General features: G+C 38.2%; 4 protein-coding genes across 8 annotated transcripts in view; 2 read left to right on the forward strand and 2 right to left on the reverse strand.

Moving 5' to 3' along the window:
• Positions 1-9,692, forward strand: part of LOC105438267 (mucin-2-like) — a 15,065-nt gene extending 5,373 nt beyond the window's left edge. The window contains exon 6 of the mRNA XM_011665875.2: positions 8,797-9,692. Coding sequence (XP_011664177.2) covers positions 8,797-9,692 — 896 coding nt within the window. The remainder of the gene's footprint in view (positions 1-8,796) is intronic.
• A 14,354-nt stretch (positions 9,693-24,046) lies between these two features.
• Positions 24,047-111,285, reverse strand: LOC100892823 (centrosome and spindle pole associated protein 1). Of its 5 annotated transcripts, XM_030982653.1 has the most exons (45): positions 111,168-111,285; positions 106,841-106,943; positions 105,567-105,672; positions 104,268-104,359; positions 102,340-102,528; positions 101,196-101,473; positions 82,409-82,537; positions 81,918-81,983; positions 79,967-80,021; positions 78,820-78,866; positions 78,255-78,343; positions 77,910-78,006; positions 77,328-77,388; positions 76,825-76,956; positions 75,617-75,741; positions 73,619-73,731; positions 72,217-72,276; positions 58,816-59,017; positions 57,469-57,580; positions 56,568-56,715; positions 55,694-55,801; positions 54,522-54,718; positions 52,981-53,130; positions 49,238-49,390; positions 48,799-48,852; positions 48,363-48,446; positions 47,705-47,773; positions 46,339-46,947; positions 44,171-44,242; positions 40,205-40,405; positions 39,628-39,693; positions 38,711-38,758; positions 37,941-37,976; positions 37,325-37,378; positions 36,575-36,637; positions 34,645-34,824; positions 33,983-34,031; positions 33,758-33,868; positions 32,634-32,762; positions 30,104-30,153; positions 29,557-29,694; positions 28,816-28,909; positions 28,168-28,228; positions 27,098-27,154; positions 24,047-24,680 (listed from the first exon to the last, which is right to left on the reverse strand). In XM_030982653.1, the coding sequence occupies exons 2-44, from the start codon at positions 106,934-106,936 to the stop codon at positions 27,112-27,114; spliced, it is 5,016 nt and encodes a 1,671-aa protein (XP_030838513.1). In that variant the 5' UTR covers positions 106,937-106,943; positions 111,168-111,285; the 3' UTR covers positions 24,047-24,680; positions 27,098-27,111. The 5 variants fall into 5 exon arrangements, with proteins under 5 accessions (XP_030838513.1, XP_030838514.1, XP_030838515.1 ...); XM_030982654.1 differs by lacking the exons at positions 27,098-27,154; positions 36,575-36,637; positions 37,325-37,378; positions 37,941-37,976; XM_030982655.1 differs by lacking the exons at positions 27,098-27,154; positions 36,575-36,637; positions 37,325-37,378; positions 37,941-37,976; positions 38,711-38,758.
• Positions 111,286-126,375: 15,090 nt separating this feature from the next.
• LOC115923345 lies at positions 126,376-128,776 on the forward strand. The gene is made up of 3 exons (XM_030983800.1): positions 126,376-126,451; positions 127,826-127,944; positions 128,753-128,776. Exons 1-3 carry the CDS (start codon positions 126,376-126,378, stop codon positions 128,774-128,776), a joined length of 219 nt encoding a protein of 72 aa, XP_030839660.1.
• Positions 128,777-131,096: 2,320 nt separating this feature from the next.
• On the reverse strand, positions 131,097-142,263 carry LOC100888538 (leucine-rich repeat and immunoglobulin-like domain-containing nogo receptor-interacting protein 3). The gene is made up of 2 exons (XM_011667594.2): positions 142,106-142,263; positions 131,097-135,302 (listed from the first exon to the last, which is right to left on the reverse strand). The coding sequence occupies exon 2, from the start codon at positions 135,264-135,266 to the stop codon at positions 132,963-132,965; it is 2,304 nt and encodes a 767-aa protein (XP_011665896.2). The 5' UTR covers positions 135,267-135,302; positions 142,106-142,263; the 3' UTR covers positions 131,097-132,962.
• Positions 142,264-144,179: the final 1,916 nt, after the last annotated feature.

A 144,179-nucleotide genomic window follows, 5' to 3' on the forward strand; every position in this document is an offset into this window, starting at 1 on the left:
ATAACATATTCGATTTCTTACGAATCCTGGTGGGGGAAAGTGACATTGCGGCCATTATTGCCGCCATAAATCTGATATTTCCCTATATACCTGCTTTTAAATAAAATAGAGCCTTGATTTAGGTGCTTAACATACATTTTCAGGGACAATGAATTCAATCGTTCATATTTACAATGATGGTACATTTTAACATTTTCACATATTTATATACATATAGATCGTTCGTTCGTGTCTCCTTCGATCAAGATAGTTATGTAAAGTTCCTTAATTAAAATTAAATTAAATTAAATTAGATTAAGTTCTTTCATCGCCCGACTGCTGGAATTGCCGTTCCATTAACAAGGGCCAGGTCTTCATCTGTGCAACCCGTTCCGCCGCACTGCAAGATGTGGTCCATCGTCTGAGTCTCTCCGCAGTCGCAGAGAGTATCTCCTTCATGTCCATAGCCCCATCTTGCCATATTGACCTTACACCGCCCCATTCTCGTCCGCATTCGATTTAGGCATTGCCACTCCGACCACTTCAGGATCAATTTGCACTATACAATACATTACAAAAATAAACTTGAAAGGGAAAGGGAAGGAGGGCCGACTAAATAGAAAACAATTCAAGAAATAAAACCTGGCCAAAAAGCCGAAAAGCCGAAAAGCCAAAAAGCCAAAAAGCCAAAAAGCCAAAAAGCCGAATCGGCAGCCATTTTCCAAAATGGCCTCTAAAAACCTGATATTTCCCAATACCTATGCTGCTAAATGACTTAGGGGTTTTATTTTCACTGCTAAATATACATTTTATGGAGATAGTAATCAAATGAAACACATTTCAATGAGCAAGACCTGACCAAAAAGCCTAAATGGCAGCCATTTTCCAAAATGGCCGCCATAAACCTGATATTTAAGTAATATTGACTGCCTTCTGGGCGATACGACATAATCGCCCGAACCGAAGGTGAGGGTGATTATGACAAGTCGTATTGCCCTGAATTAGGCAGTAAATATTACTATTATTAACCACATAAGACATCTAGAGCAAACAAGAAACCCTTACTCTCTTATACTCTTAAATTATGTAGGCTACACAGGGTTTCCTAGCATTAGAAGTTGCAAAAACATTGTCAAACCAGCACTGTTCATCCAGTGTTTGACAGATTTTCGATACACTGCAAACAGTTTGCCTAGGGTGTGATTGTTACGTCACAATAGAGTTCGCGCAAAGTGCGCATTTTTTTATACACGATGCGCGATGTAAATTACAGTTGCTGATGCGCGATGTAAATTAGAACTGGCTCTATATTATTGCTCACTAGTTTAACAAGCCTTTTGCCATTGACTTTTCAGAGCGGGCTAAAATATTTGTTCATTGGTTTACTGTATAACCATATTGACCGGCAAATTACACACAAATCCCTTTGACTTTTCTGAGCGGGCTAAAATATTTGTTCATTGGTTTACTGTATAACCATATTGACCGGCAAATTACACACAAAATCCCATTGACTTTTCTGAGCGGGCTAAAATATTCTAATTTTGTTGGCTTATCCATCAAACCTTGAGGGCAATAACATTAAAAAAAATTGCCCTGCTCAGACGTCTGATACGGTTAATAATTCCCAATATTTCCTTTTTGATGACTAAGGGCGGAGATTTTAGCACTAAACATACATTTTTTCAGTCAAAAATACTATCGCATACCGGATGCCTGATAAACGACGTAAATGCCGACCTTCTACAGTTGCCACATGCAGCTGAACAGTCTAATGTCGTGCTTCTTGCATGTGCACATCATATCATACTGCTGCAGTCTGTCTGGCAGTTGAAGAGGATCGTCTTGAGAAGCTCTTTCGGAGCTTGTGGCAAGTCCGTTTGCACGGGCTCGAGTCCTCCCATGCTTTCCTGCCAACCCCAGTCGTCTGGTCGTAGCTAATCAGCTGCGATGCCCTTCCACTGCTAGACCTGGTAGTAGACACGAAGACTGCGGTGCTCTGCTGCTGCTGATGTGGGCGGTAGACTTTGGGGTTGCAAATGAGTGCTGAAGGCAACCTTCTGGCAGAACCGCTTATATGTTGCACCACGTTGAGTGACTCTGCGGGCTTCCCATTGTACATGCATGCCAGGGCTTTCTCTCCTGCTTCTACAACATTATCGGTGGACGCTGCCGGTCTGTCACACACCTTGGCTTGTTGAGGGAAGCTCCTTTGCGATGCCATACACGCGGGAAGTAGTATCGGAGAACAAGCATGAAGAAAATGTGCTGTGATACATCTGGGCCTAACTACTGATTGACAGACTTCATGTTCAAGACATGCGGTTTCTTCACAATCTTCTTTGGCTCGGGTTGGAAGAACAGGTCACATGACTTGAGGTTGGTGTGGTAGATGAGCAGGATGAGCAGATCTGTGTCATCTCCGATCAGCACAGTATCAGTTGTGGCTGCATACTCCACTGCCTCCTACACTATGAGAAGATCAGCGTCACCTGCAGCATATGATGTGTCTGGCAGTAATGTGTACGTAGTTTGGTGCTGAACATGTTAATGAAGTGCTGCTTGTTTGTCTTGTTTGCCAGGAATTGTTCTTTCTTCATTGTAACCTGTCTCTATCAAACGTCACTGCATTCCCTATCGTACGTCTTTAGTGTGTTGTGACATTTGTTGATGAACCATCATAGCCATAAAACACGACTGTACTTGATGGTCTGATCCTTCCTCTTGATTGTTTAGTCAGCAGCAATTTGTCCATTCATGTTGGTCAGGATTGCTGTTCCAACAGTTTTCGCGGAGTCCACATTGACTTTGCTGGTTGCATGCACCCCTGTCGAGATGCTGCGTAAGCTTGAATCATTAGAGACGCGGTTGCTCTGTCATGCCCCGCCCTCTTGTCAGGTCACCGCTGTTCTTCATACTTCTCAGACCAGCCGATAGGTCATCACTTATTCTGACAACATGGAACCCTTCTTCGAATCGTTGGTACACATCTGGATGTTTATCCTTGAGCTTGCTCATTCGCTGCACATAGAGGCGGATTGATTTAATGTAGAGTGTGTGCCCAGAGGCTGCCAAGTTAGGGCAGCATTTATGACACAGCTTCAAGGTGCAATGCCCAGTTGCCAATGCGCTCTGCTTTGACAAACTTCCGTAGTATACCAACCATCTCCATGTTATGTAGCAAAGTGTGGCAGTCCTAGAGGACTTCAAGGATTTGGTTTTGGCCCGGAGAAGCTCCTTGATCATGGTTAGCACATCAACTTGGCAGAACTCCTCTGCAGACACAGAACCTCCCATCAGGTTCTTGTAGAGGGCATGAAGTTCATCAAGATCAGTGTTTCCAGTTCCGTGTGTTGTAGTCTCATCATCTGGTGACACTGTTGCCTCATTGGTCTCCTCCACTTCATGTGGCTGTACAGATAGTTGAGGAAATGGCACACCAAGTACATGTACGTCTGACAAAATCAAGGCGTTCAGAGCTGCATCAACACGGAGATGTCCCCGTACTGCTCGTGCAGTAGCCTTGCCTGTCACAGTGTGTACCACCGCTTTGTCTGCATAGATTAACTCCAAGACTTCCTGCAGACCTGATCCAGCCATGAGGTGCCCGATGTTTCCCAAGAAACTCATTTCTGTGTGAAAGCCCCAAAGGGGCAAGACTATGTCATTCAAAGCACTTCCTGTGGGCTCAGTCTTTATGATCACGAGGGCTTTCCAACATTATAGTGGTTGGTCAAAGGTGATGATGCGCGTAACACCATGGCGACGAGCATGCTCACATACGAACTTCAGTGCGGAAAAGATGCAAGTGACATCGCTGGGATTCGTGTAGATCATTGGGAGTAACATCACCGATGATTTCCCGGGGCAATCACCATGATTCACTAGCTACATCAGTCCAGACCATACCGGTCTCGGTGAGGTTAACATGACGAATGTCTTCCAGAGCAGATGAAGGTCTGCTGTTGGGTCCTTAATTGCCTTCCTGTTGTCCACCTTCTGGTATGCCAGTGTTGTCAAACCGTGGCTCTGTTCTTTGTGGTAATGAATAGGAATTCGTCTCATTGTTGAGATGTCATTGGAGGTGACCTACGCCCTGAGGAAAGGTCTGCTGGTCTTGGTGGCTGGGGTTATGGCAGCAATCATCCCCATGCCATGGAATGTATTGTTACCATCAATTCAAAGTACAACACATGTCACTGTCTGACTAACATACAATTAGGCAAACCTAGGATCTTCTAGACTGTGACATGTTACATGTACATTCATACATGTATGTTGTTTACCATTAATTGAATAAAAAATAACAGTTCACTGTCTGACCCACATACGATAAGCCAGTTCACGGAGGCAGTCTGAGCACGAGCAGATAAAGGTCATTGCAGAACAAATTGTGAAATACACGGAGATGGAATACTGGATACGTGCTCATGAACGTTGTGTAATCATTATTCATTTATGCACAAGCAGAGCACTCCATGATACATAGGTGGAAATATTCTTTGAAAAGGGGAAACAAAGGCTAAGTATGTAGCATCTCCATCGCTGTAGGAGTGATTATTTCAAAATGTAAAAAGTGGGACCTCTTCATGTTTTGAAGATTTATGGATATTCGGGGTCATTGCAGCCATGTGCTAACCGTGAACTTGACCATTAGGCAAACCTAGAACGGGATCTAGAATCTTCTAGAATGCATGACTAGTCTGGTTTGCAGACCCTAATAATACTACATTATTTAATGTAATTATAGATTGAAAAACCTTTGAATGTTTGCATGCCTGTTACCTGTAACAGGACTATTTGTACACAGTCAGCTTTATGCTGGTCTTCTACTACCACTACCGCATCATGCCACTACTATACTTACCAACAATATACAGTACTTCAATAGCACTCTGGCAGCAAATCTCAGTTATGTCACAGGCACCCTGATACCTAGATTTAGCTGCTATTTTGACCTTTTAGTCCAGTCAAGCTTATTGAAATAAATTTCATTGTATTCCAGGCCTGATAATTACCCGATTTAAATCGGTTTCCCGATTATTGTTTTTTTCCCTGATTTTTTTCCTCGATTTTTTTCTTCTTCTTCTTCCCAATTTTACCCCTGATTTCCCATATTGTCCCTATATTTCCCAATTTTCTTACTAAAAAGGGGGGAACATTTGTTAGATGCCACCCCCCCCCCCCGAATCCTTTTTTCTTTTTTACTAAGAGTATTATTATTTTTTTTGTTTTTGTTAGTGCTTACTATCACCCCTAGTTCCTGGCCCCAGAAAATGCAGGGTTGATGTAGGGAATTGGAGACCACCAATCTTGACCCCATCACTGTCTGTCCGTATTGGCTCCAATATTGCTATAGCGCCATTTGTGACCTTTAACAACACTACTGCATATATCCAATTAATTTCGAAGACTACAATGCGTTCTTTCTCCGAGAAAATTGGCAGAATTGACCAAGATAAGCAATTTCGATGGTAAAATTTTGCTCTGATATAAAAACATAATTTTCACTGAATGCTGTGGTGCATGAAGATATTTAGGGGTGGCTCTTAAAAAGTAGTTTTAATAGGAAGTTTATGAAATGTGCCAACCATCATAGAAAACTTATTGCAAATTGTGTGTTGTGAAAGGGGGTTGCAATGCACATTATGAATGGTGTCTGATCAGAAATGTGTGTGGGCAATGGGGGACACCAGGTCCAAGATGGAGGTCGTCTGTTGTGAATGTCAGTATGCCGAGGACAGTCAATGACCCGATGTTGGTTGGTTAATTGAAGTTTATTTATTCCATATTTTACATAAACACAGTTTTATTATTTTATTTTTTCATGCAGGCGTATAAGACTAGATTTCACACAAGAAAAAAAATATCAAAAATAAAAAGATTTCAAATCAAGTATAATAAGTACGAAATTTCGAAATATATAGATAAGAAAGGCAAGGTAAAAAAAACAATGCAAAATGTGGAGAGCCTAAATAAAAAGCATAGCTTGTATGTAAATAGGCTCCCGAAGTGAGTAACACAATATAGCAGGTCTGAATTTAAAAGGTATTATAGGAGGCGAAAGCGGAGTAGTATAGTATGCGATTCTAAAGACGCACAAGGAGAGTAAATTTGAGAAGAAAAGAAAAATAGAATAAAGAGTAAAGAAAATATTTAATGATAAGTATGAGAAGGTGAAGAAGGGAGGAAAGAAGAAAAAGAGGAAGACGAAAAAGAAGTGGAAGAAGAAGAAGCAGAAGAAGAAGAAGAAGAGAAAGCAAATTGATGGAATCAATGGCATTGTAATTATGTACATACATATTTTGGGCCACATTGTTTTTAAATCGTTTCAAAATTACAGTAAGTTCATTGGCTGCATGGATCTTTTTCAAAACGTGTTTGAACTAACTACAGCAATATTACCTACATATGTAGGTAACGAGAGACCTTTGGTGATGACGTCATCAATCATTATTATTTTATTAATCAGTTACATCATGACCACAATTTTGTTACTAAATAAAGAGAAAAAGTTACATTTGTCATGTTTATGTAAATTATGCAAATGTCCATAAAAGACAAGTCCACTCGAAAAATAACTTACTTTCAATAAAAGCAGAAATATCAGACTACCAATCAACAAAGGTTTGAGCAAAATCAGATAACTAATAAGAAAGTTATGAATTTTTGAACAAGTATGTAAAACTATGAAACAATGAGAATCACAACACAAATTGCCAAGATGGTTATCAGTTTGTGATGTCATGTCCTCACTATTTATCAATTGCTTTACATAGTTTAATCCCATTAATTTCCCTTTCTATTCCCTAAAACTTGATTTCCCCATGCTTTTACCCAGGTTATTTGATTTGTATCATATTGCGTGCATGACATTTCAGAAAATCTTTTATGAACTTTGAAGAATGTATACTATTTTCTGAATATTCTATATTCATAATTATTGATTTTTGTATAAATAGTTTATCAAAATTCACATTTTTCATGATTTAACTGGAAACAAATTTCTCCATATTAGTGCATCCACACAAAAACATATTACTATCAATCTAACTTGGATGCTGGTGTGAATAAATAAGATTCTTAAGGAGAAAATAGGAATATCATATCATCAATATAAAGAAAATAGTGAGGACATGACTTTACGGACTCATGAGTAAGTTGCAAATTTGTCTAGTGATTTTCATATTGAAGCATATGCGATTTTACAATATTCAGTGATCGTTCTCGCGGTTGAAATCGAGTCTAAAGTAATGATATTGTAAACAATAAACTCTTTATGTTGTATAGCTCCCTCTCAAGGTCAATATATTAATTTAGCTATAAAACAATGTTTCCTGACTAAAATCGACCGATAGGCTATTACCGTTTGGAAAATTATATATCACAACTGCATATTCTGAGATTTTCATGGTCGCAGCTACCATTGGATGGCCGTAGACGCTATTTGAAATTTATCAAAATTTACCGGGAGCGCAGGTAAATTTGTATATTTATTTTTTCTAGAAAGCAGAAGTGTTTTAGGGACTAAATTTTCTAGTGTTTATAATACATCTACAGGGGCATCCAAATATATTAACATTGTAAAGAATCACTATCCAGCAAATTTTCAAAATTTACTTAAAACTTTAATACCTTTAAAATCAAATCTCTGTGTTATTTAGAAGCGAAGATACAAGAAAATATTTATTTTATGGCGGCCATTTTGGAAAAAGTCTGCCATTTCGGGTTTTTTTCTGTTGCCAGGTTTAACATACCAAAATGTGTTTCATTTGATTCCTTGCCCCTGAAAAAGTATGTTTAACACTTATAATCAAATATCTATGTTATTTAGACGCGGATATATAGGGAAATAACTGTTTTATGGAGGCTATTTTGAAAAGAATGGCTGCCGTTCACCTTTTTGGCATGGTTTTGCTTCTTGATTTTTTTCAATTTGATTCCTTGTCCCTGAAAGTGTATGTTTAGCACTGAAAATCAAAGCTCTATGTTATTTGGAAGCAGAGATATAGGGAAATATCAGATTTATGGCGGCCATTTTGATAAAATGGCCGCCATGGCACTTTCCCCCACCAGGATTCCTTAAAGACCGTCACCACTACTGGGCAAGAAGGGATTAGACCACACAGCGAGCCATCGAGGTCACTGTGATAGGTGGCTATCTCATTAACTCAGCTCTCATTTAACATAAGAAAAAGAGAATCATGGGGGACCAACAGGCACCGATTGGGGAAGTTTTCTATATAGAGGGAGCAAGTAGCTACAAGTATGGCAGTGTGACTTTAAGAGTTTTGATATATTAAAGAGGACATATTTCCGTGTATAAAACAGTTGATAGATTAACCCCATTTGTTTACGAAATGCCTGGACTATATTGACTGAACTCTGTGTTATAAAATAAAGAAATATGCCGCTTATTACATCGCATGAGAATGCCTTACATAGTTTTGCCGCCTCACATGATAACGAGGTCTTAATTGTTTTCGTACACGAATTACACACATATCTAATAATTACCAATTTTCCTATCATTTCTGTCATATTTCTTTTCTCCTTCTCAAAATCAAGTTATCGTACAGTACGATGAAGTTCCCTTTAAATACACCTACATGGAAAGTCAATATTCAAAATCAGACTTCCTGTCATCGGCATTAATGAGTATACACTATTAAATGAGAAAAACATAACTATTGATACCCTCTAAATGTAAAATAGGTCTGAATATTGTTTTTAATACGAAGATATATTAATGCAATATCCTATATATCGCAAAATCTTAATCCTGTAACACAATCAACGTGTTGTTTTATTTTGCAGCTCTACTGAAAGCGATCAAGCTTCGATTCTGTGACATGACTACCTCCACTGCTCCTACTACTACCCTCCCGCCAACACCATCGACCACCACCCTCTCGCCAGAACCATCGACCACCACCCTCTCGCCAGAACCATCGACCACCACCCTTTCGCCAGAACCATCGACCACCACCCTCTCGCCAGAACCATCGACCACCACCCTCTCGCCAGAACCATCGACCACCACCCTCTCGCCAGAACCATCGACCACCACCCTCTCGCCAGAACCATCGACCACCACCCTCTCGCCAGAACCATCGACCACCACCCTCCCGCCAGAACCATCGACCACCACCCTCCCGCCAGCACCATCGACCACCACCCTCCCGCTACCACCATCGACCACTACCCTCCCGCTACCACCATCGACCACCACCCTCCCGCTACCACCATCGACCACCACCCTCTCGCTACCACCATCGACCACCACCCTCCCGCTACCACCATCGACCACCACCCTCCCGCTACCACCATCGACCACCACCCTCCCGCTACCACCATCGACCACCACCCTCCCGCTACCACCATCGACCACCACCCTCCCGCTACCACCATCGACCACCACCCTCCCGCTACCACCATCGACCACCACCCTCCCGCTACCACCATCGACCACCACCCTCCCGCTACCACCATCGACCACCACCCTCCCGCTACCACCATCGACCACCACTCTCCCGCTACCACCATCGACCACCACCCTCCCGCTACCACCATCGACCACCACCCTCCCGCTACCACCATCGACCACCACCCTCCCGCTACCACCGTCGACCACCACCCTCCCGCTACCACCATCGACCACCACCCTCCCGCTACCACCATCAACCGCCTCTGCGGGACAAAATGCGATATAACTTTTTCTTATTCCCAGATCAAAACTTTTGTTCGTATTGTTCAAGCTGACATAAAGTTAATTTAAAGATAAATTGATAAAATGACATTTTACGTATACTTTACCAACATTGCGAAAAGCAGTGTTGTGCCTAGGTAATTTAGTTATTTATTTTTATTCTATACTAGCAATCGTGAATGAATAAGTTTATAAGTAGTCAATAAACCAAACAGTCGTCATAATAAAGTTGACCCTAAAGCCACCGCCTTTTTTCACCAGCTTATAAGAATATTTTTAACAACACGAGTAAAGCAAGAAAAGATTTAAAAGAAGGCTAAGAGAGCCGATCTTAAGATAAATATTGCCATCAATTAAGTTTGTAGAATAGGAAAAACCGAAGCAAATATTAAACAAAATTATATAGAAGGCAGCATGACAATGATAAAATATGTGCTGGTGATCGAAAGCAAGCTAAACCCTATAATTTGGGCATTTTTGGTTAATCTTATTCAAGTAGATACGATGGGCGGGGGGGGGGGGGGTAAGAAATACAATGTGAGGACGAGAGGGAAGATGGAACAGCAACAACGTTAAGAAGAAGTCTAAGACAATACCAGCTGAATTAGATGAAGGATCGAAAGTGAATACGTATGAGCTTTTGGACATAAAGATTTTCTGTGCCCTGTACCATACATGTTTTCAATTTATTTATTTTTGTTTATCTTACTACGTGTAAATTATGGGTCATAAATAAAAGCAGTATTTCGTCATAATATTCTGTTTGGAATTGTCTTTTTGTTATTCTTCAACATTGATAGATACTAAATTCTGACATGCAAATACTTTATCACTGTAGATTGTGAGATAACATTGATCTTCCAGTCACCTACTTCATACCCGTTGTTGGTCCCAGCACCCGTGGAAATCCACAGAAATTCCATGTCCCCTTCGCCCGAACTCTGCTATTCCAAACCACATTCTACCCAGATAATATCCGACTGTGGAACTCCTTACCATCTGCTGTCGTCGATTGCACCTCTTTGGAACTTTTCAAGCAGAAGGTGCAACACATCAAGCTCCGTTGAGCTTCAGACTGTTTTTTAGCTGCACATAGAATTCTTGTAGAACCTTTTTACTTGCACTGTACACTCGGCACTTGACAAACACAAGGTACGATAATACGCCAACGGCGGACTGTACTATACTGGAAGAAGAAGAAGAAGAAGAAGATGAAGAAGGGAGAGGATAGTGAGGGAGAGAGAGAAAGAGAGAGAGAGCTGCATTACACAACCATGTGGTTCGACAGTTCTTGGTGAATTTGGTGCATCTAGTTGGTCTTGGAACAAAACGATTAGTTGCATCCCCCCGCCGCCCCTTCTCTCTCTCTTTCTCTCTCTCTCTCTCTCTCTCTCTCTCTCTCTCCCCTCATACATCTGTATCCGCGGTGTACAAATTTTGTTGATACTGCTCTGGGAATGTAAAATATGGCTTGAATCCTCATGGAATATGCGCAAAATCACGATTACTGTAATTAGTGCCATAGAAAGGAAACCATTTATAAAGGCGAGTAATATATATATAACCATATATATATATATATACGCGTCGCTGTTTTCACGAAGTGACGGTAGTGAAAAAAAATTGCATTCACTTTGCGTTACGATTTTCCTCACTACCGTCACTTCGTGAAAACAAGGACGAATATATCATAAACAAGATATATGTGGACTAGAGAGGGGATAACATCATCAACTTGATATAAAGCATGTATCAACGGTTCATAACATTAGGTGAAATTTATTTGCAAATTCTCTAGCTTTCTTAGTTTTGTCTGATGTTTTCATTGAAACTCACCGTTAAGCTTGTTTAATTTTTCTCTTTTTCTTCAATTCAACTTGCAAATGGGCCGGACTTAGGAATGGGATATAACTTTCTCTCAGTCCCAGATCAAAATTTTTGTTCATACTGTTCATAAAGGTAGTGAGTCTCTTTGCACTGTTGGTTTAAAGATCAATCGATTAAAGGGCAGTTTACCTATACTTTACCACATTGCGAAAAGCAGTGTTGTGCCTAGCTAATTTAGTTTTTATATTTTTTTTGTGTCTGATTTTTTCATTGAAACTCAGTTTAGCTTGCTTATTTTTTTCTCTATTTCTTCAATTCAACTTGCAAGATCTACAAATAATGTATCCATGTGATCGTATGCAAATAATATCCTAGGTCTCCTTTCACTTTAACATAACAGGAATATCTCTTGGACACAAAGAATGAGTTGAAAGATTTTTAAAAACCTTCAAACTTTAATCAACCAAAACAAAAGTAGGAATCTCTCAAATTAAAATTACTGTAGGAATACATTTTGCATGTTTTTTTTTATGTAGAAGCTTCCTCCAAATAGAGATGAATGTAGGGTTAAAGCCTCCCCCTATGGATTGATGGCATGTATATAATGGTTGTATATATTCCTATCGCGCATTTATGTGTGGTGATGCTTTTAGCGTCTCAAATATTCTGAAAAATTAAAGGGATAGCTATAATAATTCTTGTTTCAGACCGCAAATGCCTTCCAAGTGCATGGTTATTGCTCTTATTCTTATTTATGACATTTCTAGTGCTCTTTGAGGACCTAAAATTACTATGTAGGTAATTTTAGACCCCCAAATGTTTGAAACTCAGCCAATACGATCAGTGGCGGATCCAGGTGGCCCGGGGGCCCGCCCCCCCCCCCCCCTGGGAAAAAACGTGTAAAAGTACGGTAATTTTACCTTTTTTTTTTTAGATCCCCCCCCCCCCCCTGGCACTCAAGGGGGGGGGGGGAATGCGATTTTTCAAATTTTCGAGGGCCAAACAAAACAAAAAAATAGCGCTGACTACCGTTGAGTCAAAAAAAAATGTTACACCTAGAATATTGCTAATTATTTTAAAACCCATCTTTAAACAATAACTTATTATACATCTTATGAAAGAGTGTTTTATCCCAAATAATTTGGTATCATTTTTGTGTGGTATGTGTTCATGAATCATTGTTTGCGAGGGTGCAAAAATCGACTTGCGCCAAAGTGATGCCTACAGTATGTGTTATGTTGGGATTACCGGTATAGGAGAATGAATTCAATGTACTCAAATGAACTGCATTTCATATGCTTTTTGCAGAAGCAAAGTCACACACAAACACTCACACACGCTCACACACGCGTTCGTTGATGTTTGATATTCGATTATTGATATGTGTGGCATGATTAATTTTGTTAGGGATGTTATTTGGATCTGCAAAGACCGAATTAATACCCAAATCCCAATTGTTTTATTCAAACATTACAGAAGGAACTTTGGCGCAAATCGTTTTTTGCACTCTCGAAAACAATGCCTCACGTTCATCCAAGCATTAAAACATACCACAAAAAATGACACCAAATGATTTGGGATAAAACACTCTTTCAAAAGATGTATGATCATTTACTGTTCATAGATGATTTTTAAAATAATTAGCAATTTTCTAGGTGTAAACTTTTTTTGTGACTCACACTGTATATACCCCCCCCCCCCACTGAGCGAAATTGTCAGCACACTAAATTTCAAATTGATTTCAAATTCCCCCCCCCCCCCCTATGAAATCCTGGATCCGCGCCTGAATACGATCATACCAATTCAGCTCCACAAAAAAGAATATGGTCGGACCGTTAATCAATTAATAATACACGGGATATTATAACAAACACGAACAAGCCAACTAAAAGCCAACATTAGCAATGGCTGGCATTTAACGTATTTGGCGCTTTACTATCTCGTTTTTTCAGCGGCTGATCAAAATGACGAATATTTTTGGGGCACCACAAATATTAGAAATCGTTATATATTTATGGATATTTCAGCAGCCAAAGATGATTTTGTCATTTAATGTGTATGTTATTTCAAATTTGTCGCTTAGTTTTTTATTATCTCACGAAATGAAATATATTGTTTAGTGCCCTCGAGCTCTGCAACAAAACTCAACTATCCCTTTAAATAGTTTTATTATCATTTGGATGGTTCTTACATCAATTTCAATATGACATTATCATTCACCTTTAGTTCATGTATAGTCAAGAAATTACGTTGTTATCTATCTGTAAATAGCGCTCAATACATCGATCCAACGATGTGCCTACGCGGTTTACAGATATATTATTACCCCGGTCTTCGGACCCAGGCTTTAATACCCGCACACAGTATATGCACATTTTCCACTCCTTGGGGAACATTCCAGCTAATCGCCATTTTACAAGCGCACACTTGCTCGTCCAACCGTATGAGCTTTCGCATCCTACCGGGTACCCATTTATCACCTGGGTGGATCGAGAGTAGCAAGTGCAGGTAAATATCTTGCCAATTAGTGCCGTGTCGGGATTCGAACCCCCGACCTTCGAATCTCCAGTCAAGCGCCTTAAACCACTCGACGAACCTCAAGATTTGGTTACAATACAGATATATTATATATTTATATATAGACAGAATCAGTTTTTAACATAACTTTATTACAAACATTTACCTAAGAAGTATTTTAATTAAATTCCACTTTTATTCATAATTACAAATTAATGCATTTGAATTTAAATCAGATTTTCTCTGAGATCCATTACCTTGTTTTTCATTATCAGTTATGTCACACCACAGAAAACAAACTCTCTTTTTGAAGATAATAAATCAAAACGGACCAACAAAATTGTAGAACACACATTTTTATGGTTGAGCTGAAATCGTGATACATATGTTTATTAGGATGAGTCCTTATATTACCGTCAATCATTACAATCATAAGGGAACAGCTTTCCATAGAATACATTTTTCTTGATTACTTTACAGGTTGGATTACTAGAGGGAAACACAGTTTTGCCCTTTTCCATGAATTCCATTACTAACTTGTATAAACTTTTATTTATTTATTTTATTTATTTCTAATATTTTGACAGGGTAGCCCATTCACCAACAAGTAGTGGTCTTCCATGGGGCCCTGAATGAACATATTTACATCGTTTATAACATTTATACAGAACAGTTACAAAAATAATACTCGTTTGCAAAATAAATATAATCATTAACCTAGTAAACAGTAATGTCAATAGGAAAATATTAATTAAGTCGCAATTATGTGAATAAGTCATGTAAATATTACAGAACATGCACGTAGTGTATGTACGGCTGAGCCATTCACAAATTACAACTTTGTTTAAACAACTTTGTTTAAACTCTACTTGTCCAATGCAAGGTTCAATCTGAAGCATGACTGCGCTTTAAAAAAAAATTGTACATGTATATGTATCTGAAAAGAGTATTGATTGGGCGTTATGGTCCTGTATAAAGTTGAGTTCTGGTCATGCGATGGTATTGTGAAAAAAAACGCTAGCATAAGTACTGGTGTGTACTGTGCAAGGTTCTGGAGTCATCAAAATGATAAGAAATTTGGCGCAGTCTTGGTAAGCTACAAGCAAAAAGATGTATATGGGACTATACACGAGCATGTGGCATAACATCCGTCCTGATGTGTATGATGTTACATGCCATATTTAGAATATTAAGGCATTTGAATAACCATACTTTTCAGGGAACACTTTTTATCTGATGTTCTTCCACACTTGCATAATACAATGATGAAAGCTCACAATTTATTTTTCACCTCTTCCTATAGAACTCAACCTTCTTGCCAGTAAGAGTAAAATACTCGGCACAATACAGAGTTTTGTAAAAAAAAATACCGTCTTTTTTAATACTTGTTTCGATTGGAGCAATGCTGCAACTATAACTGTAATCAATCAGTCTACTTGCAGGTCCAAAACTAAGTAAGCTATGGGTCATATACTTATCACCAACAAAGACATTTTCACTATTTGTTTTCTTCTTTTGACCAATTATTTAACATTTTAAGGTCAGACATGCAGGCAATTACAGACAACAAGTTCTATGCACAATCATCTATAGACATCACTACAGTGATCAATGATCTTGAGATTATTATTTAATATACTCAAGCCATTAAAACTACATTGTGAAAGATACGGTAAAAGTGTCGTAGTACATTGTAGTACGAGTAAGTTTCCTTTAGTTTCCAAAACATGGAGAGTTTGGACCACTTACATATCGATATACATGTACATACAGGTACATTTATCATGATCATAAGGTAGGGGCTGGGGGGTCTACGCGCTATTCGTAAGGACCGTTATTCATAAGGACCACTTTCATAAGGACCGCTATACATAACGTGTAACTTCCCATACCTGCAGGTCCGCTATTCATAATGATAAAAGAGGGTCACTATTCATAAAGAAATAAGGTTAGTTAATCGTAAGGACCGCTGTTCACTACGTGAGATAGGGTCGCTATTCATAATACATATTAAGGGTCATTGGACCGCTATTCATGATATGAAATCAGGGTCGCTATTCATAATACGAAAATATGGTCGCTATTCATCATACGAAATGAGGTTCATTACTCATAAGGGTAAACGAAATGAGGGTCGCTATTCATAATAGGAGCAGAGGATCGCTATTCATAATACGAAATGAGGGTAGCTATTCATGATAGAAGAAGAGGGTCGCTATTCATCAAAAAAGAGGAGAGGTTCGCTATTCATAATGCGAAATGAGGATCGCTATTCATAATACGAAATAAGGGTCGATATTCATAATAGGAGCAGGGGGTCGCTAAAAAATGAAGGTCGCTATTCATAATATGAAATGAGGGTCGCTATTCATAATAGGAGCAGAGGGTCGCTATTCATATTGATGATGATGATGATGATGATGATGATGATGATGATGAACAGCATTTGTATAGCGCCATTTATCTGCAAAAGCATTCAAAGGCGCCTGGCTCCCTCAATATGTCACATATTATTCGCAATGTTGCCGGAAAAGATAGGTTTTGAGTTCAGATTTAAAGGTATCAATGTTGTTACAATTTCGAAGTTGGACAGGTAGAGAGTTCCAAAGATGCGGAGCAGATGAAGAGAAGGCTCTATCCCCGTATGTTTTTAGACGGGTACTGGGCACTTGAAGAACGAGTCCCGCACAGCGTAGTCCTGGTCGTAGCTGACGTACACTGATGAGAGCAGATACATAGCCAGGGGACAAGTTATGTAGAGCCTTAAATGCAAGCAGCAAGATCTTATACTGCACTCTGCAGTGCACTGGCAGCCAATGAAGCTCATGGAGTGTAGGCGAGATGTGGTCAAACTTCCTGATTCCCATCAGAAGGCGAGCAGCAGCATTCTGGACCGCCTGGAGATGTTTGATGGCTGATGATGGTAAGCCGACAAGGAGAGAGTTGCAGAAATCCAGCCTTGAGGTTATTAGAGCATGAATGAGGTTTTCCGCGGCACTTCTGGTGAGACAGTGTCTGATCTCTGAAATCCTGCGGAGATGGTAGAATGCAGACTGACAGACACGCGAAATGTGATCCTTCATGCTCATAGTTCTGTCGAAGACTACTCCAAGATTTCTAGCCTTGTTGTTGGGAGATACAGCTTCCTCACCGACTAGAATAGGAGTACCAGTGATCTTATTTCCCATGTGTGGTGAAGACAAAAGGAGATACTCGGTTTTCTTTTCATTTAGCTTCAAGAAGTTGCGTCTCATCCAACATCGAATCTCTTCGATGGCAGCACTGATGGCTGCAGCTGCACGTTCCTCAGCGCCTCCAACTTTTGGATCAAAAGTTAGGTAGAGCTGGGTGTCGTCTGCATAGAAATGTGCGCTAAGACCATGTCGCTGTATGATAGAGCCAAGTGGGGTGATGTAGAGTGTGAAGAGCAAGGGACCGAGGACAGAGCCTTGCGGAACTCCGTAGCTAAGGGTGGTCTCAGGTGATAGCTTGCCATTGATGACCACAGCTTGTCTTCTGTCGTTGAGGTAAGACTCAAACCATTGGAGTGCAGTTGCTTCAATTCCAAAATCTTCTCTAAGTCTCTCAAGCAGAACAGCATGATCGATGGTATCAAATGCAGCTGACAGGTCAAGCAGAACTAGGGCAGCTGCTTTTCTGCAATCAATTGATGTTAGGATGTCATCCGAGACCTTCAGTAGTGCCGTCTCCACACTGTGATTCTTTCTGTATGCAGACTGTAGGCACTCATGTAGATCATTGCCCTGCAGATAAGCTGTCAGACGACTTGCGACAATTTTCTCAGTCACTTTGGCCAGAAAAGGCAAATTTGAAACTGGGCGATAGTTAGCCAGATCGTTGTGATCAAGTGAAGATTTCTTCAATACTGGGGTAACATATGCCAGTTTCAGACAGTCTGGGAAGACTCCATCACGCAGTGACGCATTAATCAGACACGAAATATGCAGAGCTAGGAGGTCACCGTGTTGTTTAACAAGAACTGTAGGCACCGGGTCAAGCGAACATGTCTTTGCAGAGGTCTTGTGAATTATCCGTTTGACTTCCTCAGGACATGTAGGATGTATCAATGTCAGATGGGCATCACAATCACGTGAAGGCTGTCCGTTTGGGAGGACCTGAGTTGCTGGCATACACTCCCGGATTTTCTCAATCTTTCCGACAAAGAAGCGAGAGAAATCAACAGCAAGGTCATCATCAGTTAAATGCTGAGGCATTTTCTTTGACGCTGAGGTTTTCTGATGAAGAAGTTGGCTGATTATACCGTACAAGGCCTTCTGATCACTGCCACACTCCATAATGAGGTCGTTCCAAAACTCTGACTTCGCCACTTTAAACAACTCTTTGGTGAGGTTTCTTTGATCCTTGAAAAGTTGTTTATCAACAGAGAGCCTCGTCCTTCTCCATTTACGCTCAAGTTGACGTCGCTTTCGCTTAGCGTCTGCTATTTCCTGATTATACCATGGAATGGCTGGATGATCAATGATGACACAGGATCGCTGTGGAGCATGTCTGTCAAGGAGTTCTCCCATAACCACGTTGTACTTATGTAGTAATGTTTCAGCTGTTAGTGATGCATCAGATGATGATAGCTCGGACTTCTCTATGTCTGAGCTGAACGTGGTGGAATCAATTGCCTTTATCTTGCGAAACTGGATTACCCTCTTGACTGCCTTTGGCTTCCTCAAATGCAGCTTACAGTGAATAGCTGAGTGGTCGGACAAAGATTCGCCTATCTCTACAGTCTCCAAGCATTCTTCGCCAACCCGTCCAATAACTAGATCCAATGTATGGCCAGATTCATGGGTAGGCCCAACCACATGCTGCTGAAGGTTATGATCATGCAGTAAAGACATAAGCCGGCTTGTCTCATTAGAATTCTCATTCTCCCAGTGGATATTAAAGTCTCCAAGTATGAGTAATTTACCAGTGAAGAGAACATACTTATCCAGAAGGGAAGAAAACTCTTGGATGAAGTCACTGAAGCTTGACCTATTTTTCGACGAAGGCGGAGGGCGATAAACAATCGCTAATTTTAAAGTAGCATTGTCATAACTCAGGTCGCATTCCGTTATCTCAAAGGATCTGGGTTTGTCATGGCCAAAACCCTGGGCCTTCACATGGAGGCTGGACTTATGAAGTAGAGCAACCCCGCCACCCCTGCGATGTTCTCTGGGAACACTGATGAGACTGAAACCCGCAGGTGTGATATTTCCGGCAGCTACACTGTCATTTTCCTTAAGCCAAGTCTCTGTCAATGCTAGCAAATCTAAATCATGATCTTTCAGATGGTCAATGATAAGGTCAGATTTATTACGTGAAGACTGGCAGTTTATCAATCCTACCTTTAGTTGCCCATTAGTACGTCCTTCTTGCTGTTGATTGATATTCTGATGATTCCTCTTACCACCTCGGATTCCTCTGTGACCAGACCTGGGTCTCCTGATGTCTAAGTCGACCAGTCTGTTGTAGTCAGAGGCAGGGAGTCTCCTCTGATCATATGTCATGTGTATCCTTATGCAATAGAGCTCAGTGCATGTATACTGCAGCATAGTCAATTGTATGATGAGAGGTATTGAAAGTCAAGTCAAAAGCCAAGGGCATTCCAACTAGATGGCACAGTAGGAATGACAAAAGAGCACAACAAAGCTCCATTCATCCACTTGTGCATCACTGAACATGAATGGTGACAGGCAGGGAAAGTGAACTCTCAAATTTCCAACTTCAATTTAAACATATGGGACACACAGTGTAAAATCCAGACATCCAGCTGAAAAAAGGATGGACAATCTCAGACAAATGTGATGAAGAAGAACCGCCAACATAGCATCAAAAAGTATCCTTAAGGTATCCAGTAGAAGGTGTTAACCAGCAGACACTAATATTTCCAGCAAAAATGCGAAAAAACATGAAATCTTGGAGGAGCCAAAACTGGGTCGCCTTGCAGGGCGCACACACAAACCAAAACAATCCCTAATAATATTGCGAAAAATACGAGGAGAGGGTCGCTATTCATAAAAAGAGAAGAGTTCGCTGTTCATAATACGAAATGAGGATCGCTATTCATAATACGAAATGAGGGTCGCTATTCATAATAGGAGCAGAGGGTCACTATTCATAATACGAAATGAGGGTCGCTATTCATAATATGAGGAGAGGTTTGTTATTCATAATACGAAATGAGGGTCACTATTCATAAAACGAGAAGAGGGTCGCTATATTTATAATACGAAATGAGGGTCGCGATTCATAATAGGAGCAGAGGATCGCTATTTATAAAACGAGGAGAGGTTTGCTATTCATAATACGAAATGAGGGTCGCTATTCATAAAACGAGAAGAGGGTCGCTATTCATAATACAAAATGAGGGTCGCTATTCATAATACGAAATGAGGTTCATTACTCGTAATACGAAATGAGGGTCGCTATTCATAATACGAAATGAGGGTCACTATTCATATTGGGAGGAGAGGGTCGCTATTCATAATACAAAATGAGGATCGCTATTCATATTGGGAGAAGAGGGTCGCTATTCATAATACAAAATGAGGGTCGCTATTCATAATACGAAATGAGGTTCATTACTCGTAATACGAAATGAGGGTCGCTATTCACAATAGAAGCAGAGGATCGCTATTCAATACGAAATAAGGGTCACTATTCATATTGGGAGGAAAGGGTCGCTATTGATAATACAAGTTGAGGATTGCTATCCATAATATATGAGGAGAGGGTCGCTATTCATAATACGAAGTGAGGGTCGCTATTCATAATAGGAGAAGAGGGACGCTATTCATACTACGAAATTAGAGTCGCTATTCATGATATAGATCGCGAGTTAGGGTCGCGCTATTCATAATACGGAATGAGGGTCGTTATTCATAAAATGAAATAGGCCTAAGCAATATCCAAAATGCTTATAATAAAAGAACAAATTGGACGGAGGACACCTCCTATTCGTCTTGTTTTTAAGTAGGTTTATTTCACCTTTTATCTTTGATAATTATATAGAGACATCTCCCGCCTTTATGGTGACGAAAAAAAAAAGGACAACACATATAATCGTATCGTAATTTGACTTCCTTGTGGAAAATTTTGCCCCACCACCCTACCCCCGACTGATCTTATCCAGGCTATGCCATTGCGACATTAAGTAGACTAAGCAGGCCCATTTCATAGTTATTTAAGGACGGAGTTTGTTATTTAAGAAATTGTAATTGTTTATACGACAATTATGTTTTTGTAGAAAGTAGATTTTAGTAGGACTTATGGACCTACAAATTATATAGCGGGGTTGGACCGAACCACGAGCCTACTTACTGTCCAGAGGGCGGGGGGGGGGGGCACTTTAGAATTTCGATATTTTGTTTGAGACTTTGGGGGATAGGGGGTTTGAACACTTTCGGACCTTGAAGGTTTTTCGCGTCATTTATCGTACAAAGAGGTAAGGCCCTTATGTACAACGGCCCCAAATTTGTATTATGAATAGTGACCTTCTTCTCATATTATGAATACTGACCCTCTTCTCTGATTATGAATAGCGGTCCTTATGAATAACGCGGACCTATGAATTACTGACCTTATGAATACTGGTCCTTATTAATAGCGACATTGACCCGGGCTTGTGGGGGGGGGGCTCCATAGTGTGTATATTTAGCAAATTGATAACTTCGAGTGCAGGGTTAAAAGTAGTCGAGAATCTGGCGCTATTTGATTTTGATCTCCCCCTACTTACTCAGGGGCGGATCCAGGGAACACAGGCAGCACGTGCCCCCGACTCCCCCCCCCCCCATGTATTTTAAAGAAGACTGAATAAATAAATAAATAAAGAACGCAAAATTAAAATGTATCTTGGGACTTTATTGACTGAAAATCAAAGTCACTCGCTAAATCAGCATATAAATACATGTCAACACATACAAATCAAATAGAATTGAAACACAATAGGATGAAGACATAATTAGGCAAAAATTCAAGGTGATTGGAATGCTTAAGAGAAAACTACCGAAGATTTCAGAAGTTATAGTCTCTGCTATAGATACACATGTTATCACAGTTATTACATGTACATGTATGTTAATACGTCTTTTAGATAAATATGTTGGAATACACACTATACACAATTTAATTGTATAACTATAATCATGACTTATACGAGTTATATCATAATTCATATAAAGATAAATAGCCTATGCCAAATACAATTCTATACAATATGTACATTTGCAGAAATTCTAAAAATTTGGTACTCTGTACAAGTCGCGCACATCATACACTTGGCAAACAACACATGTAGAAGGCTTTTGAATAAAATGGATTCTGTTTACTTGTTATATTAAGAGCAAGCCTAACACTATCCACAATACGATCATAAACATATACACCTGTAGTAATATTAACAGAAACATGAATACTAAAGGCTGTAATAATCTCTGCTTCATCAATTAAATCCGAATATTTTCAACTGATCTAAAATATATCAAGTATATGCAATGTTTATTTTGACTGCATGACAATTTCTTTTACATACATAGCTTATGGCTTGCTTTTTTTTTGGCACCATATTATTTTTTTCTACTCTAATGCCAATAAAACCTGAATCACTTGTACAATATGCTTACAACATTATGTATCATGTATGAGAGCACACATTTATACAAATGCATCTCCTTACCTCTCCCCTTCCCCTCCGTTTTACAACACACATACAACACTTTACTTTACACATTCCCCCTCACTATTTTTTAGGGGGAGGGGGATTGTCCCCCCAGAAAATTTGAAAAAGTGCCCCTCCCCCCCCCCCCCCAAAAAAAAAAAAAAAAATGTATAGCAAATACTGACTAAAGACTGCAACACACTTTTAGGCTCTGGAGGGCCACAGAGAGCAGCGTTGAGACTAATGAAAATGCAACAATCTTCTCGCTTGGTCGCTACGCTCCCTCCCATAATATCCTTCAAAATGTACTACAAGTAGTAAATATTGCTGTAGAAAATCTTGCATTTCATCCCCCGGTCATGAAAAGAAAAATCGCCGCTATGACTGTACATAATACATCTGATACTGTTGATCATGATGTCCTTCTTAACAAACTTTCTCACTATAAAATTCGGGGAAAACCGTTGACGTGGTTTAGGAATTATCTTAAAGGGTGCTCCCTATTTGTTTCGCTGAATGATCATTTCTCTGAAAGTAAACCTGACCTTTGCAGAGTCCCGCAGGGCAGTATTCTTGGCCAACTTTAAAAGTTTAAAAATGATTTTTTGTTTTTTATTTACTGAATCAGTTATTGTTATTTTTTTCTTCTTTTCTGAAAAAAAAAAATTCTTAATAATTACTATCACGGGGGGGGGGGGGGGGGGGGGGGGGGGGGGGACACCCTACAAGCTCTGCTTTTTAGTCGGCCTTTCTTCCATTTCAATTTCATTTTTTTTTAATGTATTGTATTGTGCAAATTGATTGATATGTATATTAACATGTAAATATGTAAAAACGTACCATCATTGTAAATATGAAAAATGTTAAGAGGAAAAATAAATGAATTGAATAGATCGGAACAAAGCTATTGGCCAGCCTGAGAACCCATGCAGTCTCCTATGTGGGTATTTGTTCATCCTTGGTCTAAAGTAGGTGCTATGAAACATCTTGAGTGTCTTTCATACTAGTACTACCACAAATCACAACACAGATCTTGTTTCCAGCAGGTGCAAGTATTACTTTGTTCAGAATAGGGTAGGCCTACTAATATGGAGAAGTACAATTTATATATTCATTTATTTCTAATATATATAAACGGTAGCACATTATCACCAATTTGGTGGTCTTCCATGAGGCCCTGTTTGGTAAGAATAAAACAAATAACAGCAGCAAACACAAAATAGATAAATACACAAGCATATAAACAGGTAAAATACAAACTAATTGGTATCCTCTTGAAATAACTGATCATTCAAGAATTATCCTTGATCATTTACAAGAAATATGTGAATGGAATTTTCAATTTGAATAGAAAATAAAAAATGTCTATATATGGTCCAACAAGGCACCACGTGGCTACTCCCGGAGCGTTGACGGTGCGGTGAGACTGCAAACATGATTGTATTCTCTGTGACTGGACCCTGTCTCTCTACGTTCATTCCGTAGACTACCAGTTTCAACAAGTACAAGATAGTCATCCTTGGAGGATGCAGGTCTCTACAAGGAGTTATCGATGGCTATACAGAGACTCCCTGTGGTGTACCGTGGCGATACAGAGACTCCCTGTGGTGTACCGTGGCTATACAGAGACTCCCTGTGGTGTACCGTGGCTATACAGAGACTCCCTGTGGTGTACCATGGTGATACAGAGACTCCCTGTGGTGTACCGTGGCTATACAGAGACTCCCTGTGGTGTACTGTGGCCTGGAATGTGCAAAGGCTTCTTTAAGGGGGTCTGTTTGTCATGACCAAAGCAATTTTGTAGGCTGAAAGTATGCATTAGTCATAATCCTGGTTATTACAAGTACTTTCTTTCTGAAGTCTGATATGAGCACTGATGATAGTATGTATCAATTTCAATCTCATTATCATGTTTGTCCAAGAGATGGCTTTAACCACAAACTCAGATCTTCACTCTTTCCTGACGGTGGACGACTGAAAACAGAAGAAGAGAGAAAGGATTAATCCAACTGGGTAATGAGAGAAATCAAACTAAGAACACAAGTGACAGCAGGCATGACTTGAATGGGAGGGGGGAGGGGGGGGGGGGGGTGGCATGGGGAGACATTCTTAGATCACCCATGCCTCTGAGTCGATAAACATTCAGAAGTCAAACTTATACCTTTTAATATATGCCTTATTATAGATATTATTTGGTACAAAATAAAGTTACAAAGTTTACTTCACTCTAAATCCCCCTAATGTCAGCAAGAGTTTGTGGATACCTCTAACAGGCACTGTGAAGCCCTAATGTACGTTCCTCTGTGTGCAATTATCTTTTCACAGTCATAACTATAAACATGGTCATATTGCACATCTAAATTGCGGGTTGAAAAAGTTATTGCACACGCAATAAAAGGTGATGATTAATCTAGAAATAATACTTATCAAGCACTAATTAAAATGAAAGAAGGTTTAAGAAATGATCAGAAAAAACAAGAATAAAATTCAGAAAGAGCATCAGTGGATGCATGTCAAACGATTAGGCAAGATCAAGGTTTGTTAAAAAAAACATGAAATTGAGAGTTTATAAACTCAATAACGACAGAAAGAAGAAAACAAAGAAGAAGAATAAGAAGGAGAACGAGAAAAATACATAAGCACACACAATAATGGTTATAATCAAACTGTATGTCAGTGAAAAAAATCAAAGTGAAATAATTTTGTCTGTAATTCAAAGTATATGTTCTCTTGAAAGATTGTGTACGTACATGTATATGATACTACAAAATACAATTTACTAACATTTTAAATTTAATTTTGTATCAGATAATGAACATTTCATCAAAAATATCTAAGTAACTTATATGTCTCTCAGATAACAAAGATAGTTTTAGGGAAGTACAGGGGAAGAATCAAATGCTTATTGAACGTAGTATTGGTTTTTGCCAATGGGAAAAAATAAAACTGCTATAAAAATGGCGAAAACAACATTCAAAGAAGAAAGTACATGATTTTAAGTAAACCACAAAAGAATGATGGGATTAGGTTTTGTTTCAGCCTAATATGTATTTTTTTTCTTTAAAATATGAGTTTTTATTTATCTACGATGTCCATGGAGTACCCTCGATAGTTACTCAAGTGAATCTAATACGCAACTACATACTTCTGTCGGAGTGTGGTCAGATAATTTTCAATAATGATCAATGTTCTAACAAACTTTCAGTACTGTTATAAACATGGTGGCATGTTGATCCTAAGTTTTGTATCTACAGCCTAATGGCTGTACAAAGATAAAAACGATGAAAACAACTCAAATTTTGACACTTAGTGTTATTTTTTGGCCCGAATGAAAGTCTAATATATAGAATCACAATTTATTCTTCTTTCCAAAAATATAACCATGGGGGTGTAAATGTTTTAATATGGGTCAGGATCCAGCAAAATCTAACCCAACTACAATGTCAAAAACTCATCAAAACCATGCGTGCAACAACACGTCTATTCCATGAATACGGCGTACTAAGAGAAGTGGTCCAGTTCTCTTGGTTCTCTCTTAATAACAGGAACTTCTTGACTACACAATATCATCTTTATGTATATGCACACAAATCATCTCCCTGTGTGACAATGTATGGGAATGGATAGATGTACCGAAAGCTTCAAGATTATTTAACTGTGTGGATTCATCTACAATTGTGTGAAATTGGTAATTTTGTAAAGCCATTGTGTTGCACAGAGCAAACCTTCCATCAACGGGTGTTTATTGTTTTGTGCAAAAGTGAAGGTACTGTGGCAAATGAGCGACTGTGCAGAGAGGGCGACAAAAGCAATCAAAGTATTACAAGACTATGCTTAAGAAAGCTTTGCTCGTAGGGATAAAGAGTCTGGACGAAGCATATTTGAGTTCCAGATGTTCTAACATAAATGGGTAACCGGAAGAATGCGAAAGATGTACTTTGCTCAGCATTGTGAGCATCTGTAAAATGATGCCTGGCTGGAATGCTCCCCAGGGAGTGGAGAATGTGCATTCATTGTGTGCGGACAAGCCTGAATCCAATGGCGTGGTAATAATATATCTGTAAAGCATTTAGAGACATCTTAGAGACATCATTGATTTATTAAACGTTATATATAAGCGGAATGTTATTATTATTTTTAGTATTATTATCATTATTTTATTATTTCTATTATTATTATTACTACTTGGGGGGGGGGGGATTAGTTGAGCCACTGACTCACAAAGTGTTAACGTCTTCATTCCATGATAATGCAATCAGAATTTCTTTTTCATTTCATGACTTTCATTCATAGAGAATGCAGACATCAACATTTGGACACCGTGAATTAGTGGATGAATTCAAGCACACAGAATAAATTGGTAGGTTATTTATAAACCAGACTTTATGTACATGTATAGCCGAGACTAGGACTGCTCATGCTGGAGGACAGCAAAGCGAGCATCTTCGCTGATGTGTGTAAACGTGTATGCCATTAAATGGGAGAAATAAACAAATACATTGAAAAATAAAGAGTTCTGATATTGTAATAACAAGATTATGATTCATGACGATGATAAGACTGCGTCTCCTATACTCCTCTGCCCTAAATTCAGTTAAGAAAATGGATGAAATTATTCTTGAAATATCATTATGAAAACAGAAAGTCTATAATTACATGTCAACTAACAACTAATATACAATGATCTTTGATCTACGTACTCCAAACCTAACCAGATCGTCTTCCTATGCTGATACACAACGTCACCAAGTATGAAGTTAATGCCTCAAGTTATGTTTTTGAGATATCAAGATAACAAAGCTAATATAATAACTGTGTTTTTAAAGATTGACTCCTATGACCTTTGACTTGTGACCTACATACCCATGTACATACCCATAATATAAATAGATTGTCATCTTAATCAATAGTCCCTTTCATGTTTACATGTTCTATATCTTACTCCTGTCATTCTTTGCTTATGATGCAGATGCTTTAATATGTGATTAAACTTTTCGCATAAGTGCACCTTGAGCATTACATTTTGGAGTGAATTTGGCCCCTTATAAATCACTTGTATTATACAGGGTGTTTATAACAATGTACATGCATTAAATACACACATGCTTATAATAATAATATTTCACCAGAGAAGAGATGTGGATATAGATACCTAGATCAAACATTAATCAGATCATACACTGAAGAACATTTAGGAACATGAAACAAAGAAAGAGCTAGAAAGTTGAGGGAGCTAGAGAGAGAGAAAGAGAGAGAGAGAGAAAGAGAGAGAAAGAAAGAGAGAGAGAGAGAGAGAGAGAGAGAGAGAGAGCGTGTGTGTGTGTGTGATAGAGATAGAGAGAGAGGGAGTGAGAGAAGGAATAAATAGCCCAAACCCAACAACTGGCAAAGAGATTAGTGCACATATCGTCTTGTCCTCAAAAAAGAAAAAGATAGACAAAAAAGCAAATGAAACACCTACCTATCATATGACTTCTTCGAGAGAAACTTATTGAGAATATCATCTGGATCACTGTCATGATCTGGATTAAATAAAATGGTCAGAAGCAAAAAATAAAAGCATATTTAAGATTACATAAAGCCTTACAGATAGTGCCAACCAAAACTAAATCAAACAGCAAACGATCTATGAAGCATCCATGTTGTTCATGACCACACATCTACAATAACATGTATGCACCGCACAAAGTTACAACAGGAACAATTAACAAAATTAAGATGTATAATATAGTACATATTCTGTCTCCTATTGACTTTACAGAACAGTGCACAATCAAGCTCTCATACATACTGTACCCTATGTGAAACAAGAATTGTGCCTTTCAAATAGTGACATTACAGGACGGCCCTCAGCAGTTTATAATGATCCAATTTCATTTACACACATCTGTAGAGACCAAATCACTCACACAAACACACAAATGGGACTCATGGAATTTAGTACTAGAAGTTAAATCACAGTACCCCTCAGGACCTACATTATTAAAATAAATCATCATACTGTATACCACTTTGTGCTTTTCAACCCATCTAGGGGGACAACTGTACAGCAGTCAAAATATATGCTTAAAACAGGGCTGCTGTAAATGTGTGAAAAAATGAATATTACCATGAAGTGTCTCTATGGCATCACTTCTGGCCTGGCTCTTGGCTATGATTTTATCCAGATCATCATGGTCTAGTCGTGATACAGAACGTCCAGTCTGAAGAAGAAAACAAAATATTCACAAACTTTGCAATACATACAAGCAGGGATACATTGACCCAAATACAGCAGATCTGATCCGAGATACACATGTGTTAATTTATTTGATTACTACAAAAAGTCACTTTTTAAGGGGCAAATTCTTGGTTGCCATCCGATTTCAGGAAACAGGTTTCTACTTTTTGGACCCAGGGTATGAGGCTCTCGGGCGGGAGCCAGATACCTTGTTTTTAGTCACAGCCCTAATCCAATATACACATACACTTCAGGAGACGAAAGTCCAAACACATGTCCTATGGTTGTAATCATAGAGTCCATCCATTTTGGAGCTTGCATGTACATCCACACCCAAGTAGTAGGGATAATCTACCGGTGTGTCGGCTCAGCCAGTAGGGCGTCCGCCTCACAACTGGAAGGTCGTTGGTTCGAACCCCGGCTGCATCATACCAAAAGACGTTAAAAGACGGGAGTTGCTGCTACCTTGTTTGGCGTTCAACAATAAGGGATAGAGCAATGTCGATCTGGCGCTGCTCAGTGGTTGCCGGGCTCATGATCAATTGGGCAAAAAGAATTTCCATTTTCGGTTTAGCTTAATACAATTTGGAGAGGACTTTAAAAGATTATTATTATTATTATTAGACTCACTTTTCTGGGTTGGCTGTTAACAGGAGAGGGCACTGCACTACTTCTTGTAGGACGAGATGCTGTCTTAGGCATGTGTGTCTCTCCACTGTCTATACCAATGAATGCACTATCTGAGTCTAGTGGGATAGCTGGAGAGCCCTGCAAAAACAACATTAACAAAAACAATAAAAATAATAATCGGTACTAACAATTTGACAAATATTAATATATATTAAAAATTATAAAAATATGAAAATAGACCAAAAAAATAACCCATCAACCTGCAAAAAGGCAATAGTTTCAAATTTTGAACAGGATTCTTCACGTACTACAATGTACACTGTGCATTTATGGTGAATATAACCTTCAACTACTGCTACTGCTACTAATATTACTACTGTTATTATACTACTATCACCACTCTTACTATACTGCTACTGCTATTACTACACACTGCTATTACTACACACTGCTATTACTACTACTACTGCTATTACTACAAACTGTTATTATTAGTACCGCTACTACGTACTATCACCACTCTTCACTAGAAAAATGAAAAACTTACTCTTCCAATGTCTGTCATCCTAGGAATATCATTGGTTGTAGCCTTTCTTCCTGAAAATCAAATAACCAAGAAAAAACAAAGTTACTTATCACAAGCTTGTTCTATGCACATGCATGAGTGTACATCTGAACCGCAGTCGCTGTTGTGAGGGAAAAAAAAAATTCCGACAGACCGACCCAGGTTCTGGCACCTAAAGGGCAATACAACATCTTCTTTTTAGGCCTAAAGTGTAGCTTAAAAAAAAAAAATCCCCCAATTGTGTTGTCTCTCTTGCCTATATACATACACATACCTGCCAGCATTTCATAAGAATTAGGAATTTCTAGCAGGGTTCACACTGCCTTACAATGGTTTAATATGCAGCAGCAGCAGTGTAACTAGCAATATGGGGTACATCTGTAAAAAAGAAAGCAAATCAAATTCCCTGCTCAATCGTGCAGCATTCAACACACGCAATACGGGAACTCTCATATCGCGGCACAACAAAAACAAGCTAAATTAGGCTTTAACAAAACAAAAATTGGTCTTTCAGAATTTTGAAAAATCAGAATATTCCAGATAATTTGGAAGGGTTGGCAGGTATGCATACTGTACAGGTAGCATTAATCATGTAGATCATACTGCTTTGACTTACATGAAGGGAAGTCAAAGCTAATATTTCATTTGCAAGGATATGCTATATTTGCTATTTCATACCTGTTCCTTTTCACAATACCAAAGTGAATTCAATTGTGAAACATAAAAAAAATGAATAAACTCAAATTAGGCAAAATGTGCATGTAAGAATCTATAGAGCACAATCACTCTTTCCAATTCTTAGTTACAACAGAACTCAAATCACAAATAACAATTTTAGAAGATCAAAGGAACAATAATAATTGCCTCTTTTTCAACATTACATGCATCATGCTTTCTCAAACACGCACCAACAAAAAAAACCTTATTAGCTACATCTACAATAGAGTACCGAAGCTGTGACGTCTTAAAAATATATTTTAGAATTCTCAATTTAAACTTGAATTTCAGAAAGAGCATCAAAAACAATGTCCAAATGTCGAAAACCAATTGAATATGTTAATTATTAGCTGAGTACATTCAAATGCAAAATCACAGTGATTTCATATTGAAATATATTCATTTGAACTAGCATATCTCAGCCAATTGGTTTTCAATGTATTTGGACATAACTTGTATGCTCTTTCGGAAAATGAAGTTCTAATCTGGAAACTCCTAAAAATATTATTTTGATGACGTCACACTTGACCGCTCTATACACACAGGAGTACAAAAGATATATATGGTAGTAGACAGTATAAAAACTTAATATACAAAAGCAATTCAATGACATTAGTTTACCTTTTCCATATACTGTTAATTGAGAGTATTAGTAAATAGTGGAAGATAGAAAATGTGGGGAGAGAGAAAGAGAGAGATTTTTAAAATGTAAAATCACATCAACCAAATTCAAGTTAGGATGAAAATCACATCAGAAATAAGCATAAAAGCATGCACTTAAGAAGAGTTCATATTCATATCATATAGTTATTCAAAATGATCGATAGCTATCAAAAAAGAAATCAAAAGTAACAAAATAAGATCATCTAAATCAAAAGTGCCATACACTAAATCAGCAAGCATTCTGTTTTGTTGTTGTTGTTACAAGACCATGTAAATGGGGGCTGACAATTATACATTTTCAGAGGTGAGATTAACATATCAAAGGGATTCTTTGTTTACCAAGAGGGATACCTACAGTGTATATGATACATGTACATGCAGCACATTTTCAAATGCACTTTAAAGGCATCGTTTAACAATATTAAATCTGAGATGCACGGCCCTACATGTTATCAGTGTCTGGGATATGGTGTAATATTGAAGCCCTAAAAAAATTGCTCTTCAAAAGCACTTGAAGATGACAAATTCAAAATAAAGTGTAAAGTTACAAGAGGTGCAAAAAAACACAATCAATGGTGCATAATGTCAATTAAAAACCAAGGGCAATGAGTCTTACGTTGAGGTTGCCGAACGGTAAGCTCAGGGCTTTTATACTCGTTCTGAATCTTCATATTATCCTCTGAACGAAAATATGAATGATATACTGAGTGTGGGAAGAAAGGGAGATACATGAATACGTTTTAATGAAGAAAGGGAAAAAGGAGAACTCATATAAGCCGATCAGATAATGAATGGTTCTTGGTCTGTAGTCTTCAGTGGATTGAGAAGAGAGGCATTCAATTCCAACATTGAACATTCATGTAGTGTGTTCCATGGACCAATTGGAATCTGCGTTGTACATTCACATAATTATACAAGAGTATGTACGTTCATTAAAAACAACAGGGTATGAATACATACGTTCTGATGTGTTTGATGAACCAAAGAAACATCACCAAGTTAGTTATCAATTGAATGCCTTTCTTCCATAAAACACTGACTCTAGCCTCAACCCAAAAAGAAGCTTAGCTGCTCCCACAAAAGATGAGCTATAATGGGAAAGCTTTGAAGACTGAGCATGCAATGTGCTAACCTTTCCTCATTGCTTCTAACTTCTCTTGTTGTTCTCTCAACAGCGCCATCTGTTGAGCCTCAAGATTGACGTCTGAGTCAGGTTTGTTAGGATAATTCTTCTTCACTTTTTGTCTGGTTCTTGAGCCACCTTATTAAACAGTGTCAGGGCAAAAAAAAAGTAATCTCTTTCCTTTTTATGTAACATTTTACAATTTACATGTACATCTTAATTTGAGTTAAAGGTAAAGACCAGTTTTGGAAACGCCCCCCTCTCAAAAAAATGAAATAGAAGCTCATATAACCAATCATGTGAAAGAATATGTTTTGACCTATACGTAATGATACAAATTTTGCCGGGAAACCTCCTACTAATTGACATATTTGGTAAATTTAGTTTATCTATCCGGACCATATAGAAATCGCGGACGTGTCGCGTAGTCCCATATACATTTTTCTGTGTAGAGTGCTTGTAACTTTACCAAAACTGGGCCAAATTTCTTATCATTTTGATGATTCCAGAACCTTGCAGTACACACCAATACTTATATGCTAGATGATCATCCTTTTCTGGTCGATTCCACAACGTTTCTTTCGCAATGCAATAGCATGACCAGAACTGGTCTTTACCTTTCATGTAAGTATCTCAACTAAGGATTTCAAAATGGAGATTGGGTAGAACATTACATGAAATATGTGCTTGTCAGTTTTGGTCTATATGTACATGTCCATGTATCTCTGAATGAATAGAGATGTAAACTGGATGTTTGAGGCTCTCAGCAAATTAATGCAAAGGAAATTCTACATGAACAGAATAACATCAGAGTGGTAAATGTATTTCTTCTCCCAACTAAAAACACTGCATTAGGCCAACACACTCATTTATTAAACCACCATCTTCCAGGAACACTGTGCATGCATGTAGGTCATCTTAAACAAATGCCTTTTACCAGTGAAGTAAACCAAAGAGGCGAGGTACATGTGCTGTGCATATACCTCTCAAAAGCTCAAAAAGGATTGCAAAACAGTAAAAACATGAGTACTCCTTTATTGATATCACTATTTTTTCTGTTGTAAATCTCAAAAGATTATTGTGATTAAAAACAAATTATTTTCTGACTTAAACAAATGAGAAACAAATCTTACTTCTATCTTTCAATCCATCAAAGTCTTCTGCTGCTTGATGATTCATGTTCCTCATAACAGCTACACTCCCCTTGTGTCTGGCTAGCTCAAAGACATCAACCTGAGGGCTACCTCTACGTGGAGCATGGGCAGCCTTTGGCATTGGATTGTAAGGATCATACTGAATTAGGGAAGGAAAGAAAAAAGAAAACACTTTTAACTCAAAGACATCAACCTGAGAGCTACCTCTACGTGGAGCATGGGCAGCCTTTGGCATTGGATTGTATGGATCATACTGAATTAGGGAAGGGAAGAAAAAAGAAAATACTTTTAACTCAAAGACATCAAACTGAGAGCTACCTCTATGTGGAGCATGGGCAGCCTTTGGCATTGGATTGTAAGGATCATACTAAATTAGGGGATGGAAGAAAAAAGAAAACACTTTTAACTCAAAGACATCAACCTGAGAGCTACCTCTATGTGGAGCATGGGCAGCCTTTGGCATTGGATTGTAAGGATCATACTAAATTAGGGGATGGAAGAAAAAAGAAAACACTTTTAACTCAAAGACATCAACCTGAGAGCTACCTCTATGTGGAGCATGGGCAGCCTTAGGCATTGGATTGTAAGGATCATAGTAAATTAGGGGATGGAAGAAAAAAGAAAACACTTTTAACTCAAAGACATCAACCTGAGAGCTACCTCTATGTGGAGCATGGGCAGCCTTAGGCATTGAATTGTAAGGATCATACTGAATTAGGGGATGGAAGAAAAAAGAAAACATGTTTAACTCAAAGACATCAACCTGAGGGCTACCTCCGCGTTTACCATGGGCAACCTCATGTCCACTTCACACAATTGGCCAGTTGTTTTATGGGTAATTTACTCTGTATCTAAAGCGAACTTACATCTCTATGCTTGTCTAGTTGACTCTGTATCCTTTGCTGTTCATATGCTAATTGAACCCTCATAGCTGAGAGAGCCCCTACCACATTTGTTTCATCCTTTGGCCCTCCTCGTTCCTTAGTTGATACTGCAGGTACAGGGGGTGAGGAACTCCTCTCTGATGCGCTTGGAAAGTCATCATCCTGGAAATAAAGAAGAGGAAAATAGTTGACATTGTAGTTTAAGTTCATGGTGTCAAAAGTTTTCAAGACTTGCATTACCAGAAGAAAAAAAAAATATTAATATGAGAAATTTTTTCACTTATACTGCCTACAAGTAAAGTTGTATTTATATTGATTACCCCCCAGCCCACACCACGGTCAGTGTTAATGGTCAACAGGACCTATTCAAACTGATTTCCTATCCAAAGGTCCCTTTTCCTCAATTCGACACTAAACATTAGTGGTATCCGTCCTGACTGTATAAATGTCTGGGACTTTGAAGCAATTTTTTAAATAGATAATTTTCATTTGCTAGCTGCAACTATAATGCATGTAAATATATGCAATGTTACACTGATGATGTTTTACAAACCCTCAATAAAGCTTACCGAGAGTCCTTTTCAGGACTCCTCAATCCTCCCTCTCTCTCACATGGTGCATGCACCCGCAAGCCTACTGTATATGATGTACACTGAACATACAATCATACGATACAGGGAATATGTACCAGCTTGTAAACCATACAGGGTCATACATTACAATGAATCAAGGCTCGTTAGAACACATCAATTGGATTAGTCTTGATCATCAAATGTAAAAAAAAATAAAAAATTTTAAGAAAGAAAACAAAGTGAATGTGTTTCTTTTTTTTATGTGACAAAACCACCTTTTCATTCAACAAGTACAAAAAGTGCATAAGTCTCAATTAGTCTCATGGGCTCACAGATTAAAAGGGTTAGAATACAAATGTAAAACACAAATGAACATAAGTGTATTAATTAAGTCCAGTGTAATGTGATTATAACAGGACTGTACATTGCATTGTATTTACATGATTGTGTACATCCATAAACTAAACAGTGTATTACAAGCTGTACACTGTACATGACTGACAATCTAACATACACATATGAAATGCAGCATAAAATATGGAATAAGATTCTTAAGTACATGTATGAAAGGAAACATGACCATACATGTATAAAGAAGTTATGAACAAAGCTCTAAGAATGAATCACGGTTAAGTATTATACAATCTAAATGAGTGCATAAAGAAATGGATGTAAAATTCAAAATAACAACATGATTAATTATCAAAGATTATTCAAATGACGCTCTTACTCCTCCATATACACAGTGATGTCAGCATTTAGACTCACTTCACCTTCCAGAATGAATGAAATAAAATCATGTTCATTCCATCAGTCAACTCATTCACATTCTTTTTCCAACGGTCGCTTTACCAAACATTATCTACTATGTAAAACTTGGAATAAATATCAAGTCAAATATTTGGAACGACAATTAGTCCCTGTGTGCTGGAAAACAATTCCTGGACTAACAAAATTGTTTGATCTTATACAGTCTGTATGAGAAAGTCTACCGGTACTCAAGTGGCCTTTTGCATGTTCTGAAAGTCATCCACTGTTGTAAAGGAGATGAAACCTGTTTTTACTAATCTTGCTTTAGAATAGTACTTGTAAGTGATTTCTTCCACATAAACCCATTGACTACAGAACTATTTTCTTCGAATATGCTTTCATACAGGTGCTACCCAGCTTCCATCGGCAATGAGTATAACATAAACTCAACATAACCTTGTGCATATTATTGATATACACTGTAAGTAAAAGTACTAAGTAATCAGAAATATATTTGGTATTCTACTGATGTCAGTGCACAGCAAATTGTCAGTTGTTTTTTTAAACATAATAAATTAAAGTACATATACCTGCATATGTCCATCGCGTTGAAGCTTATTCTGTAAACGTTGAGCCTTCTTGTACATTTCAGACTAAACAGAAGAGTATGTAAGCAGTCTTATTTGAATATACAAAAAAATATGCTCCAAGGACTAAACATTTAAGCAAAGTGTACATGTCTGCTATAATAACTTCAGGTAACAATATAAACCTGAATTTCCCTTACGATTAATCATGATTACCACCCTGATACCTTTAGAATGATTATTTTCTGATTTACAAAAGTATGTATAACCTTGCAAGTGGATGGTGTAAAACCATACCTGTACTTGGCACTATATGGCACTCATCCAAACTTTCTCATTCTTTCTATTTTTCTTGTGCGCCTCAGAATAGAATTGCCTAGATAGACGGTACTATACAAATAATAATAATAATAATAATAATAGTGGCTTCTTATATAGCGCACATGTCCGTCACATTGTGACGCTCCTGGCGCTGCCCCGATTATTACCCTGGCTTTAGCAAATGCCTATTATTATTATTTATTATAACCATGTGAACAATGTGATTATGAATTAAGATTGATTTCCTGTGGTCTTCTTTAGATTATATTTTGCAGAGTCACAAATCTCATACTATAGTGATACAAGCAACTACTCCAAACTGTGTAAATAAAAAGAAAATATCAATTGTAGCTAGATTATGTTGTAATATTTTACTGTGTATTAACAGATGAGCTTTTGTCAACCACATTTAGAGATTGTTGGTTTTCTTACTTCTTTTGAGACATTGACCAAGAAATCAACAAAGCTGTTTCCAGGTGGGCTCTCCTTTGATGGACAAATCAAATACAACACACAAATAAAAATAGTATGTACAGTAGTCACATTCTTTATCCACACAAGATCATACGTATAATGTTATACTTCACATACATGTATTACCCTGAGTTTATAGCTAAGATGCCTTAAAGTTATGGCCAGGAAACATTTAACGATATGTACATTATTATTTCCCATACTGGGTATCTCTATACAACAGTAACATGAAAGCGTGAAACAAATTATTTCAAGTCAGACACATTCAAGGTTACTGGCAAGCTACAAACATTTTCTGTGTTATATATTCCCTAAATTATGATGACATATTCTATTATACTTATTTCACTGAACATCAAGACAAGAGAGAGGGAGTGAGAGAGGGAGGGAGAGAGAGAGAGAGAGAGAGAGAGAACTGTAAAATTAAGGTACAATTTTCCATCAAATAAGTAAAATGTGAAATGCTAAGTTTGTATTACAATATCCTACAAACATTTAAATGCTTCTTTTTGGGGGTGTAATTTTACATTAATTTCTTATACTAAGACTTGACTGTCTGACAATCTAAACTTACAGAGTATCTTCCATTCCCAGGGCTGATGTTTTCCAACTGTAGGCACAAAAGAATTTCATCAACAAGAACAACTATTGAAATATATAAGAAGTGAAGTTCTACACACACAAACACAACACATAAAGAGCCAACTGGTGAGTTCCTTTTAGCAGCCGAGGATATTAAAAAAAAAAAAAAAAAAAAAAAACATATCTTAACTACATCTACAAATGTTGGACAGAGACACTGTCTCCTCAATGCATACATGTTGGTTATATACACCCAGTCATTCTCCATATTTACGCGTACTATATAACACTGTCGAGAACATGTGCAGATGGATGAGGTCACGTTGTACAAACAATTTCAAAAGAAGAAATACATACAGAACAATGTGCCATGTACAGTACCATGCAGAATGACTTCATGTGTACATTATAAAATGAATGTTACTTATTATATTCCTTCGACAGAACTAACCCTTTAAAATGCAAACAAATCCACAACAAATTCTCAAACCACAAAGATATTTACGGTATTCATTGAAGGCGTCACTGTGCTACACCCTCTAAACATTAGATTTTTGAATTTTCCCAACTGTTTCCATGAAAATAAGACATAAATCAGGCTTGAAAGTGCTAAGGGATTGCTGTAGTAGGTAGGATATCAAAGTGCAGAGAAAGTAATAACAACACCCGGTGAGCCTTTCAACAAAGTGAAGACTATCCAATCCGTGCAAAAAGTTAATGATTGTGTTAGGGATTCATAATGATGAGCACACATAATCTTACTCTTCTTGGTTTCTCTTTCCTCCTAATAGGGGCTGGCCTGGTCTTAGACTAAGAAGGAACAACCATAGAATTCTTTGCGTTTAAAACTGGCGTAAACAATTGATGCATATTCAAATATACATCTACATTCACAGGATTATCTTATGAAGCTAAGAGAGGACTTATATCGCCTCATTACAAACAAGCATAATGGCAGAACTTAATAATAATAATAATAATAATAATATTTAATTTTTATATAGCGCTTAAAGGGAAAGTCCACCCCCAAAATAAGTTTGTTTCGATAGAGGCAGAATAATAAGAAAATCAGGAGAGTGAAATTTTGAGCAAATTCTGAATGAAAATAAGAAAGTTATGAATTATTGAAGTTGTGATCAATCAAATACAAATTGGCAACTCTGTGACTTATTATACGAGCTCTTCTTCATTTGCTTTGTGCATTATATTCCATAAAATCATGTTTTCTTCGTTATTGATGATGGAATATATATTTGTTCCTTGCAGGGGGAGTATAGAAACATATTTGCAATTATTATATTTAGGGTGCATGTATGGTTGAAATTTTTCTTGAGGGAAAATGAAAATTTTAGATTTTTTTAGTACTGAGCAAATGGAAGTTGAGCTCGCATGATACGTCATAGAGTTGCCAATTTGTGTTTGATTGATCACAACTTCAAAAATCCTAACTTCCTTATTTTTAATCGGAATTTGCTCAAACTTTCACTGACTGTTTCTCTCATTTTTCTACTCCTATTAAAACTAACTTAATTTCAGGGTGGACTTCCCCTTTAATACAAATGTCTCTAAGGGCTTTACAAATATACAGCTATGTAGAAAAGTAAGTATTGTATCAACAAATTAAGACACACTTTGCACATATACACAATACAGTGAGGTGAGAGATCGAAAGAGCTTACTGATTCAATGTCTGCAATGTCCAACTCCTGTTCAGATAAGCTATCTGGAGACCTCACCTGAGGCTTCTGAAGGTTGCATGAGTGGTACGGAAAGTAAAATGGTTTGATCACCTACATTAGTGTATGTTCCTATTCTTCTAACATTTCTATTCATGACATGGATACAAATATTCAAGGGTACGGCAAACGTCCACATGTCCATGTACATTGAATTTTTCAGTCTACTTTTTCTATCATAACTGAAAGTCATACGAAAGGAAACGTAAAACACAACAAAAACTGAGAGTAGAAACTAAACCATTTATTAAGAAGGAACCCATAAAAGGTAATAATAATTGCATGGACACATGCAGTTAACTACTTAAGTCACATTGGCAACACCATATAAGTCAAAGCCAACTGACTATAGTGGTCATTCGCATATACATGTATGCTCTCCTTTAGAGAAGAAATATGAAGTGTAGAACCTGTCTAGAAATGGAACCTGTCCACAATAGCTACTTTTTTCCCAGTTTCCATAGCATGGCCTTTACAGACAGGATTGACTCTTAAAAAAGTGCATGCTAGTAGTATGTACCTTAGAGCGGGGAGTCTGTCCACGATTGACCTCATGCAGGATAGCCTCAACGTGACCATGCTTGATGTCTGGACAGAGGTCAAGAAGGGTGCCTCGCTTCAGGCGACGTATCGTGTTCCAGGTCTTGTACCCATTCTCAGCAAGGGGGGCAGCATACACAACAAGATCTGGGTCTAATTCACGTAACCAGTCCACTAGGTACTTCAGAGATGCATGCAATTAAGGGAGGAGTAGGAGGAGCAACATCAAATCTTGATTAAGCTGCCATCATAAAATAATATCCAACCAACAGATTTAAGTGTGCCTATTAAAGAGAACTCCAAAAGGAACTAAAACACTCTGGTGTAATACTGAAAGTAACAAAGATACACGAGAGAACAGCTAGGAACCCATCAAAAGCAGAAATATTAATAAACAAAGGCATGTAACAATATGCAAATGAAAAAATCATTCCGCTTCTAAATAGTGTGAACATTAACAGGAGTAGTGTAGGAAATCACCGGAACAAAACCTGAACAATGAGAGAATTAAAGAAAGGGCTTTTCAAAGGAAAATTAATACAGGCAAGGTGTGTACATAACAAATATCACTCAAGGCCGGGTGGTCATGCCAATCTGACAAACAGATACTCAAATTGAGTGCAAAACTTGACAATGCAAGGGTGATTATAACTTGGTGGAAAAACTGAGTCAGACAAAAAGACAAGACAAAATGTGCAAGATGTGATGATTGAAGAGCATACAACAAAACCCTTCTTTCACTATGAAAGGAGACATGTTAGTGCAACAAAATAATAAAATTAAAAATGGAAGCCACTCAAGTGCATGTTGCTAAAAATGCCATCAACCCCCAAAACTAGACTAGAGTTGAACTTAAAGCCTATCTGCGCTAATATGGCCAGTAGGGATTAGACCTTAATTCCTGCATGGCCCTGGCTGGTGGTTATCTCTCATCAAATGCAGCTCTCATGTAAAGGCATTGTTTAACAATGCAAAATCTGAGATGCATGGCCCTAGGTGTTATCAGCGTCTGTGATATGGTGTAATATTGAAGGCCTTAACAAAACTGTGCTTCAAAATGATCATGAATTGCCTAAAAAGAAGTAAAAATCTCTAAGTGACCGGTTTTTACCATTCTCATTTCCCCCAAGCAACTGTGTAATAAAAAACAGTTAGGAAAACAGTTTTGAAATTTCAAATTCCAATCATAAATATCTTGCTAATCAGACAGGCAATCGGCTTGTAAATGTCATGGGATTCCTGACTGACCTAAAAGTTTATAAGTATGATTGCAGCATGATCGAGCTACATCCAGGATTTTGTTTAGAATCTGAGATAAAGATACCCAATCCTGTTAACATAATAACCCAGGACCAAAATCCAGTTGAAACCAATTGGAGCAAAACCAATTGAAACCAGTTGCCAACTGGTTTCAATAGGGAAATTGGAACAACTGGTTCCAATTGAAACCAGTTGAAACCAATTGCCAACTGGTTCCAATTGAAACCAGTTGAAACCAATTGCCAACTGGTTCCAGTTGCCTAACTGGTTTCAACTGGAACCAATTGTTCCAATTTCCCTATTGAAACCAGTTGGCTTCAATTGGTTTCAACTGGTTTCAATTGGTTTCAATTGGATCCAATTGAAACTTACAGATGGCATAAACTTAATTAGTTATGAGTTAATTAGCTCTTGCACTAATTATCGCTCATGTCAACACAGAAACATTGTTATATGTGTCTACATTAAGTACAATGTAAAGGGCATTATAATATGCAGACCATATAATATACTTAACAAGGAAGGCATTGCCATTATATATGTTTGTATTTGATGTATTTTGTACATGGTTAGTGTTTTACTAATCAACTTTTAATCTGTGTAATTACAAAAATATATTACTAATGAACATATGCTTATCATTGCTAATTAATCTTTATATTTATCTAAAACAAATGCATTACTTGCAAATGAAAACTAATTAATAAGTACATTGTAAATCAAAATAAATTACATAAAACAGTGATCTTCACACAAGCATATAATATGCAAATTAACTGGTTTCAATTGGATCCAGTTGGGTAACTGGAAATATTTCCAATTGGAACCAATTGGGTAACTGGAAATGAATTCTAACTGGAACCAATTGGGTAACTGGAAATTACTTCTAACTGGAAATGAATGCTAACTGGAACCAATTGGGTAACTGGAAATGAATTCTAACTGGAACCAGTTGGGTAACTGGAAATGACTTCTAACTGGAAATGAATGCTAACTGGAACCAGTTGGGTAACTGGAAATGAATTCTAACTGGAACCAGTTGGGTAACTGAAATGAATTCTAACTGGAACCAGTTGGGTAACTGGAAATGACTTCTAACTGGAAATGAATGCTAACTGGAACCAGTTGGGTAACTGGAAATGACTTCTAACTGGAACCAGTTGGGTAACTGGAAATGACTTCTAACTGGAAATGAATGCTAACTGGAACCAGTTGGGTAACTGGAAATGAATTCTAAATGGAATCAGTTGGGTAACTGGAAATGAATTCTAACTGGAACCAATTGGGTAACTGGAAATGACTTCTAACTGGAAATGAATGCTAACTGGAACCAGTTGGGTAACTGGAAATGACTTCTAACTGGAACCAGTTGGGTAACTGGAAATGACTTCTAACTGGAAATGAATGCTAACTGGAACCAGTTGGGTAACTGGAAATGAATTCTAACTGGAACCAATTGAGTAACAGGAAAATCATCTTAATGTTTCCAGTTGAACTTCTAACTGGAACCAGTTGGGTAACTGGAAATGACTTCTAACTGGAACCAATTGAGTAACTGGAAAAATTACCTTACTGGTTCCAGTTGCACTTCTTATTGGTTTGAACTGGAAATGAGTACCCATAACAATATTTTCCAGTTCAGCAATTGGTTTCAACTGGAAATTTTCTATTCCAATTGAAACCAATTGAAACCAATTGAAACCAGTTGAAACCAATTGAAACCAGTTGGAGATTTCAACTGGTTTCAATTGGATTTTGGTCCTGGGAAATGGCACCATGAGGGATCAACAGAGGGAGCAAGTAGCTACAAGTAGTGCAGTCCTGCTTTAAAGCTAAAGACCAGTTATGGTCATGCAATTGCATAGTGAAAGAAACGTGAAATCGATCAGAAAAGGTTGATCATCTAGCATAGATGTACTGCAAGGTTCTGGAATTATCAAAATTATAATAAATTTGGTCAAGTCTTCATAAAGTTAGAAGCACTGTACACAGAAAGATGTATATGGGACTAGACACACGTGCGCGACACGTGCATTTGTACCTCTCAACAGTATATAGATATACTAATTTATCAAATATATCAATTAGTAGGCAGTTTCCCGTCAAAATTGTTATCGTCATGTAATATTCAAAACATATTCTTTCACATGATTGGTAATAAGAGCTTCCATTTTATTTTTTGAAATTGGGGTGTTTCCAATACTGGTCTTTACCTTTAAGGAATTAAAACAGTTACAGTTCTAACACATGTCAGTTCTTCAAGACAAAGGAACTAATTTATTACTTCATACCGACAGTTCATTATTAAAAACACCTGGTAATTTCTTCTTATAGACAACTCATGAGCCTGAACATTGTCTCTGCCATAAATGTGGTCTAGTGAATGCAGAAGTTCAAGTTACTCAACATAGTAACATTGTGAACAAGCAGTGAGTGCTAATAGCAGTGATTCAAACTATACTTGGGGAAAAAAACTGGTCAAAATTAATATGAACCCCACAATGGTACTGCTCTATCATCTTCATTTGACATGGGTGGGTGCAGTCTCAAAACCACTCTCAAAACACACTGTTGAAGGCATGGGTGCAGTCTCAAAACCACTCTCAAAACACACTGATGATCACATGTAGGTTATACTCCATTGATTAGTATCAATAGTGGATAAAGAGGGCGCTACAGTACTTACACGCTGTTTCTTATAAGCGGCTTCAAAGCCACCTTTAGTTTCTGGGAAGAGCCCAGAATCAAGGAGTGAGTCCTAGAAGCAATGGGTTTAAGGAATACATGAAGATATAAGTAGAGACAATTGGATTCAGTAGAAGACTACTGATTCTTTTTGTGATTTTACATCACATAATGGAGCTCTAGCTATTATATCCAGATTTATTCCCCCGATTCATCATGTACAAATCAATGGAAGTGTGTTGTAGCAAGTAGATAGAAAAGTATGAAGGAATGATGCAAGTACTGATAGCAGAGGTAAAGCCCATATAAGAGGGGATCGTTCTACATACAATAAAACAAAACAATTTCACTGATACCTGTCATGTAGCACACTGCAGAAAAGTAACACCACCTAAAAATGGGTTGGACCTTCAGAATATATAATGTATATAAGATGGGTGTAATGCATGATATACATGACATGTAGAAGCAAAGTACACAAGTATATATTTGAGACACTAACTCAACAAGGCCTAGAAAAGCTACACAGATAGGAAACATGAACTTTGGCAGTAAAAGTTCATCATACAATAATGTGAGGCTTAAAGGATGCAACACAAATTTGGATATGGTCATTTCTTTGTCATGGACAGTCAATCCCTTTCCAACAATAATACAAGTTGGACATACAGTACATGTAAGATACACGTTTGCATAGATTTGGATGCAAATTAAGGTTATTGCACTCAATAAATGCAAGGATACGTTAGTGGTATATGCAAATACACTGTATGAAACTATTTATGATAGCTGAGCAAACTGTAGATGCACAACAAAAGGCAAGATGTCGAGATCTGATAAGACTCAATATTTGGTTAGATTGGTGGTTTCAAAGCTGTAAATTGATATATCAATTTACATGTCGATAATATATTGTGTGATATTAACTCACAGTAATTATATAAACTACATGTAGCTTTGTGTCCTATTGATATGGTTCTATATGGTTCAATTCTATTAAATCATTATTATCAGGAATTATGAATTTTGCATTTCGAAAGCGTCTGTTTGTGTCACTTCATTCAGCTATTAAGCTGCTATAGGCAGCTGCATGTAAGATAATTAGTATTTAGACATTGTAAAACGTTGGTTATTATTCCTATCATCATGTCCAGTATAGCGTTACTTATCATTGGTCCTCTTCCAACATACAAAGAACATTGGAAGTACCTATTAAGATGATTACATGTACTCTATGGTACTTTAGAAATGCTGTTTTCCATTAAATGCATATCCTTGAATTGTGAACCTACATACACGCAGATGATTAGTATCTACTCTAGAAACGCGGGTTAGAAGTCACATCAAAATCATGTCTAGATCTTATTAAAGGCATCGTTTAACAATGTTAAATCTGAGATGCACTGTCCTACGTGTTATCAGTTTCTGTGATATGGTGTAATATTGAAGCCCTAAACAAAATTGTGTTTCAAAATATCAAAAAGTGCCTCAAAAAAGTAAAAATCTTTGAGTGACTGGTTTTACCATACTCTTTTTTCCCCAATAGACTGTATATAGTGTTATGAAAACTGTTAGGAAAACGCAAAATTTGATTTCGATTTCCAATCATAAATATCTTGATAATCAGACAGGCGATCGGCTTGTAAAAGTCATAGGGTTTCTGACTATCATTGCAGCATGAGCTAAATCCAGGATTTTGTTTCAGAATCTGAGACAAAGTTACCCAATCCCTTCAATACCATGTCTAGATCTTATTAATACCTACAACTTATAACTGACACACATGCAAGAACCTCCATGTACATGAGGAAGCTATCTATTCTAGAAACGCGGGTTAGAAGTCACATCAACATCATGGCTAGATCTTATTAATACCTACAACTTATAACTGACATACATGCAAGAACCTCCATGTACATGAGGAAGCTATCTATTCTAGAAACGCGGGTTAGAAGTCACATCAACATCATGTCTAGCACTCACTGATCACTATGCAGCCATGTTGTATTCTGTTATAACAAACATGTACATGAAGGAAGCTATGTATTAGTATAAACCTTATTTAGAAGTCATCATATCGAGAACTGGCCATCGATCCTTACAAATTTCTTTTGACGTATGGTCTTATTAGTATAAAGCTGGTTAGAACTCATCATATCTAGAGCTTACTGATTTGTGTGGGTCTTCTGGATAATGATTTCTTAACTTCTCCAAAGGACTGAGCCTAGCATTCTCTTTTGGTATCACCCTGGGATGATTGGACTTCTCAGGGACCGGCGCAGGATTGCGGAACTTATCAAGAGGATCAAGTTCAGCATGCTGCTTGGAGATATCTTTGGGTGGGAAGATGCGTGCCCTGCCCGAGCCAGACTTTCCTGTAGACTCTGCGTAGGAGTTCAGAGGATCATCTTCTTGTTTAGGACGGGGTCGTCTCTTACGTGGTTTACGAGGTGTTTCCTCTCCGTCATTTCTATCTTCTTCCCGAGGGGTTTCTTCATCACCATTAGGTGTTGCTTCCTTTCGAGGTCTTCGTGATCTTTTTGTTCTCTCCCCTTCTTCATCTCGAGGAGTTTTACCAGGAGAAATCTCCCCATCATCATCATCATCTGGATGGGCTTCTTTACGAGATCTGCGTGATTTTCTGTTCTTCTCCCCTTCTTCATTTCTGGATGGCCCCTTGCGAGGAGTTTTCTGGTGATCTTTGTCACCTTGTTCAGGTGCACGGGAATGTCTACGAGAGCCTTTCTTTTGAGACCTATCGGTTCTATCACCATTATCCTTTAAATAGCCATATTGAATGTGTATAAGCAGCATGTAAGATAGAAAGAAAAAGGACATGTAGAGTAGAAAAAAAAACATGCAATCTAAAGCACAGAGCCTTCAACTCTTTGCTTTGACTACACAAACTCTATGTCTTACTACACTTTAGAAATGAGGTTTCTGTAGGCAATATACAATAATACTGTATAAGTTTTGATACCAGGAAGCAACATTTTAAAGAATTTATAAAAGTTTGCAGAGGTACATGTAAATCATGAACACATAAATAACATAACAAAATGAAAGATATCAAAAACATATATACAAACACACATATATACACACAAATACACACTAAATAAATGTGTATGTATATATATATATATAGATTCACAAAGGTACTTATGTCATTTATACAATAAGTTAAAACATCTTTTACAAAATGATCATCAATTATTATGCAAGATAGCAATAACAATACTAGAGTGGTTTATTCAGGAATTCTGATTTCATATTAAGAAGACAACATTTACTTGTACCATCATGCATACTGCATGTAGCATTGGTGCCTGCAAAACCCTGATTATTCTAAATGATGTAAACAATTTTTTCAAGGTAAGTCAATAGATAATTCAAGTGAAAGTACAAGTCAAAATGATGTTAAAACTTTGATACCAAGCCAAGCCACAAGTGGCATCACATACCCAATACATGTACACATAATGCAAAGAGAGAGAGAGAGATAGGAACCTCCACACTGCACACACTGTCATACCTGTGAGTCTGGTTCAACAACCTTTTTATCTCTCTTTTGCAGAGTGGGAACGGGTGGGGACTGAGTACTCTGGATTGCAAAGGAAGGTTAGTAAGCAAAACAAAACAAAACAAACAAAACATGTAACTGTTTGTTTACATGCAGATAATAATATGCATAGACCTGTAAGAAATCTAATCAAAATGATGAATAAGAACAAATATATGATTGAAAGAAAAATGTTAAAAATAATGAATGGAATGCATTGCAATGAATGCTTCATGGATACATGTTTATTTACGCAACAAATTAATTTGTGATTAATACATGCTCGAACAAAAAAATAAATCCCCCCCCTTAAACAATATGTATATATACATATAATAATAATAATAATAACAAGATAAAAAATAGTACAAATTTTCATCTTCCTTTATAAATGATTATTGTTACATTAGTTTTGAAAATTTTAAAATGATATTTTACATACATTATGTTTTCATTAGCATGGACAGTATGAGAAGTGATACTATGGCTTCGGAATGTATGCTCTCATACATTACAATTAAATATTAGCTTTAAGATAAATAAAGCCTGCATTTTGTGTGGAATAAGCCTAATGAAAAGCGTTTATTTGAAAAGGAGAATATTGAATGAAGATGTGAGATGGTTTCTTTACCCTTCTGGCAGGTTGTGGAGGTGGTCTCTTTGTTTCCTCCTTCTTCTGATGAGTTGGGATGGGTGGGGAGGAGATTCTCTGTAACTGGAGAAGAGAAGTTAATACCGGTAAAACTGACATCTATGTAACATGTGGGTCTACATGCCTTTATCCATCTATGAGTGTGTGCGCTTCCCTCTGTTTGAGTATCTTATTATTTTCCTCTTTCTCTCTCTCTTTAACAACCACACACTGCATACACATACACCCTGTATTTATCTAGCTTTTTCTTTCTGTATTTTTCTTTCTCTCTGCCCATCTCTCTCTCTCTCTCTCTCTCTTTCTCTCTCTCTCTCTCTATCTCCCTTTCTCTCCATCTCTTTCTCTCTGTCTATCCATCTCACACGTTCTTGCTTTACACGGTTTATTCACATGTTACTGCACTAACGGTTCCTACCTCTGGTTCCTTTGTTCTCAGTGTAGGGATTGGTGGAGAGGTACCTCTTGGCAGCTATAAAATACAGAATAGGACAAAAGTTATGCTACCTGTATATCTTATTTAATAACCAATGTGTATAATATCAATATCTTAATTATTATAATAAATTGGACAACACATCCATGCCATGCAATGTTTTCATAAAACAATGTTGTAGGTTTTACCCTTCTAAAATTCCCAATAACCTTATTGCTACAGAACCGTGCCATAATCAGCCATGGCATTAAAGCACACAGACTTTGAAGAAAAAGAGGTGGATTGGAGGAGAAAAAAATTGATTACATAAAAATGAATACATGCATGTACAAGAAATATTATTTTATTTCATTTATTTATTGATTATCTTTATCATTATTATTTTAAAAAGAAAATCTATTTGAATTATATGATAACTTACCGAAAGATTATTAACATTCTGATTGATATCTGTATTTCTGAGCTTCTCATCAGCTTCTCTCCTTCTCTTCTCATTAGCTCCCTTCTTCTTTTCATCGGCCTCTTTCCTCTTATCCTCTAGCTGCTTCTCTAAATCTTCTTTCTGTTTTCTTTGCTGTAGAATAACAAAAATAATGGGACAAGAAGAACATAAAGAATGAAAAACAAATGCACAACACAGTCATTACTTAAATATCTATACTGTACCACAACTATGATTTCCTGGGATTATTTTATTCTTCATGGTTCATTTCCTTGTATTATTGTAGTTGTTGATGTTACTGTTATAACCATAGCATCAATCAGAATGATTATATGCCCCTTTAGAATTTCAGGAAATAAAACACAAGCAATATGTATTCACTATGAAGATGATGCCATATAAAACACACATTACTGTATCTTAGGGACGTTGCGCTTCAAACATTTTTTGTTTATGCATTGTTCATATGTGACCCGGCACCACAAAACCAACAAAAAGTCGCAAAAAATTATTTTCCTGATTTCATCTGATTATGAAAGAGGAAGTTTTCCTCATTAAAATGGTATATTACTTGTCCAAATTGAAGCTTCCTAACCCTTTCAATTTAGTGAATGAAAAGAGCTGGTGAGGGAGGTTACTGGTATTAAATTGTGAGAAAGAGAGCTTTAAAGTTTGGGGCTATTCAAGCGTGCGGAGCAAGCAAACCACAGGGAAATCAATAGAAGGGTGAATCAAAAGGCCATAGCAACCACTATGAAGAGATTTTCAGATTAGGCTGAAATTTGGCCTGATGGTCAAACATAGTCTGTTCATTATGTTTCTGAGGTTTCAATGTGTGGACTTAAGTCTTTCAAAAGTTATTATGTTGTAAATGTATAGAGTTGTAATTGGACAGATTAAGTGAACTGCAACATAGTGCCGAGACACCTGCACTAGACAATGCCTATTCATGGTGGACCCGGAGTCTTTTTGTTCCCCCTTACATAACACTGCTTGTCACCTATCTTGTTTTGTATACATCTGGGCAATTATTTGTAACCACATTATGAACTTGCTTTATACTTAATTCCCATACTGTTTTCTTTCTCACAGGAGGTTCAAAGTATTTTTACTATGACTTGCTCTTTCATTTCCAGTAGCCATCCTGATGATAATTAATGGAAGCAATTCATAAATACCAGCCAGAAAGTGGTATAAAAATAAAGAAAGGCAGGAGACGTTGTAGACTTTTTCGCAACTTGTCACTCTCAAATGTATAAAATATAATAATGTTCTTACTCTTGATCAACAAATTCTGGATATGTGATGTACAATCAAGCTACTCGAAGTCGTTAACGGAGAATATAAGACGAACGCAAATCTGGAACTCGGATGTGAAAGCGGATACAAACAAAATGGCGCGCCGCACTGATTGCTATAACGGACCAATCACAGCCCGCGTAGCACGACCCGTTAGCAACGACCGACCATTTCCGGACTACGATAATTTCGCTCGGGAAAAGTGATCAAATTTTGGAAGAGACCGAAGGCTGTGCGAAAAAAACTGGTCTAGATAAACCGTTTAAAACGCATCTTCTACTATGTTTTAGACTTCCAAATTTTGATACTAGGTACAGAAAAGACCACTCTTTCAGAAAATGCAAAAAAACAAAAATCTATTTTTTTCACCTAAATTAACATTTTAGCTGATTACGGAGAATCGCTGGTTGCGACTTTTTGTTGGTTTTGTGGTGCCGGGTCACATATTATGTATTATTATTATATATTGTAACCCACTGAATGTTATTATCTGTAAACAATTATTTTACATGGTGAAAAAGTAAAACAAACAAACATGTACTAGATGATCATTCAGATATTCTTTATTTTGGTATTTCATGACTTTCAAAGATGGCATGAAGCATACGTGGATGTGTGAAAGTACATTCAGAATATGTAAGATATTCATTACTCGGAAAATCAGATGTAACACAAGATGATTATTGGTCATGGATTTATTTATATATAAAAATGGAGAAGAAAAAAAAAGCTTAGTACTTCTTCCATGCCGCTCCAGATTCTGAGTGCTTAACAATGTATTTTGACAGAGAAGTTCTACTTTTTCTTAACACAAAACCCTGTCTTAAAGGTACTATGTCCCATTTGCAGGCCAAACAAATGAAAAGGATAAATTCCGACAGCATTTGAAAGTTAATACTAATTTTGAATTTTCTTCAAAAGGAAACGGCTTGAAAAGGGCTTTTAGTGTACTAACGACCATTAGTTGTCGAATAGACCTAAGTGATGGCAATCACCTAGAAAGTAATAGTCTGATTTTCAGACCATTTTACTGAAAGGTTGTACATTTTTTGCTGCACAAAGATTTGATCAGTTTAATTTTGGCCATTACAAGTAGAGGGTTATTGATGTCAGTAGACAAATGTTCCTGTTACAGCTCATTTTATGTATGTTATTACCAAAGAAAAAAATATGTCAATCAGTCATTCAATAGTGTCTGACAGTGAAGTCTAGAAGGTAAGTGAGTTTCCTTGCATAATTTGAATAAAAGGACACTGCTAATGTTTAGATTTCACAAATAGGACATACATAACATATTCATAATTCCTGCAAAATTCTACAGAATTTGACGTAGGCTGCAAAAGGGTCACAGTATCTTTAAAGCTTAAATCTATGCAGAGACAACGGAAGAATACAAAGTTGACAAGTGTTTAAATCATAAATTACTGTCAAAAGTTTAATCTTGATAATCGTCCCAAAATATGATGGCTCAGATAGGTACTGTATTAAGTAAGAGTGTATGAGTGAGTGAAGTGGTATAAGGCCATCTCAAAGGTATTTAGTAATGCCTCCCTGACATTGGCACAAAGTCTGTCCCCGCAATGCCAGGCATTCTTTGTGTCAAGGCATGCCATTTCAGGTGCTACGCAGCATGAAGCTGTGCTTGTGGCCTGTTCACGCACTGTACACGCATACGTCACGCACTGTCTACGCAATGCACAGCCCAATATAGGCCACATTGGCACACATGAATACGCTTGGTTCTCGCATGGTTCACGCGAGTGGCACGCACATTGAACTAAAATTGATGCATGCTGAATTTTTGAAAAATTCAAAATTCTCTCTACGACATGGCACACACCCCCGCACTCTTCACTCACTCCTCTCGCTTTAATCATTGGCACGACGCATTGAGAGGACAAAGTTTGTGCCAGTGTCAGGGTGGCGTAAGAGTCTATGAGTGAGTGAAGTGTTATTATTACTTACAGACCTGCCAACCTCTGGAGTTCAAAAACTGTATTCTTTAGTCCCAAAAGTTGTATTTTACTGACAAAAGTTGTATTCTTGAAAATAAACACGGATTGTTACGCGGATCAATGCCTCTTACAGTTTCTACCTACAGGAAGAATTTTTTTTATTGATCATTGGTTGAATATGCATGATTTTGTCATGACTGGTGTGTTCGATGAACCAATGAACATCCCCAAATTGCCGATATGAGATGCTTGTAGGATACTTTACAGGACAGAATGAACATTTTGCCATTGAAAACGGCGGACGCACACACAAAATATTAATTAAAAAAAAATAAGAAAAAAAAAAAAAAAAAAAAAAAAAAAAAAAATTTAATCGTATTTTATTAAGGAAAATCGTACTGTCGTATTTGCTTCTAAAAATCGTACTAAATACGACTAAATCGTACTGGTTGGCAGGTCTGTACTTACCATCTCTTCTTTCTGTTTCTTCCTCTCTATCTCTGCATTATATTCCTTCTGAATACGGTCTCTCTGTGCTGCAAGTCTTTTCTCTTCTTTCTCCTCCTCTAGCCTGATCTTCTCCTTCTCTTCTAGTTCTCTCCTTTTCTTATCTTCAACCTGTTTACATTAAAAAAAATATACAATTGTACTTTAAGTAAAATATAACAAATGGAATGGCAGGGGGGGGGGGGTGCATCCTTGAAGTTATCTAGATATAAAGTTCTCTAATAATGTGTTGTACTGCCAAGAAAAAAATGTCTGGAGACAAGTACATTTACAGTTAACAACTGAATTATTCATAACCCTTTGATATATTTTTTTTTTGAAAACTCAATAATGTAAGATGGACTGGTTGAAATAGGGCCTCTGTTGAATACTTCTATATGACACATTCTTAAGAAACATAAATTGGGGGAAATTATTATTATTATTTTTTTTTAATTACAAAACTTGGTAAGGGTATGAACAATTTAGCTGTTAAAGGTATTACAAAGTTTTGGTATGGGGTCATGAATTTGGTTCAAATTAACATATTGGAAGCAAATGCGTTCCTACAATATACATTGACTGTTGTCGCGGTTGAAATCGAGTCTAAAGTTATGAAATTATAAATAATAAACTCTTTGTTGTATAGCTCCCTCTCAAGGTCAAGATATTAATTTAGCTATGAAACAATGTTTCTTGACTAAAATCGATTGATAAGCTATTCCCATTTGGAAATTATATATCCCAACTACACATTCTGAGATTTTCATGGTCACAGCTAACATTATACGGCCATAGGCGCTATTTGAAATTTATCATAATTTACCGGGAGCACCGGTAAATTTTGATATTCAATTTTTCTCGAAAACAGAAGTGTTTTAGGGGCTAATTTTTTTAGTGCTTATAATTCATCCACAGGGGCATTCCAAATATATCAAAATTGTAAAGATTCACTATCCACCCAATTTTCAAAATTTCCCAAAACTTTGTATTACCTTTATTAATTGGTCTATGGATTGGTGCTGTAGTTATAGCTCTTGATGAAGTACAGATATTGTTTAATTCTAAAACTAGTATTATTGTTATCATTTTTCAGGATTTCTCAGATACATTACAATGAAAACAAGAGATATAAAGTAAGGACAAGTGATTCAGATTCCCCTGCTACACCTCCAGGGGGGTATTTCACAAAACTTGTCATCAGTGACAAATGACAGTTTTTGTTATAAGCTACTGAAATCCTTGCTTCTGATTGGTTATCAGCAGATTTGTCACTGAATTTTGTCATTTGTCATTGAAAAAAGGCTTTGTGAAACAGGTCCCAGGAGTTATTTGGAGTATCAAAATAAGTGTGGAATTTCTATGACCATGAGCTTTTCCTACTCTGTATATCTATGGGTAAATGCATAATAATTATAAGTGTCTTTCATGTTTGTTTCTTTAGACTTCCTGACATGTTTTAGAAAAGCTAGTGCATATATGATGTGATATGATACATGAAGCTTGTGTTGAAGGTGATTTACCTGTTGTCTTAATTGATCCTGATATTCATTCCTGCTAGAATCTGCTGCTGCGTCTGGTACAGCTCCTGTGATAGAGCCTTTAATCCTACCATAAGCAGGTCCTGGAGCTAGTCCTGGTCCTGGTCCTGGTCCTCCTCCAGCCAATGCAGCTGCTGCTAGTAGAGGAGATACCTCTTGACCAGGGCCTAGAGCTGCAGCTTATGACATAGAGGAGCAAAGGGATGCTTAATAATTTGATAGCAATTTCAAAGCATGCTTACTTCATATGATAGTGAAAACAAAATTAGAATCTTAAGGCCCTTAAAGTGTTGGGAGCCTGGCAAAATTTCACTTAAATTGTATCGTAATGTGGAAGAGAATGTGATTTTATACACATTTCTGCAAAGATTTTAAATTCAAATGTGTGTCAAGTCAAATATTGATGAAAGAATACAACATGTAGATCTACTGTGTACAACAGAAAAAAACAAATTATGTATTCTTGTATCAATATTAGTCTTCAAACACATATTTGGGGGGGGGGGGGGGGGAGCGGGAAATCTTTGAAGAAGTGTGTCTTAAATGACATCCTCTTACAAATTATGATACAATTTAAGTAAAATTGTGCCATCAAGGTTTTGGCAAATTTAGGGCTCACAACACTTGAGAGGGGCTTTAAGTAAATCATGCAATGACAGGTTGAAAATGCAGTTGCCTGTACCGCCCCCCCCCCCCCCTGCGAGACATGAACACCTTCTATCAATATGAACCACACTGTCATCATTGACACCAATACATTAACATTAAAAAACTATCTTTATTATCATCATAACCCGCATCACCAACATTGCCATCATCACAATCTCCATTTAACCATCATCCATTACCACTCTCACAAATAATACACTGTCACCACCATCATCATCACTACTATCATCTATACGATAGCCAACAACAGAAAAAAATCCATCACCCTCATCATCTTCATCATTACCATCCTCATGATCTTCATCCTCATCTTCAAAAATCTATCATCCTTGCCACCGTCATCACCATATGTTCCAATGCCCTGCTATCACAAACTCTGCTACCACTGAACACAATCATTGCTATAATACTCAGTAAATTAATTGTCATTGTCACAATCAAATTATTCCCCTTAACAAACTCCTCATCATGTTCATCAAACATACCTGGATTGGTAGGTGGTGCATTGGCAGAGCCTGCATACAGTTGAAGATCCTTCCGGTTAGGGTCATTTAGAATCGTCTCATTTCTGTTATGCAGTTGTTTCAGATCAGCTATCAAATCAAAGAAAAAATACAAATGATGTACATGTACCAGCACACTGTCATGCATACAAGCCAATGCAATAATTCAACTCAGTCCACTGGAATCAAGCTAATAGCTTCTTTTAACAAATATAACATTATTTTTTAGCTATAGAAGAACAAATAGAATTGTCATGATGATTCGTCCGGAGCTGCCATTCAACCTACCCACACACAATCTTGCCTTTCTTGTCTCTCATCGGAGCTCCGGCCCCTCCTTTCCCCCAGGGGTCATACACTTCTATCTCCTTCTCGATTCAACTTACCCACAATCTTGCCTTTCTTGTCTCTCATAGGAGCTCCGGCTCCTCCTTTCCCCCAGGGATCATACACTTCTATCTCCTTCTCGATTCAACTTACCAACAATCTTGCCTTTCTTGTCTCTCATAGGAGCTCCAGCTCCTCCTTTCCCCCAGGGATCATACACTTCTATCTCCTTCTCTATTCAACTTACCCACAATCTTGCCTTTCTTGTCTCTCATAGGAGCTCCGGCTCCTCCTTTCCCCCAGGGATCATACACATCTATCTCCTTCTCTATTCAACTTACCAACAATCTTGCCTTTCTTGTCTCTCATAGGAGCTCCGGCTCCTCCTTTCCCCCAGGGGTCATACACTTCTATCTCCTTCTCTATTCAACTTACCCACAATCTTGCCTTTCTTATCCCTCATAGGAGCTCCAGCTCCTCCTTTCCCCCAGGGATCATACACTTCTATCTCCTTCTCTATTCAACTTACCCACAATCTTGCCTTTCTTGTCTCTCATAGGAGCTCCGGCTCCTCCTTTCCCCCAGGGATCATACACTTCTATCTCCTTCTCTATTTTGGCCTCATACGCTGCCTTTGCTGCATTCTCTACATTTTTCTTGTTTTCTTTTTCTTTCATCTGCACATGAGAAAAAGAAAATAATTCAGCAAATAATTCAAAAACGTCATCACAAATAGTAAACTAGAGTGAATCAACAGAGTTGAAGAAAATGAATACTAGATAGATGTCAGTTGATGGACCAAATTCTTACCTGTACATCTTAAATGCTAAGCACTTCAAGACACCATTTGCTATGATCAATAAGCATTATTCCAGTGACTTCAAATACAAAATCACATGTTATCTGTATTCAGTGAGTACCTTCAGTCACTGATTTGTTTTGTGTGCAATCAGTGCGAGTAGATATGGTGAAGCATGCACTTCTACAGTTTAGCTTCAATCCAGGGTATTGCTTGCTTATAGAATCAATTAAATCATGTGGTTAATGTATATGTTAGTACCTTCAATACTAGTCACAATGAGTTCGGTGTTTATTTTAGTAACTAAATCTTTCAAATAATGAGTTTGGAGTTTATTTCAGTAACTTAATGTTAAATTAAGCTTTCAAACAATGAGTTTGGCGTTTCTTTTAGTAACTGAATGTTAAATTAAACTTTCCAACATACCCTATTCACTACATGATTATAGCACATCGATATGAAAATTTCATGAGAATTTCTGCTTTCAGGAACTCTCATCAGGAACTCTCCTCTGCATTATTATAAACGATGTATAACAGCAACATTCTTTACTATTTTCATAAGCCAATTAAAAATGTAAGTACTATGAATGAATACTAAATAAAAGAAGACTCCTGCATTGCCCTATTACCTGAATAAGGAGTTGTTCTCTGTAGCTAGGAGCATTGGCCTGGGACCGGGGGCTTAGATTGCTGTCACCAACAAAGTTCTGGATGGCACTCTCTCCACGAAACTGTGCTGCTCTAAAGGTACACATAAAACATGATATGAAACGCTTTTAGAATTATATCACCTAGAATGTCACGCAAAAGTGAATACATTCCTCTTAGGACATTTGTATGTCATACCATGTTTGACAACTTTAGAATGATATAATTTAGGAAACAAAACCAGAAATACAAAGACATAATACCCTACTAAATGCATGCAAAGTCCATACCAAACCCTATGGTCCAGGTACTAATGATTCAACAGAATATGGAACAAAAATGAATATGTTATTCAAACAAAAAAATATTTCTGTTAATTTCTTCTGGTTTCGATCAGAAACTTCCAATTCATATGTATACTTAAGTTAAGGTACAGCATTGCTTAATGTATTGATGAACGGATGCAATAATCAAGAACTTTTGCATGCATCAATTGTTTGCAAATTGTTGTGATTGGCCACATTATAAAAGGCTTGAGGTCTTCAAGAATATTAACTGCATTTTACCGGTACACTGAATTTGGGAGATTTACAAGATTTCCTTGCCACAAAAACAACCATTATTTAATTTACATGATTGTGTTACTGTATTTTTACCAAGTTTCAGGTACATGTTTTAAATTACTCATAACATGTTTCTCTTAGCTTTCAATGGTAATTTCTAATTCGTCTTAATCATACAAATGCAGATCACTATAAAGAACAAAAATGCAAGATTCATAACCCTGTGAACTTACACTAATATTATGATTTCATACTGTGAACTTACACTTGTTGTAAGCCCCCATCACACCAAACTAGTTATCACAACATTCTGGAACTGCCCTAGAAAATTGTAAAACGGGTTGTGGTCGGGGTAGAATCTGTAAATATTGTTTAAAATACGATTCTAGTTCGTTCATGAAGAGTCAGGACAGGATTGCACACACTCTATAGGAGCTAAGAATGAGATACAATGTAGGGACAAGTTGAATTGTCTCTCAGTGAACAGGGTGGTCGTGTTACAATCTAGTTAGAATAGTTTGGACTTATAGGGAACGAGGTAGAACAAATTAAGAACGGGTTTAAACTGACTATGGACGGGCTTGGAAATCGCAAATTTACCCAATCTGAACTTGATATGATTTGACTGTGGACGGAGTACATCGGAGTTGGACGTATTGAGGGCTGTTTATGAACGAACTAGGATCGTATTATAGACAGTATTTACACATTCTACCTTTTTATAAACCTGTATATTGTTTTGAAATCATAACCCTGTGAACTTACGCTTGTTTTGATAAGACTGGGTTGGACAGCTGTTGATTGAGCTGGTTGGGTCCTATAAGCGACGATGGGAATTGTTGTTCAAGTTGTTGTTGTTGTTGTAGCAATTGTTGTTGTTGTTTTTGCAGTAAAAGGTAGCGTTCCATAATAGGAGAGGAAAAAGAGCCATCAGCAGCAGCGGAGTGGGGTAGACCATGTACCATACCTGATGAAAATAAATGAAAATAATAAGTACATGGGACTTATAAAAAGAAATCTTCTACAACAACAAAGAGCTGTAATTATAATGAAATCTTAAGCTTTCACACAGTGGACAATACACACAGGCAAAGGCTCTCTTCTGAAGGGGTGGAATACCAACCTCATAAATGCTTTAAGAATATTTGACTTGACTCAGACTGGAAAGCAGAGGAGGATGAAGAGCTAATGTAGAGGAAACACACAGAGAATAAAACAACAACAGCTGCAAGAAAAGATCTAAGATCATACATAACCAACACTTTAATGGTCCAACAAAATTGTACAACAAAAAGAGAAAAGAGAGAAAAGAAAAACACTCCACTCCCAATAGAACATCGCACCAGATTGCATTTACCCAGTAAGCTGTCTGGACTACTGCCTGCAGAGAGCTGAAATGTGCTTCAAAGATGTGCATGTGTGATATTAAGCTGTTGACTACTGAATTATCTAATCCCCATAGACTTAACACAGGGACCACCGGGTTCCAGTAAGCAATGGGTTAAGATGCTTTCATAAAGACGAAAAGTGAAATGGTAACATACCTGTATTTTATGCACAGGTTTGAGTGAAAGTGTTATTGTTATCAATAGTGAAATGCACAGGAATAGGAAATCAAATAAAACTACAGATGCATTAACATATTGCACAAACCAGCTTTGTCATACTGTACATGATTCTTACCAATGAGGAGAGGAGTTGATCAAATGGATGCACAAAAGAAATATGAAAAAAATACTCAATGATGAATGCAATACTTTACAATGAAAATACATGCAAGATTAGATTAATATTAACCCATCAATTGTAATTAAATTCAAACAATAAAATAAGTACAAATTAATTGTTCTTTAACATAAAGTACCCACAACAGAAATCCAGAATCAATCTAACTTTATCACACACTATTGGCATGTTAATGAATAGTGTTTTTTTTCTTCAAATATCAAACCCTTCGCGAGAAAAAGTTACATATTTCCTATTATTACTGTACATACATGGCCAAAGTATTCAAGGAAATATATATGCATGTACCAGTACACACATATAGAAGCTTCTAAGTAAAAGGAAACTGTGAACTATAAAAGAAACTCACATTGTCAAAATAGGGTGCTCACTGCAAGAATCATTATAACAAGGACGCAATCCACAATAATGTTATTATACAGTACTGTGCAATGAACTGATCATCATCATATTCTGATTCACATTGAATGTAAGGTATTTGATTAAATATCACACACAAATAGTACATAATGATCTGTACTCTCAAATTCAACATTTCTGATGTCTAAAATCTGAATGAGGAAGGTGCATCCAATCCATACATCCATTTTATGCAATCCTGCACTGCAAAACATATAAATGGTATAAAGGATTTCATCAAAATCATTCACAGTGGTTATGTTTGTTAGAAGAATAACAAAATATATCACCAAAATGTTAAGATTCATACTCACACAAAATTGTGTAATGTTAAAAATACTATTTGTTCAATGTGTACAAGTGATGACTTTAACTATAGAAAAATGGGAAAAAACATTATCATGAAGATTGAAAGAAATCAAGTAATCCTTTGCAACCGATTGTATTACAAACTCATAAATTTCAAAATAATTTTCTTGTATACGACGTAAAACTAAATGTCAAGATGTCCTTTCTTATCATAACAAGCCTTTCATCACATTGCTTCTCATTGTTCTTTCCCTAGCTCTCCCCTCCTCATCACTCCTTCCACTCTCTCTCTCTCTCTCTCCCCCTCTCTCTCTCTCTCTCTCTCTACTCATCTCTTCTCTTTCTATCGCAGAACCTTCCCCGAGATAGTTTAATGTAAATAAGAAGACAATATACTTTCATAAGCTGAGGCCATATCTTGGATGGTGTCTGCTTTCACCTTGTCTCTGAGTCTGAAGGTTTGGACTGAAATCAAATCGATGTTCTGTATTAATTCAGCCATCCCATCATAATCGACTGCAAACCACTACAAATGAAATGCCTTCCAAATACACACCCCTAAGTGCAGAAAATGTGTAATAACCTTTGTCATAACCGTCAGACATCAGTGCTACATGTATTATACCATACTCAATACAGTAAAACAAATTAAAACAAATTATAAACAAAACACTTGATTTCACATGTATGTGAACTGTGAATCAAGCACAGACTGTGTTTTTAAAAAAAAAGGACAACAGGTGATTTTACTTTTAAAGCATCTTTTTTTTTAAAACAAGTACATGCTTTATTAAGAATACACATGTATTTCCAAAGCACGTTCACATCCATTCTCAATATATTGAATCTGCTTATAAAGTGCATAAATTTCATAAACAAGAGAGTAGAAATTCAAAATCCCATTTGCCAGAAGCACTGCACAACCTGTGAAGAAAAAAGAAATAAGTGTGAGTATAAAATAAATCATAAAATATGATGGAAATGAGGGAAAACAACAACACTCTATTTACGTCCTAAGAGGGGTTCATCGATGTTAGAGGCCGAGTCTTTTTTTAGGTAAGATGAAAATGCTTGTAGAAACTGAAGCATGTTGTCTTGCTGAATCGAGGGTACTGGGGAAGGAATGAAAGATGTTGTTTAGTCAATCATTAACCTAGCTATATGAAATAACAAAACATACTGTATGAATGGACTGATAAAATCGTGACTAGTTGGTCTAAATCTTGACTATATTAACAAATATTCAATATATTTAGCAGGGGGCGGGTTGTCTCTCTTCCTCTTTCTTCTCTTTCTGTCTCATCCTCCCCCTCCTACTCTTTCTTTTTCTTTTTCTTCTGCTTCCCCCTCATTTTTTTCTTTATCTTCTTCTTCATGAATGTGATTGGAATGAAAAAATATTGTTTTCATGGTAAAACCTGACTGGGTGTTATGTCAATAAGCAAAAAGCTACAAAAACCTCAATTTTTAGTTGTATACACTTGGTGCAATCCTAAAAGGAAACTACACATAGGTAAGTGCAGTAATTACTGGCTTGCAAAGATGCGGCAGCTACTGATGGATTGAATTCCTTGAAATGTCCTGTGGAATGGATAGATTGAACAGGACCATGACAAGTCCTGTGGAATGGATAGATTGAACAGGACCATGAAGAGATCATTCATATTCTAGTGTGCAAGAACGACAAATGTTAATGAACATTAATATTCAAACACAATTAGTGCATATCATGGAAAAGTAAGTATCACAAAAACAATCAATACATGTACATGTCACATAGTACACAATGACCATAGTGAAGCTCCTAGATTACGTTATGTACACTCATTCATTTTTTCAACAGGATGTATACAAATAATCAAACCTGTATTCTAGAAAAGTTTTTATTGAATGTTACAAGAGACAGATATGAAAAGAGGGAAATAATTACTCAGGAGGTTGTTTTGTATCTCATTCTGTTGCCTGGGATTGAAACCTAAAAGATGAGAAGTGAACAAAGTAATGTTTCTCATTAGCATGCATTCAAACATTATAGAGCATATTAAAACACAAGGAATTAATTCAAAATAACAAGTCCATCAGTAAAAGAAATTGATACTGATTTTTCTTGCACCATGAAAAACGGATGTATTTGTGATTACTTCAGTACTCTTTAATAAGCTCAGGTATATGCCCACCACATTACAATGCCCATCTACAGATAGCATGAGCAATTATGACTACTTGTACTTAGACATGACAATGAAGTATAGTTAGGTACAGTATTATTCTAAATGTTTACAATGCGTTATTCATAGTGTAATGTGACTCTTATTCTTCATAATTTGTTGTTTTACAAGTACAAGTGTAAACAGCACAGTGTATTGTGAGTAGAAGTCTTGAGTAGAAGGACGAGTAAAGCATTAGATGGAGATGTTGTTTACCAGTGTTGGGATTCTCTGAAAACCTGACCTGACCTTGGTTGACCTGGTTTGAACTTCCATAATTCTGTGTGGGCTTGACTATATTGGATTCCAGGGAGAAAGAGAGATGGCATAAACTCACTTTGTTTCATTAAAATCAAAAGAGAGACTACCGGTATGAGGCTGTGAATCTCAGAAACCCTTCAAATACAGACTATGAGCAGAGTTGCTGATATTGTGGCTTTCAAAAGCTTACTAGATATTCAGATTACCATTCAAGTCATATGCTTATCTGTTTTGTTAATTATTATTGTTGTTTTAATGTTGTTTATATATTCAAATTTGTTATGATTGTACAAAACTGTAAAGCGCATAGAGAAATTCACAATTTATTATGCGCTTTATAAATATACTCTATTATTATTATTATTATGCTGAGAATGTTATAAAAGAAGGAAGATAAGAAGAAAAGTAACAAGAAGGGGGAAATACCTTTGATGGCTGTAACAAAGATTTAAAACTATCACAAGTAGGGTTTACACATACAGAACTCATGAGGGGGAGAAAAAAAAGGGGGAATTAATATGAAATGTCAACTTCTCTCTTTCACTGTCCAGCATGCTTTAGAGCATCTCGTGTATACTTTGGAATTTTATAATGTAGCAAGTTATAAGTTTTCCTTTCGTTTCTACAGCTGCCATATGTACCTCATACACAAAGCACAATTCTATTAATGTGCAACTGTATAGCGTACACTCAACAAGTGTCATATTTCAAAACTATCTTTGAATCACTGATGAAATATCTTAGCACAAAGTATTGACAACAGATTCATTCTTTCTATAATGATAAGCAGCCTAATGGGTGCAAGTAGATCTCATACTGGGGTTCTTTACAAAGAATAATAATCTGGATTTATATAGCGCCTCATACGAAATACCGTGTCTAGATATTATTACCTCGGTCACAGGATTCATTCACGCACAATGTGCACCATCTCCACTCCCTGGGGAGTATTCCTACTGTATGGTCACCATGAGGGCATATTGAAATTACTAACACAAAAGCTTTTGTCATCCTACCAGGTACCCATTTATCTCCTGGGTATGGAGTGGCAAATGTAGATTAAAGCCTTGCCTAAGGATTTTAGTGCCGTGTTGGGGATCGAACCCACGACCTTTGAATTTCAAGTCAAGTGCTTAAACCACTTGACTACGACATCTCTTCTAACATGAAGACATACACAGACCAAACACAATGAGTCTCACTCGTCCGTGTACAATTAAAGAAGTTAGTACGAGTTAAGAACCATCAATTTTACCTATTGTAACTGAAGTTCGTTGACCTGCTGAACCAGGATTCCCAAAGAACCATAAGCTTAGAAAAAGAATGTTGAAATAATAAGATATTAGGTAGAAATTAAGTGTATCATAACCACCAACAGTTGAAACAGAGGATCGAAAAATGTTCTAAGCAGCCCTATTGGTATTTAACTTTCTCTCAGATTCTGAAACAAAATTCTGGATTTAGCTCATGCTGCGATGATAGTTATAAACCTTTAGGTCAGTCAGAAACCCCCTGATTTACAAGCTGATCGCCTGTCTGATTATCAAGATATTTATGATTGGAATTACAAATTTTGAAAACCGTTTGCCAAACTGTTTTCATAACACTACCGTCTATTGGGGAAAACGAGTATGGTAAAACTGGTCACTCAAAGATTTTTACTTTTTCAAGCACTTCTTGATCATTTTGAAGCGCAATTTTTTTAGGGCTTCAATATTACACCATTATGACTGGCACTGATAACACGTAGGGCCGTGTAACTCTGATTTAACATTGTTAAACGATCCCTTTAATACAGAAACAGAACTGTGATCAAACTTCTTGATAAATTACTTTAAATTTATTTAAACTTAACCAGCTACATGTACCATGCACTTTGTTCATGAATGTGTTTGGTTTCCAGATTCATGTTTCATTTATACACTAATATGGAACAGGTAATCCCTGAAACTTAATAATACATGTACAACAATTTGTTACATTTAAGAGATTGGACAGAAGTAGGAAATTAAAAAAGACTAAAATAAACTAGAATTATTTAATTTAAAAAGAAAAAGTTTATTTTGGGTGTCAGATGTACATTTTAATATAATTTGCAATTAACTGGTAAGTGGTTCTGTTTATCAACACCCTGTGTGTGTACAGAGTGCAAGTCGTGGTATTTATGATATGTCCATACATGTATCACCCGACCATGCATACATACATTAATAAAAGCAATGCAAAACAGGAACAAACATGTTAAAAAGAAGAGCAATTACTTGCAAAGGGGGGATGGTGAACTCTACTGCTACCCTGCTTGTCTTCACCAGTAGGTACTGCTTGAGAGTCTTAAAACAAAGTGTAAAACAAATGAACAAGATATAACACTGTCAAGACACACAGATCAACAGGGATCTTCATGTATTAAACATGAACATACAGGCCCAAATTCACAAAGCAAGGTTTGAGCTCAGACTAAGGTTTGAGCTCAAACCTCCTTTTGTTTCGCCAAACCTCCTTTTGTTATTTTCAAACCAGGTTTGTAAATAACAAAAGGAGGTTTGGCGAAACAAAAGGACCCATAGGAAAGAAATGAGCCTGCCGCATACTCCTGCGGCAGACTTGCCGCAGATCTGCAGCAGACCTGCCGCAGACAGTCATCTTTTTCACATGCAAATTAGTTTTGCCGCAGACTTGCCGCAGACTTGCCGCATACTCTTTCAGTATGATGAAGAGTCTGCGGCAGGTCTGCCGCAGACTTGCTGCAGACCTGCCGCATACTCTTTCAGTATGATGAAGAGTCTGCGGCAGGTCTGCCGCAGACTTGCCGCATACTCTTTCAGTATGATGAAGAGTCTGCGGCAGGTCTGCCGCAGACTTGCTGCAGACTTGCCGCATACTCTTTCAGTATGATGAAGCTACCCATAGGAAAGAAATGAGCCTGCCGCATACTCCTGCTGCAGACCTGCCGCAGACTCTTCGTCATGAATATTCATATCTCATATAGACCTGCTGCAGACCTGCCGCATACTCTTTCATATCCAGTACGTGGCAATAAAGTATGCATGTAGAAGAACCAGTGATAAACTGATTGATACTTCATAATCGATATTGGCAATATCGATATTACCAATTAGGTAATACTAATATATATATATATATATATATTACCAATTAGGTATATTCTATTCTCAATTGTATTAACTTCATCACATTGATCATTTGAAGTGTATTCAAGAGTAACATTTATAGTGACCCAGGCTTGTACACATATATATACTAAATATGTATATTGTTTCTTGGTTAGTAATCATAGTTTCTTGGTTAGTAATCAATATATCTATTGCTTAAACGTGAATGTAATTGTAACATGATCAGACAAAATAATCTATTGGTTAATAATGGCAAAAGGAAAATAGAAATCACAAAAATGATGTGCATTGTCTTAATTTGCTTAACAAATCATGATAAATGTATTTTTCTGTCACACGTGTAAAGTAATAATGAATATGCATGAGATGATTGGTTTCAATTGGCCCTATTAGACTTTAATGGGATTTCCTGTGGCAGACCTGCCGCAGACTGTTCCTGTGGAGTACTGGTATGCGGCAAGTCTGGAGCAAAATTTCATCCTGCCGCAGATCTGCCGCAAACTGTTCCTGTAGCATACTAGTATGCGGCAAGTCTGCAGCAAAATTTCATCCTGCCGCAGATCTGCCGCAGACTGTTCCTGTGGCATACTGATATGCGGCAAGTCTGCAGCAAAATTTCTTTCTGCCGCATACTTCGGCATACTCTTTGCCGCAGACTAAAAGTCTGCGGCAGGTCTGCGGCAGATCTGCGGCAGGTCTGCGGCAGGTCTGCCGCATACTTTTCACTTTCCTATGGGGAGGTTTGAGCTCAAACCTTGCTTTGTGAATTCGGGCCATTAGGTATGAATCACATTATTTATAATCTTTTTTCCATCTTCTGTGTCAAGCTGGCTCTTTAACCTGTAGACTATTAAATTCTATCTCACATTCACCATCGGTTTAATACAGGAAGCCTTGGTTTAATAGCGGAACCCTCGATTTAATACAGGAACCCTCGGTTTAATAGAGGAACCCTCGGTTTAATACAGGAACCCTCGGTTTAATAGAGGAACCCTCGGTTTAATACAGGAACCATCGGTTTAATACAGGAACCCTCGGATTAATAGAGGAACCCTCTGTTTAATAGAGGAACCCTCGGTTTAATACAGGAACCATCGGTTTAATACAGGAACCATCGGATTAATAGCGGAACACTCGGTTTAATAGAGGAACCTTCAGTTTAATACAGGATGATTGGTTTCCAGTAGGCAATGGGTTGGTCTCTAGTTTGTTAGTTTCTATTGACTACAAGTTAACTCCCCTAACCACACCCCACCCCCACCCCCCACCATGGTTTTTAGTTTCCTGTATAAAGTTGTGCTCTTTAATCCCCAATGCCATACTGTTTGCTTTTTGCCTTTTCATTTTTTAGGGGGGAGGGGTCTTTCCCCTTTCAGATGTTGTAGATTTTAAACTTTGAAGGTAATAGAATAGAATAACATTGTACATACTATGATAGGGGGTCTTTGCCCTTTGACCTCTGAGGTCGGCTTGGGGCCGTTGACCCTGCGCATGGTTGACCTGCTTACTGGTAGTCTGTGAGGCTGGATGATTTACTTCATGTACAGGTACATAACAAAGAAAAAGCAAAGAGTCTTTGATAGTAATCTATGACAATAATATAACCTGTAAATCATGTTGCTATTTGGAGTTAAACCCCTTTCCTAAACCAGAGGAGAAAAGTGTATGAGATAACCCAGTCAAGTAGAAAGAACTTCACATCCCTCTAGATCTCAAATCAGTAAAATAACATGTTCATCTACAAATTAAACCAAACAAATAACCTGACCTTCTTATTGCCCAACCTCCAGAACAAAACATAAAACATCTCCTTTTTTAATGTCAATTCTAATAAGAGAGAACTTAAAATACATTTTAAATTAAGTTAATATTATGAGATATGATCCATAAGATGATCCATGTTCACAAGTTAACAAATCTTCACTTACCCATGTAATCTTCCAATGAATGAATAAGAAACAAATGAGGACATGATACACGTTTACAAAATGAAATTTGTTTCCATCACATATACATTGTAATGCATGTACACTCGTAATGAGAAGAAAAAAAATCTCCATCATTATGTCATTGTGAACCGATAGTCTATTGATATTGAATGCTGTTTCAAACTTCATTCATGCCAATGTATTTCTTACATTTGTTTTAAATGCTTATAACTGATTTGTAATGTTTCGTTGGAAATATGAATACATTGAAATTGAAATTGAATTGAAAAAAAGAAAATATAATCTTTATGTACATATATCTTTGAACCTTCCTCCAACAACAAAATACCTGTGTTTCATTACATGTACTAATCATAAGTCTACATTGGTTTTTTGTTTTCTTAATATTCTTATTCAACTTTTCAGATGATGAGGACTACTACATGTACATATGTACATGTATGAAAGAAATACTAGATGAGAATAAACATTAACTCTTGCCAACTTTGTAGACTAATGGAACTAACAATGGGGGTTAGGACTACCATCATGTGACTACCATCATGTGACTACCATCATGTGACTACCATCATGTGTGACCATCATGTGTGACTACCACCATGTGCGACTATCATATAATCATCATGTGATTACCATCATGTGACTATCATCATATGTACATATATGAAATGTAGCAATCCAAAGAATGTATTAGTCTTAGGCAGCAAATAAAGAGTAACCCATGATAATATCATACCATCTAGCTTGTTAGGCCTTGATGAAACTGAGTGAGAGGCAGGCATGCAAATAGAGGGGAAATCATTTACATTTTAGTTAATAACCTGTACACATGTACACATACTACATTAGGAGAACGAAAATGAGTTCAAATTTACCAAATGTGGCATACTGTACATTGAATAACCTTATGGAAAGGAATCTACAGTACATCTAAAACATGTGGAACAAGTCAAAAGTAACTCTTTAAGACCTAATGTGTATATTTCTGACTGTATATCATCCAGTATGTGTATAACATTGTAGATAATAATAATAATAATAATATGGATATTTATATAGCGCCGGTATCCGCCAGGCTCTGACGCTCATGGCGCTGTACATACATGTATTACTGTCACAAAAATATAACTTCTTAACTAAAATAAAGTAAACTAAAACACAAATTATAACGCTACATTGACATGATTAGATAGCACTGTTTAGAAAGAGATGGGTTTTTAGAGCAACTTTGAAGGCATGAAGGGTAGTTAAATTACGAATACTAACTGGCAGCTTATTCCAAAGGGACGGACCAGAATGAGAAAATGCTCTATCCCCCCAGGAACTGCGCGTCTTAGGGACAACTAATAAGGAGGATTGAGATGAACGAAGATGTCTTGTAGGCTTATACTTAACAGTCAACTTGATATTGTAGGAAGGAGCAGAGTCATACAAGGAATGGAAAACTAGCAACAACAACTTAAAAATAATTCGGTCACATACCGGGAGCCAGTGAAGAGTTTTGAGAATGGGGGTGATGTGGGTTCTACGAGAAGAAAGTGTGACAATACGTGCAGCAGTATTTTGCAGTTTCTGGAGTCGAGAAAGTTGTGTGTTAGGGAGCAGATAGAGAATAGAATTACAGAAATCTAAGCGTGATGAAATAAGAGCATGTACAAGTTTCTCTGTGGTTGAACGACTTAAGTATTAAGATGTGTGTAGATTAATCTGAATCACACTTTAAATGAATGTACAGAACATATTATGTCTCAAGAACATTTAGGCTCAGACTTCAAACCATATGAAACACTTTACTCTTTGTATTTACCTGAAAAAGCATCTGCATTTTTCCCTGTCAGAGTTCCTGCTCAATGGAAAGATTAAGTGATTACATAGTGAGTTTTCAGTAGGCCTACAGGTTGGTCTATTTGATATGTACTTTTTATATAACGTTGGCAACTGTGCAATTTACAATGATGATGTTAAAATCCAATCATAACAGCAAACAAATGAACTTCCTTTTAGTCTAGACAATAAATTAGTAATCTAATTATTTATTATGACCGTATTTCAATCTGAAAGTGACATACACATAATCTAAACCATTGGATCTGGAAGTGGATGGTATTAAAGATGGAAAGGAAGACCAAATATTTCATGGAAATATGTGGTAAAGAAAGAAAGCAGTAGGTTGTTGAAAATGAGGAGGATGGTGGAGATAAGAAGTGGTGGAAGGGAGTGAGTAACCTCTTGTTAGAGGTGGAAGTTGCTGACTTTAGAGGTAAAGACCAGTTTTGGAAACGCCCCCTCTCAAAAAATGAAATGGAAGCTCTTATTGTGAAAGAATATGTTTTGACTAATACGTGATGATACAAATTTTGCTGAGAAACCTGCCTACTAATTGATATATTTGGTAATTATTATATTTATTTGGACCTGATAGATATCGTGCACATGTTGCGCACATGTCGCGTAGTTCCATATACATCTTTCTGTGTACAGTGCTTGTAACTTTACTAAGACTGGGCCGAATTTCTTATCATTTTGATGATTCCAGAACCTTGCAGTACACACCAATACTTATATGCTAGATGATCAACCTTTTCTGATCGATTCCACAATGTTTCTTTCACGATGCAATTGCATGACCATAACTGATCTTTATCTTTAATGAATGATAATGTCTTCTGAAGATTGATCCAAGTCAATTGTACATTCTCTAATAAATGCAGTTCAATGAACCTGTGATTGATTGGAGAACTTACATCTAATATCAAAAATGATACAGTCCATCCATGACCTTTCATACATGTACCTCCTCAAAAACTGATGCAGTAAAGTCAAGCATAGTGTATTTCACATTTCTGTATTGATCAACAAATTATAAGAGACAAGTATAAGGCACACCCCGACTTTTGATTTTTGGCGACGGAAAAAAAGTGCGCCTTATATACGGAGATTTACGGTACATGTACATTTGTGTATGTACAAGCTTTTACTGCACACAGGTACTTTCTTTACATCCCTATTTGCATTTTTCTTCATGTCAATATGTACAAATCAATAAGGTGCTATAATTCATACCAGCATCCAGCATGTAAACTACACTTGTATCAAAGCTTTCTTATTCAAAACATTAAAAAAGTATGCCTCATTGGTCCAATGCTACAATAATTGCTTCTGTGGCAAGTGCTGCAGTATTAGGAAGGAATTAAGGTTAGGGTAACCTTATCTCAACCCGTTACCCTAATCCCAACCCTGAGATGGAATACAGAATTAAGGTTAGGGTAACATTATCTCACCCCCTTACCCTAATCCGAGCCCTGAGATGGAATACAGAATTAAGGTTAGGTTAACCTTATGTCATCTCCTTACCCTAATACCAACCCTGAGATGGAATACAGAATTAAGGTTAAGATCAACAGTAAGTAGAAATAATGAGGTGCAATCATTTCACTGACCAATTACAAATCACCTTGTGATTGGCAGCCACAGAGTATTATAAAGTAACTTCATATCGTGGTTACAAACATGTACACCAGCATTTAGCTACATTATACTACATGAATAATTAGAAACACTCTATACCGGTATATGCAACTGTCTACCTGAAGTGTGCCAAGTATGTACAGTTTCAATTGTGGCATAATAACAAACAAGTGCTATCTGCAAGGTAAAGTTAAGTTAATAAACACCACATACTTCTGCTTCTGATTGAAAAAAACTGCACGCCTGTACATGTACATGTTGAAGCAGAGAATGGGTCATAATGTGAGAGATGTGTGTATTATATACAGGAAGTAAACAAACATTTAATGGTGTGAAGAAATGTGCATCTTTTACAAGTTCTGTTTATCTACATAGAAGTGATCTTCTGACACCAAATGACATCTGTGGATATGGGGAAAAGAAGTGCTTCAAAGAGTTGAAGAGGTTAATACTCTAAAAAAATAAGATTTGTGCGAGGCTAAATATCTGATGTCAGATCAAATGACCTAAAATTTGTATGAAGAACAGAAAATGGTAAAAGATAATGTAAAGTGTTACTTTAAACCAGTTCTAACAAAGTTCAGTGCAAAGGATATGAGACAAATTTGTTATTCTACAAACTACAAATCAAACAGGTTACTACATGCAGATTATAAATGATTGGTATCAGGTGATGGGGATGAAGTGTTTTACCGCCTAAGTTGCTTAGTGACTTGGTCATCTCTCCTACCCAGATCTTCCCTGCTTGGGATTCTTCATGTTGATAAATAAATAGAAACAAGAACCAAAGGTAGTAGCAATAAAAAATGATTCATGTCAAGAATAATTCTGATTCATTAGAACCATCTGTAACTCAAGCTTTCATGTCAACCTTCTCAGCAAAAGCATCAAGTACCACCTACGTAACCTGTGGAGGGTGAGGCAGTTTATCAATAAGCCAACATGCCACGCTGCGATGAGGGCTCTTGTCCTTTCTAGACTAGACTACTGCAACAGTCTCTTCAGAGTTCTCAGCCAAAGGGACCTTCTCTGCTCCTCTTCGAACTCACATACAACCTCTTCGACTTGAACTTCAGAGAACGGCAGAGAATAGCTGTTAAGATCCTACTGCCGATCTACAAGTCTCATAACCACCGATGTACCCTGTACATTGCAGACTGCATGATTTGTTGTCCTCGAGTCCGAAATACCAGCTCATCATCATCCATCTGGCTCACTCAGTGTCTTTCCAAGAAACGTGCTGGTGAATTGTCTTTTCCATCGGTTGCTCCAAAACTGTGAAACCAGCTACCTACTGCAGTGCAGACGGCCTCATCTGTTGACCACTTTAAGAAATGACTAAAGTCACATCTATTCTGCTAGAAAGTACTTTATTACCAGCCTACATGATATACATATACTTAACTGATCTTTGAGAAGTAACCAACTTTTGTTTATAGGTGGCCCAAACATTGTGAAGCAGTGTGTGCAGCGCTTTAAAACCGCAAGGAAAAGGCGCTGTATCAAATATCTTTTCGATTGGATTGTGTTTACTATCAGGCAGATTGGCACCCATGCAGTCTCAACTCCACCCAGTAAAGGACGTATACCCGTTCACACACAAAATGTCTTGCCTCTTAGATACGGACTTCGTATCTGCAGTCTGCTTTGAACCGTCTTTAGATCGAATGTTTGTATAATAACAAAATAATAACATCTAAGATTTATATAGCGCTGGCATACAAATACAGTTTCCAAGCGCTTTACAGAACAAATGAAATGAAAATTACTTTTAAACTAAATATGTGATATGTATCTGCACGAACATCGTATAAACCACGTTCGCACAGGGAAAATTTACTTTAAAGCTGTTTAGTTAAAGAGCTTTAAACTAAACAGCTTTAGATACAATGAATGTTATCCCTGTGTGAAAAGGCTGCTATTCAAATCATGATTAATAATAACATTATATGGTGCTGGCTGTTGGACAGGTAGATAATGACATAGTAAGTGATAGAGCTATAACAATAACAATTGTTATAATATGATAAATAGATAAATATTATACAGAAGGCACAACTACCTTTTTATTCCTTTAAGAAGTTTGACTACTCACTTGGATTAGGATCTGGTTCTAGTGGATTCCTCATGCCGTAATACATGTATGGATCTGTATTGGTACTCGGTTGGTTGATTGTTGATGGTTGAGGGTAATTCAAAGAGAATGGTCTAAGAACAAGAAAAAAAGAGAAAACCTTCATCCTAGCAAGCTTAGTCACAAACAAATTGTTTACTTTTGAATCAAACATTTCTACGCAGCACTTTAATACAGATCAACACATGTTAATTACATGCTACAATGACATGTGCACACTTACATCAATAATATCAACCTACAAAATCACATGGCTCTTCTTACTCAAGTCCTTAATGGTAGTTTTTAAGTCTCCAGTTTGTTTTTCTGTTTGCTTGAAATTTGATGTAATTCAAATTGTTGATAACTTAACTTTCTGTTTGTTTTGCTGTTGTTTGGGGTGGAGTGGGAGAGCCACTAGCCATGTCAAGCAAATAAAAAGTCAAATAATTGCATGAGAAGTTGTCCTTTACTGTTTATTGTCGAGCCCTGATACTGTTGACTTTGTAAATCACAGCCGTTAGCCAAAATTCAAAAAACGAGCCTCATCTTTTTCATCCTTCTCTTTCTAAAGAGAGCTAATAATGCATTCAGTTCTCAAGAAGGAGCTGTTATTGTAGAGTTGTCATAGTCACTTTGGTCAGTCACACCGTACGTACTTTGGTCAGTCACACTGTACATTTTTTGGTCAGTCACACTGTACGTACTGTGGTAAGTCACACTGTACGTACTTTGGTCAGTCACGTTTTCGTCAGTCCCACTGTACGTACTTTGGTCAGTCCCACTGTACATGTACATTTTTGGGTCAGTCACATTGCATGTACTTTGGTCAGTCACACTGCACTTACTTTGGTCAGTCACACTCTACGTACTTTGGTCAGTCACACTCTACGTACTTTGGTCAGTCACACTCTACATACTTTGGTCAGTCACACTCTACATACTTTAGTCAGTCACAATCTACATTTTTTGGTCAGTCACACTGTACGTACTTTGGTTAGTCACACTTACCTAGCAAGGCACTATATCATAAATGCATTTAATATTTGTTTATTACGGGTACAGTCTAAATGATTTCATAATAGTCCCCTTAAGGTATCTGGAATTACATTGCGTTGGTTCCACATGTATTTATGTACACAAATCGCAGCAAGGGGGTATTAAACCATCTCTATAATTCAGCCAATATTTCTACCTTCATTCAGTATATCTTAAATACAAAAACACAAATTACACTTTTATACAGTGCCAGCTAATGTCCTGTTAAAAAAGTCAAATCCCTGGTGTATATTTGGGGTAAGAACGGGGAAAAACAAAGATGTATTTCTTTGGGTATAAGTATAATAATAGCAAGATGCTAACAATCATGAGCTGCTGTAAAGTCATAGGGCAGTACTAAACTAAGGCTATTCCAGTTTATATATTACTTTGAAGGTAAAAGAGATGTTGCTGTAACTGTCTTACTCGCTGGCCTCAATACCACTCTAAAAATCCAAAGGCTAAAACCATCTTTAGCCAAGCCTGTTTTATCCCATGTACGTTCTAACAAAAAATCACTGCCGATAAGTGGCCTGCCCCTAAACATATAACACTGAAGCCTTTTACCCCATACCTCTAAATGTTCTATGTACCTTGGACAACTATCTTCATGTAGCAGTACTTAGTGTTGATTTCATAGCATTTATCAGTCATGTCTCTTTAATTGTTAAACTGCCAAATGGAATGTGTTCAAACAATGTCCAGTTCAGTTCAATTCAGTCTAACTCAATTCAACTCAGTCCTTTTCAATCCACACACTGAACTTAATTACATTAATTTCAATTCAATTCAATTCAATTCAACTCAATTCCTTTCGTTTGGATTGAACTCAATGTAATTCAATCTAATTTAATTCAACCAATCTAATCTAAATTACATTTAGTTTCAATTCAATTTAGTTTAACTCAATTGAACTTGATTCCAATTCAAACAGTGTCTTACCTTTCCAGGAGTTTTGGCTGAGATTTGGCCAATGCTTCTTTGAGTCCTAGATCACCAATAGGTTCCTTTGGTTGAGCAATCTGAGAGTAGGGCCTGGAACCAGCATTGTATGAAGGTACCTGGGACTAAGATATCAATACATCCCCATGTTAATACACTACTTAAACAAGTTCATGCTCATTCCAGGGCCCTGTCTTATATAAATAAAGCTTCATTTGATTTGATTTTTTAACTTATATTTGATATCGCTTGTAACCCTACAATATAGAGATCAATGATTGTATTAATCACTAGCTTTCAATCATCTCTGATCAAGCATAGACCTTTGCAAGACAGAGTCCAGCTTGAATAAAACAAGCACAGTTCTTAGTAGTCCTTTATAGACTTGCATAAACCAGTCATAATTCTATGGTATGACAAGCATGCCATAAAAATGCCATTACAATGATTTCCATGAGAACCCCTGTAGAAAGAAGTGGAGAGACCTCCTCCCTCCCTCTCCTCTCTCCCTCTCCACCCTCCCTCCTTCTCCCCCACCCTTCTAGATTGTATCTAGCAATGCAAGCATATCAGTGTGCTAGTGAAAGATGACAATTTGTCGCTGTGTTACGAGGGTAAATTATCTGCTTCTGAAGATATTGACTGAAACTTGGATTGCCTTCCCAAGTTATTATGTCAAAATTGTTTTTTTATTTTTTTATTAATGATATCTTCTGAATTTGATACAAACCTTTAACAAGTGATACCTTTCAGATTGAGAACAGAAAAGAAAAGAAACACTTGTAGAATCAAACTGCAGGGCATTGTCAGGTTTCTAGTCCCTTTAACTAGCCCAAATTGGCATTATATCAGGGACAGTTTGAGGTCTACACTAATTTCATCTTTATGTGATTAGCAAATTTACTCTTCGTCTATAAAGTGTTTCATCATTCCCAACAAAATTTAATACATGCATTGAAAGTGAGAAAGTGTGGAAGAAAAATATATAATAATTCTAATCTTTCAGGAGTGATTAGATTTTGTCACAGTTTGATTGAAAGTTGATCAGTACTAATCACTCCAATACTAATCAATTCCTAACTTGAACTCCTATTAATAACACTATCAAATCAACCCCAACCTTATATGTACATGTATAACCCTATTACAACCCAAATCCTAATACCAATGAGCCTAGATAAAATGAAAGATGACACTCCACTATTCACCTGTATATCTTGGATGCCATACTGTGAGCCAGGGTACGGTGTAGTAGAGACTGGTTGAGGTCTATTCCCATACTGCTGCTGCTGCTGCTGATGGAATGATGGTGTGTAACTCTGGGGAGGAGGTTGTTGTACCTGAGATTGAGAGAAAGAGATGGGGGAGAGGTTGCTTTATTTGTTGAATATATTGTGTTACTAATTTTGTATGCAGTTATCATTTTGTGTAATGCTTTTTACAACGTTCATTATAATTTGTTTTTATGTCAAAGATTTGTAAAAAAATTGTGCAATTCAGCTTTTGGGCTGCAATATTATTTTTGAATAAATAAACCATTATATATATATATATATATATATATATATATATATATCACAGTGATTCCATAGGACTACTTTGTATCCTACATATACCTCATTATTTATCACCAAATATCATTAGAATTAGCTCACTTTCCTCTTCTAAAAATAAATAAAATGATCTTCTTTTGACAATAATCATGTCTTACCTGAGCAGCGGATGGCTTAGTAGACCCAGGGAATCCAGGACTTTGATCCATCGCCTTCTCCCTAAAACAAGATCAATTTTGATGAATTTTTGAGGCAAACATTTATGATTAGGTAGTAATATGAAAATAACAATACAATTGTACTTCCAGGAATAACATCACTTAAAATGTACAAACATAAGTAAAATCGTACTAACAATTAAGCATTAAAAAATGCAGCAGCACTGGGAGCGCCAGGAGTGTCAAGTCTGACAGACATGAGCGCTATACAAGAACTCACTATTATCATTATTTGTGAAGGATGAGGGACAGACGCCATTAGGATCCTTTTGTCTTGCCTCCACCTTCGGTGGGCAAGACAAAAAGGATCATCATAGCAATAAGAATGGTTCAATCTGTTTTAGATCATCATTGTATTGTACACAATGTCAAGATGCAAGCAATATGACACATGCTATCTCTCTCTCTCTCTCTCTCTCTCTTGATATAAACATGATGAGAGGCAGACCAAAGCTCCATGTGATGACCTTCAACACTAATACCTTTAATAATAAACCAAACACTTTTTAATAATAAACCAACCTCTTTTTAGCTGCCTTAGCCTCTTCCATTTGTTGTTCAAGTTCCTTCCTATACTGTTCTTTCTTTCTACGGGTTGCACTTCCAGTATCACGTTGCCCTGCAAGAAGAAAAGAGAACAAATATTTTTCCTTTTTTTTGGTGGAGGGGGAGGGGGGATTGGATACTCACTCTCAAACCTAAATAAAGAAATAACTGAGCAACTTACAAACTATTTGATATAGAGCATTTTGCTCTATAAAACAATCCGAGTACTCTGATACATGTACATCTTTCTTTTCTTAAACGTGTACATGCTAAATACTACATGTCTAATGTTTAGCTAACAGAAAATAAATAGCAATTTACCAAGGGGTAGACCAGTGTCGACAGGAAGAGTTGCAGATTTGGCTCTAGGAGGTCTTTCTAAGTCATCTTGCTTCAACGCTGGTTTACGCCTGTGCACAGAAATATTGTCATATGTTTTTTACACATTACAAAGTTCTCTTGATACTTCTAACATGATCTCAAAATACCAAGCACAATAAGATAAACATTAATTTGTAGATTTGTATCAATAGAATGATATCAGACAAAAATAATTTTGACCACTAAAAAAAAAATTAAAGGATAAATGAATCTGATCTTCTCTCCATCTCCCTCTCTCTCTCTCTCTCTCTCTATCTGTTTGACTCTCTCTCTCTCTCTCTCTCTCTCCCTCCCTCTCTCTCTCTATCCTCCTACTTTTAACTTTTAATGAAATCAAAACACATAACATGTTGAAACTTGTAGGATTTAATGCAACAATAAGAGCTATACAATATGCCTGTTTGGTTTTTGTCTCTCTCTCTCTCTCTCTCTCTCTCTCTCTCTCTCGTGTCTCCCTCTCTTGGTCTATCTCTTTCACCCTCTATCATTCCTACTCTGTCTTTACCTGTCCCCATCAGTAAATGTTCGACTTCTGCCTCCCTTGCTTTGACTCTATAAGTTCAAACAAAATAGAACAAGGAAATCCACAAGTAATGCATACATTGTGTACATCTTCACTGTGACTTTATACAATTAATGAAACACACAACACAACACAACATTAACATATAAGTATCGGATGACACCATTAACATCTTTATGACAGTTTCTTATCATGCACAAAAAAGAAATAAATAAACATACAGGTTAGACATTGTTCTTTTCCAACTCGATGACTTAATATCTTTTATATAATTGCTTGTCAGAAAGAGTATATGGCACCAGTTTGGACTTTTGTTTGACCTCTATTTTGTCCTTGTGTGCCTCACAATGAAACCTCTGCAAGTAGATAGATGGTGCCATTCAATGCCTAACATTATTACATGAAAGGAAGCAAGAATCCATGATAACATGCAATGCTCAATATAAAGCCCCTCTAGTATGGGCTTAAACAATTCTCTTGAACAAATATAAGTGTTATTTCTACCATAGATGGTACTTAATTATTGGAGTCCACCAAGTTAGAACATAAGTTCTGGTTTTGATGACCATTCCAGTATCCCGCAGTGCTTTGCAGAGCATGTACTCTTTTATGTCTAGATCTCTGCTACTTGGGAAATCTTCCTTGACAACACAAACAAATCTATAAGGATCAACAACCCAGAATTAAAAATATTGTCAGAATCATATTTGATTACTGTATATCTGGGGAGCTACCATCACTGTTTACTTTTATATTGCGTAGGCCAATGCTGCCTCATGGCTGTGACAGGCTAGACATCCAGATCAATGGTAGTCTTCAAACCAAGAGATTCAAGCTCATGTCTCAGATTCCATTTCAGATAACCCCACATGTGTTCACTGAATATAACAAACAACAATAGCAATATTAAGTTGTTCTTGTTTTTTTCCTTATGAAATTAGTAAAAATTGAATTAATTTCTTCATTAAATTACTTTTTCTTAACATCATGCTAATAAACCTACAATTTCTAATAATTCTAATGATTGTACAATCGCACTAATGAACGAGTAGAATTCTATTCAATGAATTGATATATACTGTACACAAAATGTACAAAAAATGTACACAATAACTTGATGTTGACTTACCCAGTCATACAGAATTGGTTCTTCAAGGCTCTCCCTTTGCCGTGGCCTGGTCAACCTATACAAAAAGGGAAGATACTATCATTCATCTTAGTTTATGTCAAGAGCTGTGCCACACATGTATTAGAACAGCCCCATACTAAACAAAAAGGAAATGTGATACACTGTATCATTCATCAACAACACACTGAAACTGTCACAACAGATGAGGACACTATGTGTCTATTTTAAACATCACCTTTATCCCTTCAATAAGGGAAATACAAACTACATTAAAGTCAAGTATACTTTTTTTTAGTGCTATGGATTGTGATATGGCCCCATCAATGAATTATTCAAATTCCCCTATTCATGAGTAGATAGGGAAGTATTTCTCCACAAAATGGGCCTATTTAATTTGAATAATTAGCATGTGGAAACTGACAGGTTGGACCTAAATAACTGGAAGATGTTTAAAATGTTAATTATGTATTGTTTGTTTCTATCCCCTTCACACCTGTCTGAATGAGAAGTGTTGATTATGTAATATTTGTTTCTATCCCCTACACACCTGTCTCAATAAGAAGTGTTGATTATGTAATGTTTGTTTCTATCATTTACACACCTGTTTGAATGAGAAGTGTTGATTATGTATTGTTTGTTTGTATCCCCTACACACCTGTCTGAATAAGAAGTGTTGATTATGTATTGTTTGTTTCTATCCCTTACACACCTGTCTGAATGAGAAGTGTTGATTATGTAATGTTTGTTTCTATCCCTTACACACCTGTTTGAATAAGAAGTGTTGATTATGTATTGTTTGTTTCTATCCTTTACACACCTGTCTGAATGCGAAGTGTTGATTATGTAATGTTTGTTTCTATCCCTTACACACCTGTCTGAATGAGAAGTGTTGATTATGTAATGTTTGTTTCTATCCCTTACACACCTGTCTGAATGAGAAGTGTTGATTATGTAATGTTTGTTTCTATCCCCTACACACCTGTCTGAATGAGAAGTGTTGATTATGTAATGTTTGTTTCTATCCCCTACACACCTGTCTGAATAAGAAGTGTTGATTATCTAATGTTTGTTTCTATCCCTTACACACCTGTCTGAATAAGAAGTGTTGATTATGTAATGTTTGTTTCTATCCCCTACACACCTGTCTGAATGAGAAGTGTTGATTATGTAATGTTTGTTTCTATCCCCTACACACCTGTCTGAATAAGAAGTGTTGATTATGTAATGTTTGTTTCTATCCCCTACACACCTGTCTGAATAAGAAGTGTTGATTATGTAATGTTTGTTTCTATCCCCTACACACCTGTCTGAATGAGAAGTGTTGATTATGTATTGTTTGTTTCTATCCTTTACACACCTGTCTGAATGCGAAGTGTTGATTATGTAATGTTTGTTTCTATCCCTTACACACCTGTCTGAATGAGAAGTGTTGATTATGTAATGTTTGTTTCTATCCCTTACACACCTGTCTGAATGAGAAGTGTTGATTATGTAATGTTTGTTTCTATCCCCTACACACCTGTCTGAATGAGAAGTGTTGATTATGTAATGTTTGTTTCTATCCCCTACACACCTGTCTGAATGAGAAGTGTTGATTATGTAATGTTTGTTTCTATCCCTTACACACCTGTCTGAATAAGAAGTGTTGATTATGTAATGTTTGTTTCTATCCCTTACACACCTGTCTGAATAAGAAGTGTTGATTATGTAATGTTTGTTTCTATCCCTTACACACCTGTCTGAATAAGAAGTGTTGATTATGTAATGTTTGTTTCTATCCCTTACACACCTGTCTGAATAAGAAGTGTTGATTATGTAATGTTTGTTTCTATCCCTTACACACCTGTCTGAATAAGAAGTGTTGATTATGTAATGTTTGTTTCTATCCCCTACACACCTGTCTGAATAAGAAGTGTTGATTATGTAATGTTTGTTTCTATCCCTTACACACCTGTCTGAATAAGAAGGTCCATCTCTGGGAGCAGGAGGGGTGACCTCATCACTGAAACGAACTCTCCTAAAAACAAAATCAAATGTTTCATTTAATATTACCTTTAATAGAAAGAGTTAGATAACCCTTTGCTGAGCATTGTTTTATATAAGCCATTGAATTAAATGATGATGTTTCAGTTAATAGAAGGCAACTACACATTTTTTAGCAAATCTTCCCTGAGATCCGACACACTAACTATCAACACTACAATTTGTTATAAACAAATACAAAAATAAAAGAACACCCAAGAATACCAAACTTACATGACATATAGGAAAATTCCCATTATCATGAATTTAGAAATAACTGGGACAAGGTTCATTCAAATAACAAGAGCCTATAATTGAGAACATCTACTGAAATGTAATGAGATTAATGGTAGTTATTATTTATAACTATTCATTTAGTTCTTTTTAGAAAAAAGGGGCCTATGAAATAAAATAAAATACCGTCTATCGTAGTCATCATAGTACTCTGGCCGACTAGATCTTCTTCCATCTTCCTCATATCTATTAAGGTATGGATCGCTGTGTGCAGGCTTGAGCCGAGGCCTGTAGAAATCAATGTCATCATATTGCCTGAGGGAAAAAACAAGAAAATACAAAATATTTCTTGAAGCTGCAGTGTTGATATCTACTTGACACCTTGGGAATCATAGCCAATATAGAGAGCTCAAAAAATATATTTTCTGATACCTCAGGAATGCTGTTTATATTTTATTTCATTAGAATGCGTGAAGCCCTCATGAACAGTCATAACAATATTATTCCTGACATAGAACGTGACAGAGACTGAAAATCAGGCCACAGTATGACAATTTGACATTCTTGAAAGGGTGCTGAAAATGTTTTGCTTAATAGCAATAGAGCTGCTGACCTGTATCTCTTCTCCTCATCTCTCTTACGTCTCAGTATATCCTCATACTCCACTCACCTGTATCTCTTCTCCTTCTCTCTCTTTCGTCTCAGTATATCCTCATACTCCACTCACCTGTATCTCTTCTCCTCATCTCTCTTTCGTCTCAGTATATCACCATACTCTACTCACCTGTATCTCTTCTCCTTCTCTCTCTTTCGTCTCAGTATATCCTCATACTCCACTGACCTGTATCTCTTCTCCTTCTCTCTCTTTCGTCTCAGTATATCATCATACTCCGCTGACCTGTATCTCTTCTCCTCCTCTTTCTTTCGTCTCAGTATATCCTCATACTCCACTGACCTGTATCTCTTCTCCTTCTCTCTCTTTCGTCTCAGTATATCATCATACTCCACTCACCTGTATCTCTTCTCCTCCTCTCTCTTTCGTCTCAGTATATCACCATACTCTACTGACCTGTATCTCTTCTCCTCCTCTTTCTTTCGTCTCAGTATATCATCATACTCCGCTGACCTGTATCTCTTCTCCTCCTCTTTCTTTCGTCTCAGTATATCATCATACTCCACTCACCTGTATCTCTTCTCCTTCTCTCTCTTTCGTCTCAGTATATCACCATACTCTACTCACCTGTATCTCTTCTCCTTCTCTCTCTTTCGTCTCAGTATATCCTCATACTCCACTGACCTGTATCTCTTCTCCTTCTCTCTCTTTCGTCTCAGTATATCATCATACTCCACTGACCTGTATCTCTTCTCCTTCTCTCTCTTTCGTCTCAGTATATCACCATACTCTACTGACCTGTATCTCTTCTCCTCCTCTCTCTTTCGTCTCAGTATATCACCATACTCTACTGACCTGTATCTCTTCTCCTCCTCTTTCTTTCGTCTCAGTATATCATCATACTCCGCTGACCTGTATCTCTTCTCCTCCTCTTTCTTTCGTCTCAGTATATCATCATACTCCGCTGACCTGTATCTCTTCTCCTCCTCTTTCTTTCGTCTCAGTATATTATCATACTCCACTCACCTGTATCTCTTCTCCTCCTCTCTCTTTCGTCTCAGTATATTATCATACTCCACTGACCTGTATCTCTTCTCCTCATCTCTCTTTCGTCTCAGTATATCACCATACTCCACTGACCTGTATCTCTTCTCCTCCTCTCTCTTTCGTCTCAGTATATCACCATACTCCACTCACCTGTATCTCTTCTCCTCATCTCTCTTTCGTCTCAGTATATCATCATACTCCACTGACCTGTATCTCTTCTCCTCCTCTCTCTTTCATCTCAGTATATCATCATACTCCACTGACCTGTATCTCTTCTCCTCATCTCTCTTTCGTCTCAGTATATCACCATACTCCACTGACCTGTATCTCTTCTCCTCATCTCTCTTTCGTCTCAGTATATCACCATACTCCACTGACCTGTATCTCTTCTCCTCCTCTCTCTTTCGTCTCAGTATATCACCATACTCCACTGACCTGTATCTCTTCTCCTCATCTCTCTTTCGTCTCAGTATATCACCATACTCCACTGACCTGTATCTCTTCTCCTCCTCTCTCTTTCGTCTCAGTATATCACCATACTCCACTGACCTGTATCTCTTCTCCTCATCTCTCTTTCGTCTCAGTATATCATCATACTCCACTGACCTGTATCTCTTCTCCTCATCTCTCTTTCGTCTCAGTATATCACCATACTCCACTGACCTGTATCTCTTCTCCACCTCTCTCTTTCGTCTCAGTATATCATCATACTCTACTCACCTGTATCTCTTCTCCTCCTCTCTCTTTCGTCTCAGTATATCATCATACTCCACTCACCTGTAGTGTATCTCTTCTCCTCATCTCTCTTTCGTCTCAGTATATCACCATACTCCACTCACCTGTATCTCTTCTCCTCCTCTCTCTTTCGTCTCAGTATATCCTCATACTCCACTGACCTGTATCTCTTCTCCACCTCTCTCTTTCGTCTCAGTATATCATCATACTCCGCTGACCTGTATCTCTTCTCCTCCTCTCTCTTTCGTCTCAGTATATCCTCATACTCCACTGACCTGTATCTCTTCTCCACCTCTCTCTTTCGTCTCAGTATATCATCATACTCCACTCACCTGTATCTCTTCTCCTCATCTCTCTTTCGTCTCAGTATATCACCATACTCCACTCACCTGTATCTCTTCTCCTCCTCTCTCTTTCGTCTCAGTATATCCTCATACTCCACTGACCTGTATCTCTTCTCCTTCTCTCTCTTTCGTCTCAGTATATCATCATACTCCACTCACCTGTATCTCTTCTCCTTCTCTCTCTTTCGTCTCAGTATATCCTCATACTCCACTGACCTGTATCTCTTCTCCTTCTCTCTCTTTCATCTCAGTATATCATCATACTCCACTGACCTGTATCTCTTCTCTTCCTCTCTCTTTCGTCTCAGTATATCCTCATACTCCACTGACCTGTATCTCTTCTCCTCATCTCTCTTACGTCTCAGTATATCATCATACTCCACTGACCTGTATCTCTTCTCCTCCTCTCTCTTTCGTCTCAGTATATCATCATACTCCACTGACCTGTATCTCTTCTCCTCATCTCTCTTTCGTCTCAGTATATCACCATACTCCACTGACCTGTATCTCTTCTCCTCCTCTCTCTTTCGTCTCAGTATATCACCATACTCCACTCACCTGTATCTCTTCTCCTCCTCTCTCTTTCGTCTCAGTATATCATCATACTCCACTCACCTGTATCTCTTCTCCTTCTCTCTCTTTCGTCTCAGTATATCCTCATACTCCACTGACCTGTATCTCTTCTCCTCATCTCTCTTTCGTCTCAGTATATCATCATACTCCACTCACCTGTATCTCTTCTCCTCATCTCTCTTTCGTCTCAGTATATCACCATACTCCACTGACCTGTATCTCTTCTCCTTCTCTCTCTTTCGTCTCAGTATATCATCATACTCCACTCACCTGTATCTCTTCTCCTTCTCTCTCTTTCGTCTCAGTATATCCTCATACTCCACTGACCTGTATCTCTTCTCCTCCTCTCTCTTTCGTCTCAGTATATCATCATACTCCACTCACCTGTATCTCTTCTCCTCCTCTCTCTTTCGTCTCAGTATATCACCATACTCCACTCACCTGTATCTCTTCTCCTCCTCTCTCTTTCGTCTCAGTATATCATCATACTCCACTGACCTGTATCTCTTCTCCACCTCTCTCTTTCGTCTCAGTATATCATCATACTCCACTGACCTGTATCTCTTCTCCTCCTCTCTCTTTCGTCTCAGTATATCACCATACTCCACTCACCTGTATCTCTTCTCCTCCTCTCTCTTTCGTCTCAGTATATCATCATACTCCACTGACCTGTATCTCTTCTCCTCCTCTCTCTTTCGTCTCAGTATATTATCATACTCCACTGACCTGTATCTCTTCTCCACCTCTCTCTTTCGTCTCAGTATATCATCATACTCCACTCACCTGTATCTCTTCTCCTTCTCTCTCTTTCGTCTCAGTATATCCTCATACTCCACTGACCTGTATCTCTTCTCCTCATCTCTCTTACGTCTCAGTATATCATCATACTCCACTGACCTGTATCTCTTCTCCTCCTCTCTCTTTCGTCTCAGTATATCATCATACTCCACTCACCTGTATCTCTTCTCCTCATCTCTCTTTCGTCTCAGTATATCATCATACTCCACTGACCTGTATCTCTTCTCCTCATCTCTCTTACGTCTCAGTATATCACCATACTCTACTGACCTGTATCTCTTCTCCTCCTCTCTCTTTCGTCTCAGTATATCACCATACTCCACTCACCTGTATCTCTTCTCCTCATCTCTCTTTCGTCTCAGTATATCACCATACTCCACTCACCTGTATCTCTTCTCCTCCTCTCTCTTTCGTCTCAGTATATCATCATACTCCACTCACCTGTATCTCTTCTCCTTCTCTCTCTTTCGTCTCAGTATATCCTCATACTCCACTGACCTGTATCTCTTCTCCTCCTCTCTCTTTCGTCTCAGTATATCCTCATACTCCACTGACCTGTATCTCTTCTCCACCTCTCTCTTTCGTCTCAGTATATCACCATACTCCACTCACCTGTATCTCTTCTCCTCCTCTCTCTTACGTCTCAGTATATCATCATACTCCACTGACCTATATCTCTTCTCCTCCTCTCTCTTTCGTCTCAGTATATCATCATACTCTACTCACCTGTATCTCTTCTCCTCCTCTCTCTTACGTCTCAGTATATCATCATACTCCACTGACCTATATCTCTTCTCCTCCTCTCTCTTTCGTCTCAGTATATCCTCATACTCCACTGACCTGTATCTCTTCTCCTTCTCTCTCTTTCGTCTCAGTATATCATCATACTCCACTCACCTGTATCTCTTCTCCTCATCTCTCTTTCGTCTCAGTATATCATCATACTCCACTGACCTGTATCTCTTCTCCTCATCTCTCTTTCGTCTCAGTATATCATCATACTCCACTGACCTGTATCTCTTCTCCTCATCTCTCTTTCGTCTCAGTATATCATCATACTCCACTGACCTGTATCTCTTCTCCTCATCTCTCTTTCGTCTCAGTATATCATCATACTCCACTGACCTGTATCTCTTCTCCACCTCTTTCTTTCGTCTCAGTATATCATCATACTCCACTCACCTGTATCTCTTCTCCTCATCTCTCTTTCGTCTCAGTATATGACCATACTCTACTCACCTGTATCTCTTCTCCTCCTCTCTCTTTCGTCTCAGTATATCACCATACTCTACTGACCTGTATCTCTTCTCCTCCTCTCTCTTTCGTCTCAGTATATCATCATACTCCACTGACCTGTATCTCTTCTCCTCATCTCTCTTTCGTCTCAGTATATCATCATACTCCACTCACCTGTATCTCTTCTCCTCCTCTCTCTTTCATCTCAGTATATCATCATACTCCACTCACCTGTATCTCTTCTCCTCCTCTCTCTTTCGTCTCAGTATATCACCATACTCCACTCACCTGTATCTCTTCTCCACCTCTCTCTTTCGTCTCAGTATATCATCATACTCCACTCACCTGTATCTCTTCTCCTCCTCTCTCTTTCGTCTCAGTATATCATCATACTCCACTGACCTGTATCTCTTCTCCTCATCTCTCTTTCGTCTCAGTATATCATCATACTCCACTGACCTGTATCTCTTCTCCTCATCTCTCTTTCGTCTCAGTATATCATCATACTCCACTGACCTGTATCTCTTCTCCTCCTCTCTCTTTCGTCTCAGTATATCACCATACTCCACTCACCTGTATCTCTTCTCCTCATCTCTCTTTCGTCTCAGTATATCATCATACTCCACTCACCTGTATCTCTTCTCCTCATCTCTCTTTCGTCTCAGTATATCACCATACTCCACTGACCTGTATCTCTTCTCCTCATCTCTCTTTCGTCTCAGTATATCCTCATACTCCACTCACCTGTATCTCTTCTCCTCCTCTTTCTTTCGTCTCAGTATATCATCATACTCCGCTGACCTGTATCTCTTCTCCTCCTCTTTCTTTCGTCTCAGTATATTATCATACTCCACTCACCTGTATCTCTTCTCCTCCTCTCTCTTTCGTCTCAGTATATTATCATACTCCACTGACCTGTATCTCTTCTCCTCATCTCTCTTTCGTCTCAGTATATCATCATACTCCACTGACCTGTATCTCTTCTCCTCCTCTCTCTTTCATCTCAGTATATCATCATACTCCACTCACCTGTATCTCTTCTCCTCATCTCTCTTTCGTCTCAGTATATCATCATACTCCACTGACCTGTATCTCTTCTCCTCATCTCTCTTTCGTCTCAGTATATCATCATACTCCGCTGACCTGTATCTCTTCTCCTCATCTCTCTTTCGTCTCAGTATATCACCATACTCCACTCACCTGTATCTCTTCTCCTCCTCTCTCTTTCGTCTCAGTATATCACCATACTCCACTGACCTGTATCTCTTCTCCTCATCTCTCTTTCGTCTCAGTATATCACCATACTCCACTGACCTGTATCTCTTCTCCTCCTCTCTCTTTCGTCTCAGTATATCATCATACTCCACTGACCTGTATCTCTTCTCCTCATCTCTCTTTCGTCTCAGTATATCATCATACTCCACTGACCTGTATCTCTTCTCCTCATCTCTCTTTCGTCTCAGTATATCATCATACTCCACTGACCTGTATCTCTTCTCCTCCTCTCTCTTTCGTCTCAGTATATCATCATACTCCGCTGACCTGTATCTCTTCTCCTCATCTCTCTTTCGTCTCAGTATATCATCATACTCCACTGACCTGTATCTCTTCTCCTCCTCTCTCTTTCGTCTCAGTATATCATCATACTCTACTGACCTGTATCTCTTCTCCTCATCTCTCTTTCGTCTCAGTATATCACCATACTCCACTGACCTGTATCTCTTCTCCTCATCTCTCTTTCGTCTCAGTATATCACCATACTCCACTCACCTGTATCTCTTCTCCTCATCTCTCTTTCGTCTCAGTATATCATCATACTCCACTGACCTGTATCTCTTCTCCTCCTCTCTCTTTCGTCTCAGTATATCACCATACTCCACTCACCTGTATCTCTTCTCCTTCTCTCTCTTTCGTCTCAGTATATCCTCATACTCCACTCACCTGTATCTCTTCTCCTCCTCTCTCTTTCGTCTCAGTATATCATCATACTCCACTCACCTGTATCTCTTCTCCTCATCTCTCTTTCGTCTCAGTATATCATCATACTCCACTGACCTGTATCTCTTCTCCTCCTCTCTCTTTCGTCTCAGTATATCATCATACTCCACTGACCTGTATCTCTTCTCCACCTCTCTCTTTCGTCTCAGTATATCATCATACTCCGCTGACCTGTATCTCTTCTCCTCCTCTCTCTTTCGTCTCAGTATATCCTCATACTCCACTGACCTGTATCTCTTCTCCACCTCTCTCTTTCGTCTCAGTATATCATCATACTCCACTCACCTGTATCTCTTCTCCTCATCTCTCTTTCGTCTCAGTATATCACCATACTCCACTCACCTGTATCTCTTCTCCTCCTCTCTCTTTCGTCTCAGTATATCCTCATACTCCACTGACCTGTATCTCTTCTCCTTCTCTCTCTTTCGTCTCAGTATATCACCATACTCCACTCACCTGTATCTCTTCTCCTCCTCTCTCTTTCGTCTCAGTATATCCTCATACTCCACTGACCTGTATCTCTTCTCCTTCTCTCTCTTTCGTCTCAGTATATCCTCATACTCCACTGACCTGTATCTCTTCTCCTCATCTCTCTTTCGTCTCAGTATATCACCATACTCCACTGACCTGTATCTCTTCTCCTCCTCTCTCTTTCGTCTCAGTATATCACCATACTCCACTCACCTGTATCTCTTCTCCTCATCTCTCTTTCGTCTCAGTATATCATCATACTCCACTGACCTGTATCTCTTCTCCTCCTCTCTCTTTCATCTCAGTATATCATCATACTCCACTGACCTGTATCTCTTCTCCTCATCTCTCTTTCGTCTCAGTATATCACCATACTCCACTGACCTGTATCTCTTCTCCTTCTCTCTCTTTCGTCTCAGTATATCATCATACTCTACTCACCTGTATCTCTTCTCCTCCTCTCTCTTTCGTCTCAGTATATCATCATACTCCACTCACCTGTAGTGTATCTCTTCTCCTCATCTCTCTTTCGTCTCAGTATATCACCATACTCCACTCACCTGTATCTCTTCTCCTCCTCTCTCTTTCGTCTCAGTATATCCTCATACTCCACTGACCTGTATCTCTTCTCCACCTCTCTCTTTCGTCTCAGTATATCATCATACTACGCTGACCTGTATCTCTTCTCCTCCTCTCTCTTTCGTCTCAGTATATCCTCATACTCCACTGACCTGTATCTCTTCTCCACCTCTCTCTTTCGTCTCAGTATATCATCATACTCCACTCACCTGTATCTCTTCTCCTCATCTCTCTTTCGTCTCAGTATATCACCATACTCCACTCACCTGTATCTCTTCTCCTCCTCTCTCTTTCGTCTCAGTATATCCTCATACTCCACTGACCTGTATCTCTTCTCCTTCTCTCTCTTTCGTCTCAGTATATCATCATACTCCACTCACCTGTATCTCTTCTCCTTCTCTCTCTTTCGTCTCAGTATATCCTCATACTCCACTGACCTGTATCTCTTCTCCTTCTCTCTCTTTCATCTCAGTATATCATCATACTCCACTGACCTGTATCTCTTCTCTTCCTCTCTCTTTCGTCTCAGTATATCCTCATACTCCACTGACCTGTATCTCTTCTCCTCCTCTCTCTTTCGTCTCAGTATATCCTCATACTCCACTGACCTGTATCTCTTCTCCTCATCTCTCTTTCGTCTCAGTATATCATCATACTCCACTGACCTGTATCTCTTCTCCTCATCTCTCTTTCGTCTCAGTATATCCTCATACTCCACTCACCTGTATCTCTTCTCCTCATCTCTCTTTCGTCTCAGTATATCATCATACTCCACTGACCTGTATCTCTTCTCCTCATCTCTCTTTCGTCTCAGTATATCCTCATACTCCACTCACCTGTATCTCTTCTCCTCATCTCTCTTTCGTCTCAGTATATCCTCATACTCCACTGACCTGTATCTCTTCTCCTCCTCTCTCTTTCGTCTCAGTATATCACCATACTCCACTCACCTGTATCTCTTCTCCACCTCTCTCTTTCGTCTCAGTATATCATCATACTCCACTGACCTGTATCTCTTCTCCTCCTCTCTCTTTCGTCTCAGTATATCATCATACTCCACTGACCTGTATCTCTTCTCCTCATCTCTCTTTCGTCTCAGTATATCATCATACTCCACTCACCTGTATCTCTTCTCCTTCTCTCTCTTTCGTCTCAGTATATCCTCATACTCCACTGACCTGTATCTCTTCTCCTCCTCTCTCTTTCGTCTCAGTATATCATCATACTCCACTCACCTGTATCTCTTCTCCTCCTCTCTCTTTCGTCTCAGTATATCACCATACTCCACTGACCTGTATCTCTTCTCCTCCTCTCTCTTTCGTCTCAGTATATCATCATACTCCACTCACCTGTATCTCTTCTCCTTCTCTCTCTTCGTCTCAGTATATCCTCATACTCCACTGACCTGTATCTCTTCTCCTCATCTCTCTTACGTCTCAGTATATCATCATACTCCACTGACCTGTATCTCTTCTCCTCTCTCTTTCGTCTCAGTATATCATCATACTCCACTCACCTGTATCTCTTCTCCTCATCTCTCTTTCGTCTCAGTATATCATCATACTCCACTGACCTGTATCTCTTCTCCTCATCTCTCTTACGTCTCAGTATATCACCATACTCCGCTCACCTGTATCTCTTCTCCTCATCTCTCTTTCGTCTCAGTATATCATCATACTCCACTCACCTGTATCTCTTCTCCTCATCTCTCTTTCGTCTCAGTATATCACCATACTCCACTCACCTGTATCTCTTCTCCTCCTCTCTCTTTCGTCTCAGTATATCATCATACTCCACTCACCTGTATCTCTTCTCCTTCTCTCTCTTTCGTCTCAGTATATCCTCATACTCCACTGACCTGTATCTCTTCTCCTCATCTCTCTTACGTCTCAGTATATCATCATACTCCACTGACCTGTATCTCTTCTCCTCCTCTCTCTTTCGTCTCAGTATATCATCATACTCCACTGACCTGTATCTCTTCTCCTCCTCTCTCTTTCGTCTCAGTATATCACCATACTCCACTCACCTGTATCTCTTCTCCTCATCTCTCTTTCGTCTCAGTATATCATCATACTCCACTCACCTGTATCTCTTCTCCTCATCTCTCTTTCGTCTCAGTATATCACCATACTCCACTGACCTGTATCTCTTCTCCTCATCTCTCTTTCGTCTCAGTATATCCTCATACTCCACTCACCTGTATCTCTTCTCCTCCTCTTTCTTTCGTCTCAGTATATCATCATACTCCGCTGACCTGTATCTCTTCTCCTCCTCTTTCTTTCGTCTCAGTATATTATCATACTCCACTCACCTGTATCTCTTCTCCTCCTCTCTCTTTCGTCTCAGTATATTATCATACTCCACTGACCTGTATCTCTTCTCCTCATCTCTCTTTCGTCTCAGTATATCATCATACTCCACTGACCTGTATCTCTTCTCCTCCTCTCTCTTTCATCTCAGTATATCATCATACTCCACTCACCTGTATCTCTTCTCCTCATCTCTCTTTCGTCTCAGTATATCATCATACTCCACTGACCTGTATCTCTTCTCCTCATCTCTCTTTCGTCTCAGTATATCATCATACTCCGCTGACCTGTATCTCTTCTCCTCATCTCTCTTTCGTCTCAGTATATCACCATACTCCACTCACCTGTATCTCTTCTCCTCCTCTCTCTTTCGTCTCAGTATATCACCATACTCCACTGACCTGTATCTCTTCTCCTCATCTCTCTTTCGTCTCAGTATATCACCATACTCCACTGACCTGTATCTCTTCTCCTCCTCTCTCTTTCGTCTCAGTATATCATCATACTCCGCTGACCTGTATCTCTTCTCCTCCTCTCTCTTTCGTCTCAGTATATCCTCATACTCCACTGACCTGTATCTCTTCTCCACCTCTCTCTTTCGTCTCAGTATATCATCATACTCCACTCACCTGTATCTCTTCTCCTCATCTCTCTTTCGTCTCAGTATATCACCATACTCCACTCACCTGTATCTCTTCTCCTCCTCTCTCTTTCGTCTCAGTATATCCTCATACTCCACTGACCTGTATCTCTTCTCCTTCTCTCTCTTTCGTCTCAGTATATCATCATACTCCACTCACCTGTATCTCTTCTCCTTCTCTCTCTTTCGTCTCAGTATATCCTCATACTCCACTGACCTGTATCTCTTCTCCTCATCTCTCTTACGTCTCAGTATATCATCATACTCCACTGACCTGTATCTCTTCTCCTCCTCTCTCTTTCGTCTCAGTATATCATCATACTCCACTGACCTGTATCTCTTCTCCTCCTCTCTCTTTCGTCTCAGTATATCACCATACTCCACTCACCTGTATCTCTTCTCCTCATCTCTCTTTCGTCTCAGTATATCATCATACTCCACTCACCTGTATCTCTTCTCCTCATCTCTCTTTCGTCTCAGTATATCACCATACTCCACTGACCTGTATCTCTTCTCCTCATCTCTCTTTCGTCTCAGTATATCCTCATACTCCACTCACCTGTATCTCTTCTCCTCCTCTTTCTTTCGTCTCAGTATATCATCATACTCCGCTGACCTGTATCTCTTCTCCTCCTCTTTCTTTCGTCTCAGTATATTATCATACTCCACTCACCTGTATCTCTTCTCCTCCTCTCTCTTTCGTCTCAGTATATTATCATACTCCACTGACCTGTATCTCTTCTCCTCATCTCTCTTTCGTCTCAGTATATCATCATACTCCACTGACCTGTATCTCTTCTCCTCCTCTCTCTTTCATCTCAGTATATCATCATACTCCACTCACCTGTATCTCTTCTCCTCATCTCTCTTTCGTCTCAGTATATCATCATACTCCACTGACCTGTATCTCTTCTCCTCATCTCTCTTTCGTCTCAGTATATCATCATACTCCGCTGACCTGTATCTCTTCTCCTCATCTCTCTTTCGTCTCAGTATATCACCATACTCCACTCACCTGTATCTCTTCTCCTCCTCTCTCTTTCGTCTCAGTATATCACCATACTCCACTGACCTGTATCTCTTCTCCTCATCTCTCTTTCGTCTCAGTATATCACCATACTCCACTGACCTGTATCTCTTCTCCTCCTCTCTCTTTCGTCTCAGTATATCATCATACTCCGCTGACCTGTATCTCTTCTCCTCCTCTCTCTTTCGTCTCAGTATATCCTCATACTCCACTGACCTGTATCTCTTCTCCACCTCTCTCTTTCGTCTCAGTATATCATCATACTCCACTCACCTGTATCTCTTCTCCTCATCTCTCTTTCGTCTCAGTATATCACCATACTCCACTCACCTGTATCTCTTCTCCTCCTCTCTCTTTCGTCTCAGTATATCCTCATACTCCACTGACCTGTATCTCTTCTCCTTCTCTCTCTTTCGTCTCAGTATATCATCATACTCCACTCACCTGTATCTCTTCTCCTTCTCTCTCTTTCGTCTCAGTATATCCTCATACTCCACTGACCTGTATCTCTTCTCCTTCTCTCTCTTTCATCTCAGTATATCATCATACTCCACTGACCTGTATCTCTTCTCTTCCTCTCTCTTTCGTCTCAGTATATCCTCATACTCCACTGACCTGTATCTCTTCTCCTCCTCTCTCTTTCGTCTCAGTATATCATCATACTCCACTCACCTGTATCTCTTCTCCTCCTCTCTCTTTCGTCTCAGTATATCACCATACTCCACTGACCTGTATCTCTTCTCCTCATCTCTCTTACGTCTCAGTATATCCTCATACTCCACTGACCTGTATCTCTTCTCCTCCTCTCTCTTTCGTCTCAGTATATCATCATACTCCACTGACCTGTATCTCTTCTCCACCTCTCTCTTTCGTCTCAGTATATCATCATACTCCACTGACCTGTATCTCTTCTCCACCTCTCTCTTTCGTCTCAGTATATCATCATACTCCACTCACCTGTATCTCTTCTCCTCATCTCTCTTTCGTCTCAGTATATCATCATACTCCACTCACCTGTATCTCTTCTCCTCCTCTCTCTTTCGTCTCAGTATATCACCATACTCCACTGACCTGTATCTCTTCTCCTCCTCTCTCTTTCGTCTCAGTATATCATCATACTCCACTCACCTGTATCTCTTCTCCACCTCTCTCTTTCGTCTCAGTATATCATCATACTCCACTCACCTGTATCTCTTCTCCTCCTCTCTCTTTCGTCTCAGTATATCATCATACTCCACTGACCTGTATCTCTTCTCCTCATCTCTCTTTCGTCTCAGTATATCATCATACTCCACTGACCTGTATCTCTTCTCCTCATCTCTCTTTCGTCTCAGTATATCATCATACTCCACTGACCTGTATCTCTTCTCCTCCTCTCTCTTTCGTCTCAGTATATCACCATACTCCACTCACCTGTATCTCTTCTCCTCATCTCTCTTTCGTCTCAGTATATCATCATACTCCACTCACCTGTATCTCTTCTCCTCATCTCTCTTTCGTCTCAGTATATCACCATACTCCACTGACCTGTATCTCTTCTCCTCATCTCTCTTTCGTCTCAGTATATCCTCATACTCCACTCACCTGTATCTCTTCTCCTCCTCTTTCTTTCGTCTCAGTATATCATCATACTCCGCTGACCTGTATCTCTTCTCCTCCTCTTTCTTTCGTCTCAGTATATTATCATACTCCACTCACCTGTATCTCTTCTCCTCCTCTCTCTTTCGTCTCAGTATATTATCATACTCCACTCACCTGTATCTCTTCTCCTCATCTCTCTTTCGTCTCAGTATATCATCATACTCCACTGACCTGTATCTCTTCTCCTCCTCTCTCTTTCGTCTCAGTATATCACCATACTCCACTCACCTGTATCTCTTCTCCTCATCTCTCTTTCGTCTCAGTATATCATCATACTCCACTGACCTGTATCTCTTCTCCTCCTCTCTCTTTCATCTCAGTATATCATCATACTCCACTCACCTGTATCTCTTCTCCTCATCTCTCTTTCGTCTCAGTATATCATCATACTCCACTGACCTGTATCTCTTCTCCTCATCTCTCTTTCGTCTCAGTATATCATCATACTCCGCTGACCTGTATCTCTTCTCCTCATCTCTCTTTCGTCTCAGTATATCACCATACTCCACTCACCTGTATCTCTTCTCCTCCTCTCTCTTTCATCTCAGTATATCACCATACTCCACTCACCTGTATCTCTTCTCCTCATCTCTCTTTCGTCTCAGTATATCATCATACTCCACTGACCTGTATCTCTTCTCCTCCTCTCTCTTTCGTCTCAGTATATCACCATACTCCACTCACCTGTATCTCTTCTCCTTCTCTCTCTTTCGTCTCAGTATATCATCATACTCCACTCACCTGTATCTCTTCTCCTCCTCTCTCTTTCGTCTCAGTATATCATCATACTCCACTCACCTGTATCTCTTCTCCACCTCTCTCTTTCGTCTCAGTATATGACCATACTCTACTCACCTGTATCTCTTCTCCTCATCTCTCTTTCGTCTCAGTATATCATCATACTCCACTGACCTGTATCTCTTCTCCTCATCTCTCTTTCGTCTCAGTATATCATCATACTCCACTGACCTGTATCTCTTCTCCTCATCTCTCTTTCGTCTCAGTATATCATCATACTCCACTGACCTGTATCTCTTCTCCTCCTCTCTCTTTCGTCTCAGTATATCACCATACTCCACTCACCTGTATCTCTTCTCCTCATCTCTCTTTCGTCTCAGTATATCATCATACTCCACTGACCTGTATCTCTTCTCCTCCTCTCTCTTTCGTCTCAGTATATCACCATACTCCACTCACCTGTATCTCTTCTCCTTCTCTCTCTTTCGTCTCAGTATATCATCATACTCCACTCACCTGTATCTCTTCTCCTCCTCTCTCTTTCGTCTCAGTATATCATCATACTCCACTCACCTGTATCTCTTCTCCACCTCTCTCTTTCGTCTCAGTATATGACCATACTCTACTCACCTGTATCTCTTCTCCTCATCTCTCTTTCGTCTCAGTATATCATCATACTCCACTGACCTGTATCTCTTCTCCTTCTCTCTCTTTCGTCTCAGTATATCATCATACTCCACTCACCTGTATCTCTTCTCCTCCTCTCTCTTTCGTCTCAGTATATCACCATACTCCACTCACCTGTATCTCTTCTCCTTCTCTCTCTTTCGTCTCAGTATATCACCATACTCCACTCACCTGTATCTCTTCTCCTTCTCTCTCTTTCGTCTCAGTATATCATCATACTCCACTCACCTGTATCTCTTCTCCTCCTCTCTCTTTCGTCTCAGTATATCATCATACTCCACTCACCTGTATCTCTTCTCCACCTCTCTCTTTCGTCTCAGTATATGACCATACTCTACTCACCTGTATCTCTTCTCCTCCTCTCTCTTTCATCTCAGTATATCACCATACTCCACTGACCTGTATCTCTTCTCCTCCTCTCTCTTTCGTCTCAGTATATCACCATACTCCACTGACCTGTATCTCTTCTCCTCATCTCTCTTTCATCTCAGTATATCATCATACTCCACTGACCTGTATCTCTTCTCCTCATCTCTCTTTCGTCTCAGTATATCATCATACTCCACTGACCTGTATCTCTTCTCCTCATCTCTCTTTCGTCTCAGTATATCACCATACTCCACTGACCTGTATCTCTTCTCCTCCTCTCTCTTTCATCTCAGTATATCATCATACTCCACTGACCTGTATCTCTTCTCCTCATCTCTCTTTCGTCTCAGTATATCATCATACTCCACTGACCTGTATCTCTTCTCCTCCTCTCTCTTTCATCTCAGTATATCATCATACTCCACTGACCTGTATCTCTTCTCCTCCTCTCTCTTTCATCTCAGTATATCATCATACTCCACTCACCTGTATCTCTTCTCCTCATCTCTCTTTCGTCTCAGTATATCATCATACTCCACTGACCTATATCTCTTCTCCTCATCTCTCTTTCGTCTCAGTATATCATCATACTCCGCTGACCTGTATCTCTTCTCCACCTCTCTCTTTCGTCTCAGTATATCACCATACTCCACTCACCTGTATCTCTTCTCCTCCTCTCTCTTTCGTCTCAGTATATCATCATACTCCACTCACCTGTATCTCTTCTCCACCTCTCTCTTTCGTCTCAGTATATCATCATACTCCACTGACCTGTATCTCTTCTCCTCATCTCTCTTTCGTCTCAGTATATCACCATACTCCACTCACCTGTATCTCTTCTCCTTCTCTCTCTTTCGTCTCAGTATATCACCATACTCCACTCACCTGTATCTCTTCTCCTTCTCTCTCTTTCGTCTCAGTATATCATCATACTCCACTCACCTGTATCTCTTCTCCTCCTCTCTCTTTCGTCTCAGTATATCATCATACTCCACTCACCTGTATCTCTTCTCCACCTCTCTCTTTCGTCTCAGTATATGACCATACTCTACTCACCTGTATCTCTTCTCCTCCTCTCTCTTTCATCTCAGTATATCACCATACTCCACTGACCTGTATCTCTTCTCCTCCTCTCTCTTTCGTCTCAGTATATCACCATACTCCACTGACCTGTATCTCTTCTCCTCATCTCTCTTTCATCTCAGTATATCATCATACTCCACTGACCTGTATCTCTTCTCCTCATCTCTCTTTCGTCTCAGTATATCATCATACTCCACTGACCTGTATCTCTTCTCCTCATCTCTCTTTCGTCTCAGTATATCACCATACTCCACTGACCTGTATCTCTTCTCCTCCTCTCTCTTTCATCTCAGTATATCATCATACTCCACTGACCTGTATCTCTTCTCCTCATCTCTCTTTCGTCTCAGTATATCATCATACTCCACTGACCTGTATCTCTTCTCCTCCTCTCTCTTTCATCTCAGTATATCATCATACTCCACTGACCTGTATCTCTTCTCCTCCTCTCTCTTTCATCTCAGTATATCATCATACTCCACTCACCTGTATCTCTTCTCCTCATCTCTCTTTCGTCTCAGTATATCATCATACTCCACTGACCTATATCTCTTCTCCTCATCTCTCTTTCGTCTCAGTATATCATCATACTCCGCTGACCTGTATCTCTTCTCCACCTCTCTCTTTCGTCTCAGTATATCACCATACTCCACTCACCTGTATCTCTTCTCCTCCTCTCTCTTTCGTCTCAGTATATCATCATACTCCACTCACCTGTATCTCTTCTCCACCTCTCTCTTTCGTCTCAGTATATGACCATACTCTACTCACCTGTATCTCTTCTCCTCATCTCTCTTTCGTCTCAGTATATCACCATACTCCACTGACCTGTATCTCTTCTCCTCATCTCTCTTTCGTCTCAGTATATCATCATACTCCACTGACCTGTATCTCTTCTCCTCATCTCTCTTTCGTCTCAGTATATCACCATACTCTACTGACCTGTATCTCTTCTCCTCATCTCTCTTTCGTCTCAGTATATCACCATACTCCACTGACCTGTATCTCTTCTCCTCATCTCTCTTTCGTCTCAGTATATCACCATACTCCACTGACCTGTATCTCTTCTCCTCCTCTCTCTTTCGTCTCAGTATATCACCATACTCCACTGACCTGTATCTCTTCTCCTCATCTCTCTTTCGTCTCAGTATATCACCATACTCCACTGACCTGTATCTCTTCTCCTCATCTCTCTTTCGTCTCAGTATATCACCATACTCCACTGACCTGTATCTCTTCTCCTCATCTCTCTTTCGTCTCAGTATATCACCATACTCCACTGACCTGTATCTCTTCTCCTCATCTCTCTTTCGTCTCAGTATATCATCATACTCCACTGACCTGTATCTCTTCTCCTCATCTCTCTTTCGTCTCAGTATATCACCATACTCTACTGACCTGTATCTCTTCTCCTCATCTCTCTTTCGTCTCAGTATATCACCATACTCCACTGACCTGTATCTCTTCTCCTCATCTCTCTTTCGTCTCAGTATATCACCATACTCCACTGACCTGTATCTCTCCTCCTCATCTCTCTTACGTCTCAGTATATCATCATACTCCACTGACCTGTATCTCTTCTCCTCCTCTCTCTTTCGTCTCAGTATATCATCATACTCCACTGACCTGTATCTCTTCTCCACCTCTCTCTTTCGTCTCAGTATATCATCATACTCCACTGACCTGTATCTCTTCTCCTCCTCTCTCTTTCGTCTCAGTATATCATCATACTCCACTGACCTGTATCTCTTCTCCACCTCTCTCTTTCGTCTCAGTATATCATCATACTCCACTGACCTGTATCTCTTCTCCACCTCTCTCTTTCGTCTCAGTATATCATCATACTCCACTCACCTGTATCTCTTCTCCTCATCTCTCTTTCGTCTCAGTATATCATCATACTCCACTGACCTGTATCTCTTCTCCTCCTCTCTCTTTCGTCTCAGTATATCACCATACTCTACTCACCTGTATCTCTTCTCCTCATCTCTCTTTCGTCTCAGTATATCACCATACTCCACTCACCTGTATCTCTTCTCCTTCTCTCTCTTTCGTCTCAGTATATCACCATACTCTACTCACCTGTATCTCTTCTCCTCCTCTCTCTTACGTCTCAGTATATCATCATATTCCAGTGGTTGTGGTGTTGCCCAACCTTTCCTTGGTGCTCTAGGAGGGAGATCATCATAACCCCTGGGTACAGGTGTTTGAGAAGAAGCTTCTTGCTGAAGTCTTGGTGCATTGTAAGAATCATTTCCCTGCTGATACTGACTGAGGGGCTGATGTTGGTTGTAGCCATTGGAGGGTTGCTGTTGGCCATAGCTGTTAGGAGGACCAGAGGCTGATTGATGTTGTCCACCCTGAAATGATTACAGCAGTCAAAATAGACCAGTTGGGCATGTTGGTACATTACTTTGTAGAGATTGCTATTCATTTTTGTTAGCATGCTACTCATTATGTGAGCAGCATCGATAAATTACACTGCATAATCAAAATCCATTTCTTGACTTGATTTTATATACATGTATGTGAGAGGGGTATACAATCTGTACATTCATAACACATGATGAAATGCTATCCTATACACATTCTGGAGCATTAAACAGATGTTAACATTAACAGACATTCAGAGGAAGCAAGGCTGCTAACATGTACATATGCAGCACCATAGCATTTTATTTTAAAGTTGGTATAAAAACAGGAGCTTTCAATTAATTGGTCAGGGGGCAAAAAATATTCTGAAATTACATTTCAGGCCGCTTAGAAAACACATGCAAATCAAAGACCCAGCTACATGTACATGTTCAAACTTATGTTTATTCCTGTGTTCCTCATTTGATGTCGTAATTAATTGTTATAGCATGTTGTAATGGATAAGGAAGTGACCATGGATTACAGGATCTACTTTTTCTCATATCCAGATAATGCTGATGGGCGTTTTGCATTAGAGAGAAGCAAGCAAGCAAAAAGTCTTCTATCTGTGTCAACAGTTGGTAATGAAGTATGACATAGATGCATTCACTTGTATTATTAAAGGGGAAGTCCACTTTCATAATAAGTTGGTTTTCATAGAAGGAGAATAATGAGAGGAATGGGTCAGTGAAAGTTTGAGCAAAATCAGACTTAGGAAGTTAAGATTCTTGGCCCTTCCTTCGTCTACATTGTATCTCCCTTCTGCTTCAAGAAGTCATTGTACTCTTTGTTTTGTTGCAAACATAATACTCACCCCATTAGTTAGCTCTGTGCCTTGGTCCTGGCCCTTCCTTCGACTACCTCCCTTCTGCTTCAAGAAGTCATTGTACTCTTTGTTTCGCTGGGAACGTGCCCTGTCCTGAGCAGAAAGCCTTTCTCCTATTGGCAGTGACATACCATCACCTTCTATATTTGTTCTCTTGGTTGAGGAACGATTATTTTTCTGTGAGAAAGAAAATTGAAGTACTAACTTTATATACCAACAAAGAATCATAGATACACTGGATAGCTTCAACAATAATGGATATTGAGAGACACAAGAAAAACAATGAGTGTGACCAATGATAATCATTATAAATCTGAAGTAGGTTTCACAAGCAGATTTACTCATCAAAGTCCATTTTGCGTCAAAATAGTGAATGCTCTGAGTGACTTTCATCTTGAACATGTAGGGTCACGTGCGTTCATGTTCATAACCACAAACTTAGGATCATGATTGCGAGCGCAATCATTAACATGACAAAACTGAAGGAAAATAACCCATCAAAATCAAGTAATAAAGACGCTTGTTTCAATGAAAATTACGAATTACAACATACCTTACCCCCTCCCTCCTTTGAAGTGCCTCCCCCCCCCCCCCCAATTAAAATGAAGCAAAATGTTGGGATGGGGGCAATATGTTGTGTAGGGGGGGCATGGAGTGTGTTCAGAAATGATGCAGGCTATTGGGCGAGTGGTACATAAAATAAGATCTGGATCCATGTGATAGTCATGATGTTCAGTCTGAATCATGAATACAATGTATTCAGAACCCTTTCTTGTCTCCCCCCCCCCCCTCCCCCTCTCTTTCTCTCTCTTAGAACAAAATTTAAGAATAGACACTAGGGATGGAACTGCCTATTTTTTAGTTCACGATTAAAACAATAGCTCCTCTATTATCTCAAGACTTCACTATGCCCCTTGACTTTGTCTCTGGTTTCAGTACAGTTTAAAGATCATCTTGGGCAATATTTTTTAACATGCCCTTCATTCATAGAAGTCAATATTTTTATCTTACCTGCCAACCTCAGACAAATGAATTCATTATTTGGGCACAATTCAATTTCAGGGGTACAAAGGGTGCTTTTTTCTTGTTTTTTTCTCCTCATTATGAAACACATTTCATTGCAACGATATACCTATCATTATACTTTGTACATTGTAGATGATAATAGTCAAAGTGCCAAAATCAAATTATAATCTTTATTTTATCCATTTGACTGTTGTGCATTTGCATCTTTCAATTTTTCTATATTGTTCTACCTTGTATTACAGAAATCTATAGAAAGAAATTTTGGACAATGGAAGAAAAAAGAATTGCCTTTGAAAATATAGAATGATATGAACGTATGAATATAGGGAGTAATATATCCTATTTTTATTTAGGCCTAAATTTCTATAAATAATAATCCCTACTCCAATAAACCCTGTAATAAAATTATTTAATTGTGTATATGAATACAGAATTTGAAAGTAATATAGTTATATTTATGCAATCTAATTTTCAAACTCTCAAACAGTTGGGAAACCATGGAGTAATGTCACATCGTTCGTGTTGACTTGGCACAAATACAGCAGAACCATGGCACTTCCGCCATAGGCTGTTAGAGGCATGATGGCAAACTCTTGGGCTTATTTAAGATCACGAGGTGTCAGACCCGCTAGAGAGAGCCGTTTCTTCCATGCGCTTGGGTTCACACTCATGGCATTTATGTTTCACTTTGACTCAAAGACATACAGGGTGTACACCATTTTTGCCTGTAATTGGAACGATTTTTTTGGAAGACTTCCGTTTACATGTAACATCAATAGTACCGCATACATTCACATACAGGTGTATGTCTGATGATAAGCAATAAGCAGTGTTGATACAACAAGTATTGTACCTATTCATGACAGATTTTGAGCAAAAAGTCTAGTTACCTCTTGAATGAATCTTCTGTATTCTGCCTCTCTCTCCTTTTGTAGCTTCTCTTTTGTGGTGATGTAGTTACCAACAGGAAGACCAGGTTCATCTGAAGACATTGATTCAGAATATATTAGGGGCATTGACATGTACATGCAATCAAACAAGAAGAAGAAAGAAAGAGGAAAATTGAATGAAAGGATTTAATGAATTAAGAAATACATGCATGTACATCTACAGTTCTAATTCAAATTTCAAATTTCAAATTTATTCATGTTTCCAACAAAACATTACAAATAAATTATAAGCATTTAAAACAAATTTAACAAATACATGTTGGAAACAGAGGGGTCCACTAAAAAGCAATGCTTGTACAAGTATGAACACCTCAAATGAAACTTAGGAATAATGAGTAATTAAATAAACTAATTTGTAACTACAAAAAGAACTACAAAATAGGGGAAAGAAAAAGGGGGATGCCAACAGAGACGAGAAAGGGACATACAGATTGTACAGGTGGTTATACAGACTTTGTTTTTGTTATTTTACAATGCCATTGATTTCATCAATTTGCTTTCTCCTCTTCCCTTCTTCACCTTCTCCTACATTATCATTATTATATTATTTTCCCTTTTCGCCTCCTATAATACTCATAACTTCAAACCTACTATAATATGTCACTCAGTACGGGAGCCCATTCACACACAATTATTTAGGCCACATTTTACATTGTTTTACCTTGCCAGTCATGTACATTTCAAAACTTTATGCCTATTTTCTGTACATTATACTTCTTTTTGTTGTGTGTAATCTACGCTTATATTACACTTAGATGCTGCTTGTAAGTGTCGGCTTGCATGGTGATGTACATACAGTAGGTTTGCGGGTGCACCATGTGTGAGAGAGAGAGAGAGGTTTGAGGAGTCCTGAAAAGGATTACCGAGTCAGAGATTACCGAGATTACCGAGTCAGAGTCCTTTTCAGGACTCCTCAAACCCCTCTCTCTCTCTCACACACATGGTGCACCCACAAACCTACTGTATAGACTTGTATACAAATGTGAAACAAATAAAACTTCAAACTTCAAACAAAATGGCAACTCTTATATTTTGCTTGTGAGGAGCTCTCCATCACGTCTCAAATGTGTGTGGTGCTTCTCTAGAAGAAAACTTGACTTTGATTCAATGAGTAGCACTTTAAAAACACTTACGATACGTCGTACAAACAAGTACTGTATAACCATCCCCAAACTTCTTAATTTAGCCCTATGGAGAAGGATGAACATTTCAGAACAATCTACATGTATGTCAATGTACCTGACTGTTTATGGCCTTTGTGCTGGTTGGTAAGAGGCTTAGGAGGACGGTTCTCTTTTAGAACTATGTCTCCATTAGGATATCCATTCGACAGAGGTACTGATATCTGTAATTAAATGAGATTAAATTAACAACAACAAAAATAACAACAAGAATGCAACTTTGGCAAAGTAAAAAACAAACAAAAACTTGAAGATGAATGCGTCTGGTCTCTAACATGCCTCTGCCTTTACAGTATGTACATGTATGTATAACCTCATTTGATGATCCTGGGAACTTTAGCATCTGACCTTACAAATCCAAACTCTTTTCCATTATATTTGTCTTGCTCATAAATGTTAGTGGATTGTGACGAAGGACTTGGATAACTCTCCCATTTGCAATGTACACAATTTCTGTTTTTCTCATAATAATAATAATAATAATAGCTAGTTTTTATATAGCGCTTTTCAGGACCGAAGGCCCTCTCAAAGCGCTTTACAGAAATATATATATAATTCATAATTCTCTCTCAGGGCACTACTCAAAATATATTAAAGATAGCATATTATTACAGGTTCTTTAAAAAGAATAGACCATCCTGAGCAATACATTTTTGAAAATTTATATTTAGTCATTTTGTATGTTGGAATAGATGGGAAAGTAGTCCGGCACTACATCACATTGACATTAACGCTTAAGCCAATTTGCAGCGCCCATACATGTACGTAGTGCTTGCAACTTCCAAAAATGCATAACTATGTTTATATATAGTCAGATTTAATTGAAACTTTTATCAGTTTGCTTTCTTTTGAGTAGTTGTCTATTTAGGTTGGATTGATTCCCGTTCATGTGCAGGGCTGCATACAACTCATATTTTGTTATTCAAACATCTAACTATATCTCATAGATTTCAACCTAAAGAGATGCTCCAAATCTCATTAATGTAGTGACATAATCATCAGTTGATAGAGAGCTAGCAAGAGATAGTGGTATGTAACTTCCCTCAGCTCAGCAAATGCTCACAAAAGACTTGCATTCTTTCATACAATACCTTCACAATAATCTTCTTCACCTGGTGATGCTACAACACATCTGACATAGCAACCCCATGTTGGTATTGTATGGTCTATTGTGAACAGGTGGTCCAATCTGGTGGAGCTACATACCACAGTCTCTTGTTTGCATTGAGCCATTTACATACAAATTCTGGTCTCAGATTTTGGGTGCTCATTTGTCCCGGGAACCTCTTAATGCCGAGCCACCTACATGTATTTTAGAGCTCTGTCTCTTACTTGTTTTTCATTTGAATGTTGCAGATCTTCTCTCTCTCTTGCAATCTTCCTTTTCTGTTGTTGTATGAAACGATCAATGTCATCCTCTGCAGACATCCTGATCCTGTATGTTGACATGTATCACAAAGATTAAGATTCAAATTGAATACTACAGAATCCGACAACAAGATCTCGGAATACTATACACCGAACGACCTCTCTTAACAACTCTAATTATCAAGAGTAGGGGCAGTGCTGGAAACTTGGTAAAATTGTCATATGATCCAACATCATTTGGTACATTGTCATTTTTGTACATTAAAATTTCAACATATAACATGTCCATATTTACATCAACAGCGCGATGAAACATTTGAGAACTTGAGTAGGGTGTCTGATCGCGCACTCTAGTTACATGTAAGTGTGCTAAAACCCTTCCATAGAAATGGCAGTCCCTATGCAGTCTAAATGCATTGCACGCTCATCTCGAAACTCTAAAAATATCTTAATCAAAACAGCGATTTAAACATTGTTTCCATCGTAGCTCTGAGATTGCCCACTTTTGGGAAATGACCCCCTGAGAGATAAATAGTTTGAGTCATAAGGAATATCTATGCGCTTATTTTTTCGCTAGCCCCCAGGTATCACAATAGATTGCAGTTTGACACTACCCTTCCTCCCACTTTTTGTATCGGCTAATAATTAGGGAGGCGTGACTCTGCTCAGCCCATATCCATGAGCATCCATGGGCACATGCATTCATCTCATGCTCGTTAGCTCACATAAAGTTCAGCAGCGCGATCTTTGTGCGTGCTACCAATGTTGCAAGCCTTCGTACACATGGTACTGCGTGTATACGTGTGCATTCAAATAGCGAAATAACGAGTTTGTTTTCAAAAACACCCATTTTTGTTCCCCCCCCCCCCCCTTAACCAGGATCGTTGTGTGACAATTTGTGACCTTTTTTTTAAACTCCAATCGGCTAGCAGCAAGATGCCCAGCTTGCGGCTGCGATACAGGACGCCAGCACAGCCCCGTGAAAATTGCCACTAGGTCTAGATCTATGCACGAAAGTGCCAATTTTTTCTTGGCACACATCGTTAAAATACATTGTTTTGGTAATCAAACCATCTAGAAATTTCATTTGCATGTACCGTAAGTATTAATAATAATAATTATAATAGCTAGTTCTTATATATCTATAGACTCTAGCGCCTTTCAGGACCAAAATCGGGGAGAAAATGTCGTGTACGAAAAGATGTTCATCGCTGGATCTAGCTAGGCAAATTCATGCAAAAAAATGTATTAAAAAAATTGACTTGAAAACACATCAGACAATTAGTCTGAACCGAGTCAGGAGCAGATTTGAAGAAATTATATTTTTAAATGTTGTAAAACCAAAGATTTAAGAAGAAAACTGACCAAGTATCTGTACTAAAAATCGTACATGTAAAATTGGTCGTACACATTCGACAGCTGAAAATGACGCGCAAGGTTGTGTTACGTGCGTTCTCGAATCCAAAATCATACCTCACACACACACTTTCGCCATACCGCGAATGGTCCGCCGTGGGGAGCTAGCCGGCTGAGAGTTTGCAGCGATACCAACGCAGCTTCGGAGCTCCGCAGCGTGCCATTTTAGCGGGACTCGGAAAGGTTCGTGGTGGGAAGGCAGCGGCCTAGCTTTTTGCCCAAACAACGCTAGATCGGCTGCTGGCAAAATGAAAATAACTACGATCGAGAACATCGTCGGTTTCTTAACTTTTCAGTGAGATAATTCTGAATTCTAATTGAGACTATATAATAAATTAAATCGACAAAGAAACCTCGGTAGAACTCTTATAACTGTACAAAAGCTTGTTTATTTCTTCATTTGACATTTTGTTTTCGACCATTTTTTCGTGCGCGAGTCAATGCAAACTATGTACCGGTATTACCAACTTTCAACACGCAAGGAATGGGGAACACTCGCGGACCTCGTATCAAATTCGTTGCAAAAAAAAAATTCAAGGGTGATTTTGAAGCAGTGAAGAATATTGGCGCTGCAATGCGCAGAAATATACTTGAAAGAAACTTAAAAAATCATACCTGAATTTTCAGAAAATCGTATTTGTATTAGTGTACCTAGATGTTACTTGTTTATAATTCAGATTTTATGAAGATTTGTCGGGAAAAAATGTCAATTTTTTCCGTTTGGTGGTCATTTCTAGGCTAATATTTTAAAAGTTACTTCAGTAATGGTCCCGATGTTTCTTTTATCATAGTCTACTCGCATGTTATTTCTACATAGATTAAACATAGGATGGTTAAGGGTAAGACCGGATAACATTATAAAAAAGATATATCCTTCAAACCTCCCATAGACCCTATAGAGTCTAACTGTTAGATCTAACTGTTAGATCTAGATCTATCCAAGTTTTGGGCTGATTATTGCCGACCCACCGCACATGCCGCAGCAAGGCCATTCTAGCTACCCCCACGGTACGAGATCTCTGTTGTACCGTCTGTATTGGGGAATGTCAACAAATGTCAGTTTTATTAAAGAAATGACCCAAATCAGACGATTATTTCTGTCTAGGGAGAGGCATAAATAGCCTAGCTAGCCACAGGCCACATCATGACATAGTATACAAATAACGCACGTCCCAGAGTGCAATAGCGGTGAATGCAGTACGCGCGAGGTTTCTTTAGATTGGTGCCGCTCTGTGCAACGAGCCGCTTGCGGCGAGTTCACAGTGAGCACCATCTGAAGAAACCGAGCGTACACTGCATTTACGTTTCGCACAACAGGGTCAAGTGCGTTATTTGTTTTATAAAATAGCGACACAAACAGCAACAAACAAAAGTTTAGATCTTAAGTATACGAGAGTTCGATCTACATGTAGATCTAGAGTTATGTTGGTTCTACTAATAAAATGAGGGTCTAAGACCTTGCAGGCTTACCAAAAAGTCCACGGGATTCATTGTTTGATTAAAAATAAAATGCATAGGGTGTCTAGAGACGAGTCTACATCAGACAGCTGAAATTCCTGGCTTCATTATAAAATCCAAAAGTCAAAACGGGTCTAAATCCAGGGCAAAAGTAAAATAAAAATTTGCTTTCTAATAATACCCCGCTCTAGCTAGCTAGAGCTAAGCTACGCGTACGCTGCGCTGGGAATCATGGTGGAGCGTACAATATTAGCTACGCGTAGCCTATAGCCTACATTATAAAATGGCTCTAGTATTTTAAGCATCGTGATTGGTCAATACGCGTCACATGACATTGACAAATTTTTGATGCAAGCACGATTTTGCAGAAATGAGTGCAGAAAAAGCGCAACAAAAAGTTATATTGCACGTGACCATGGAGATCCAGCGCGTACGTGTAGTACGCGCTCCCTCGACCTCGAGTGCATTGCAATTATTGTAGGCTACGCGTAGCTAATATTGTACGCGCTCCACCATGATCCCCAGCGCAACGTACGCGTAGCTTAGCTCTATGCTAGCTAGCTAGAGCGGGGTATTATTAAAAAGCAAATTTTTATTTTACTTTTGCCTTGGATTTAGGCCTGTTTTGACTTTTGGATTTTATAATGAAGCCAGGAATTTCAGCTGTCTGATGTAGACTCGTCTCTAGACCCACTGTATGGATTTTATTTTTAACCAAGGCAATGAATCCCATTGACTTTTTGGTAAGCCTGCAAGGTTAGTCTCGAACCAACATAACTCTAGATCTAGATCGAACTCTCGTAGACTCTAACTTAAGATCTAAAGTTTCGTTTGTTGCTATTTGTGTCGCTATTTTATAAAACAAATAACGCACTTGACCCTGTTGTGCGAAACGTAAATGCAGTGTACGCTCGGTTTCTTTAGATGGTGCGCACTGTAAACTCGCCGCAAGCGGCTCGTTAACAGAGCGGCACCAATCTAAAGAAACCTCGCGTGTACTGCATTCACCGCTATTGCACTCTGGGACGTGCGTTATTTGTATAATGCACTCGAGGGAGCGTACTAGTCTACGCGTACGCGCGCGCACTGGATCTCCATGGTCACGCGTACGCACCGTGCAATATAACTTTTTACTGCGCTTTTTCTGCACTCATTTCTGCAAAATCGTGCTTGCATCAAAATTTTTTCAATGTCATGTAACGCGTATTGACCAATCACGATGCTTAAAATACTAGAGCCATTTTATAAATAACGTTAGTCGTTACACAGACACGAAGCAATGGGACCAAGGGTAGTAATTCCTACTGGAGTTCTGTTCACTTGGCAACTGTAAACAACAAGAAAACCGCCCTAATATCCCCAGAAATCATTGTATGATTCAAACATAATTTCTATTTATTTATTAGATTTTTCTTACCACAGCCATAAATGCCTTCATCTAACGTTAATTCTATCCAAATTTCATAACACATGAGTATTCAAAAGTCTTGTCGAATGAAATTACTATCGGTCGATCGTGCAGCTAGGCCTACTTGTCAAATATTTTCAAGACTTGAAATGCATGATGGGAAGCGGTTTGGCGAATTCCAGACAACTCGCCACAAAGACAACCCGCTCCAAGAGGTTGGTTGGTTGGTTCTTCGTTTAGATGGCGCTCTTCAATCTCAAAGATTATTTGCGCCAGTCAATTTCGTGTATAGCTTTGGCGTGGGCTTCGGAAATCAAGCCCACGAGCGACTTTCCTTGGTGAAATGAAATTAATAGTGATATGGTTTTATTTAAAAAAAATAAAAAAAAAAAAAAAAAAAAAAAAAAAAAAAAAAAAAACTGCAATATTAAAATTGCATAAAATGCACATAAAAGGCGAGATGGGAGTTAGTTGCAATTGTTCATGGAAAAACCGCAAATACTTCATTTTATATATTATTACAGGATCGACATAAGTTAAGGGGATCCCTGATAGCTTTAAAAGCTATCTAAAACGATTAGTATCGTATATGTAACCCAATAATTCACGAGTAAAAATTGGGTTAGACATCAATAATTGTTTTAGATTGGGGTTGTTCAATTTAATCCTTTCTTTTAAGAGACGTCTATCTTTGTCGTATTTTGTACAATAGAAAATAAAATGTTTAATTGTTTCATCTTCTTGACAAACTTCACAAAGACCAGTATCGTGTTGGTTAATTTGAAAAAGGTAATAATTTAAACTACAGTTACCTACTCTTAGTTGTTGTATCAAGCATTCTTCTCTGCGAGATAGGCCTTGTCTATGTATGGGCTTTGAAACGTCGCTATGCAAAGCATATAAAAATCTACCGTGTTCTGCATTATCCCATTCTGCTTGCCATAATTTGTTATAATGGATCAAACGAGAGGCTGCCAATTCACTTCTTGTATTTGGTATAACTATGTCTATACACCTTTTCATGGCTCCTTTTTTGGCAGCCTGATCTACGATCTCATTGCCCCTAATATCGCAATGTGACGGAATCCATTCAAAAGCAACACAAACATCCTTAAACTGCAAAATATTAATTATGGATAAAATTTCATTTACAATAGCACATCTAATAAAGTATGAATCGATCATTTGTAAAGCTGACAAAGCGTCGCTAAAAATTACCACCGAAGAGGATTCAATAAATGTATTAATCCACTCTAGTGCCATTAGTATGGCCACTATAGTTCTGCTCTCATAATACAGACATGGGATAATCTAAAAAATTTCACCACATTATAATGAGACACATAAAATGCGGCTCCTGTCTTCCCATCCTCGAGTTTAGAACCATCTGTATATATATGTAAAAACCCATTCCATGAATTTCCAATGCTATCTAGAACAATCGATTTTATTTCAAATGGAGGCATTTCCTTTTTTTGCACTTTGCCATGGTGTTCGAAAGACACTTGTGGTCGTGCTAACCGCCATTCTGGGATTTTCGGCAATAAGTTGGTTTGCCCTTCCACCACTACTTCGTCTCTAAAGGATCGCAGTTTAAAAGGTCCTTCTCCTATCTTCCATTCTAAGTTATTTAAATCATAGTCATCACCCAATACTTCTTTTGTTGGGTGGTTTAGAGTACTAGACAGTAAATAAACTCGAAAGTTATCATTTAACAACCTTCTACGATATCTCAGAGGCAGCTCCCCGGTCAAAACTTGTAAAGCCTCCAAGGACACATTGTGTATTGTGCCTGTAATAATTTTTAAGGCTCTGTATTGGATAGAGTCAAGTTTTTTTGTTAAAGATATACAAGCAGAATCATACATTTCACTCCCATAGTCCAAAATGGATAGGATAAGTCCTTTATAAATCATCATCAAAATCTCATACTTACTTCCCCAGGGGGTGCCGGAGACACAACGTAGCAAGTTTATTCTTTTCTTACATTTATCAATGATAGAATCTATATGGACAGACCAAGTTAAATTGGAGTCAAACCTCACACCAAGGAACTTATACTGCTCGCATATAGGCAGATTATGTCCTTTTATTTGTAGAAGAATATCTTTCTTTTGTTTGTTGGTAAAGATTAATACTGCAGATTTGGTAGGGGAAACGTTTAACTTCCACGTCCAACACCATATCTCAAGCTCATGCAGGGCCTCTTGTAATTTCCTGCGGGCCAGCTCTAAATCCTTATTTGAACACCAGATTGCAATGTCATCAGCATAGCAAGATAATTTAACATCACTTACATTTATCTTGAGATCATTTAACATTAAACAAGACAACCCGCCACAATACCCTTGACATCTCGCCACAATACCCTGGACAACTCGCTACAGGCGAGTTGTCCAGGGTGGGGTGCCTTTTCGGACAACTCGCCACACTTTTTTCCCTCATGATTTCTAGATCTAAAATCCCTCATCTTAGATGAAATTGTCATTTTTCATGATTTTCGTGCTTTTATAAACATAGGCGCCGGAAGTGGGGTGGCAGGGGGGGCAGCTGCCCCCCCCAGTCAAAAAAGTGGGGGGCAAAACGCATTTTTGCCCCCCCAAAACGCCCCCCCCCCCTCCAAAAAAAAAAAAAAAAAAAAGCAGTAAAGGAGTAAAGATGGTTGTATTTTTACCCAAAAGTACATAACAATAATAAAAACCAGAATTAAATCACATATAAATTCCATTCAAAGAAAAGGAAAGTTAATAGGAATTAAATTTCCTAAAAATTGCGCATGCCACCTATATTTATCAATGGAGGTTTTTATAATAGCGATACGCGCATATCGTGGACATACATGTATTGTGAGAGAATGTAAAAGCGTGTCTGTTTTTTGTTATATAGGGGTGAGAAGACATGAGCTCCTGAACGATGGCGTACTGATGGGGGGGGGGGGTATTTTTTTATTCGATACCAGTGATTTACAAATGTTGCTGAAATGACATGAATTTCCAGTATTTTTGTAAGTCATACCTTTTTATGCGTTTGTTGGAAAATTAGAAATTCCCAAATTTACAGTCGGGCGAAAAATATGCTTATTTAGAAACCTTTATGTCATGGTCTGCAAATCCGCTGGGCTCGGGGGCTCGAGCCCCCTCACTTTTTGAAAAAGTATGTTACAGAGAAAAAGAAAGAAAGAGAGAGAGAAATATTAAGTTACCTGCCAACGTCACAAATGAGGTATCAAAATATGCTCATCTGACCGTAATTAAAACTTAAACCTCAGAGCATACGGACTCCACCAAGGGCCCTAAGGCGGTCCCCTGGATGCTCATTTGACAGTAATACCTTAAAAAAAAACGAGCTTCCGGGGGCTCTGCCCCCTGGACCCCACCAAGGGCCCTAAGGCGGTCCCCTGGATGCTCATCTGACCGTAGTTAAATACCTAAAACCCCCAAGCTTCCGGGGGCTCTGCCCCCTGGACCCCACCAAGGGCCCTAAGGCGGCCCCTGGATGCTCATCTGACCGTAATTAAATACCTAAAACCCCTGAGCTTCCGGGGGCTCTGCCCCCTGGACCCCACAAAGGGCTCTAAGCTAAGCGGCCCCTGGATGCTCCTCTGACCGTAGTTAAATATTAAAACATCTGAGCTTACGGGGGCTCTGCCCCCTGGACCACATCAATGACCTTAAATAGGGCCCCTGGATGCTCATCTAACCGTAATTAAATACCTAAAAACCCTAAGTTTCCGGGGGCTCTGCTCCCTGGACTCTCCGCCAATTAGTGACCTGCCAGCGTCACAAAATAATAAGGTATCTAAATATGCTTATCTGACCGTAATTTAATGCCTAAAATCCGTGAGCTCCGGGGGCTCAGCCCCTTGACCCCCTGCCGAGGCTCAGGTCCTGGACCCCAAGCCAATTTACGCTCTACCTGATCGTTAATACCCCCACTTTGAAAAGCGTTCCGCGAGGCCTGCATGTAACGTGTAAGAGTGGTGGTGATGCAGATTTTTCTTCTGCCCCCCCCCCCCTCCTTCCAAACTTTTTTGCTCATTACGTCACTGCCCCTGGAAGGTGAGCCCCCTGGAATGTTTGCCACCCCAATCCCAAACTGCTTCCGGCGCGCCTGTTTATAAACACAGTCATTACAAAGAATAAAGAATAAAGCTGATTTCCCTTGCAACCAGGGCTCAAATTTTTTGTCCAGGGGGGCTCTTCCAAAAAAAAAGAGCCCCCGTGAACCTTCTCACGGGGGCGCTTTTAGTGCTGACGGGGGCTCTTATTTTAATACAAATTTCCATTGAATTGGTACCCATGAAACTCCTAAATTCCTTGGTATTTTATCATTATCATTTATTTAAGTCGGCATTTTCCCTCTTAGAAAATGTACTTCTTACATATTATATATCCCCGTGATGACATTCTCTCCATTTCTTCCCTTTCTGCACATAATGTCCTCCTCATTATTGGAGTAACCTTATTTACATTCTGTCTTTAGTCTAGTCTTTACCATATCCCTCCAAAACACAGAGGCGGATCTAGCTTTTTGCTAAGGGTGGGGGGGGGGGGGGTAACCCAAATACGATGTGGCATATCGTCCACGAGCCGCGTAGCGGCGAGGCGATTTTTGTTGTTGCTATTTTGAACCCTCGTAAGTGATTTTTTTAATGGCATAACATGCGAAGCATCGTCCACGAGCCGACAAGCCCCTTTAGTGATGTTTTCCTAGCATCTACTGACTGTGTAGGTCTGGACACATGATAGCATTTTTCTATGCACATCACATTTTCAATTGGCAGCCCAAGGGGAAGGGGGGGGGGTTCATTGCAACCCAATTATAGATCCGCCCTTCAACATCTTTGGTGATCTTCTTCTCAATATTGATTTACTAGTCGAGTTACATTATTTGCTGGTCTTTTAGAATAACCAGATTTCAGAGAATTCACACTTTTCACAACGAAAAAGCAAGTGTCAGTCCTTGCGCGATCGTCTCCAGCTCCAGCAGATATATTGGGCGTCAGCGTGCACACCAGTACTATATACCGGCGCAGTATAGCCTAGCTCTGCTGACCGCACGGCCGCATTATAGTCCGGCAGCCACTGAGCTACACCTCGTTTTGTTGAAATAAGTTTTTATCTTGATGGATTCTGTTTCCTTAGGCATATTGCAGATGACCAAACAGAAAACTGGAGCTTTGTCATTGTTGAGCAATTTAAGATATGGCCAAAAACAAAATGGCCGCCAAAATAGCCTATTTTTAGTAAAATTTGAATTATTTCATAATACATTACAAAATATTGGCAGAATGGTGTGCTTATAATTCACAAAGACCATTGTCAACACATTCCTGATGATCATACATGAACATAGATGACCATAGATGACAAAATTAGCATATTTTCATTCTAATTGTTGCCAATTTGCATATTCAAAATGCGGATAAATGCCAGCTGTTAAGCTTAGAATCACAATAAAATAGTATTATACTCATTTCTTTCTACCTTATGTTTTCAATTCCTAGAATACCTAAGTGTACCAAATACTTGTGTCATACTCATTTGTCAATAATGACTAATTTAGATAATGGGAAAAAACAAAATGGCCACCAAAATGATAAATTTTAAGCAACATTTGCCATAAGTATTAAACATTACGGAAATTGGCAGAGTAGTATACTCTGGTACTTCATGAATCAGAGATGAATTGATTTGGATATTTGACTTTGGCGGCCGTTGTATATCTGCTCAGTTACATATTCAAAATGGCGGCAATGTTAGTTTATCACACAATTTCTATCAATAGTCTATAGTAATAAACATTTGTTTTCACAATAGGATTTGAATTCCTACAGTAAGACACCATTACGTGAAAAATGATAATTTGATCACTCTTCTTTCATGAATGTGTTACCATTTTATAGCGTAGGTCACTTTAAGTATCGATATTAGGAATTTTACCTTCACAATTCATCTTGTACGCAATTCTTTTAAGGATACGCCTTTTCTTCCTTTGCTAAACTGAGCTCACGCATCACTGTCATTTTGATTGACATTAAATGTATTTTTTTTTTGCTGCCAGAGTCTGAACATTTAGACATCGCACGGATGCATGACACGCACAGATCAACATTGTGCAAGCGGACACTTTTTTTTTTTTTTTTTGGTCTCGAAATTTGAAAATTTGATATTTTTTTCTTTGGGGGGGGGGGGGAGTAAGGTCACTTTACGATAGCCGTGGGCATAATTTTTTTTTTTTTTTTTTTTTTTTTTAAATTAAAAAAAAAAAAAAAAACCAAAGGGGGGGGGGGGGGGGTTTAGTTTTTTTAGGGGGGTTTACACACATAAAAATACCAAAGGGGGGGGGGGGGGTTGAACCCCAACCCCCCCCCCCCCCTGCGTACGCCCCTGCACTGTGGCATGTATATCGATTACAGATCTGTCTCTGATGGACGACTCCATTATCAAGGGTGACTGAAGGCCTTGCTTTTGGTATAAATGAAGCAGAAAAACATAGACATCTGTGTCGTCTGCAAGTACACCGATGGATCGTCCTTCATCTGCAAGCATGATAGCCTGCTGCACAATAATCACATCAGCCTCCTCATGAGATGTGGCCATATCGTGCTGTTGGATTGGAACACCACCTGGACCTATAGTTGAACAGGAGTGTCATCTTGGCTGGTGATCACAAGCTTGTGTTTTATGATGAAACCTGCATCGCCTTGCAGATGTTGACAAATGATGTTAATCAACTGTTTCTTGTTCTCTATGACTGTCAGAGTCAGTTTCTGAGACGGAAGGGGTGAAGTTGGACTCTGCAACCATCATTGCCTCTCGATATCCTGGTTGCACACTTGGTGCTGTAATCATTGTACCTGTCAAAGACCAAGTAAACATCACCGGATTTTAGTCTCTCTTCAATCTTGCCTTTGAATTTCGATACAAAGTCCATCACTGTTGGTTGTCGTGTTGGTGATGATAAAGGCCAATTAGGAATCCAAGGAGAGTACAGCCATCGATCACTCTAAACGTTCCTTCATGTGTCGCGTAGCTGATACTTCAACCTTTGTCTCTGGTTCTTTAAAGCGGTCTTGGACTTTGAGATACCCATATCTCCAGACTCATCAAACAGAGCTATAGGAACTGGCGACAGCTCACATGACATTACATCAGGAAATTCAACATCTCTGGAACTTGCTTGTATACCTATCACGCGAGAGTATATCAACTTGGTATCGTATACCTTGGAATCGCCTACGTCCATTGATTTCTTCATGACAGCCATGGTTTGAATTTTCTTCGAAATTGTGTCGTAGAAAACTCCAGGCAATTTCCGTTCAAACTCACCCATTTGCTGAGCACCAGTTTCAACTGCTCTAGCTGTCAACATTCACTGATTCAGGAGCGATCTGTCCATTGACCACATCGACAATGTTCGCTGGGTGCTTCTTTGGGTCCATTGGATCGATGCTCACATCCAGTTTTCTGCGCAACCAGTCTCTGTCACCTTGGTCTGCAGATATCCTTGCTGGAGCCTTTTCTTTGTGCAGACCCTTTCATGGAATGCTGGAGTGCATCTCCTGGTAGGGCTTCCATGCGTCGAAGGTAGAATAACCTATATCGCGCGTAGTTTACATGTCCCGACGCAAAGAAGTAGGACATCATAAGCTTCACTGCCTCTAGGTGTAGGGCCAATCACCTTCTCGTTCAGCCTGTACATAGAGCATCATTATCAGTACTGGTTTGATCAGGTTGTACCTCTACTGCAACCCTGTACAATTGTTGATCTGTAATGAAGACAGTGAAACATTGACCAGTTTTCGTGGTATATCAATCAATGACAGATACACTGCTTTAGTTTTGGGATGTGCGGCTTCTCCTTGATTGCGACACAAAATGCCTATTATATCCATTGAATTCAGGACAGTTATCACGCTGCACAACATCTGTCAAGAACCTGAGGTCACACTCATTAGGTATCTGTCGAGAAACCATATGAGCGAGAACACTAATTGGTGGAACTTAGTTCTTGACAGGTGGCATATCTGGTTTCCTTGGACCATTAATTGTATCTCATGATGTCAAGCTTGTAGTCAATATCTCTAGACATCTCAGCCTTCTTCGGTTGTGAAATCTCTTGCTGATCATCATGGTGCATGCTTGTATCTGGCTGAGAACTGCAAGGGAATGTGTTGACAATTTACGGTTCTGAGATGAAACATCTGCATCAAAGTTGTCAACGACGATCTGAACAAGATCTTCAGCACTTGATAATGCTGTCAGTTGAGTGTTTGTCCCTGTCTCTACAGCTGCAGACTTCTTGAATCGTAGCAGTTGATCATAGATGTGTGTATGTTGAACAGGGTATCTCTACAAATACATTTGCTTTTAGATGAAAAAGGCATCAATTAGCTTTAATTAAAATGCAGCGTATATGTATATACATTGATTGCTTGTTATCGAAGTAGAAATGTACACTTTTTTATGAATCACCCTGTATAAATGTATAAATTGCTCTGTCATTTAAAACTACGTTTAGAATTATTAAAACATATATCATATCTGGTTTTAAAAAATCAGAAAAGGGTTCTTAATGCAGCAATAAAACATGACAAAGTATACATTTTCACATAATTCTTAGAGCAGAAAACGCCATTTTGGCGGCCATTTTGTTTTTGCTTATAATCACAAATTGCTAAAGAGTAAAGGCGATAGAATGATAGGCTACATCAATTAGCTTCAATTAAAATGCAGCTTATATACATCACAAAATATGTTGCCAGAGTGTGTATACATTGATTGCTTGTTATCGAAGTAGAAATCGCAAACAGTCAATCTCTTGTACACTTTTTTTTATGAATCACCCTGTATAAATAATGTATAAATTGCTCTGCCATCTAAAATGATATTTAGAATTATCAAAATATGTATCATATATATCATACCTGGTAAAAAAATCAGAAAAGGGATCTAAATACAGCGCATTGTTCATTTCACGTTTCTTGTTGATCCTTATTACATATTTAGTTTAACCGTACTTTTCATTTCACTTGTTTTGTAAAGCGCTTAGAAACTTTATTTGTATACCAGCGCTATATAAATCTTCAATATTATTATTATTATTAAATACAGCAATAAAACATGACAAAGTATACGTTTTCACATATTTTTAGAGCAGAAAACGCCATTTTGGCGGCCATTTTGTTTTTGCTTATATCTCAAATTGCTCAAGCCTGACAGAGCTCCAGTTTTTTGCTTGTTCACAGTGGATACCTAGACAATCAGAATCCATTAAAAAAAAAAACTTATTTCAAAAAACAAGGTTAGGCCCCAAATCCGGGTTTGGCTGCCGGACTGTAGATCGAAAGTGTATTAACGCATGCCTCATTTTCTCTTTACGAATTCCAGAAGTTACCCTCCCCGTACGGGTCTACGTACTTTCCATGCCCTATCAGGAGCTGGTGCTTACTCCGGTGGTCTTATTCCCATTTTGTCAGCTCGTTTGTGGAAGACCTTTTGCATTCCCAGAATGCTATATGGCTCATCAATCTTTAACTTTACCAAGTCAATGGTAACTAAACTGGACCGAGCACAATCTCATCTGTTCAAGAAGATCATGGGTGTACCCTTAACTGCTGCAGATGAAATAGTCTACCTCCTCACGGACCTCATCCCGATGTCTCATCAAATTGACCTTGATAAGCTCCTCCTTCTTGGTCAGGTCCTCAATCTTGACAGTGGAAGATTTGAATCACGGACTTTTCTAGCAGCTATCGCGGTGAATGCTCCTTCCATCCAAGCACTTCGATGTATACTGCAGAGATATGATCTTCCTGATCTTGAGAGTCTGATGCTCAATCCATTTTCATATCTCGAATGGAAGAGGTTGATAAAGTTCAAGATTAAAGACGCTGTACATGCCAAGACTGCTGTTGGTGTACTCTCTAAGTCGTCCCTTCAGTATTGGTCAGGCAAGATACCTCTGGATCCGCATCTGCTCTATCCACAACATTCTCCGTCTTACATCATTCGGCAAGCTCTTTCGCTGAGGGCTCAACTTCTCTCCAACACGTATTTGGTTCAGACAAGATTGTGCAAAATCCAGAAAGCAGCTAATCCGCTATGCCTCCTGTGCAAAGGTGTTGATGAGACAGTTGAACACTTTATAGCATCCTGTCCGACTCATCTTCAGATACGCCATGACTTTGTCTCCAAAGTAAATAAATGTCTCCAGGATTACCCATTGTGTGCGTCACAATATGATGACCGTGATCCGTGTTTATTCACCAATGCTACTCTTCTCCCATTTGATCCTGTACTGCCACTTACTACATATAGAAGTTTACTGGCTATTACTTTACTCTTTGTCCATAAAATGCACCTATCGCGATCGACTGCTATCAGTCCATTACCTTGATGTTTACCTTGTGCTCCTGTTTAGTTATATGTCTTGCGGCCCATGGGATCGCTGATCTCCGAAAAAGCGGAGGAAGAACAAGAAGAAGAAGAAGAAGTATATAGAATCAAAATCGCGTGTGCCAACACTACCCTAGACAAATGGTAAGTAAAACAATACAAAATTAGATTCGCATAGTTTTCCAATCTGTTAAAATTATTTAACTATCAAACCATCCCATTTGATCACAACCAATGCCCATTTACAATCCACGGATAAGAATTAAACATTTGTAAAGGCTTTAATACTGGACCAAATATTGGACGGGATGAAGCCCATATTATTATTGACTTTGGAATACACTTCCGGTCAGGAAAGGTTATAGAATCCATCTGGATAGCAAAAATAATGCGACTGCGTCTGTAGCATGCAAGCCTCCGCCTAAATTCAGATGAGATCATGACTTGAACAATTCTTGGAATATCACGATGAGAACAGAAAGCCTATGCTTACAGGTAGTACCTGTATTTGAGGTCGTTTTGGGAGTACGTGCTTGAGTCTATGGGTGAAAAAAAATCCGGACTGTCGATCACAAGGTTCGCAGTTCGAGTCCTGCCGCGGCACTAATGTCCTTTGGCAATACATAGATCTACATTTGCCACACTCAACCCATGTGATGTTAATGGGTACCTGGCAGGAATTAACTCCTTGAAATGCTAGAACGCCGTAATGTCAGCCGTGCTAAAGCCAGGGTAATAATCGGGAGCGCCAGGAGGGTCAAATCTGACTGACATGAGCGCTATACAAGAACCCACTATTATCATTATTATTATTATCAAGTACATGGTCAATGAGAAACGAATGTTCAGAATAGAGGATTTGTTTAGGATCGTGTAAAATATGAATATGTTGGGTACAAAGTGAATGGAGGTTTATTATGAGTGTAAGGTTATATGATTTTATTGACTCTATCGATCCCCTCTCGGATAATGAGAGTACAAACAAACATATTTACACCATAGTATCAATATAACAATATTTATTTATTTATTTATTTCTAATCTTTTGACAGGGTAGCCCATTCACCTACAAGTAGTGGTCTTCCATGGGGCCCTTCATAAACATAAACATAAACATATTTACATCGCTCATAACGTTTATACAAGCAGTTAAAAAAAAATACTCATTTGGAAATAAACATATATCATTAACCTAGTAAACAGTAATGTCAATAGGAAAATATTGATTAAGTCGCAATTATGTGAATAAGTCATGTTAATATTACAAAACATGCACGTAGTGTATGTTCGGCAGAGCCATTCACAAATTACAACTTTATTTAAAGGCACACTGCCATACTTGTAGCTACTTGCTCCCTCTATATAGAAAACTTCCCCAATCGGTGCCTGTTGGTCCCCCATGATCCTCTTTTTCTTATGTTAAATGAGAGCTGAGTTAATGAGATAGCCACCTGTCACAGTGACCTCGATGGCTCTCTGTGTGGTCTAATCCCTTCTGGCCCAGTAGTGGTGACGGTCTTTAAACAATCTCGTAAATGAATTGACAGAGGAAGCCGTTCTCAACGAAGGATCTAGCTTATTCCATTCAAATACACTTATAACAATCAGTGTGAAATCTAGGCACACGTAAACATCCACTGTCTATTTGCCTTGTATGATGCTCATGTACATCATTATGATTGATTAAGCCTACCTGAAGGTAAGAAGGTGCTAAGTTATGAACGCATTTATATATCATCATAACGCGACTGAACTCAAAACCGCTTGTCTAGTTTCATCCATTTAAGACTTGTGAATAAATCAGCCGACGGTGTGTCATATGTCTTGTTCAATATTATTATTGCGGCCCTCTTTTGAATGTTTTGCAGCTTTTGTTTAATATAATAGCATAACAATGGCAAACGTGTGATACTATGAACAATGACATACATAATATGATAATATGAACAAATACAAACATGCCATAATATGAACAATAATAAACATGTGATAGTATGAACTAAATTAATAAACATCTTTACAAATCAAGGCGAACTGGGCAATTCACCCTACTATACCGCTACGAGTGTGCCTAACAACATTTCTTACTTGTGAGCTATTATTATACAGTACTACCATCTATCCTTGGCTCTTTTGAAAAATGTGACAAAGTTATTCTAACAATTTTTGCTAATTTCTTTAGCTGGCAAGCATGAGCTGTATTAAAAACCCTATCCATGTGCAACGCACTTGGTCTTAAGCTACTACCACACATGTTATTTGGTATATACATTTTCCTCTCATTTTGAAAGAATGGACATACAAAAATATAATGAAATTCATCACCAATATCTGTTGTTGTACAGAGTGGGCATTGCAAATCATGTACTACACGTACATTTTTTATCATATCTACCTTTATTAACTGGTATTCTATGTGTTCTACATCCAAATTTACTTAAAGTTAATGCTTCCTTCTGACATAATATATGCAGGTATTTTTCATAAACCAACTTATTCTTAAACATTCTATAGTTCGTGCAAATACGATTTGACCAGGAAGCTGCGCTCCAATGATTTCTGATTGTCATAGTATTCATAATCCAGGCAGCACTATATCCTTCTCCTTGAGCTCGCCAGGTGCTCCCAAGTCCTGCATAATTAAAACTGTCTGCAAGAAACTCAACCCATTGCGACTTTATATTAATTAAACTTTGTGCTTCACTTTGCAACTGCACCAGAAACATGAAAAGACTCAATTAATACTTTGATTGCTTCCCTTTAACTAATCTAACCCAATATTCAATCTTTCTACACTTAATTTTATCAAGTATTTTACCATGTCCACTTTCACCATAAACCATGCAGTCAGGTTTGCACTTATTTTCAAATTATATCGTTCCTAAAAACTTTCTTTGACAAACTTCAAGTTGATCTATACACTCAAAGCCCCAGACCTCATCACCATATAATAGAATCAACAGATAAATGCAAGCTTTTTGCTTTTACTTACTTACTACACATTGCTTTTCTAGCTAGTATGAACTGTTTAGCAATTGATTCTTTTAAATTATCATTATAATTACACGTTACTCTTAAATATACAAAGACAGAAACAACTTCCAGTACACCACCATAATAAACGGATTCTGGAATTCTTTCCCACGTGAAAAAACAACTTGACAATTTTCGTTTTGCTGGCATTAGCAGTTAAGTGGCAAGTATCACACAAATCTTTTACTACGTTTAAGGCTTTTCGCAACTCTTCAGGAGTTGCTGCTAGAATAATTGTGTCATCAGCATAAAACAAAGAAAATAATTCCATATATATTTCAATACCATCAAAAGGCAATTTATTTTTAATAATAGTATTCAAAATTTCTAAGCCCTAGTAAGAGTTTCCAATAGATTATTGAAAATCGTTCAAATAGGCTAAATAGAAAACAAGAGAGGTGATAGGTTTTCACCTTGACGCACTCCAATATTGCATGTAAATAAGTTGGACATATCTCCCTTGTTAGTATCACATGATTTAGTAAACCAGTCCTATACATGTTCCTTATAATATTACAAATCTTGCCTTTTACTACATTTCTAAACATTTTAACCCAAAATGCCGCACGGCCGTCAACCGTTTTCATTCATTTTGTACACAAAATATTCCCTTTTTTCTCTATTGACATACGTGTTATAATAAACTTCTACCCACTTTGTACACAAAATATTCACTCTTTACAAGATCCAACGAAGTTCCTGTATTCTGAACATTCGTTTCTCGTTGACCACGTACTTAAGGATTTGTTCCCATAGACATTAACACATACTCCCCGATTTCTAGTATGTCAATCGAGTAAGCACTAATTTGTTTTGCTTTTTTTTTTGCTCCCGAAAATTTGAATATCGCGCCGGCAGCGATTATTCGCTCAGTGTGTGTGTGTGTGGGGGGGGGGGGGGGGGAGCGGGGTAGTGAGCACTAATTTTATTTTTTGGACCTCGAAAAAAATGCACCCCCCCCCCTCCCCCTTGAGTGCCAGGGTCGGGGGGGGGGGGGCGCCTCTAAACAAAAAGGTAAAATTAACGTGTTTTTATACGTTTTTTTCCCCAGGGGGGATCCGCCACTGCTACCTACGGTGGGCAGAGGCATTAAAAAGGAAATAATCCTCCCTTTATTCGGGACTCTGGTTATTCACTGTCACCATCTTAGCCCCAGTGATCTCGAGGCAGCAGACAGTAATAAATTGCGTGAATAAATTAACACTTGGCTTAAGAAAATCCACAGGGAGCGGACAAAAGCTTGCATACTATATTTGTAATGTTGGTAGAAGCTTAAACTACGTGTAATGATTACCCTAAGCAAATAATTTGTTCTGTATTTCTACAGGCTAGTACATTCTTCTTTTTGGACAGGGCCTGTAGACATGGAATTAACTACTCCAATAGGCCTACCGACCCGAAGACACTCCTTGCTCTGATGAGAAGTGAACACGCACCTTCTGAACTTGTTCGGCTTGTTGAAATCATGAAGAATATTAATAAACGCGTGGTTTGCCGAATTATTTCATGGGGAAGATGACACCTGGGCATAGGAAGAATTACAGCAATAGCCATATGTTGTTTTCATGCATCACCACAAGGCCGTTGGAACTTCCACTAAGGCCATCTTAGAAAGAATCCATCAACATTTCAGTATCCCTTCAGTACAGTGTACAGAGATCATGAACAGTAGTGAAGCGAAGTTCGCTTTCTATAAAGCCAATGCCACATATGAACGAACCATTTTTAATGGCGGCTGTGCTTTTGGCATATGTGATGTTCTGCGTGGGAGACCCTGCTCTTAAATGACGGTAAATCGTGATCCATACGACAGGGTCATTTCTTCTTACTTTTATTGTCTGAAGAGCAGGGATACTCTCTGTGGGCCAGTGAATGTTAAAGATAATACAAAGTTTTGGGAAATTTTGAAAATTGGGTGGAAAGTGAGTCTTTACAATTTTGATATATTTGAATGCCCCTGTGGATGTATTATAAGCACTAAAAAAATTAACCCCTAAAACACTTCTGTTTTCGAGAAAAATTGAATATAAAAATGTACCGGTGCTCCCTGTAAATTTTGATAAATTTCAAATAGCGCCTATGGCCGTACAATGGTAGCTGCGATCATGAAAATCTCATAATATGTACTTGTGATATATAATTTCCAAATGGGAATAGCTAATCGGTCGATTTTAGTCAAGAAACAGTGTTTCATAGCTAAATTAATATCTTGACCTTGAGAGGGAGCTATATAACATAAAGAGTTTATTATTTATAATTTCATAACTTTAGACTCGTTTTTCAACCGGGACAACTATCACTGCATAATTGAAGGATTGCATATGCTTCCAATATGTTAATTTGAACCAAATTCACGACCCCATACCAAAACTTTGTAATACCTTTAAGAATATGTCCATCGTCCCCTGGGCTATACATCAAGGCAGCCACTTTTTCAGACAGCTCCTCTTGCACAAGGATACCTGTAGAATAGGTCCAAACACGACGCGCTATGTACGGGACTACATGGAACGAACCAGAGACACCATCCCATACAATACAAAGAACAAAAGCGAGACGTGCTGGTTACGACAGAAAGCCTTCTTACAAGAGGCTCTCACTAAAGACTACCGCCGTGCCATGCATGCTCAACTACTGCTTAAGCCCCAGTCCCATATAAAGCCGGACCAGCACGGACGAGCACGGACCACTCCGGACCATCCCGGACCATGGTCTGGGGTGATCCGGGATGGTCCGGGATGTTTTGTTCAAAAAAGTGTGATGCTTTAAAAGCTACAGTCCCATATACGTCCCGGACCGTCCCGGACCATCCCGGACCCCATCCGGGGTGATCCGGGATTCGGTCCGTGTTGACACCGTGTTAGCACCGGGGTGGTCCTGGATGGTCCTGGATGGTCCTGGATGGTCCTGGGCGGTCAATAACTCACTCCCGGACTGCCACGGATCAACACGGACCGCCCCGGCGCCACTACGGATGACCCCGGACCCAGCACGGTGGCTACACGGATCACCCCGGATCAAACTATTGTCCCGGACCGTCCCGGACCACCCCGGCAGTTTTTGACCGTCAAAAACATCCGGGGTCGACTCCCGGACCGCCCAGGACCATCCAGGACCATCCAGGACCACCCCGGTGCCAACACGGTGTCAACACGGACCGAATCCCGGATCACCCCGGATGGGGTCCGGGATGGTCCGGGACGGTCCGGGACGTATATGGGACTGTAGCTTAAGACAACTTAAATAAATGGTTTGCCGTTATTGGACTTGTTGAGGAATTTGACATTTCTTTACAGCTCTTTGAGGCAACATTCGGGCTTCCTTTCAAAAAGTTCTTCACCGGAAAGAAACAGGTTGGAATCATAAGATCTACACTCAACAAAACAACGAATAGGGAATTGAGAGCTGAATTACAAAGAAGCGCTGAAGTAAAAGAAGCCTTGTATGAGAATTTAATGATATATGAGGTGACCAAAAAGATTATGAATTTCCAAAAAGAAGTCTTTTGGGGAACTTGATAATGAAACACATAGACAAGATCGTTCAATAATAGATAACTGTGTTAGTAGTATGGTAATAACCCTAGTAGCCACACCTTCCACCAACTTTAGGACAAACGATCACATTACAGCAGTAATGGGATACTTTAAACATAATTATGAAAGGCAATTTGCGTATTGATTTTATGGGTCTGAGCTCGCTCTTTAGTGTGAGCTCGGGTCAATATGTAATGCTTTCTTCTGCAAAAGAAGAATTTGATTAGTCTTGTTCTTTGCAGAACTTGGCTAGATCATATTGCAATATGATATGTGGGGGAGGATTAATGCATTATACAGCATAAAGAGTGTATCATTTTTGGTAAAATATTCTTTAGTATGAATGAAAATGCCGACATCTCGTAATGTGGTGGCATTGATATTTTGTATGTGTTGTTTCCAAGATGAGTTTTCGTCAGTAGTTACTCCGAGAAACTTCGAATTTGATTCTCTAGATAAAGGCAGGCCATCAATACAATTTGTTTTTGTTAAGTCGATTTCTACATGTGTTTTATCTAAATGTATGAATTTAGAGATAACTTATTGCTCTTAAATTTAATGCAAAGTTTTGAGGAATTTTGAAAATTGAATGGATAGTAATTCTTTAAAATGTTGATATGTTTAGATGCCCCTGTGGATGTATTATTAGCACGAGAAAATTAGCCCCTAAAACACTTGAATAACCAAAATTTACCGTTCCTCCCGGTAAATTTCAATATTTCAAATGGCGCCTAAGGCCATTCCATGGTAGCTGCGACCATGAAAAACAGAATATGCAGTTCTGATACATAATTTCCAAAGGGAATAGTAAATCCGTCGATAGTAGTCAAGAAACATTGTTTCAAAGCTCAAAATCTTCTGTGTGCCCATGCCGTGAGCCATAATGCATGGCCGTACAGAGGATTTGTTATGTTGGGGATCGGGGGGAAATTCCATGAAATATTGATAATTAATTTTCGGTGTGTTTTTTTATTTGTGGGAACTGCCCCCTACACTAGCCCCCGCTGCGTACAGTCATGGTTCAGTGGCAAAGCAACTGTGAGGCCCCATGATCAAAACCGTGTCGATGTGCCATATTAGTGCCCTTTTGCGGGGCATTAATCCTCATTACTGTCGTGTATGACTTAAGGGCGTAGGTCCCCTAGTTGATAAGCATAGTAGCATACACAAGCTTTAGCAGTCACGCAAAACAAACACTGGCAAATTATTATTCAAAACAAATCTGAGAATGTATACTATTATCTAGATCTATTAGGAATAAATCATTATCAAAATAATTCCATAAATTGGGGTAACAAAATATATTCCAACTATATGAGCGACAGTGTATATATACTAATGTCTGTTTATGAATATATTTAGATCAAATGAAATTGATATAATTCTATTGTAAAACCAAATTAAATTATCAGATGTCAGCCCCGAAAGTTATTCGAAACAAAGTTTATATGGCCGATAACCAAGACGTCACTTGATAACAATTTACCCAGGCATATTTACACATTTTGTTTCTCTACCTCTGTCGCCATAAAATCACACCTCTCCCATTGTCTGTCTGTCTGTCTGTCTATATTTCTCTCTCTCTCTCTCTCTCTTACCTTCGCCGGGCGTTCTAATTCGAGGATTACGCCATCATCGGCAGGCAGCAAGTAAGTGGGGCAGCTCGCGTTGCTGGTGTGGTGGAGATCAAATTAAATAGACTAGATTCTGGACTACGTCTAGACACGTCCATTCGGTCACATTGCACCGAATTGGGCTTGGTACTGTGGACAAGGAAACAAGTTTATATTGCTATCGGGGTGAAAGGAGGGATAAGGGAGCACTATGCACCCCCCTGACAGATTTAAAGTAAAGCCACAATAGTTATAAGCAAATTGGGAATCCCTGTAAATCGAGGCAATGTCCCCAAAACAGAAACCTAGCCCCCCCCCCCCCCACATCACATAAAGCTGAGGATAAGGTATCTATACCCTGATGGGTGTGGGGTCGAATCGGGTCGAATGCGTATTTTCATTAATTTCTGGAAGTGGACAGAAGGAAAATAAAAACGAATACAGGTCATTTTATATACAGAAGAAAGCCATTGCCCGAAAAATTATGTTGCGGTCACAGTCCATTATTATGTACTGACTTAAAATAAATCCTAGATGACGAACCAAAGACTAGCTTGAGTATAACACCCATGCTCTCTGATGCCCACTTCCTCCTCCATCACCCCTCATTTCAATTTTCCGGGACTCTTAATCCACCCCCACTCATCCACCCTCCCTACGATATACATATACTGGCCGTTACAATGTACGTTCATAGAAATGTCTAATTTCTAGGTTTACCTAGTAAAAACAACTTATTGAAAAAGTTGGGACACTTGAAGCAGTGACTGAGTGAGTGTTATAACAACATTACCTCGTCCCGTGGATCTGTCTAGGGATTCCATGAGGCCCAAACCCAATTGAAATGATTGAGCTTAATGCATATGTCTCCCTCTCTCGGTGAATGTTTTGACAGAATAGATTTCAATCCAAATTCTTTAACCAATGATCAATAACCCCGGCTCCCAATAAACCGAGATGAGATTGGGTGATAAAAAATGAGAAACATTTTACAAAATAGATTTGTTGTATTTTCTTTACATGTAGATCAAACCCCTTTTTTATTATGATAGTGGGACAGTTCTCTCTCTAGCAGTCTCTATCACTTCTTTTTCTCAATTCATCCCCCCCCCTCTCTCTCTCTCTATCTCTTTCACTCCCTCTCTCTCACTCTCTCTCTCTCTCTCTCTCTCTCTCTCTCTTTTTCCCTTTCTTGCACTTTTTCAACCTCGCCCTTATTCATATTCTCCCACCGAAAGATAAATTGTTTATCTACCTACTCGAAAAAATTGCTCTGGTATCAGTAAGGTTCCTTTTTTGTATCTTGCTAGCATGCGGGGTATTAAAAACCTTAACAGACAATTTTCAATTCAGTAATACCGTAATTAAAATCAAGCCTTTATTAATAACATTTATACTGTATAGCTTTGCATATTCACAACAAATAAACTTAGATCATTATGTGTTGATACTGGACGTGCATATAATAGACTCCATATATATATATATATATCCATTTACATTCGTACAGTTCCGATGGATATCTCGGATAAAAAAGGAGTGAATATTACATCTAGAAATCCTGCATATTAATGTGATTCTCTCCATAAACAGCTCTAAAGTATTTGTTATCTGACGACACTTCTTCACAAACGTTATCCTGATCTGCCTAATATGTTACACATACCTGTGTGCTTATTCAAAATGACATCTTATTTTGTACATTTTAATATCCGAATTTCTTTCTTAACCAGAAACAAGTACATTTCTCTCCTCCACCACTGATGTCAAACCTCAACAATGAATGCTAATCCTCCGCTTTACTCTACAGGCAAGTAGAAGAATCAGATGAAAAGATAGGTGCAAGTTTAATAAAATGTGAAAATAATAAGACAGTTCCGATTTGTTACATTGATGTTAAATATACGCATGGAAATGTTAGTAATGGCGGATTTGAAAGTTTACTTGAATGCAATGTCGGAAAATAAAATCAAACGACATTATAATTCCTTAATTTGTATTATTTGAAGTAACACAAATCTGTTTTAACCAGGATGCCGCGGCACATCTCTATGGGAGTGCCGCAAAAGAAATTAATTTAAAAAAAAACATTTTCAGTAAATTTTGAAATAACTGTCATTTTCGTAAAAATTAAGTATTAAAGATCGCTTTGTATTTTCATGAGGAAATAACATTTTAAAGACATTTTAGTGTCTTTTTCCTTCGCTTGCTCGCAGCCTTTAAAAACCAGGATGGTTTTAAACAGCTAGGTGCCGGAATACCTCCAAATCTGGTCCACGAGGTGCAAGAATAATAAACAAATGTGTCGGTACGTGAAAAGGGTTCAATGTTAATATTACATTTGTTAAGAAAAAGGTCAGTAGTACCGAAGTTTTGTTTAATGTGCTTTGTCTCTTTATAGGAAAGTGAAAAACAAATCATTGAAGGAAACTTAGATTCATGATTTATCAGAATATATCGGATGTAAACAGGTAAATTGTAATGGTGTATAATCAATATAGTATAGTGTACACGATATTCATACTTGGTATAAAAAATAAGTCACTACCCAAATCATTTGATATTCATGAATAAATTACAATGACATTATTGTCTCTTATAATTTTATCTATTGATTATTCAAATCATGGGTTAAAAGGATGTCCCCAAACACATTTTGACCCTCAACCTGTACATTTGCTATTTCAGAAATTGTCGTTTAAAAAAACAAGAAACACCGTGTCTCATGTTTGCTTTGATTAAATTGTCATGTGGTTAATAACCACATAATAACATAATATGTTAAAGTAATGGTAGTTAATTTTGTTGTTTACAAGTATATACATATAAACAAACTATGCGAGGTGACAACATGGTGTTTAATTGTGGGTCTAAGTCATCAACAGAAGGAAGACATGATAAAGAAAAGAAATTTAAATAAAAATGAAAGACATTCGCCAAGACATGCAGATATATTCAAAAGACCTGCAGTGCATTCTAATCATCATACCATTTAGATATACAATTTAAACGTGTTTACCCAACATCTTAAACAAGATTTGTACTCACCTCAGAATAAGAGTACTAGTGTTTATTTTTACATTCTGATAGTACTTAAATTAAAAAGGTACGTGATAGTACCCCCATTAACCCGTGTTTACGCATTTGGACAAGATACATACATATATGTTTATGATTATAGAGTTAGGATATTCTCAATCAACCTGAAACATGCTGAATGGCCTAGGTTCGTCTTGTATTTTCGTACGTCGCCTTCGCTTCTGGATCGAGATCTGGAACTCTAACCCGCAGGTCATTGTGCTCTGTATTACTCTGTCGGTTGTTATCCTTCACATCATTCGTAGCAACATAGATATTTCTCTGCGCACCGTTAGCCGGCTGGTCTGAACAACCAGCTGAACCGCGAGTAGACGAGGTGTCACTTTTTGGTTTGCCGACATCGCGTATCATCGATCGTTCGTAACCTGCTGGGACGCCCCCGCTTCCATTCGAAACAAACGAGTCTTGGCGGAGTACCTGTATCATGTAGGTATGGTCGGGTCTGACTGACGTTGGAGACATGTCACCAGGCTCTCGAGGCTTCTCATACAAGTCATCATCAGTTTTTATCTCCTGGTATATGTCATCGTTCGGTGATGATGGTATAGTGGAATATGGAGGTGGAGGATCAAACACAGATGTTGTTGGTGGACGCTGTAATGTATATCGATCATCGCTGGCTGCATAAGGCATTGCCATATTATCCTGAGTGGTGCATGACGGCAAACTCGGTAAAGTTGCTCTGCCATTACGGAAAGCAGCTTCTGGCCCGTGTCGAAAACGATCTCTACGCTTGTTCCTTCTGCGAATGACTGCGACAATCACGACCACTACAACTAGTATAATGAGGAAAGCAACAACAGCGATGCTGATCACTAACGTTGAATTCTCGCCACCCTTTAGTGGTTCACTCTGCTGAGAAGTTATAGTTGTGCTAGATTGAAGATGTGGATCAGTCTTTAATATAGGCGTATTTCCTGTCCCAACAACATTAACAACGTTTCGAATGTTTAAAGTTCCTGCCGCATTTGTACCAGTACAACTGTAGGTTCCAGCATCTACCTTTCTGATTCGTATGATAGTCAGAGTGCTTTCTGAGTCAACGATGAAAGGGATCTTATTGGTATTAGGTAACAGCTCGGTATGATCAGGTGTTAGCCAATGGAGAGCAGGTGATGGATCCGCTGTAATGCTGCATTCTATTACGAAGTTTTCACCTTCATTGACCGAGTGCGTCATTGTCTCATTGAGTTCAGTCTGAGGCATACAGGCGTACTCACTTTCAACAATGTCAATGATTCGCTGACCAATCAGGCGATTCGGTGATACGCACTCTGGTTGACGTTCATCAGGTGTGTTGCCTGTATACGACGTAGTCAACCAAGTATGCAACCAACGTAGATAACAGTCGCAATACCAAGGATTGTCGGCGATATCAAGGTTGACACCACTAGGAAGAGAATCAAATACGTGGTCTGGCAAAGTAGTAATGTTGTTGGAAGAGAGGTACAGATCTTCGAGTCGACTGAGTCCTGTGAACGCACCTTCCTCCACTGTAGACAAATTCGAGTACTCTATCAACAAGAAGACGAGATTGGTGTTCCCTACAAACATGTTTGAGGATAACCTAGTTATTCCAGAGTCCTCCATGTGCAGTTGTTCGAGATGCTGAAGGTGTTTAAGTACGGTAAAATTACTACAGGTTAGTGGATTCATGGATAGTATAAGGACTTTTAAAGCTCTGAGTACTGCAAGAGACCCAGGAAGACAATGCAAAGAATTCTGACGAACCTCTAACGTGATTAGAGAAGGAACAGAAGCGAAAATGATTTCACTACCGAAGAGGTGGCCCCCATTCTGAGTAACGTTGTTCATCTTGAGGGTTTCTAAGCTAGTCAGTCCATCAAAGAGATTGGATGGAATCGCTTCGAAAACAACATTAGAAATATCAAGGAGAAGCAGGTTTGTGAGGCCATTAAAGATTCCCTCAGGCAAGGACTGCAACGGATTTCCAACTATTTCTAACTCGTTTAATTTCACCAAACCGCTGAAGGTGTCGTTTCCGAAGGACTGTAACAAGTTATTGTCCAAGCTCAGCTCGAGTAGCTTTTGCGTGTTTCGGAATGTTTGGCTATGAATGAATCGGATCCTGTTATATTTCAGATTAAGTACCTCAAGATCTTGTTGATATTGAAAAGCATTAGTATCGATGAACGATATCATGTTATTATAAAGCGTGAGTTGCTTCAGATTTACCATCCGTGAGAAATCAGTTGCACTAATATTTTCAATGCGGTTAAACTCAAGTCGGAGAATCTGCGTGTCTGGAGGAAGACTGCTTGGAATTGATGTGAGGCCCCTGGTGCCGCAGCGAATCTCCTTACGACTATCGTAGCTACTGCAATCACATATGCCCGGACATTGTGCAGATACAATGTAAGCCGTGCACAGGATGACAGTCAAAATCAGCATCGGTCTCTGAGCCATGGTTTCTCGTTGATTCCAGACGAGATCTTTCGTAATCTGTTGGAAAAGCAATGAAAGAAAATAAACTAATTAATATTTTGAACAGTTTAATACAAAACAAATTATCTTGACAAATTTCGACATATTAGACTGACTTTTCGTTCGTATGGTGTGTTTTTTGTTTTTTTTGGTATCACTTCAATTTGTCTTTTGTTTCATAAAATTGTACGGAAATGTATTTTACATTAACCAATGTTATGATAGATTAGTTGAGTCAAGAAGTAGCATAAACATATACTACGAATTTATTGAACTACTTCCCCTTTGTTTTAATCTTGTCTTAACGTGTTTTGCGGACGCAAAAACAGGTATATCACCTATAAAAAGTGATTCCAAGCAATAAGGAAGTAGAATGTCATGAATTTATTGAAAAAGTCCAAAACCCAAGTGAAATTTTTCCTTTTAGATTGTAAATATCTTTCAATATCTCAACGAAAATGAAATACATCACGATGGTAACGCTATCTCACTACATAAAGGGCTGGTACCATTTCAATCACCACTACTAATATCTATAACGATATATATATATATATATATATAGTTATAGATCTTAATATTAGTTATTATAGTTGATTGGGCCCACCGCCTCCCTCTCCCTCCTAACGAGATGGTTAAGCTGGAGAGGATTTGAGACATAATATATAACTATATCGTTCTCATATCGGACTGCTGAAGTTTAGATGGAAAGGTGTTACCATGTCATGCGTCCACGTAATTCATTATCAAAGGTTCGTTAGCACGCATCAGTGAGATAAGACATGAGTCACTAATATTCGTTTGAAATTCAAATTCAGAAGACTAATTTGGGAACAATTCATAGTTACATTCATCTTTATCGTTATTGTTCAATTAATACAGGCCGTTTGAACAATTGAAAGTTAACTTTAAGTATGTCAAACTGTTTATTTCATTGATTTGAATTTATTGGAGCTGGTATTGTAGGGTTCCATTACCTTTCGTGACGTCATAAGAGAATGAATTCAGTTAATCCAAAAGTACAGAGCGATTTCTTCCCCACAATTTATGTACTAGCCGTCACAATAACAAATATCACTGACTGAGTTATTTCTCTACATATCACAAAAAGAATTTGTATTTATATTGATCTGAGGGAGCAAAGTGCAACCAGGGAAATTGCTGGAGAGGGAACAATGGGGAAACATTCCCCGGTGGGTATATGCATGTAGATATCAGAAACCAGGAAATAGTATGAAGACAGTGTCAATTCTAGTTCAACATGTTTAACGTGCACTTTAGATAATAATGAATACATATTTGTTCTCAACAAAATGAATGCAGGCAGAGAGCCGTGGAAGAGGCATTCGTCCCTGAATTTCACTAGGCAACAGCGCAGTTCAAAATGGTACTGACATTGACATAACAATCACGCGGTGAGACGAGGAAGGATATGATTTCTTGTTCCTGTCTGATTTGATGGTTGTTTACAGACAGGTCTATATATACTCGGCAGATCGCAAATGGCATACGATCCCAAATGATTATTAGAATATATTGGGGCAAAATTATATTGGAAATGTTCGTTTTAAGGGACCTAAAGCAACCTTGATTAAAAGTTTTAAGACGTATTAGCTCTTTATTTCTGTGAAAGTGGACCATGACTAACGGACATCGGATAAATAACACCCACGTACACGGTAAAGGTCAAGGATTGTATCAAGACAAGTGTACACATGAAAGCTGGACATTGATATGCGTCATTGCCACAGCCAGAATATTACCTATCCTCACTGAGAATAACTCACATTTAATATTACAACGAAAGTAAATATCAGAATGTTATTTCCTTTAATATTGATTACAGTATCCAAATTATCTTTACCCAAATGGTATCTCGTTCGAAAGAACAAACTTATTCATATTCAACTCTTTTCTGTAATTGTCTTCCGAAACATTGTGTCTTTTTTTTTATTCAAAGATCGACGAATCCACGACCGCAGAGAATTAAAGACCTCTTATCACAAAGAGCATCAATAACAAATACTTCTTGCAAGCACAGTTTGACATATTAGAGACGTGCTACTTGCATTGGATAGGTAATGGAATTGATGTTAAAATGTTAGCAACGTATTCCCAATACGTCAATATTGACAATGGATCTGTCAATGTTAAGGGCTGATATCATCCCCAAATAATAAGACCAATGATTATTAAAAGAAAGTATACTTTGTCCCAGATAAACCAGGAACCAATGAAAATTAGAAAACATCGGTTACAACTTTCAGATTGTCAATGTAAGTTAATCCATCCGACCTTTGAAATTTTGGATGAGTTTCAAGGGTTTCTGAGCTCAAGCTTGCTCTTCCTCGTCCGGATAAAGCGCTAATATTACCCCATAATAACAAACAAACTAATGTTCGTAATAACTTTCTTCTTGAAGGATAATTGGTTTCAGATGAACCGTGTCATTAAAATGTATAGCACTTCCTCAAATCTCTCAATTTCTAAAGACAAGAGTTCCGGACATTGTATGTAAATCATGGTCAGCATGGGGTAGTTTAGGGATAAGGGTCCACAAGATTGGCCATGAAATACAAACGTAGACACTGTGGGCAAACAAAGAAAGACCTCCAAAAAGGAAATATTATCAGATAGGTAAATCAAAGTAAATAGAATTTAGAGGTAACAGCAGAATATGCTTTGAGCTGAGTTGTTTATTAGACGTAAAAGCAGTTCTGCATTTACATTGTACATTCAATGATTGGTGTACATCTATTTCGCACTAGATCAGTATTACATGTTCAAGAAATGTAAAAGAAACCAAAACGAAAAAAACTAACAAAGCTTATCAACAAAATACTATATACCTTGACCTGTTTACATTATAATTCGTTTAAGTTACTTATAAAAATTGCTTTGTTGACGTCTTGTAATCGCGATTATGCCATGATATTAGAGGTGTTTTCACAATTTTTAAAATATTATTATTATTATCATTATTGGTCTCCTTTGTGCATGTACATGTTTAACGTGACGATAAGGCGCATATAACGATGGTTTATACAGCATGACCTCGCACACTAGAGTGTCGGCATGTCGACATGTATCATTTATATCACACCAAAGTAATATATATATATAATGTTACAAGATTGCAAAACATGCGTTTAAAAATTCTCCCTCATTTATTAAGTTCGAACTCGATTCGGCTATTCATTCCCATGACACAAGGTCTTACATTTTAACCAAACACACAGCAGTCTTTTTGTTTGATATTAACCTATAGCACCGTAAGACATTGCAGTAAAAACGAGTTTATTCAATAACCAAGCGGGTTGAACCAAAGTACTATGTCTTCATTGTTATTTTGCTAAAGTGTATGCTTGAAGCTCAAACAAGGTGATCATTACTCTCAGACTCCAAAAATGCCGCACCATTTTGAAAGAGATTTCCTTTCTAATTATATTATCTGGAGGTTCAAGATATAGCAGCCTAACAGAAAGTTCTGGACTTATTTTCCTTCTCTTCAAATTAATGGCAAATTGATGTAAGAACGAGGAAGTGCGACTATATATATTAATCATAGTTATGCAATGTACATTTTTCAGTTTTACCGCATTATATATTTTACAATGTCTATCTTATATATATGTGATTATACCTTTACTAAAGATCACAAGCGATGTTGATTTTAGATCGAAAATTTCAATGTATCGATGCATTTCTCTCTCTCTCTCTCTTTCTTTCTCTCTCTTTCTTTCTCTCTCTCTCTCTCTCTATCTCTCTTCACCCTCTTACTCACGCTTTATATTTACATCCCCATGTTTGTAAGGTTCTACCAACAGTAAAACAAGTTATTATTGTTTGTATATTTTGTATTATACCTTACGTTTATATGTTCTTTTTTTATTCAGTTATTATATTTGGAAAAATGCAGTAATAAAAGCACAACTTTAACAGTATTAAACAAGTCAAGACACGTTTTTATTTCTGAGGTATTTTTATATTTGTTTGCCTTGTAATTGATTGCGGAAAACCAGGAATATTTAAAATCTTTTATATGTATTTCATATTTCAATTGCTTTTTATGTACATGAATTATTAATGGCTCTAAACAGACTACTCTTGTTAAATATGTGAAATAAATAAACACATTTTTATGTTGCAATACTTTGCAACATACACATTTATTTACTTATTTATTTATTTCACATAATGATGGATACTACGAAAAATATCCATCAGCTTGATCATGACCATTGTGAGAGGTCAATAAGAAGTCAGTTCAAACTCTACCAGCGAACTCTCAGTCCGGATAGGTAAAGGAAGTATTAGGATCCAGTGAGGTGAAATGCCCGGCGAATTTGACCGTACTAAATTATTAAACATTTTCTTTTGCCGATGTATATGTATTAACATTATGATGGGACCATATGCTTCACTTGTTTACAGGACAAGGTTACTTGTTTCCTTTCAAATTACAGTCGGTGAGTTGGTAGCAAACATATATGTGACCGTGAATATCAATATGTATTTTCTTGTGTTCCTTTTACCATTAACATTCTTGTTTTTGGTTACAATTAACTTAAAAGTTTCCAAACAAGTCCGGGCATATTAAGTCTACTTTGAACAAAATTTTCAAGCACTTCTTTTTAGTTTTTATGGTCAATCAAAACCCTACCTGGCTATATTGCAACATCAACAAGTCACAGCAAAATGTTCGCGCGTTGACGTAATATTTAAAGTTCGAATTTTTACAAGTTTTTAAACTCACATTCCTTTCCAGAAAGGAGCATATAAACATGCTGTGAGGCAGCATGGACCTAATTCGTAGTCGGTCCTTGCTCACACGTACACCTCATGATCTCTGGTCCTGACAAACAAAGTAAATCTTCGTCCGTAACTCTGAGAAACCCCGTCCGCTCCCGAGAAACTTCAGTTGCTATGGGAACAGGGAGTATCATGTTTCAGTGAAAGTAAACAAGGAGAGCGTGGGTACATGTTACGGAGGGATCTTCTAGCTGACATGTCACTGGAATGAAGGGGTCAATAGCATGACCTTAACTTCACATTCTTCATCCATGACAAAACCTAGGCAACCAAAAGTTTTGTTGTGATTGTCTCGATTCGTAAACATTGTAAACAAGCATCATAATGTCAGTGTCAAAAAGGTAAAAAAAAACTAGGCTGTTTTCATGGCATTGAAAACAAGTATGAAATGAAGTTTATACTTGCCACGCACAGAATAATCTAGCTCTATCGCCAGCATTAAAAACAGGTCTGCGAAGTTCGACTGTTACATCATGTACCGTGTTATACAAGCAATGGACGAGTCAAAGTGATAGTTTCATATTACATGTACATTAGTGAGTTGCTTAACGAATTACGTACGTATCAAAGTTAACAAAGATCATTAACATGGGCAACCAGACAATAAGATCAAACAGTGTGCTGTACAAATGAAACGAGTTAACCGATTAAATGCACCGAAATATTTGTTCCATATACCATGTTCCTCGGCATCAGTGGTTCGCGTACTACAAAGACAAACATCTATGTGCAGACCCTATAAGCCCACGTACTATATATAGCGTTGAGGCGAGGATTAGGCTAGTATCTTGTGAAATATACAAGTACAACAACTACTACTGCTACTACTACTACTACAACAACAACAACTACTACTACTACTACTATAGACAGCAATAACCATCTGATTTGGGTCATTTCTTTAATAAAACTGACATTTGTTGTCATTCCCCAATACAGATGGCAACCCAGAGATCTCGTACCGTGGGGCAGGCTATGTACATATTTTCGTCCACGACATTTTCTCCCCGATTTTCTTTATTTAGATCTAATTTCCTGATTTCTAAATCAGATGTAAATTAGGTCGGTATGTCATTTGTCCTAATTACAGTTATCAAAATTTGATAACTCAATATTAAATGGATAAATTACGGACTTACTTATATGAATTATCCAATTTGTATCTCCGAACGTTCATGCACTCGGAATTACATAGGGCTATATGACCCGGCGGCCAAAATATTTCCGGGTCAACCTACCAAAACATAGCCAAATGGCCAATCAGAGCACTCGTTTCGTGGGAGTTCGTTGGTCAAGCTGGGCTTACTCGTACGTAGCTACGGTAGCTATTGGACGTTCGAATATGAATATTCATCAACTAACACCAAGACGGATAATGTTGACGACGAGACTTTCTCGGATTAATCATTAATTTAGGATCTAAATGAGCAAGCTATCGTAAGTCAAATAAGCTATATATATGTTATTTTTAATTTGTGTTATAATTGCAGCAGTTATGAGGATGTAAAGAGTGAAAATTTCGTTGCATATCTCATTCATCGCGGTCCGGTCGAACCGAACCATTTGTTCCGTACAGTGCCTCACAGAAAGAGGTCCCCAGACTTCAGTCTCTATAATCGGAGGTCTAGTGGAGCCAGACGTAGTCTCAGTGGAACAACCGACGATTAGAGAGACTTTCGGTCTACTACTACTACTACTACTACTACTACGTCTAATACCGTTACTATTACTTTTTATAATTAGTAGTAGTATTACCACTATTAATACTACTCTGTTGAATACTACTACAACTACTACTGCTACTATATCTACAATCACCACCACCATCAACATCACCACCACCACCACCACTACTACTCCGTGTTAGTGTCGTATGATTAGCATAATCAGGTGAATATGGGTCACTCAGGTCTGATAACAAACATCCATGCAATATCATATTGCCCTCGGCTCCGAGAAGTGAAGAAAGAGCAATATATTATAAAAGTAACCAGCTACTAAATACTTACATGAAAAATGTTCGACTATGAGAACAGATCACTGCTGGAAATTACCAGTCCATCCGAAATGCAACCATAAATGACAAGATAACTATTGATACGCAATTTGTTCCGCCTCTGTCAAAAGTAGGGAGTGTCCCTTTTGCTTTAGCTTTCGTTCCCGCTTGTTGTCAACAATTTATATAAAGGATGCGGTACCGCACATCATTATTTGTACGTGTACTGGGTCAGACGCGCGCGCTTCACTGCTCTATAACAACACGTACAGTGCGATGCTGATTTCATTACTATTGGTGGACTTCATTCCCTATCTGTTTATAGCTTTTAACAAATAAAGTTATGATATATAGTCCGATCCAATATTTATTAATTTGAAAGCAATAGTTTTTTGACTGCATGGTACAAAATAACGAACTTCAAAACTTGCTTTCCAAGAATTTTTTTTTTTTTTTGGGGGGGGGGGGGGGGGACGTCTTATAGACTCTCTGATGTCAAGAGCTTAGGTCGTCACAAAATATTGAATTTCTTGGAATGCAAGTTTCGAAGTTTGTTATTTGGTATCTCTCCAATGTCTTTCGATTTCAAATTCATTATAGTCGATTTGGCTATGAATCTCACTCAAACCACTAAGTGGCGTACGGTAAGAATGTATAATTGTTGTCAGATTATGTCGTAAAAATAACCGTAATTTTTAGTGCCGATTCGCAAATTTGAAAAGAAATGTTTACAGTTCTTTACATTTCTGGGCGTTGTGTAATATAATAGAGGTTGACACACGCTGTGCGGAAATTGCTGTCTTTCCTTGACATGCATCTCGTGTTTTATTTAATATTTAAAACGAAGCGTTATTGAACCAAATAATGGGAGATTACACTGAATGGCTCAAAGTCTGAAAACGAAAAACGAAAGACACAACATCAATGCGGACTTTCGATCAACTTAAAGCATCAATACCATATCGTATACATCCATAGAGATGATATTAATCCCCGAACTTCAATGCTCACTGCCATCAAAACGCATTGATGCTGATGAGGGTCCCTTGCATGCACTATTATTGTTATCAATATTATCACTATAAAGTATCAACACTTCAAAATTTCCTTATCTTCTCGTCTAACTCTTGTAAGTGTTCGTGTCCGTTGATCAATCTTTATAAAGACCTGTTTGTGTAACTTTATAGAATTATGCTTATGACAACCATTGACATAAAAATTAATGGTAAGATAGGAAAGAAAAAGCAGGTATTAAAAAGAAGGGTTATAAAAATTATGATATCCTATACAATTTTAATTGTATAAAAAATTGTTTAAGAATGTTCTCATATATTTGTATTTTCATCCATTTACCACCCCACCACCCCCCCCCCCCCGCTTTCTGGGGAGGTCCTTAATCATTCAGTTCTTAAACAAAGGGGGAAATGGGAATGTAATTACTTTCTCTTTGATCTTCGGCATGGAATCATTTTGAGTGAGTTCTGGTCTGGGCCATGATACCGGGAAGTGACGTCCATAGGGGAGAGCGTGGGAAATGACGTCCATTGTTTTTACAAAAGTACAAGTGAGGTTGGAAGTCCATATAGGCGCAATAAATTTGAGTCATTAAGGATGAGACTTTATATGAAATCAAAGAAATTTCGGAAATTCAATAGAATATGATATTTCCGCAGGAATATTTATAGACATGCAATACTTTTGTTTAAAGGCACACTGTCCTACTTGTATCTACTTGCTCTCTCTATATAGAAAACTTCCCCAATCGGTGCCTGTTGGTCCCCCATAATCCTCTTTTTCTTATGTTAATTGAGAGCTGAGTTGATGATATAGCCACCTGTCACAGTGACCTCGCTGGCTCGCTGGGTGGTCTAATCCCTTCTTGCTGAAGTAGTAAACCTGCCTTTAAAGAAATCACACAAGACTATAAAATATCAGCCACCAACTTTAGGGTGGAGAAGTACTTTAACGTTAATTTTGCTTATGAGCTGGTTGAATGTAGTCTGAGGAAAATAGAATCGAACGAAAATACTGATATGAAAATGTCAGCTAAACTATCTGAAAGTTCTTTCTCATTTAATTTCCCGTAC

This window comes from Strongylocentrotus purpuratus, unplaced genomic scaffold (assembly GCF_000002235.5).
Source record: "Strongylocentrotus purpuratus isolate Spur 01 unplaced genomic scaffold, Spur_5.0 spur5_scaffold_13, whole genome shotgun sequence".
Classification (NCBI taxonomy): domain Eukaryota; kingdom Metazoa; phylum Echinodermata; class Echinoidea; order Camarodonta; family Strongylocentrotidae; genus Strongylocentrotus; species Strongylocentrotus purpuratus.

Excerpts from the sequence above, each read along its gene's own strand:
- LOC100892823 (XM_030982653.1), bottom strand. The coding sequence starts at position 106,936 with ATGTCTGCAGAGGATGACATTGATCGTTTCATACAACAACAGAAAAGG. Across the intron at positions 53,131-54,521 it reads AGGATCAATTAAGACAACAG|GTTGAAGATAAGAAAAGGAG; the intron begins GTAAATCACCTT and ends TAATGTAAACAG. Across the intron at positions 32,763-33,757 it reads TGATGGATTGAAAGATAGAA|GTGGCTCAAGAACCAGACAA; the intron begins GTAAGATTTGTT and ends CTGTTTAATAAG.
- LOC115923345 (XM_030983800.1), top strand. The coding sequence starts at position 126,376 with ATGACGGTAAATCGTGATCCATACGACAGGGTCATTTCTTCTTACTTT. Across the intron at positions 126,452-127,825 it reads GAAGAGCAGGGATACTCTCT|ACAACTTAAATAAATGGTTT; the intron begins GTGGGCCAGTGA and ends CTGTAGCTTAAG. Across the intron at positions 127,945-128,752 it reads TCTTCACCGGAAAGAAACAG|ATGCCCCTGTGGATGTATTA; the intron begins GTTGGAATCATA and ends TGATATGTTTAG.
- LOC100888538 (XM_011667594.2), bottom strand. The coding sequence starts at position 135,266 with ATGGCTCAGAGACCGATGCTGATTTTGACTGTCATCCTGTGCACGGCT.